At 37.4% G+C, this 135,246-nt stretch overlaps 2 protein-coding genes and 1 non-coding gene across 3 annotated transcripts; 2 read left to right on the top strand and 1 right to left on the bottom strand.

The window, feature by feature from the left end:
• Window positions 1–20,852: 20,852 nt before the first annotated feature.
• Window positions 20,853–35,320, top strand: Tmem35a (transmembrane protein 35A). The gene is made up of 2 exons (XM_077107693.1): window positions 20,853–20,972; window positions 34,937–35,320. Exons 1-2 carry the CDS (start codon window positions 20,853–20,855, stop codon window positions 35,318–35,320), a joined length of 504 nt encoding a protein of 167 aa, XP_076963808.1.
• A 4,621-nt stretch (window positions 35,321–39,941) lies between these two features.
• Window positions 39,942–119,401, top strand: Cenpi (centromere protein I). The gene is made up of 22 exons (XM_077107209.1): window positions 39,942–40,004; window positions 40,189–40,356; window positions 41,638–41,861; window positions 42,741–42,878; window positions 46,052–46,170; window positions 46,459–46,566; window positions 61,075–61,123; window positions 61,420–61,466; window positions 66,966–67,055; window positions 67,380–67,508; window positions 67,749–67,916; window positions 68,051–68,171; window positions 69,293–69,384; window positions 71,292–71,409; window positions 71,498–71,562; window positions 92,460–92,554; window positions 105,891–106,026; window positions 106,921–107,045; window positions 108,821–108,869; window positions 108,989–109,207; window positions 118,469–118,510; window positions 119,205–119,401. The coding sequence occupies exons 3-22, from the start codon at window positions 41,651–41,653 to the stop codon at window positions 119,304–119,306; spliced, it is 2,223 nt and encodes a 740-aa protein (XP_076963324.1). The 5' UTR covers window positions 39,942–40,004; window positions 40,189–40,356; window positions 41,638–41,650; the 3' UTR covers window positions 119,307–119,401.
• Trnaa-ugc (transfer RNA alanine (anticodon UGC)) lies at window positions 70,759–70,831 on the bottom strand. The gene has a single exon. It is a non-coding gene; the product is annotated as a tRNA-Ala (tRNA).
• Window positions 119,402–135,246: the final 15,845 nt, after the last annotated feature.

The following is a 135,246-nucleotide window of genomic DNA, read 5'->3' as shown; positions in this document are numbered from 1 at the left end:
TTTTGTTTTGTTTTGTTTTGTTTTTTGGTGGGGGGCAGCGTCTTGAAACAACCTGCTAAGTTGTTTAGGGCCTCTAAATTGCAGAAGCTGGCTTTGAATTTGCATCCTCCTACCTCACTCTTCAAACTGCTGGGATTATAGGCATGCGCCGCAGCATCTGGCCAAAGAATGATTTTCTTATGGTAGAATTGCAGGCGTCCTATATGCGAGGGACAAGAAGGTTTTCAAAAAACCCAACCACTAGTAAACTCCCATTCTGGGCTGTAGAATTTTCCAGGCATTCATTCTCCTTTATTTTTTATTTTGGGCACCCAGAGTTGAACCCAGGGAGCTTTACCACTGAGCCACATCCCTAGTCCTTTTTCTATCTTATTTTGAAAAATGATATCTCTAAAATTGCTCAGGCTAGCCTTGAACTTTTGGTCCTCCTGCCTCAAGCTTCCAAGATACTGAGATTACAGAAGTACGCCACCGTGCCTGGCATCTCTATTTTATGTTGCTTCAGAACTTTCTTTTTAAAACTTTTGACAAGGTAAACCAGGTTTCTTAAGTGGATCCCACTCAAGGCTATTAAATCATAAACCCTCAGGGAGCGGTTTTTTTCCCCTACAACTACAAAATTCAGAAGGAACCAGGTAGTGATGGTTCTTTCACCAGCACCTGGACCACACCCACTGATTCTTCTATCCCCCTAAGTTTAAAGGGTTCAGAAGCCCAGCCGAATGAGTAAAAGAAAAATGAAGTAGGCACACGTGTATGCTGTAAAGAAATATTGCTTTACAGTCATCACCTTAGCGAGACACTAAGCAACTAAGTGAGACCCTGTCTCTATAAATAAAATAAAAAAGAGGGCTGGGGATGTGGCTTAGAGGTCAAGTGCCCCTGAGTTCAATCCCCAGTACCAATACACACACACACACACACACACACACACACACATATATGGCGCATATTACTTTAATACAAAATTTACAGCAAAGTGAATCTACATTTAATGACATTTGATGTTTATGCTTAAAAGTAATTGGGTTAGGGCTGGGGATGTGGCTCAAGTGGTAGTGCGCTCGCCTGGCATGCATGTGGCCCGGGTTCGATCCTCAGCACCACATACAAACAAAGATGTGTCCGCCAAAAACTAAAAAATAAATATTAAAAAATTCTCTCTCTCTCTCTCTCTCTCTCTCTCTCTCTCTCTCTCTCTCTTTAAAAAAAAGTAATTGGGTTAAGTGGGAAGTACTTTACTATCGATATTTCACTTTATTTACTCAAAGTATACCATGACTATTAGGTGCAAAGCAGTGCATTAGCCCTAGTGACTACAGTAGTAAGTTAAACAGAGCCCAGTAACTTCAAATAATAGCAAACATTGAGTTAATGGGGCTAAGGTTCAAAGGTCACACCTGCCACTTATAAGTTGTGTGCACTTGAGCTCCATGCCTGTTTCCTCATCTGAAAAAAAAAAAAAATCCATAATAATTATACCTAGTTCATAGGGTTATGATGAAAATTAAATGAGTTGATACCTACAAAGTGCTTAGAACAGAGTAAGCACACAATAAATCCTAGCTATTATTCCAAAATAATTTTAGAGGCTGGGGATGTACCTCAGTGGTAGAACTCATGCCTAGCATACACAAGGCCCTGGGTTTGAACACCAGTACCTCAAAAATAATAATTTTATATACTGTGTGTGCATACACTCACCCACACATATAGATCTTTAAAGGGGTGGGGGGAGGTCATTTACTTTTTTTATAGTTGGGGAAAAACACAATACCTTTATTTTATTTATTTATTTTTATGTGGTTTTTCAAGTTTTTAGATCCTCCTTATGGTGCTATCAGGTGAGATTAGACCAGAGAATGCAAGTTTGGCTCTTTTATCCCTCCTCCAGTTCCCTTTTATGTGGATTGTCAACTCTACTCCTTGCTCCTCTTTCCCTTTTTTCTCCTTCCCATGCCCTTGTACCCCTTTATAATTTCTCATCTGGGCATTCTCTCTGATGCCCAGCACAAAGCTAGGTGTCCAATAGGAGCTGGATAATTACCTGATGAACTAAATTCCACCTTGTCTACTGAAAGGGAATGGATATTTCCTCCTTCATCCCCACCCATTCCCAGCATCCAAGCAAACTCATTTAAAGTAGATCAGTCACTCAAGAAGGCAGAGCCCTGAGGGGTAAAGAGAAAAGAGATTAAGGAAGCCATAATGTAATTATTTAGCCATTAACCCATTTAGATTTATTTAATCTGATAAAACATGTTCTTCAAGAAAGGAGAAATCATTACATTTGCAACAGGGGAAAGAAATACCCCATACTATAGGGAAGGTTAGACTCTTCAACTGGAAAGTCAATAAATAGACATGTCACAGGTGATAAGCAATATTGTTGAATTAAATAAGACCTGGAACCAAGATAATCTTTTCCTTAAATTTCTGGAGATTTCTCTTTGTTGTGATATAGTTTGCTGGCAGCAAAGTTATTTCTAACATGTATTAAAAGTATTTGGCACTTAGAGCTAGTTTGTTCTATTAAACAGGTCCTTCCATACACTTTCCTCACACCTAGGACTGGGCTAGAGGATATGAGGCATAGATAGACAGACCAAATCCTGGAGGACAGTGTGAGTTACTGGCAAGACAAAACTCACAGGAGGAGAATACACAACAACTGGAGCATCGGCAATTCTAGAAAAGCAGCCAATATCTTGGTAGCCAGGAAAGGGATAGAATCTGAGACTTGAATTAGAATGTGAGAATTGAGTTGAATGCATAAGATATGAATAATCTTGGAGAAGGTAAGGGCTGCAGCATGAAAGCAGGAATGAGCAATATGTGTACAAGGCTATGAAGAGGCAGGCATAGCTAGATGGTGGATTGTTAACAAAGTCATTGCCATCTGGCTGATACAGGACTGATGATAATGGAGGGCCTGGTGCTAGGATGAGGAGGAGTTAAACTAGTTCTTATAACAATAGGAAGCTACCAAAGAGGATTCTTGTGAAATGTTTCTGTAGGAGAACTCTAGTATATGTTATAGGATGGATTTTAGAGTGTGGGGACCTGGAAGTGAGGAAGGCTGCTGCAGTCATTCAGATGGGAGGTGACAGGCCTCTGTACTAAGGCATGCTATACCACATATTGCACACGTTTCTTAAAATATGTTCAGGGGCCCATCTGCAACATAATCAACTGGGGTGAGTGGAACAAATGTGGATTCCTAACTCCCAGCCCCACACCTACTGAATCAAAATCTCAGGGGAAGTCATATCAGGATTTGTAATTTTCTCTGTAATGTCAGAATTTGTAATAAGCGTTCCATATGATGCCTATATTAAAATTTGAGCCCCATTACCACACACCAACTGAAATTCCAGTTGAATTAGTGAAACCGGTCTTGAAAATCAGAATCAGGTCCTCGTTTCCATTCGCCCCCTCTGCCCCTGTGTTGAAGATTAAGCACCCAAGAAATACCAAGGCAAGAGCAAAAAGTAAATTTTACTTAAGAAACAGAAGGGGGGGGCATGAATGAGAGAGAGACTGATACTCCTCCAGAGAAGAGGAAGCCCAGAGCTGGGGGTGTTCAGCACCTTTACAGATTTCAGTTTTCCTTTCTTCTCAAGCCTACTTTACAAAAACCACAGGAAGAGAGCCACAGGGTGTGATTGTTTGTGTTGGAAAGTGTGACCCTTCCCCCACCCCAGGCTGTTAGCAACCAGGTGATGGGGAGTGCTATCTACCCATTTCCTTTTCTTTGATAATCAGCTACCTGGTCTTTGCCCTGGTCTCATTAGTTGAAGCTAAATAAATATGTGAGATTATATCTCAAACCATAGCCAGACATGGTGGCGCATACCTGTAATCCCAGTAATTTGTGAGGTTGAGGCAGGAGTACCAAAAGTTGGAGGACAGCCTCAGCAATGTAGCAAGACCCTGTCTCAAAAATAAAAATGAAGAAGGGGTGTAGCTCAGTGATAGAATGTCCCCAGTACAGGGGGCAAAAAAATCTAACAATGCAGGGTCCAGTGGTGCACACCTTAATCCCAGAAGCTCCAGGGGCTGAGGTAGGATGATTACTAGTTCAAAGCCAGCCTCAGCAAAAAAGCAAGTGAGACCCTCTCTCTAAATAAAATACAAAATAGTGTTGGGGATGTGGCTTCAGTGGTCGAGTGCCCCTGAGTTCAATCCCTAGTACCAAAAAAAAAAAAAAAAAAAAAAAAAACCCATAAAAGTTTTAGAATAAAATATAGATGATTATACATCTAAAATTTTGATAAGAACATCATAATATTTTAAAAAGTAGGAAAAAAATCAAGTAGGTAAATTTTACTCCATCAACCAAGAGCATCTATATGAGAAAAATACAAATAATAACATTAAATAATATCAGTAAATATAAAGTATAAAAAGGGTCATTTTTTTGTATAAATAGTTTATATAAACCAGGAGCAGAGACACACACCTGTAATCCCAGTGGCTTGGGAGGATAAGGCAGGAGGATGGTAAATTCAAAGCCAGCCTCAGCAACTTAGCCAGATCTTAAGCAATTCAGCTGTCTCTAAACAAAATATTTTTAAAAGGCTGGGGATGTGGCTCAGTGGTTAAGCACCCCTGGATTCAAACCCTGCTATCAAAAAATAAAAATAAATATATAAAAGGGGCTGATAGGGCTGGTGCTGTGGCTCAGCCATAGAGCACTCACCTGGCACATGTGAGGCACTGGGCTCAATCCTCAGCACCACATAAAAATAAGTAAATTAAATAAAAGTATTGTATCCAACTACAACTAAAAAATATTTAAAAAAATAAAAGGGGCTGATAGTGTAACTCAGGGTAGAGCACTTGCCTAGCATGTGCAAGGTTCTGGGTTCAATCTTCAGCATTGCAAAAAAAAAGAAAAAATGGAAGGGGGAGAAAGCATGATTGCCCCAGTAGAGTTTTGGTGTTTTTTGTTTGTTTGTTTGTTTGTTTGTTTTTTGATTGTACTGGGAATTGAATCCAGGACCTCATGCATTGCTAGGTAAGCACTCTACCACAGAGCAACATCCCCAGCCCCAGGAGAGATCTTAACAAAGGCATGGAGAAATAATTCACAGGAAAAAAAAATGTTGTTTTTTTCCAATTTATTATTTCTTTTTTGTGATAATAGGTATTGAACCCAAGGGCACTCTGCCACTGAGCAACATCCCCAGCCCCCTTTTTAAAATTTTATTTTGAGTCAGGGTCTTACTAAATTGCCAAAACTGACTGCAAACTTGTGATCCTACTGCTTCAGACTCCCAAGTGACTGGGATTATAGGCCAGCACTATCATACCTGGGCAGAAATTAATATATAAATGCTCAATAAAGTCATTTGTTGTATCTTACTAGTAACAACAGAACATGAACAGTGTATCAATTAGGTAATATTATTTCATCAAATTGGTGAAGCTTTAATAAGAACTGATATTCCCAAAAGTAGACCACAGGCAGTAAGGCAGAAACTCTTATACACTGCCAGTATTGATACAACTTTCATGGAAAGCAATTACAATCAAAAAGCCTTTAAAATTTTCATAGTAAGCTGGGTACACTGGCACACACCTATTATTCCAGCAGTTTGGGAGGCTGAGGCAGGAGGGTTGCAAGTTTGAAGCCAACCTCAGCAATTTAGTGAGACTGGAAGCAACCTAGTGAGACCCTGTCTCAAAATAAAAAATAAAAATTAAATAGGGGAATGAAAGTAAGGGAGGGGGGATAGGAATAGGAAAGACAGTAGAATGAATCAGAAATAACTTTCCTATGTTCATATATGAATAATGACCAGTGTAACTCTACATCATGTACAATCACTCCATGCGTGTATGTCAAAATACACTCCACTGTCATTTATATCTGAAAAGAACAAAGAAAAAATTTTTTTTACTCTAATTTTGTATAAATGACAACAGAGAGCTGGGGATATAGCTCAGTTGGTACAGTGCTTGCCTCGAATACAGAAGGCCCTGGGTTCAATCCCCAGCACTACAAAAATAAATAAATAAATAACTGACAACAGAATGCATTTCAATTCATATTACAAAACAATTGTACATTCAGTATGTGGTTTTTTTGTTTGTTTGTTTGTTTTAGAGACAGGGTTCACTGAGTTGCTGAATGCCTCACTATTGCTGAGGCTGGCTTTGAACTTGCAATCCTCCTGCCTGAGCTTATGGAGACGCTGTATTACAGGTGTGTGCCACTGCACCCATTCAGTATGATCTTAAATTTGTAAAAAAAAATGCACTGGAATACAAACTAGAAGGAAATATGCAAATACTTATAGTGGTTGCTTCTGGATAGTGGACTAGGGGATGATTCATTTATCAGTTTCTTTTCCATTTCTGTACTTCCCAATTTTTCTACAGTGGACATGGATTATACTGACAATAAGAAAAAAAAGTGAATTGCTGAATCTTGGAGAAGCCCCCATAGTGTGGACTCTGAGAACTAGATTTTATCAATTCATGTGGAAATGATTAGATTCTGAGGAACTAACTTGCACTAAGCAGATTTACAGGAGACTTGTTTACAAACCAAGTACCAGTGAGAAATATCATTTCCAGTGATAGAAATATTCTTATCTACTATCTATAATCATCCCTAGTAGCTATTAACATTACCTGAGAAACCAAACTAGTAATCAGGACATTCATCATTTGAACAAATGGAACTGCATGTTTTTGGGTTTTTTGTTTTGTTTTGGTTTTGGTTTTTTTTTTTTTTTTTTTTGTACCAGGGATTGAATCCAAGGATACTTAACCACTGAGCCACATCCTGACCCTTTTTATTTTTTATTTTGAGACAGGGTATCACTAAGTTGCTTAGGGCCTTGCCAAGTTGTTAAGGCTAGCTTTGAATTTTTTTATGTGTTTTTTTTTTTAGTTATAGATGGACAGAATGCCTTTATTTTATTTGTTCATTTATATATGGTGCTAAGGATCCAACCCAGTGCCTCAACACATGCTAAGCATGCACTCTGCCACTGAGCTACAGCCCCAGCCCCTAGCTTTGAGTTTGTGATCCTCCTGCCTCAGCCTCCCAAGCCACTGGGATTAAAGGTGTGTGTCACAGTGCCTTGCTTGAACTGTATGCTTTTGAGGGAATTCTTTGATTGAGTTATTTATAACATGTCTACCAGACTAGTGATCCTGTTACTTGAAAAGTACGGCATAAACACTGACTCTCCAATGTTCTTTTTTCCATCATCTCTAACTAGTTACTAAAATATTCTGTCATTACAATATCACCTACCTCCTATCCTCATTACATGTCACAGTTGCCAAGGTAACAGCTCATCTTACATGAATTACACTCTAGGTTGGTAGCTCCCAGGTGAGATATTGGGAAGCATCTTAATCTCATCTGCAGTATATCTACAAATTGTATTTACCAGAAGTTGCTTCTGGGAAGAGTCACAGATGGCTAGTTTCATCTACTCTTCTTTTTTTAATTTTTTTCAATTGAGGAGTCTATCATTCCTGATTTATGTGTCAATTTTTTTCTAAACTCTATTTCTTAGGTTTGAAGATACACATTACTTTTGGGGCCCTTCAGTTTGCTGATTAACAGTGAGGGTTTTGATGATTGTACTTAGGAGAATGGTACTGCCAGTAACAAAAATAGGGAAGTCAGAGAGGGAGTCTTTAGGGATGAGGGAGGCATTAGTAAAACACTAAGTAGAAGTCCAGTGGACTTGTAGAGAAAGAGTTAACATAATAGCAAAGCTCTTATGTTGTATGTGGGAGGAATTACCCTGGAAACTGTCACCAAAGTACCTAGCTACCTTTATACTTCTGGTTTCTAGGGTAACAGATATTTACTACCTTACATTTACATGGCTGGTGCTGATGTTCATTTTCTCACTTAATAAGGTCTCAACCCTTTGCTTTTTTAAATAGTTTTGAAATTTGTAATTCAATGTTATTAGCATTCTAGCACTAAGGATTCATTACCCACAGCTAGACGTAGAGAAATAACATAGGGATCACTATTCCATGTCCTGCACCACATTGGAACACTCTCAGTACTTGAATCTCAACTTCATGCCTGAGACTCTGCACCAAGAGTACAAATTCTACAACCACCTAGAGGCTATAATTTCCATCCTCTCCAAATCACCATCTTCAGGAAACCCTTAATAAAGATACTAGTTTCTACTTTCTTTCCTGATGCTATGCTTCTGGATTTATTTCAAGAACCATTGTGATGTTGAATGGGACAGTAGGACTAGATTGCTTTTTAGGTTCCTTCCCACTTTTATGTTCCATGATTCTGTGAAGAAACTGGTAGATGAAAAACTTTTTATCCCATCCCATGGAGTTGTTAAGATGTGCTATTTGGCTGGGCACAGTGGTGTACCCATGTAATCCCAGTGGCTCAGGAGGCTGAGACAGGAGGATAGAGTTAAAAGCCAGCTTCAGCAAAAGCAAGGCACTAAGCAACTCAGTGAGATCCTCTCTCTAAATAAAATACAAACTAGGACTGGGGATGTGGCTCAGTGGTCAACTGCCCCTGAGTTCAATCACCAGTACCCTCCCCCCGCAAAAAAGATGTGCTATTTGGTTCTTAAACTTATAATTAGGGCTTTTTCTGAAGGAACCCAATCCTGTTGGAAATGAACAGTCCCTATTTATAATAATGTGTATCCAACATTTATTGAATCCTTACTTTGCTTTACTTTATGCCACATGCTGTGTTAAGTGTTCTATACACAGCATCCCATGAGAGTACCTATTTTACAGATGAGAACATGAGTAGCTACACTTTACAGATGAGGTAACTGACTTAGAAAGGGATAAAAAAAATAACTTGTCCAAGGTCACACAGTAAGTGATGGAACTGGAACTTAAATCTCCCTGTCTGATGTCTCTATTTCTTTTTTTTATAGGGCTGAAGATTCAACCCAGGGCTTTGCATATGCTAGCCAAGCACTCTACTATTGAACTACACCCCTAGTCCATTCACTTTTTTTTTTTTTTTTTGGTACCGAGATTAAATCCAGGGGCACTTAACCACTGAGCCACATTCCCAGCCCTTTTTTATATTTTATTTAGAGATAGGGTCTCACTGGGTTGCTTAGGGACTCACTACGTTGCTGAGGCTGGCTTTGAACTTGACATCCTCTTGCCTCAGGCTTCTGAGACCCTGAGTTTACAGACGTGCACCACCACGTCCAGCATCCCCAGCCCTTTTTATTTTATTATTACTTTTTAAATTTTGGAGCGGGTACTGGGGATTGAACTCTGACACTCAACCACTGAGCCACAACCCTAGACCTTTTTTGTATTTTATTTGGAGATAAGGTCTCACTGAGTTGCTTAGCACCTCACTTTCGCTGAGATTGGCTTTGAACTCACAATCCTCCTGCCTCAGCCTCCCAAGTCGCTGGGATTACAGGCCTGCGCCACTGCTCCCAGCTTCCATTCACTTTTATAACCAGTGATCCTCAAGTGTTAGTGTGCATCAGCATTTTCTGGAGGGCTTGTTAAAACACAGTTTACTGGGTCCTATCTCCAGGAGTTTCTAATTCAGATATCTTTTTTTTTTTAGTTGTCAATGGACCTTTATTTTATTTTCTCTACCACTGAGCCACAAGCCCAGCCACTCAGGTATCTTGTGAATTTGCCTTCCTAACAAATTTGCAGGTGATGCTGATGTTGCAGGACCAGAGATCACATTTGGAGGACTTCTATTTTGTACCACTGCTTCCCATGGAAGAATAATGAAACTAAGAAGAAACTTGTACACAGTAGAGGTTTTGCACTCTCCTCAGGGCTTAGTGCTTGGAATTCTGTGGCATCCTGGGGAAAACTCTGACTACTCTTTGTCTCTCCAGAAAAACCAGATGGTTGGCTAGAGATTCTACTTTGGGAGAGAACACAAACCATAGGCTGTTGATTTCACAGGACACCGTATTTCTTTTTTTCTTTAAAGTTTTTTTGTTTATCTTTTTATTTTTATTATTAAATTTTTAAGGACAATATTTCTATAAAGACCTGGACATATGCTAGGTTAGGCTCTGTTTCTAAGTCCTTAATGCTATGAAAAGCTGATACATATACAATGTTATTTTAATTCTCTTTTGGAAGTAATTCAAAGAGTTAAAATAAAAAAGATGTATTTTCCCTGTCAGTTGGGGTTTTGATATAACTGACACATTCAGCCTGATCCTGTGGAGGGTCTCCATTAGCACTACCTTGTGAAGCTGAGGAAAGAGCCATTACTGTGCAAGCTCTCCTCAGAGCTGTTGTTCACACCTACCTTAAGAATATACATTGCCTACAGTAGACAGACAGAGACACAAGTTGAACATAACACTCACCCTACCAAACCTGGTCTTTTCACTTCAATTTTCTCACCTTGTCCCTTATAGTTCCCTGAGATACAGCTGAGGTCACTAAGCTTTTAGGCAATGAAGCATAGTGCAGTGTTGTTCATCAGTGTGACTAAACACACTTGGGAAGCTCTTTAAAAATACCAATGCTTGCTAGGCATGATGGAGCATGCCTGTAATCCCAGTGACTTGGGAGGCTAAGGCAAGAGGATCACCAGTTTGAAGCTAGCCTGAGCAATTTAGCAAGGCCCTAAGCAACTTAGTAAGACCCTGTCAAACTAAAAAGAGCTGAGGGTGTAGCTTAATGGTAACGTATCTTTGGGTTCAATTCCCAGTACCAAAACAAAAAAAAATGAACAAAAATGCTGAGGACCTCACCCCAGAACTATTAAGTCAGAATTCATGTGGATGGGCCCGATGTGGCATTAAAAACAAATTTCTCGGTGATACTAATGCAACTAAGATACAAACCAATAGTGGTCAAGAAAGAAAGGCTCCACTCCTGTGTAGGCTCCATTTTTGAGCTCTGCTGCTAATGAGAAGATGATCATGAACAAATGGCTTAACCTCTCTGAACCTCAATTCCCCCTTTTGTAAAAATTGGCATAATAATAGAATCCAATGGTGCATACCTGTAATCCCAGTGGCTTAGGAGGGAGGCTGAGGCAGGAGGATGTGAGTTCAAAACCAGCTTCAGCTATTTAATGAGGTCCTAAGCAATTCAATGAGAACCTATCTCTAAATAAAATATTAAAAAAGGGCTGGGGATGTGGCTCAGTGGTTGAATGCCCCTGAGTTCAATCTCTGGTACAAAAAAAAAAAAAAAAAATCCAATGAAGTTGTTTCAAAGGCTATTAGGAGGATTGAAAAGAATATGTTTCAATGTTTCATTGCTGTTGTTTATAATATCAAGTATTGAACAGAGGGCCTTGAGCATGCTAAGCAAATAAATGGTCTACCAATGAGCTACAAACCCAGTCCTGGGCTACAGCATGGAATGAGCCATACCTAGCACAGAGTGGTTGTTCCCAAGATGATAGTTAGTGACAAAATTAATTCATGCCCCTTCAGCCTGCAGAACAAGTTATGAGGCAGTTGCCCTCTGTGAGATGTGGGTACTTGTACCCACTCTGCTATGGTCATGGTCTTTCAACCAGGGCCATCATGATAGCAAAGACTCTAAAGATCTACCTGATACATGTCACAACAAACCTCTCTCATAAGAAATTGAGGAAATGATGTGGTGTATTTTTGGTTTTGTTTTGTTTTTTTGGTACTTGGGATTGAATCCAGGATCCAGGGATTCTATCAATGATCTACATCCCCAGTCCTTTTATCTTATTTTATTTTGAAACAGGGTCTCACTGAGTTGCTGAGGCTGGCTCAGACCTGCTGCTGGGGCATGGTGGCATATGCCTATAATCCCAGCTGCTCAGGAGGTGAGGCAGGAGGATTTTAAATTCAAAGCCAGCCTCAGCAATTTAGCTAGGCCCTAAGTGACTTAATGAGGTGCTAAGCAACTCAGTGAGACCCTGTCTCCAAATAAAATACAAAAAGTAAGGCTGGGGATGTGGCTCAATGGTCAAGTCCCCCTGAGTTCAATCCCCAATAACAATAACAACAAACAACAACAACAGAAGAAACTTGTGATCCTTCTACCTTAGTCACTGGGATTACAGGCATACATCACCTCACTTAGTGGAAACGATGCTTCTTTGGGTAAGATGCCAAGTAAAAGCAAACCAGAAACAAAGTAATAGCAATATCCTAGGAGTCCAACTCCTGAAGAACCTTGAGAAAATACTACACCACTTGGGGTTCTCTGAAAACCAATGAAAGAGTACATAATGGTTTGCACTTATTGATGGCCTCATTAGCAGTCATCCCAGAATTTCCAGAGTATTCAGGGGTCACAATACAAAACAGGTTACTATCTATTGCCAGTGTACTAAACCTACAAAAACCCAAGCATCAGGATATAGAGAATAAGATGGAACAGGGCAGTATTTCTCAGGTCCTAAGAGACAACAAAGGGGGCCACCACTTTGAGGAAACTAGGTGTTGGATATTGCCTCAGTTTCAAGTTAAAATTTTAAAAAATTCAGGGGCTGGTGTTGTAGCTCAATGGAAGAATGCTTGCCTAGTGTATGAGGCACTGGGTTTTATTAAATATTTTTTAAAATTCATTATCCTGGGGCTGGGGCTGTAGCTCAGTGACAGAGTGCTTACCTTGCACATGTTGAGGCACTGGGTTCGATCCTCAGCACCACATAAAAATAAACAAATAAAGACATGCTGTGCATCTACAACTACAAAAAAATTTTTTTTTAAAATTCAGTATCCTACTTTGCCTCCATAGCCCTATAAAAATAAAGGACATCTATCTCAAACCAATAGCCAACATTATGATAAATGATAACACAGAAGTTAGTAAAATATAGTAGTTAATAAAATGGGCTTTTTTTATGGGGCTGGGGATGTGGCTCCAGTGGTAGCGCGCTCGTCTGGCATGCATGCGGCCCAGGTTCGATCCTCAGCACCACATACAAACAAAGATATTGTGCCTGCCGAAAACTAAAAAATAAATATTAAAAAAAAATTCTCTCAAGCAGGAAGTGTGAATCAGGCGGTATAGCGATACCAGACTTCAAACTATACTACAGAGCAATAGTAACAAAACCAGCATGGTACTGGTACCAAAACAGGCGGGTGGACCAATGGTACAGAATAGAGGACACAGAAACCAATCCACAATATTACAACTATCTTATATTTGATAAAGGGGCTAAAAGCATGCAATGGAGGAAAGATAGCATCTTCAACAAATGGTGCTGGGAAAACTGGAAATCCATACGCAACAAAATGAAACTGAATCCCTTTCTCTCGCCATGCACAAAAGTTAACTCAAAATGGATCAAGGAGCTTGATATCAAATCAGAGACATGGCGTCTGATACAAGAAAAAGTTGGCTACGATCTACATACTGTGGGGTCGGGCTCCAAATTCCTCAATAGGACACCCATAGCACAAGAGTTAATTACTAGAATCAACAAATGGGACTTACTCAAACTAAAAAGTTTTTTCTCAGCAAAAGAAACAATAAGAGAGGTAAATAGGGAGCCTACATCCTGGGAACAAATCTTTACTCCTCACACTTCAGATAGAGCCCTAATATCCAGAGTATACAAAGAACTCAAAAAATTAAACAATAAGAAAACAAATAACGCAATCAACAAATGGGCCAAGGACCTGAACAGACACTTCTCAGAGGAGGACATACAATCAATCAACAAGTACATGAAAAAATGCTCACCATCTCTAGCAGTCAGAGAAATGCAAATCAAAACTACCCTAAGATACCATCTCACTCCAGTAAGATTGGCAGCCATTAGGAAGTCAAACAACAACTGCTGCTGAGGATGTGGGGAAAAGGGTACACTTGTACATTGCTGGTGGGACTGCAAATTGGTGCAACCAATTTGGAAAGCAGTATGGAGATTTCTTGGAAAGCTGGGAATGGAACCACCATTTGACCCAGCTATTCCCCTTCTCGGTCTATTCCCTAAAGACCTAAAAAGAGCATACTACAGGGACACTGCTACATCGATGTTCATAGCAGCACAATTCACAATAGCAAGACTGTGGAATCAACCTAGATGCCCTTCAATAGATGAATGGATTAAAAAATGTGGCATTTATACACAATGGAGTATTACTCTGCATTAAAAAATGACAAAATCATGGAATTTGTAGGGAAATGGATGGCATTAGAGCAGATTATGCTAAGTGAAGCTAGCCAATCCCTAAAAAACAAATGCCAAATGTCTTCTTTGATATAAGGAGAGTAACTAAGAACAGAGTAGGGACGAAGAGCATGAGAAGAAGATTAACATTAAACAGGGATGAGAGGTGGGAGGGAAAGGGAGAGAGAAGGGAAATTGCATGGAAATGGAAGGAGACCCTCAGGGTTTTTACAAAATTACATACAAGAGGAAGTGAGGGGAAAGGGAAAAAAAAACAAGGGGGAGAAATGAATTACAGTAGATGGGGTAGAGAGAGAAGAGGGGAGGGGAGGGGAGGGGAGGGGGGATAATAGAGGACAGGAAAGGCAGAGGAATACAACAGACACTACTATGGCAATAGGTAAATCAATGGATGTGTAACCGATGTGATTCTGCAATCTGTATACGGGGTAAAATGGGAGTTCATAACCCACTTGAATCAAAGTGTGAAATATGATATATCAAGAACTATGTAATGTTTTGAACAACCAACAATAAAAATTTGCTGGGAGCCATCAGCCAAGTAGGTATGACAATTTCCTTGCCAGCGTACTCCCATGCTGTCTAGTGGAAGGACTCCTGAAAGGTGACCTTGCTCAAGGACCAGGGTGGATCCGTGTTTAGGGTGTTCCCGGTTTAGGATAATAGGAGATTAGGGTGTTCCCCGTTTAGAATAGGGCGTATCCTGCTGCCTGAGTTCCTCTTGAGTTCTTAGGGTCAGACAGTATATTTTGGGAGACAGAAGCCCATGAGTAGTGGATTTGGGCAGAGAACGTGGATTTCCCCAGAGCGTGTTTGTAGAAGGCCGGTGTGAGTTCCAGAATAAAGAATTGCTGTTTGAATCTACAAAGCTGTGAGTGGCTCGTGATTTGTGCCCAGCCAGAGACTGCGGCAAAAATTAAAAAAAAAAAAATTCTCTCTCTCTCTAAAAAATTAATTAATTAATTAATTAATGGGCTTTTTGCTTTAGAGCAATCTGTGTTTCAAATCCCAGCCCAGGAACATAACAGGCATGTGACTTTGAGCAAGTTGCTTAATCAACGCCTAATAACAGTAGTTCCTACTTGGGAGGATTCCTATAAGGAATGAATGAAATTATGTATGTAAAACACTTAGAATGGCACTTGATACCTGGTACCCCCCCACACCTTTTCATGGTACCAGGGATTGAACTCGGATTGAGTTCAATCTTAACCACTGAGCCACATCCCATCCCTTTTTGTTTGTTTGTTTTAATATTTTTTAGTTGTAGGTTGGAACACAATACCTTTATTTTATTTATGTGGTGCTGAGGATCGAACTCAGGGCTTCACATGTGCTAGGCAAGCACTCTACTGATGTAGCTACAACCCCAGCACCACCACCACCAGCCCTTTTTAATGTTTTATTTAGAGACAGGGTCTCACTGAGTTGCTTAGGGCCTTGCTAAGCTCCTGAGGCTGGCTTTGAACTCAAGATCCTTCTGCCTTAGCCTCCCAAGATGCTGGGATTACAGGTATGCACCACCACACCCAGCCAAGCCCTCGAATTTTTTTTTTTGGGGGGAGGGTTACTGGGAATTGAACTCAGGGCCACTCAACCACTGAGTCACACCCCCAGCCCTATGTTTTATTTTATTTAGAGACAAGGTCTCATTGAGTTGCTTAGTGCCTCACTTTTGCTGAGGCTGGCTTTGAACTCCTGATCCTCCTGCCTTAGTCCCCCAGCTGCTGGGGATTACAGGCATGTGCCACCATGCCTGGCTGACCAAACCCTCAGTCTATAACTCTATTAACTGAGTGTCAAAGACAAAGCTCGGCTGACGCCATTTACAAATACTTAATAGTGTTCTGAGTAATCAGTACCATCCTTAGACCCTAGCAAGAGTGGCTTCTCTCTGTGGTTCATGCTTTAGAGGATACCTCCTATTACCAATACTCAAAAACAAACCTATTTTGTGTTGCTGGGGAGTGAACTTAAGGCCTTGCACATACTAGAAAAATGCGCTACCACTGTTATATCCCCAGTCCTTTTTATTTATTTATTTTGAGGCAAGGTCTTACTAACTTGCCCAGGCTGCCCTTGGACTTGTGATTCTCTTGCCTCAGCCTTCCAAGTATCTGGGATTAAAGGCATGTGCCACCCTGCCCAATAAAAACAAATTTATTAAGGAAGGGAGGCATAGGCACTTGTGTCACTTAGAATCCAGTGCCCAGTGTTGCCACAGCATAAGAAATAACTTTAAGCATCTACTCTCTAATTAACATTAATCACACTAAGGAGAATTCTCCCTATCTCTTGTTCCACGTACTTGAAACAAAAGGTAAATGCATCCAATGTCATGAAGGTTTGTGAGTTATGTTGCTAATGAAACCAAACATTACTGGGGAGTACAGGGAGAATTTGAGCAGCAGAAGTGCTTAGTAATAGAAAAGACAAATGAACTTGTCAAAGCATTCCTCTCTCAATAGCAATAGTTTCTTTCATAACCATTAGTAACCAGCATGGACTTTCTTGCTTCTCTTTATACTCCAATTCATGGTTCCTTGATATGTGATATGTGGGCCTCCATTCGTGCTCTTGCCCTAGGCCAGGCAAATATTAAAAGCTGGTTTGTAACAAGACATGGTGGCTGGCACATGTCTATAATCCCAGTGACAAAGGAGGCTTAGGCAGAAGGATCACAATTTCAAGGCCAGCCTGGGTCTCAAGATAAAAATTAAAAATAAAAAAGGCTTGGAATATAGCTCAATTGTAGAGCAACCCTAGGTTTAATCCCCATTACCTTAAAATATATATATCTATATATGTAAAGTTCATAATTTTGACCCATTCAACAACTTCTAGCAATTTATCCTAAGGAAATATTTAGGCATTTACACAAAGATTATAAGGATATATATATATACATGTTTATTTGTAGAAGCAAAAACCATAGAATCAATATCTAGCAATAGGAAAATAAATGAATTATAGTATTTTCAAATGATGCTAAAGTATTTATTATACAATCATTAAGAATGAGGGGCTGGGATTGTTGCTCAGTGGTAGAGTACTTGCCTAGCATGCATGAGGCACTGGGTTCGATCCCTGGCATCACATAAAAATAAAAAACAAAAATTAAAATAAAGGTATTGTGTCCATCTACAACTAAAAAAAATATTAAAAAAAAAAGAAAGATAGTGTTTGGATTGGGATTATAGCTCAGTGGTAGGGAGCTTCCCTAGCACAAGAAAGGCACTGGATTTAATCCTCAGCACCACATAAAAATAAAAAAATAATGAATAAATAAATAAAAGTATTGTAAAAAAAAGAATGTTTTGATTGGGCTGGTATTGTAGCTCAGTGTTTGTGCTTGCCTAGCATGTACAAGGCTCTATGTTCAATCCCCAGTACTGCAAAAATAAACAAAAAGAAGCAATGTGTTTTTGCAGTTATCTAATGACAAGGAAAAATTCTAACAAGTGAACAAAAGCAGGGGGCTGGGGATATGGCTCATTTGGTAGAGTGCTTGCCTTGTATGCACAAGGCCCTGGGTTCAATCCCCAGCACCATAGGGGGAAAAAAAGAAAAGAAAAAACCAGTCATAAAGAAAAGAAAAAAACCCCTGACTAATAGGGGCTGGGGTTGTGGCTCAGTGGTAGTGCACTTGACAAATATGTGTGAGGCACTGACTTGGATCCCCATCAACACATTAAAAAATATACATAAATAAAGTAAAGGTATTGTATCCACTACAACCAAATAAAAATAAGAATTTTAAAAATTGACTAATAGGATCAGATTTTGTAAAACTAATTTATGTACATTTTGTTCATAGGGAGGGAATTAAGAAAAAGATTGGGCTGGGAATGTGGCTCAGTGGTAGAGTGCTTGCCTAGCATGCATGAGATTCTGGGTTCAATCTCCAGAACCACCAAAAAAAAAAAAAAAGGTTAATGATAAAATTACCAATATAAATTTAAAATGTTCATGTCTTCACAGTGAGGATCACGAATTATTTTTCCTTTTATTATAGAACTTGTGCATTTTATAATGAATGTGTATTATTTCCATTATCATGTAATTTGAAAGAAAAATATTTTATATAATGATCAGTTGTTGAACTATGTGAATTGGTTTCCCGAAGTGGTCATTTTACTGCCATATTCAATGTAGGATATTTGGAGAACAAATTACAAAGACAAACATTTTATACTTTGGTGTATTCTTTCCAGTCTTTTAAAAAAATATATATATGAAAAAAAATTCCTCTCTTCTCTAATAAATCCTACTGTTGACTACACAACATTGAGCCCATTGAGAGCAGTGTCTATCCCTTATCTGTCCATGTATTCCTACAATGCCTAACTCACTTGTATACACTTTGTAGGTACTCAGTAGTTTATACGTTTCATAATCAGAAAAAAAGTCTGAAATTCTTCCATCACAAGATGGAACGGAAATCCCATCTGTTTCCCTCCCTTACACACAAAGATGCATTAGGTTCTCCTGCACAAAAAAATATTGTGCTGGGGGGATATATATTGTTTTTTTTTAATTTTTAAAATTTATTTTTTCTGGGGCTGGGGATGTGGCTCAAGCGGTAGCGCGCTCACCTGGCATGCGTGTGGCGCTGGGTTCAATCCTCAGCACCACATACAAATAAAAATGTTGTGTCCGCCGAAAACTAAAAAATAAATATTAAAATTTAAAAAATATTATTTTTTCTAATCAGTTATACATTGCAGCAGAATGCTCTTCGATTCATTGTGCACAAATAGAACACAATTTTTCACTTCTCTGGTTGTACGTGAAGTAGAGTCACACTATTCATGAAATCATACATGTACCTAGGATAATGATGTATGTCTCATTGCACCATCTTTCCTATTCCCATGCTCTCTCTCTTCCCCTCCTCCCCCATTTGCCCAATCAAAATAGGGGATATACAAAAATGGTTTCTACCTTTTAAATGCTTTTTTTTTTTTTTTTTGTACCAGGGATTGGATTCAGGGGCTCTTAATCATTGAGCCACATTCCCAGCCCTTTTTAAAATATATATATTTTATTTTGAGACAAGGTCTTGCTAAGTTGCTTAGGACCTTAGTAAGTTGCTGAGGCTGCGACTGGCTTTGAACTCACAATCCTGTGCCTCAGTCTCCTGGGCCACTGGGATTACAGGTGTGTGCCACCGTAGCTGGCTAAATGCTTTTAACCTAATGCATTTCAGAGTGAATCAGAAATACAGAAGAAGCAAGCAAAAAACTACATCTACTGGGGTATTATTATATTTTAGACAGTATGCTAGGCAATTTGCATGCATAGAATTCTTACAACAAATCTTTGACACACAATTTTCCATCCACATTTGACAAAATGTGGAAATGAAGTCTCAGATGAGTTAAGTAACATCCAGATTTACACAGTGGCAGATATGGGATTCAACTCCTGAACTTTCTGGGTCTGACAACACTGTGTGTGTGTGTGTGTATGTGTGTGTGTGTGTGTGTGTGTGTGTGAGAGAGAGAGAGAGAGAGAGAGAGAGAGAGATACTACAGTGCTAAGCAATATCAGGTAAATTGTAAATGCCATACTAATGGTGCAAAATATTATAGGAGAGGCCTCAGAGCAATGGGTAAGAGCCTGGACTCTAGAAATGACTGACTAGGTTTGAATCCTGGCTCCACACTTACTAGCTACATATTCTTGGGCAAGTTACCTAACTTCCCTGGTGCTCAATGCCTCTATCCATAAAACCGGGACTCATACATACCTAGCTCACAATGTTACTGTAAAGCTTAAATGAATCAATACAAGTAAAGGACAGTGCCTCACACGTACTGAACAGTCAATAAATACTGTTTTGTTTTGTAATAGAAAATTGGGGAAGAAATCATATCCATCTGAGTGGATCATGGAAGGCTTAATGGAGGAGGTGACACTTAAGAAAATGTGGAATGTGAATGAAGAATGATGAGGAAGGGGAGTGATCAAAGGGAGGAATGGTGGGAAGGGGCAAGTAGTATGGGACCATGAATAGAGAGATGTGGGGTGGCACATGGCAGTTGGGAGCTATTGAAAGGTAAATCTTCAAAGTGACAGGGGTCAAAATGTGGAGTGTTTTGAATATCCAATTAAAAACTGGAGTTAATCGTTGAGCAATGGGAATCATTAAAGGATTTTGAGGAAGAGATAAAGCCTTCATTTGGCTGCAGTCAAGCCTGACAACTTTGCACTTTTATTGTCCAGTGTTACCCACTTCAGACACCAGTGACTCTTTGAGGACTAACGTTTTGATTAAGGGAGAAGAAGAGAAAGACAGCGGTAGAAAAAGGGGGTGAATAACTAAAGGAGAATGATGGGAGGGGAAAGGAAAAGTGGCCTGGTAGGAAGTCTTCCTTAATTCTTCATTCCAGGGGATGTTCAGTGACAGAACTTGAGGTATAAAGCTACTTTCTCTCCATTAAAAACTTGAACTCCCCGCCTCAGTTTAGGGCTTCCTTTAATTTCCAGACTGTCTTTTTGGCCTCTGAGGTGCAAGCGTAGGGCATTAGGACCCAGCGATTGTTGTAGTGAGAGTGGTTGAATCTCGATCTCTCAATTTTTCTCTCGAGCTCCCTCCTCTCTCTTTGTCATTCTGGCTGCCTGCTGCCTCCGCAGCGTCCCTCTAGCTCTCCCTGTGCTAACTGCCTGCGCCTTAGACCGACGGGTGCGCAAAGCAGAAGGATTAGTTGGGACCTGCTTTGGTGACCTTATGGCATCCCCCAGAACCGTAACTATCGTGGCCCTCTCAGTGGCCCTCGGACTCTTCTTTGTTTTCATGGGGACTATCAAGTTGACCCCCAGGCTCAGCAAGGATGCCTACAGTGAGATGGTAAGTGAGGCAAACGGGCGATGAGGAGCGCACCCCCATGGGATTTCTGGTACCTCTCCCCTTCTTTCTCCGTCTCTAGTCCCATCCTCTTAACCTCTACCCTCACCCTGGATCTTCCTTCCTCCCCAACAACTTTGCAGCTCGGGAGGAGCAGTTGGACAAGAGCGATTTCATTCGTGGGCTATACTGGGAGCAACTGTTTTGGAACCACTGAATATCAGTTGGGGGAGGGGCTGACAAGCGAGTACCCCCCAACCCCAAGTAAACCAGAAGGCTGAGCCCGGTGTAACACCTGTCATTGGCAGGAGTCCTTCCCTCTTTCCAGCACACACCCAAAGTCCAGGGCACCAGTCTGCAAGTCTGATTCCTAACCTCCGAGCTAAGAGTTTAAGAAGCCAGAGAGTTTATTTATTTTAGGGAGGAACAAAGAAGGAAGAGGGGGAGAGCTGGGAAGAATGGGTTACTAAAAGGAGCAATTTGTAGGGGCTGGCTAGGTAGGTATTCTTCACCCCAGGCACAGAGCTGATAGTATTCCTCTAGCTCCCCTGCACGTATCTGGATCCTTAAGATAAAGCAGTCTTGGCCCAAATAAAGGTCATTGAGCTCCTGCTTCTGCCCTTCTCCTAAGAGAGAGCTAGATATTTTATTTTGTTTTTTAATGTAGGCTAATCTGCAAAGTCTGCCTTTTCTCTCCTGCAAAACAGTCCATAATCCCACCTTTCCTCCAATGGATGCCTGGGGCCAGGCCCTCTGCAGGTTTTCCCCTCTGCAGAGTTGGAAACACCGAAGGTGACTGGCCAAAACATCTCTGCAACCTGGGGGCTGGGCTGCTTTCCTCAGTTGGGTGTGATGAGGACTTGCTTTTATGTTGTGGAGTACTAGGAGGTAGCAAGAATGTTTCCAGCACTTTCGGTAGGTTGCCTCTCCCCCTGTCACTTTACCTCTTCGTTTCCCCGCCCCAGAAGCAGGGAACCTGCTTCTCCAAGCCTTTGCCAGACTGCCAGTAATGGGAGGGAGCACATTACTGGGCTCTCAAGGTCAAGAAGGAAATGAGCTTAGGGGAGGAACAGAAGGGAGACAGAAAAGAGGCAAGAGGGATTCCCTGTTAGGGCTGATGCTGAGAGAAATAGCTTCACACATTGAGATGAATTAATCACTCTCCTGGAGCCCAGTGCAGAGCTTTCCAGGGCCCCTCAACGTGAGCTGCAAATGGATGGACACTGGCAAATTATAGATGCTCAGAAAATGTTTGCAGGCAGTTCTGGTTTCTGTCTCAGGGTTTGAGCTAGAGCTTTCCATTTCTTCTTAACCACAGGATCAACCTGGGGTGGGGGAGGGTGGCTGGAACTCAGGGCTTAGGTCTAGCCCCAGTGGCAAATCCTAATATCCTTCTCCTTTCCCCCCTCCCCTCCTCCCAGCATGTTTGACCAGATGGAATTGAAATCAGGTCAAAATGAGTATCTAAGGCAGTCTGGTGGTGGGGGGGGGGGAGGTGAGGTAGCAGAAGCCACCAAAGGGTTTGAAAAGATTGGGGAAGATGGAGAGGGTGCAGGGGAAATGTCACTATATTTTTGTCTTGGTTATAGTAGTTTAATGTTATATTATAAATAAATGAATGTGTTCTTGCTTTACTCTTCATATGTACATATATTTATGTATTTGTGTGTGTGCACCATAGTATTTTAAGGCTTTCCCTGTCTTAGGGAAATTTTACCCTTCTTCAGTATAAATCCTGATCTCCATACCGTGCTCAGCTGCTTTAAAGGCCCCCAAATCTGTACCCTAAGTACAGTGTTAGGCTCTGCAGACAATCCAACTAAGATGGAGTCACCGGGAAGCTTCCTATCAGCTTGGCAGGAGCTCATGAGGAGGACCAGCCACACATGGGTTTACAGTAGGCTTGTTCCTAGGGAGTAGAGCTGTCTATTGCAACCTAATGAAAGAAAGAAGAAACAACCATGAAGATTTCATGTCATATGTGGGAACATATTTAAATAATTATAATCTAAAATAGTAGAGTGGAACCACTGTGTGTGTGTGTATGTGTGTGTGTGTGTGTGTGTGTGTGTATTCACATCTATGCTTCTGTGCTCATGAGCATCTGGAAGGAATGGAAAGACTACATCTAACTGGGAGGTAGATGTCACTGTGGTATGAAGCTTTGAAGAGGATTTTGAGACTGCCCTTTTTCAGGGTCCTTTCCTGTACTAAGCATCAGGATAGAGATGGCTTTCTGGGATAGACGCACTGCATAGTGCCTAGGCTTGGCCCAGCTTTATTTTTAAGCCCATAGGAAAAGGGGGAGATTTAATTCTAGTACAAAGAAGGCACTCAATGTGTGTTTGTGTATAGATATACATACACACATATACACATATATATGTGTATATGTATATGTGTATATATAGAAGTGTGTGTATGTGTATATATATATATATACACACACAAAAGTACAGTTTTTTGTATGTATATATATACACATATATGTGTATATATATATATATATATATATATATATACATACATATTTTTTGTACATGTATATATATGTATATATATACACATACACACATATAATGGATGATGAATAAGAGAGTCATTGTAGGGCTGGGGATATAGCTCAGTTGGTAGAGTGCTTGCCTCACATGCACAAAGCCCTGGGTTCAATCACTAGCACTACACACACACACACACACCAAAAAAAAAAGACCTTAATTGGTCACCCCCCCTCGGATTTCTTTGGTTTTTCTCTTGATCATGCAGTTCAGAAGCTATTTATTGTTTTTTAGAAGAGGTCAATAGTCCCCAAGAACCCCAAACCTAGATCAGATTGGATGATTATCTGGAATTTTCTGTTTTCCATTTATGAGTGATTCCTCTGCATTGATGGGGTTAGTCATGTATTGACTGCAGTGGCATTTCTCATAAGATCTTAAAATGCTGTTGTAGCTATTATTGCTTTTAAGATGATTTGTTTTTTAAAACAGCTCTATGAGATAGATTCATTTTATTAGCTATTCTTTACTGATGGATAAACTGAAGCACAGCAAGTTTAATGACTTATCCAAGGTCATAGGGTAAGCTGTTGTTGGAGCAGAGATTAGAAACCAAGTTTACGAGCCAATACTCCCAGTGGAGGGGTCATTGGTGTTTAAAATTATTGGATTTTTTTTTTGGATGCCAGAACCTACAACTGATTCTTGAAAAGAACTGGTATATTCTGCCTCCCTTTTTTTTTGTACCAGTTCAACTCCTCAATCTATATTTTTGGATTTTGTTTTATTTTTACTTTAGAACCAATTTTTCAAATTTAGATGTTTTGTTTTTACTCTGCCAATTTTTTTCTTGTTCTAAAACCATTAGTGTTATGCTTAGGTGTTATTTCCTCCATGGAGAATCACTGCTAAAAACGGAATAGATAAATGATTATGACCTTTTTCCCCCTGTCTTGACTGGAGAGGCCAGAAAAGATTAGAGGAAAAAGTACAGTTTTTTTTTTTTTTTTGTGTGTGTGTGTGTGTATGTGTGTGTGTGGTTGTTGTTGTTTTAAGTACTGTTGTTTTAAGTACACCTAAGGCCTTACACATGATAGGCAAATACTCTACCACTAAGCTACATTCCCAGCCCAAGAATGCAGGCTTTGTATTCATACAGGCTTGGGTTTGTGTCCTGGCATTTTGGTGTTTAAGTTTCCTTATTTATAAAATGGGTATAATAATAAATATCTCAGAAGGTTGTAAATATGAACAGAGATTGCTTATGAAAGTATTTTATACAGGGGCTGAGGCTGTGGCTCAAAGGTAGAGTGCTTGCCTAGTATGTGTGAGGCACTGGGTTCGATTCTCAGCACCATATATAAGGAAATTAATAAAATAAAGGTCTATACATCTAAAAATATTTTTAAAAAGAAAGTATCATATACAGTGTTTGCTGTAGTAGATGTTCAAGAAATGCTGAGAGGGGCTAGTGATGTAACTCAGTGGTAGGGCCCTTGCCCAGCATGCATGAGGCCCTGGGTTTGACTCTCAGGAAAGAAAGAGAGAGAGAGAGAGAGAGAGAGAGAGAGAGAGAGAGAGAGAGAGAAATGCTCTGCATGAGGTGATGATGATAATTTATTCTATTTTATGCAGTGGATTTCTAACTAATTGAATGGTCTGTTTAAGGGACTGAAATCAAGCATTTAGAAGAAAAAGATGCTATTTTTGTGTGCCCTGGTAAACAAAATTATATGACCAGCTAGTACTAAAAAATCTACTTGCTGCTGGGTAATGCACAGTGGATCCCATGTGGAACTTGCAGATGCATCTCTGAATAGCCCATTTGGCATGTGTTGTCTCATACCTCCTCCAGAATAAGCAAGTATTATAGAGTACTCTAAATCCTACGTGAATCCAACATGATTTGCTACTCCTTTAACTAAATGCCTTCATTAGTTTACTTGAATTGGAAGACAGTACTTACAGGTGCTGCTAGGCAGTTTCCTGTGCAGTGATTAACACATGAATGGTTAATTTGAATTAAGTTTGATATTCAGCTTTTTGTAGCAGTGATTTTATCCTGTCAGCACAGGGAGCCAAATGTGGAATGGTAAGAAAACACCAAAATTCTGTCAAAATGAAACCAAAAAAATTTGGCCCTGAGGATAATGGGACACATCTTAGATTTTTTGAATCTCCTCATAGTAGAGGTTTGTTGATTTAGTTATTTAGTTATCTGTCCTCCTATTTGTGAACCCTGGGGATGCACACCCAAAATGTTCAGGCAGCTTATTTAATGTTCATATTTAATGAACATTAATCATATTTAATGTTTAATATAATAAGGTAGTCATTCACTGGTGCTTAATCTGCTCTCTGATTAATAATAAGGTAGTCATTCACTGATGCTTAGTCTGCTCTCTGTACCAAATGTTTATTTCCTTAGAGAGGAAACTGAGACCCTGAGATAGGAAGTGATTGTACTTAGTTATCACAGCTAGCCATCACAAGTTAATCTACACAATGGAGTTTATGTCAGAGAGCTTGTAGATGCGTAGCCTGGCCAACAGTTTAGTTTGTTTCACAGCGACTTTTGACAGTAGAAGCCAGACTTTTCTTTTTTTAATATATATGTGTGTGTGTGTGTGTGTGTGTGTGTGTGTGTGTGTGTATTTGTAGGTGAACACAATATCTTTACTTCATTTTTATGTGGTGCTGAGGATCGAATCCAGAGCCTCACATGTGCTAGGCAAGCACTCTACCACTGAGCCACAACCCCAGCCCGAAACCAGACTTTTCTATCCTAAGATGTAATGTAGAAAGGATCCCCTATGGTTAGTAGGACCAAGCTTTTCAGCTTCCTCTTAAGGTGGCCACTAAATGACAATAGAAAGTAGAATTGCTCAAAAAGTGTTTATCATTCATATGGATATTTGGGATATTTGGCAATGGAACAGGTGATGAGCTTTTTATTACATTTAAACAACAATATATGTCACAGGTGGGTTTTTTTTTTAACAGAAATTCAGGAAAATCATACATGAGTCAGTAAATTTCGCAGCACTTATGTCGGCTTCATGGTCCAAGATAGCAACCAGGCTGAGATTTTTAGACAAAATATATTTTTGTGAGTGCCCTCTTCTGCTCTCATGCTGTTTTTCCCCTGTAAATTTTACTGAAGTATAACATTTGTATGAAGACATGAGCAAGGAATTTTCAGGATACTCCCATGTAACCAGACATCAATGACAAGAAATAGTACTGAGCCTGGCGCCATGGCACATGCCTATAATCCCAGAAATTCAGGAGGTTGAGTCAAGAGGATCACAAATTGTAGGCCAGTCTCAGTAACTTAGCCAGACCCTCAGCAACTTAGTAAGAACCTGTCTCAAAAATAAAAAGGAATGGGGATGTACTTCAATGGTAAAAATCCCTGGGTTCAATCCCCAGTACCATTTAAAAAAAAGAGAGCAAGCAGTGAGTAGCACCCTCGCTACGCCCCCTCACAGACGATTCCAGTTACTTCTCTCCCAAGGGTAATTACTATCCTGACTTCTAATGACATAAGTTAGTTTTACCTATTTTTGAACTTTATGTAAGTATATTATACAGTATATTTACCCAACTATTTTTTTCTTTCACCTAATTGGCATAAGTGACCTAAAGTGGATCAAATCACTTGCCCTTTTCCCCCATTTTGTCGTGTTAGCTGGCTTAGGTCTGTTATTAATTATAATCAAAGATGAATGTTATTTGACATTTTTCAGCTTTTCAAGGTTTAATGTCATTAATTTGAGACCATGGCCCCTGGGGTGAGGAATAAATGACAAAAAGGAAAAAGGGGTATGACTAAGGAAAGGCTCCCTATACTTTTGGCTCATGTCTGAATCATATGTCCTTGTACCACAAGAATGGACCTGCTTGATTCATCACTATTATTATTGAAATTACCATGACTTGCAAATATATGGATTTCTAGTTGGGTGGTTCATTAATGATAAAATGTGTACATGTGATTCTTTAACTAAATTCCCCAAATGCTCATTTCAATTAAAAAAGGGAAACTGAGGTAATAAAATACATGGTATTTTTTTCCCAAACAATTAGGGGTAAAACCAAAATTGGAATTTAGATCATTTTTAAGAATACTGGTGAGCTGGGCATAATGGCACAGGCCTGTAATCCCAGCGACTCAGGAGACTGAGGCAGGAAGATTGCAAGTTCAAAACCAACTTTGGCAATTTAGCAAGACTATAAAAAATAAAAAGGGCTTGGCATGTAGCTCAGTAGTAAAGTACCCCTGGGTTCAATCCCTGGTACACCCCGCCTCCTGCCCCCTGGGGGGAAAAAAAAAAACTGGTCCAAGGATATTGCTGGATGATTGCCTTTGACTGGGGGATTAGAAACATTGACTAAACCCTTCTCTTTCCTGATTCTTTCCCTTATAGGGAAACTATGGTTTCAGGGTCTGCCTCAATTCAGTGGAAAGAAACAGACCTAATAAAGTGAATTGCAAGACCCTTTTGGGAAAACGAATGGGTCAACTCTCTTTATTCTTACTATCAATACAATTAAAGTCTTTAAAGACCTAGTTACCATAGACTCAAGACTGTGACCCTTCTATTGTTAGAAATGAGGTGGCCTGGACCAAGCATAATAATGGGGCTTGGAATAGTAGGATTCTTTTGATGTCTCTATGTTATTCCACAAGAGAAAGAATAAAGAGCTTCCTACAATGTCAAGAGCCATCCAAGAGTCAAACACAGTGTTACTTGTAATCCCACTGGCTGGCTCTAGAGTCTGAGGCAGGAGGATGACAAGTTCAAAGCCAGCCTCAGCAATCAGCAAGGCCCTAAGCAACTCGCAAAGACCCTGTCGCAAAATAAAAAAAATAAATAAATAAAAAAGGGCTGGAGATGTAGCTCAATGGTTAAACACCCATGGGTTCAATCCCTGGTACCAAAAAGAAAAAAAAAGCCATTCAAACTCAGTTCCATCTCTAACAAACTACACATTACCTCTTTGGAGTTCTAGAAAATAGATCTTATCTATACCTACTCAGCTTTAAACTAAAGACTTGATAAATGACTTATTTACATACAGTTTTCGCTTTAGAAAAAGAGGAAAGAAAGAGGCAACAGCTGCATAAAAATATCCACATGGGCTGGGGTTGTAGCTCAGTGGTAGAGCACTCACCTCACACATGTGGGACCCTGGGTTCGATCCTCAGCACCACATAAAAATAAATAAGTGAAATAAAGATATTGTGTCCAACTACAACTAAAAAATAATAAATATTAAAAAAAAATAATATCCACAGCTGCAGTTTAACAGGTTAGCTAAACGGCTGGTTGGGGTGGTGCACGCCTATAATCCTAGAAATTCGGGGGGCTGAGGCAGGAGGATTGCAAGTTTAAATCCAGGATCAGTAACTTAGCGAGGCCCTAAGCAACTTAGTAAGACCCTGTCACAAAATAAAATATAAAAAAAGGGCTGGGGATGTGGCTCAGTGGTTAAGTGCCCCTGGGATCAATCCAAAGTACCCCCCCAAAAAAGAAAAATAGCTAAAAAAAAAAAAAAAAGAAAAAAAAAGGTGGGGAGGCTGGGGTTGTGGCTCAGTGGTAGAGTGCTCACCTACCATGCATGAGACACTGGGTTCGATTCTCAGCACCACATAAAAATAAAATGAAGATATTGTGACCACCTAAAACTAAAAATAAATATTTTAAAAAAGGAATATAGAGTTACACCAAATTGAGACAAAAAAGATCTTGAGAGAAAAAAGATCTTGGAATTCATGGGCACTTGATTTTAACATCTGAAATTTGGACCCAGGCTATAGATTGCACTACATTATAGATAAGAATCTATTTTTTGGTACCTGGGATTGAACCCAGGAACACTTCTTAAACCACTGAGCCACATCCCCAGCCCTTTTTATTTTTTTTATTTTGACCCAGGGTCTTGCTAAGTTGCTTAGAACCTCACTAAGTAGCTGAGGCTGGCCTCGAACTTGTGATCCTCCTGCCTCAGCCTCCTGAGCTTCAGGGATTATAGGCATAGGCCATAAGGCTTGGCAAGGATCTATTCTTAAATAAGTGGTTAACACTAGCCAGAAAGGGAGAGTTCCCAGAAGCCATTCAGCCAGCATTTGGAAGTCTTAGCTCAGAACTAACTGGAAAAACCCATCTTGCTTCCTGTATTCATCAATAAGAAGCTTATACTTAGGATTTAGAAGTTGCCTCTTGAGAAACTTTATGTTGCTAATTAGAAATGGCCCTTACTTAAAAGTGTTAAGGGGCTGGGGTTGTGGCTCAGCGGTACAGCACTCGCCTAGCATGTGTGAGGCACTGGGTTCCATCCTCAGCACCCCATACAAATAAATAAAATAAAGGTATTATGTCCACCTATAACTAAAATACATATTTAAAAAATGTTAAAGATACCCTAGGTACATGAATGACTGCACATGTGGTGCGACTCTACATCATGTACAACCAGAGAAATGAAAAGTTGTGCTCCATTTGTGTACAATGGATCCAAATGCATTCTGCTATCATGTATAACTAATTAGAACAAGTAAAAAAACACATCAAAAAAAGTGTTGGGCTGTGGTTGTGGCTCAGCCGTATGTAGAGCGCTTGCCTAGCACGTGCGAGGCCCTGGGTTCAATCCTCAGTACCACATAAAATAAATTAAAAAAAAAATAAAGGTATTGTGTCCAACTACAACTAAAAAATAAATATAAAAAAATTAAAAAGTGTTAAGGAGCTGGGGATATAGCTCAATTGGTAGAGTGCTTGCCTTGCATGCTCAAGGCCCTGGGTTTGATCCTCAGCACCACACACACACAAACACACACACACACACTCACACAAAGTGTTGAGAAGGTCTGTTTGGTCTATATTTCTTTTCCCAATGTCTCCTTGCTACCATCAGCTGCTGCCTGCAGAGGAGGAGGTCATAGGCAGGTGGTGTATTTAGGCTAACAGAGGAAAGGGGTAAGCCTCTAACCATCACCTCTGACCCTCGGCTCAGTTCTGCTCCACCTGGGCTTGGCTGTACTCAGCCTAGATTTTACCTACTGGTCAATCTCTTTCCTCTTTTCTCTCTGAAAAATCCCTGATTTAATCTAATAAAGAAAAGAGAGAGCTGGATATATATTGGTGCACGCCTGTAATCCCAGCAACTCAGGAGGCTAAGGTAAGAGAATCGCAAATTAAAAACCAGACTCAGCAAATTAGTGAGGCCCTAAGCAACTTAGCAAGACCATGTCTCAAAATATAAAATGGGCTGGGGCTCAGTGGTTAAACACCCTTGGGGTCAATCCCTAGTACAAAAAAAAAAAAAAAAAAAAATAGAGAGAGAGAAAGAGAGGGGAAGAACAACTAACATTTTGTATTTCTTTGTATGCTCAGGATCAGGTAGGGATCAAGATGAGTTTAAATTTTAAATAGGGATGGTCTCTGATAGGAGATTAGGAATAGTTAAATGAGGCAAGGTCAGGTAATTTAAGAGTCAGAGCCTACCTTTATTTATTTTTTAAAAAATATTTATTTATTTATTTATTTCTATTTATATATGACAGTGGAATGCATTACAATTCTTATTACACATTTAGAGCACAATTTTTCATACCTCTGTTTGTATACAAAGTATATTCACACCCATTTGTATCTTCATACCTGTACTTTGGATAATAATGATCATCACATTCCACCATCATTAATAACCCCATGCCCCCTCCCTTCCCCTTCAACCCCTCGGCCCTATCTAGAGTTCATCTATTCCTCCCATGCTACCGCTCCCTATCCCACTATGAATCAGCCTCCTTATATCAAAGAAAATATTTGGCATTTGTTTTTTTCTGGGATTGGCTAACTTCACTTAGCATTATCTTCTCTAACTCCATCCATTAACCTGCAAATGCCATGATTTTATTCTTTTTTATTGCTGAGTAATATTCCATTATGTATATATACCACATTTTTATCTATTTAAAATTTTTATATCTTATTCATTACAGATATTATTTATCTTGATTAATGAGTGTTTTTGGTACCCCCTTAAATTTTTCACCAAAGCAAGTAGACTTACTTTCTTTGCCTTTGTCCCCAACCTGGTCAGGAAAATGAGACATAGAGGTCAAATAAGTTACTCATGAACATCCCACTAGAAAGTGGCAGAGTTGAGCCAAGAGCAATGGCACATGCCTGTAATCCCAGCAAAAAGGCTGAGGCAGGAGGACCACAAGTTCAAGGTCAGGCTCAGCAACTTAGCAAGGCCCTAAGCAACTTAATGAGACACTGTGTCAAAATAAAAAAATAAAAACAAGCTGGGGATGTGGCTTAGTGGTTAAGTAGCCCTAGGTTCAATTCCCAGGAGCAAAAGAAAAAGAAAATAAAGTGGCACACCCAATTAGAATAAGTTACACTCCATGTTGTATAATATGTCAAAATACACTCTGCTGTCATGTATATCTAAAAAGAACAAATAAAAAAGAAAGTGGTGCAATTGAAATTGGAAGTCAAGTTTACTTGGGTCTATTCTCATGCTTTTTTTCCCCCCCACTAAGCCATCAATCTTTTTTTTGTGTGTGTGTGCTGGGGATTGAACCCAGAGGCACTAAACCACTGAGCCACATCCCCATCCTTTTAAAAATATTTTATTATTTTATTTAGAGACTGAGTTGCTTAGGATCTCACTAAATTACTAAGCCTGGCCTTCAACTTCCGATCTTCCTGTCTTAGCCTCCCAAGCTGCTGAGATTATAGGAATGCACTACCATGCCCAGCCAGATTTAATTTTTAAAAACACTTTTTATTTGCAGTTGGTTGAATCCATAGAGGTGGAACCTGTAGGGAAGGGCTGATTGTAATTGTATGACATCTGGTGCTACTGAGCCACATCCCCAGCCCTATTTTGTATTTTATTTAGAATCAGGGTCTCACTGAGTTGCTTAGTGCCTCACTATTGCTGAGGCTGGCTTTGAACTTGCCATCCTACTGTCTCAGCCTCCCGAGCCGCTGGGATTACAGGCGTGTGCCACCCCGCCCAGCCAGACACCATTCTTCATGACCCAATTCATATCTATTTCTTCTGTTTTACATCTCACCTCTCTTCCTTTCCTCCCCCCAATCTATGTTAAACTCAGGAAGTGTTTGCAACAAACGAGTCTATTTTGTGCTTTAGGGGCCTTTTCTCATCCAGCTTTCTCTGTCTGCAAAACCCTTCCTGTATTGATCTTGCAAATGCCTACTCTTCTTTGAAGATTTAACTCTCAATTTTCTGTCATCATCTAGGGAGATTTGACCACTCTCTGATGTGCTTCCTCTGTACCCAATACATAATTTTATTCAGCACTCACAACATTTTATTCCATTTATGCTTTTACATATCTACTTTTTCCCTTGTAAACTTTAAGCTTCAGGATGGCAGTGCCCTTTGAATGATTGATGTCTGTATCCAGAATACTTAATACAGTGCCTAGCACAGGGAGACAATAAATACTGGGTCAGTGAATAGATTTTTTTAATGAAAAATAAAGCAGTGGACCAAACTAGTAAGACACTTGATAAAAATGTCATCAATATACTCCCAAATGAGGATTATGCCAATCTGAATAGTGAAAACTATGAATGACCTATTACCCTAAAATCAATATAATTCTATTATTTTGTAATATATCTAGTGACTCCTTCTTCTGTCCTATAATGTTTCCTTTTGGGTTGCCATTGGACCTTGTACAGATATCTATTATATACAATTAAACATGCTGCTATAATAATGTCATTTACATATCCACCCCCCACTAGACTGAGAGCTTCCTGATCCTGCCTTAGTTCTCTCTGTATCTTCAATGCACAGACCAAAGTAGGTGTTCAATAAGTATTTGAATTAAGCTAACAAAAGTATTATCTTGTAAATGTCTAAAGTTTATTTCAATGAACAGTGGAATGATTTTTGTCTTATTATATTAAGATATATAAGGAGCTAATATTTACATACATTTTTATTTCTCTATTTGCACAGCAATTTTTATAGATTCCACAAATGTAAAATCCAGTTCAGTTCTTTTTGGAAGTATCATAAATGCCAAATTAGGGAAGTACAACTTTTTTATATATTTTTTTATTTTACTTATTTCTTTTTATGTGGTGCTGAGGATCAAACCCAGGGCCTTGCAAAATGCTAAGCAAAAGCGCTACCACTGAGCCACAAACCCAGCCCTAGGGAAGTACAACTTAAAAAAGCTTTATCATACCATGCCTTGCCTTGTTTTATTTTTTTTTATTTTTTGGTATTCATTCATGTGCATCTAGGTTGGTATAAGGCAGACCCTAGAAAATGTGGATGTGGCTAACACATACCAGTTTTTATAGGCCCAGTGAATTTTCTTTTAAATCCTTAATGCTTATAATTTCTTTTTTTATTTATTTTTATTTTTTATTATTTTTTTAAGAGAGAGCGAGAGAGAGAGAGTGGTAGAGAGAGAGAGAATTTTTAATATTTATTTTTTAGTTTTTGGTGGACACAACATCTTTGTTTGTATGTGGTGCTGAGGATCGAACCGGGCCGCATGCATGCCAGGCGCGAGCGCACTACGGCTTGAGCCACATCCCCAGCCCAAATTTCTTTTTTTAAATATAAATGAGCTCCCCTTTAAAACATTAAGTTTATTTAAATTTATTTATATGCAGTGTTGAGAATTGAACTCAGTGCCTTACACATACTAGGCAAGTGCTCTACCACTGAGCCACAACCCCAACCCACTTATGATTTCTTTTTAGCAGCGTTAGGAATTGAATCCAGTACCTTGTACTGGCAAGCACTCTACCACTAAGCTACATCCTCAACCCAATAGTTATAATTTATAATTGACAACTTTTTAAAATTATGAAGCCAAATTCTTTGCTTTATGACATTTGGTGCATGTCTTAGTCCATTCAAACTACCATAACAAAATACCATAAACAACAGAAACTTATTTCTCATGGTTCTAGAGTCAGGGAAGTCCAAGGTCAAGGTGCCAGTAGATTTGGTGTCTGTTGAGAACATTCATTTTGGTGACTTCTAGCTGTGTCCTTACATGGTATAAGGGGCAAGACAGCACTCTCTGGGACCTCTTTTATAAAGGCATTATCCCATTTATAAGGACTCCACCCCACAGCCTTATTAAATCCCAAAGGCTCTATGTACTAATACCATGATCTTGTGGTTTAGGATTTCAACATGAATTTGGGGAGGACAAAAATATTCACACCATAGTAGTACTATTACTAAGTTTTAAATCACAGGGAACATAACAGATTGCTTGCTTTTTTCTTAATTATAAGGCTTTTATTTAGGGGACAAAATGAAAAATGGGATTCCCTTGGCTGGTGTGTAAGTGCCATGATAGGGAAGGAGGCCCCTGTTTCTGTTTTTCTTCATCTGAATGTTAGTCATGGTTAACACAGTGTTTTTCTTATGACATCCCCACTCTAGAAACGTGCTTACAAGAGCTATGTTCGAGCTCTCCCTCTGCTGAAGAAAATGGGCATCAATTCCATTCTCCTCCGAAAAAGCATCGGTGCCCTTGAAGTAGCCTGCGGCATTGTCATGACCCTTGTGCCTGGGCGTCCCAAAGATGTGGCCAACTTCTTCCTACTCTTGTTGGTGTTGGCTGTGCTCTTCTTTCACCAGCTGGTTGGTGATCCTCTCAAACGCTATGCCCATGCTTTGGTGTTTGGAATTCTGCTCACTTGCCGCCTGCTGATTGCCCGCAAGCCTGAAGATCGGTCTTCTGAGAAGAAGCCCTTGCCTGAGAATGCTGAGGAGCAACCCTCCTTATATGAAAAGGCCCCTCAGGGCAAAGTGAAGGTGTCATAGGAAAGTGGAAGTGCAAAAAGTGGACCTTCCAGGCAGTTGCCTCCATGACACCCAGGAAGATGTCAGTGTGTATTTTTCATTTGATTTATTTATCTTGGGGAAAATGGAAAATATAATCTGCAAGTTAATTGGCTTGTGTACATTGTACTCTAAAATGATCTCCCCACATTGACATTTGTGCACCACCTGTAATCACTCTGGGGCAATGCTCACATCTTGCTGCATGTACATGTATACGGCTACTATTGAAGTGTATTTGTGAGATGGACTCCAGCAAGCATGTGACTGTGAGATTATGTGTGGGGAAATGTATTGAACTACTGTGTGTGCGCGCACACACACACATGTGGAGAAGGCTCTGATCTTGAACTAATCCTGCACAGGTATCCTTCCCTTTATAAACTGATTCCAGTAAAGATAGAATAAAACAAATTTCCTAAAAAGAGAATTCCATTTTTGGTATAAAACAAGTGACCTGTTCCCTGGTGGGGATGGTATGTTCTCTAGATAAAGCTGAAAACTTAAACTCACCACTTTAGGGAAAAATTCCTTTAATTTGAAACACTGAGTTATATGTAAAATTAATTAATTAGCCTTTGCTTCAATAGTTAAGTTTTAAATACTTCATATTGAGTTTAATTTAAACAAAGGATACATGTAGTCAACTGATGGTCTATTCTTCAAGTGATAAAATAGGACATTTCACATTGCCTTTGTTCAAGCCCAACCTACTAAGTTCTTTTACTAACATTTAAAAACTGAAACAGTATCTTGTTACTAGACATCTTCTTCAGATTTTCTTAAGCTCACAGCTGCCTCACTTCCACTATTCTTAGTAGCTAACCAGGATTTGGCAGCTGCTCCACTGTTGTGGTTGAGGGAGCAGGTATTGGTCTTGTTAGAAATCGGAATCTCAAACATTAGCTATTCTCTGAAACTGTCTCTGAAAATTGACAGAGAAGCTGTATCCTGTTTCCCTGCCAAACAGATTTACTACCCCTATTGATTCTTCACTGAACTTTGCCAGTGTAAGTAGAGTTCAAATCACCCCAGAGTTGTCTCCCCTACACTTCTTTATCATTCCAGTAGGTGGAGTTTAGCTGGAGGAAGGACAGTTGACATGGGTTAGTTGGATTGAGCAGTATGGAAATTTGCTTCCTTCATCACAGACTGCTGTTTCTCCTTGTTAAATGTGCTTTGATGGTTTTAGTATTATTGTGCCAGGGATGGGAAAAGGGGTGGGGGGTTGTGTGTGGGGAGAGTACCCATTGTATTTTCTTCAGTGTCATTGTTCTTGGTAATTGATACCTCTGTCTTATTTCTCTCATTCTTTCAAAATAAAAAAAAATTTTTGAAATTTGGAGGAAATTGTCTGGATAAATACTGAACATATGAAAAGAAAGGGTATTTAAAAGGATTCAGGCTTTTTTGTTGTTGTTGTTTTTGGTCTGAATGAAGGAGGAGAAGAAAGAGAAAGTATAAGTATGATCACTTAATACACTAATGAAGCTGCCAAGGCCAGTTTGCTAATTCCTTATAAGTTCCCTCACAATTTTTTTTTTTTGGCAGTACTGGGGATTCAACCCAGGGCCTTGCACATGCTAGGCAAGCACTCTACTACTGAGTTACACCCCCAGCCTTTTCTATTTTATTTTCAGACTGGATCTTGCTAAGTTGCCCAGGCTGGTTTCAAACTTGGGATTCTCCTGCTTCAGCCTCCTAAGTAACTGGTCCCTCACTTTTTTTTGGATTCATGTAAGACAGAAAGTTGTAGTTAGGATCTCAATACAATTTCCAGGTTTGGGAGTTCTTTATTAGTTGATGCCAAGGGAAGGTAAATTATTTCAGAGAAAATTGAAGGTTTATTAAATAAATATGAAGTACTGACTTACTATGTACATGTCCATAGAGAGGTCTAAGTTTTGCAGTGCCCAAAATATGTCATGTTAGGCAAGTTATTTCATTGCTTAGGGCACCAGTTTCATGGGCTTAAAAAAAAAAGGAAAAAGGATGCTGGGCATGGTGGTGCACACCTGTAATTCTGGTGATTCAGGAGGATGAGTCAGAGGGATTGAAAGTTCAAGTAGCCTGGGTAACTTAGCAAGACTTTACCTCAAAATAAAAAAGTAAAAAGGGTTGGGATGTAGCTTAGTGGGAGAGTACCCCTGGATTCAATCCCCAATGCTGCAAATAAATAAATAGGTGTCAGAGTCTTAAAATCTCTTCCAATGTACCTTTATTTGAGGCTATGAAATGATTAAATGCATGAAAAATGACAAAATTTCAGTTTTACTAAAGAGTAGCTATCATAGAAAAATTGCACAGTCTCTATTTTCATGCATGATTAAATAAGAGTTTGTCAAACTACTCTGAAAACCACATAAAAATAAGATGTGGTAAATAGTCATTTCTTTTTTCCTTTTATGGAGGGGCAGGGATTGAACTCAAGGGCACTTGAGTACTTGAGCCACATCCCCAGCCCTTTTTGTATTTTATTTATAGACAGGGTCTCACTGAGTTGCTTAGTGCCTCGCTGTTGTTGAGGCTGGCTTTGAACTTGCCATCCTCCTGCCTCAGCCTCCCTACCGATGGGATTACAGGCATGCACTACCACTCCCAGACATAAGTAGTCATTTCTGCTGAAGTCTTCTCCAAATACATTATCTTAACCTTTGAGTATTCATTTTTCTCTAAGATTGCAAAGTTTCCACCTACATTATGTTTTGGCCTCAAATCAGGGAGTGCCATTACATTTATAGCTTTCCTCTATTTTTTAAAAAAATTTTACTTATTTTTTGTACCAGGAATTGAACCTAGGGGCACTTAACCATTGAGCCATATCCTCAACCCTTTTTATATTTTATTAAGAAACGGAGTCTCACTGAGTTGCTTAGGGCCTCAGCTAAGTTGCTGAGGCTGGCTTTGATTACAGGCATGCGTGCCATGACCGGCTTATTTATTTATTTATTTATTTATATAAAGGCATTGGGGATTGAACCCAGGTGCTGCAGTCTGGCTGGGCACAAATCACGAGCCACTCAAGCAGGAACAAACTTTATTTCCGAACTCCCCCTAATGTCATCCACTCGGCCTTCTCTGGACACACCACACACCAACCGGAACTCCCTCCACAGGAACTTCACCAACCAATTCGAACTCCCCAGGAATCCCCGAGAGAACTCCAAAGTAGTGGGAGCTGGAGGCGGACAGCAGGGGTCTATACACAATTGAATACACAGCCTGTTTCAATCCAGCATCATCCAGTCACAGCAATTATAGACAGCTTAACTTAATTATCATCATCTTAATGGCTCGCCTCTCAACCATTACTTCTGGCAAAATGCCAGGGGCCATTCCGACTGGGCTGTGGCTCTCAGCACCCAGGTGCACTTTACCACTGGGCTACAACCCCAGACCCCCATTTTTGGTAGTGGGGATTAAACACAGGGGCACTTAATCACTAAGTTACACCCCCAACCCCCTTTATTTTTTATTTTGAGGCAGGGTCTCATTAAATTGCTGAGGCTGGCCTCCAACTTGCAATTCTCCTGCCTCAGGCTCCCTAGTTCATAGGATTACAGATGTGCACCACATCTGGCAACCCCAGACTTTTAAAAAAAAGCATCTATTTATTTTCCATACCAGGGATCAAACCTAGGGGTGCTTTACCACTGAGCTACATCCCCAGCTCTTTATTTTTTGAGACTGGGTGTCTCTAAGTTTCTTAGGGCTTCCACTAAATTTCCCAGGTTGGCCTCTAACTTCTGATCATGGACCATCACTCTAGTCTTTTTTTTTTTTTTTTTTTTTTTAAGATAGGGTCTGGTTTAGTTTCTGAGACTGGACTCAAACTTGCCATTTTCCTGCCTTAGCTTCCCCAGTTGGTGGCCTAACAGTTATGCACCACCACACCAGGTTTATAGTTCTCTTATTCCTAGTTTAAAAAGAAATTAAATCAGGTCTCAGACTAAGCCATTGTTAATATTTTAGCGAGTTTAAGGTCAATGGATTCTTCAAGGTTAGGCATATACTTGCTACACCCCACAATCTGCAATCTTGAAGGTGGTTCAACATCTGGTTTAGGATACAAGTTTCCAGAAAACGTGGGAGGTTATCCATACCTATCCTAGGTAAAAGGAGGGCAGAACGTCCTTCTTTCCTCTCAGCCCCCTAGCTTCAGGAGGAGAGCGACTGGAAACTTTAAATCTCAGCATGGGAGAAGCCGCCTTTACATTGAAGTTTGCGGTTTCACAATTTCCTACAGACTCAAATTGATATTTGGGGTCAATCTGGGCAAAATAAACACTATAATCGATCATGTTAAATTTAACAATCTTGACACCAGTTACCGATTCTACGCAAAATGACGAACGCGAACATTATTAGAAAAGTGAGAACACCAGCCAATGAGCTAACTCCAGCAGCAACGGCCCACTCGCTGAGCTCCCCCGGCTTAGGTAGGTGGGGCAAACCTCTCTGGGTAATTGGGTCTGCGTCATTGTCTGCGCGCGCCGACTCCCGCCATAGAGCTGAATTCCAACCAATCAGGCTCCAGCAGAGCACGTCACTCTGCCCAGTCGCCGCCGGATATCCGCGGCAGCGCATGCGCGGGGCGCGGCCCGCGCCTTTGAATTCAGAAGGCGGCTTTCAGACTCCGGAGCTTGGGGGCTGAGGAGTATTTCAGGTGAGGAACTTTTAAACACCGTCCGAAATGGGACCTCTGAGAACGAGGGGAATATTCCAACCTCTGAGGGCGGTATTGCAGTATCCAGTATCCAGTGAAGGATACCTGGGATAGAGTTTTCTTCCAGCTCAGGAATTTGCCTAATGGGTTTTGACTTTGACAATTTGGCTCTCTGCTTTGGCAGGTTGTGAGAGTGAGTGATCCTTGGCAAGCACTGGAACGGTTCACTCCATGGGGTCAGCAGCTGCTTCCCTGCTTTCTTTCTTAGGACTCTAGGAAACAATTCCAAGTTGGGCAGTTCCAACTTGGATTGGACATATTTGTTACTCTACTGTTTTGGCATCTGTTCTAGGTAGGTGGGATTGAGTAAGTGTCATTACAATCATTCTCTTACTTTTCCCTATTTGAAGTCAAAAATTTAGAATTCATTCTTGGTTTTCCTCTTTCTTTTTCTTACATCTCATTCTTTTGTCACAGCCTGTCCAATCTACCTTCACAGCATATACTGAACCCAGTCTTTTTCCATCATCTTCTGGACTTCTGCAAGATCCTTTAAGTGGTCTCTTGCTGCTCTTTGACCCCTAACATTTTAGTCTCCATACTGCAGATAAAATGGTCTTAAAACACAAATTGGATATTGCTCCCTCCTCTAACCACCTCCGTCCACCTCTCCCTGTGGGAAAATCCAAACTCCTTATCGCTGGCCTACAAGACCAAATATACTCCCTGGCTGCCTTTCTGACTCTCACCACCCTTTGTCTCTTTGCACTCTCACCATACTGGTGTTGCTGCCGTTTCATTAACATACAAAACACTTTCTTGCTTTAAGGTCTTAGTATGTTTTCCTTTTCCCTCCGTATAAACTATTCTTTCACTAGATGTTTACATGGTAGGTTCCTTGACACCCAAATAACAGCTAAAAGGTCACCTCAGAAGGGCTTTCTCTGAACACTTATTTCAAAGTAGATTCCCACCCCACGCTATTTCTATCACATCCCTGTGTATTCGTTATTATTTATTATTGGTTGATTCTTAATTTTCCCGAGCCTCTCACTCCAGTGTAAGTTTCATGAATGTAGGGACCTTGATTGTTTTATCCATGGTAGGTAGAATTATGCTTGGCATATAGACAGTGTTCAGTAATTATTTATGAATACATGCATTAATAAATGGAGAATGTTTCTGTCTTGAGAATGTTTAGTCTGCCTCCCAGTTTGGCTTTTTAACTACGCAGTTTTAACTGAGCACTGACAAAGTAGGGAACATAATGATTAAAAGCAAAATCAAGGAAGAATACAGAAAATAGGAGTGGAGAAAGTAGAGTACATGAGGTTTGAGTTTTGGACTTGCTTATATGATATAGCCATTCTAAGAGGGCACTTAAATTTCACAGCTGATAAATGTTACCTTCTTCAGTTGTTAGTTTCTCTTTAGGTCAAGGTAAGCTTTTTGAAAAAGTTAACCTGTAGGTTTTATTTTCTAGATTATTGTCAACTTATTTATTGAATGCCTTTTATGTGCCAGGTACTAAGTACTAAATGTGGGAATATAGGTAGATGTGACCCCTGTGTTTTTGGGGAAAAAAAGTATTGTTTGGCTGACTAATGATAACTTGACACTTGTTTCTGCATAGAACATATGCAATAATGTCACCTCAAAAGAGAGTCAAGAATTCCCAGGCACAAAATAGAACTTCACAAGTTAGTAATAGTTGTCAGACCAAACTCTCAGCTTGGAAAGCAAAACCAAGCAACTCAAAGAGCATCTTGAAACAAAACAACACAGTGGAAGATTGTGAACATGGTGATGATCAAGCTGAAGATGCTCTGCAAATAACATTGGAATACTTTGAAAAAGGTAAAGACAGATCATTTCCTTATGAAAGTCCTATTTTGATAAAAATACTTATTTTTTTCTTAAGATTTTTTAAAAGGAAAACATGTTTTTTTTCTCATTTATGCTTTTGTTTATTTACATTTGTTGAACATTTACTATACATCAGTGTGCTAGGTATTATGGACACATAATGAAACATCTTTCCCAGTGGAGTGGTTCCCAAACTGCTGTACATCGTGATCACCTGAGAAATTTAAAATATACTGATGCCTAGCATCCACACTTAGACATTCTAATTTTTTAAAAATATTTTTTAGTTGTCAATGGATCTTTTACTTTGTTTATATGCACTGCTGAGGATCAAACCCAGGGCCTCACACATGCCAGGCAAGTGTTCTACCACTGAGCCACAACTCTAGCCCTTAGACATTCTGATTTTATTGGTATAAGATGCAACCTGGCATTAGGACTTCTTTTATTTTTTGTGGGACTGGGGATTGAACCCATGGCCTTATGCATGGGAGGGAAGCACTCTACCAACTGATCTATATCCCCAACCTGCATTAGGGCTTCTTAAAGGCTTCCTAGGTGATTCCAATATATAGTAAATTTTGAGAACCATTGTCCTAGTGTTTAAAGAGACTATAGTCTAAGTTGAGTGCTTTTAGTTAATTTATAGCAAGGATGCCAGAACATGATTCAGTTTTTCTCACTGAAAGTACTGTTGCTGATAAATATTTTAGACTTTTAAAGGCTTTCAAGGGTGGGAATTTTTTTTTTTTTTTTTTTTTTTTTTTTAGGTAAAGCCATTCCTTTAGTGCATGCCAAGTTGTAATTGTTGGGGTTAAGGACTGAAAAAAATTTAAAGGGCTTATTATTTAATAGTATTCTTTTCTTAAGGTCCTATTAAAACTTCACAAAGTAAAGATAAAATCTTGGAAAAACACTTGAAAACTGTGGAGAATATGGCTTGGAAGAATGGGTTAGCTCCAGACGCAATTGACATTCTATTAAATGCAGCACTCAGTGGCAAATTTGGTATGTTAAGTGGATACATTTGTCATGTGTTTGCTATTGGTTTTGCCTTTCAGACTTTGAATTAGATTGTTCATTGGAATCAGTTGCAGTTCTTTATTTTGCTATTCTATTAAGATTAATATGGTAAGATTATAAAATAGCCTTTCTTGTGTTCAGAGTACTTTATGAGCCAAAAATTTCTGTTTGCATATTGCTGAAATGACCAATTATCACCTCTTTACAAATTAAACGTGGAATCTTGTCACCAAACATGGAATCGTTTTTAGTTTTTTTTTTCTTTTTTTGATTAAGCATAGATAATATTTTATTTATTTTTTGAAAATATTTTAAATAATGTTTCTGCAAGGAATTTTAGAGATCACTTAGTCTGTTTCATTGCTTTTAGGTTTACTTATCTAGGACAAGTTTCTATTTGCACTGCTTTCATTCTAGTGTCTGTGACCTTAACAGTCAAAATGCTTTTTCTTTTGTGTAAATGTTTCTTTTTCTGTTCTCAGGTTATTGATTGGTGCATTGGGTAGGAGGGGTTCTTAGAAATAACACCTGGTCAATATTATTTTTACTTGAAAAGATTTCTTTTAACCTTCACTCATCTAAATTCAGAATTGCAAGGTATTTTAGTCCCTCAAACATACCCATTTTAAAGAGGAGGAAATATTCCTAGAATAATTAGAGAGTTTCCTTTTTTTTTTTTTCTTTTGGTACCGGGGGTTGATCTCAGGGACACTCCACCACTGAGCCACATCCCCAGCCCTATTTTGTATTTTATTTAGAGACAGGGTCTCACTGAGTTACTTAGCATCTGGCTTTTGCTGAGGCTGGCTGTGAACTCGCGATCTTCTTGCCTCAGCCTCTCGAGCTGCTGAGGTTACAGGCATGTGCCACTGCACCTGGCAAGACTTTCTTTTTTTTTTCCTAAGTTTTTTTTTAAATTGTAAATGGACACAAAATCTTTATTTTACTTATGTATTTTTATGTGGTGCTGAAAAATCAAAATCAGTGCCTCATGCATGCGAGGCAAGCGCTCTACCACTGAGCTACAATCCCAGCCCAAGACTTTCTTAATGTCAGAGCAAAAACTGGGGAAATCAGATCTCCTATTGCACTTATACTGTACTACATGGCTAATACTTTTTTTCCTACTTAAAAAAAAAAAACAAACTAATACATTCATTAATACTGAATTATTTTAATACTAACTATTTCTGGACCCTGTTATTAGCTTCCTTTGTGTATAATGGAGCATCCAATTTACAAGCGTGTGTGTGTGTGTGTGTGTGTGTGTGTGTTTTAAAGTAACAACACTGTACTAACTAAATTCAATCTGTGACTCAAGTATTTTTTTTCCTCTTTTACCTGATTAGTTCTGTGTGTTTTCTTAGAAAATTAAGTTAGACCTAATAAAACTGACTTTTATTCTTGTAGGTAATGGTTTCAAATTGTTTGGTTCTAATACCTTTCCAGGAGTCCATGTTGATTAGTGTCTATCAAGATCAATTTTACCACTCACTTATTCCATTAAAAGATGTATAGAATGTACATTTTTTCTATTTTGGAATTATCTTTAGTGATATTAGTGGTTAGGGAGTTTTCATGTTATATGCCATTGTGTTTCAAAAGGCATGTCTCAGGCTCTGGAAACTTGTACATAACAATTTAAAGTGAAACACTCTGTCTCTATGTTTTTATTTTTCTGTTGGGCTGGAATTTATTGAGGTTGAATATGACCTCCTTAATTCCTTTTCCCTTTTAGTTAGTTCTATGATACCTCCCCATCTGTACTAGATCTTTATATATAGCTCTTTTGGGAAATTGAAATGCATATTTAGGGGACAGTTATACTAGAAATATCATTATAATTAGGTGGAAAGAGACTTTAGATCCTGAGAAATTAATTAAAAAGTCACTGGAAGTAAAAATAAAGGTAGTATTGAGTTCCTTCTTTGATTTGGTACATGTGTAAGGTGTTAGTGGTGAGACTCTTTAAAAATTTAAAAAGGTGGGCTGGGGATGTGGCTAAAGCGGTAGCACGCTCGCCTGGTGTGCGTGCGGCCCGGGTTCGATCCTCAGCACCACATACAAACAAAGATGTTGTGTCCGCCGATAAATAAAAAATAAATATTAAAAATTCTCTCTCTCACTCTCTCTTAAAAAAAAAGTCTTTAAAAAAAATTTTAAAAGGTTAGTGAACAGGAGTGGGAGAGGAAAAAAAATATAAAAACAAGAAACCTCAGAGTGGAAATCAGGGATTTCTATTCTTGTGATTTTTTTTTAACTTGCCATCACTGCTTTCTTTCTTCTCCACAGGGTGATGGGGTAGAAATTGATGACATATATTTTAATTATTGAAGCTTATTGCATAGAAGTTAGAATAAAGAATATACAAAGCCAGTGTCTGTAACATCATTTCTGTTACCAGATGAGAGAATACCATGGAGGCCAGAAGGCAAGATGGAAAGTAGAGTAGGATAAAATAATATCACCTCCAGCTAATTCCAAGAAGATCTGTTTCATTCTGCTGTCCTTCCCGGTTTTATGGGGCAGTGGAGGCTACAAATTTATTTATTTATTCTTAACTGTAGTATCTCATGTACCATGTCTACTAGTCTGAAACCAGTCTATTTTGCCATTAAAAATAAGAAAAATTTGATATTTCCCTGTGATTAAAGACTTTTTTAAAAATATTTTTTAGTTTAATTGCCAATGGATTTTTAACTTTGTTTATTTTATGTGATGCTGGGGATTGAACCCCATGCCTCATGCATGCTAGGCAAGCGCTCTACCACTGAGCCACAACCCCAGCCCTGATTAAAGACTTTTTTTAGATATAATTTACATACCATAAAATTCATGCATTTGAAAGTTCAGTGTCACCACTGGGTAATTCCCAAATATTTTCATCACTTCATAAAGCAAACCTTGTGTTCATCCTCCCCTTTAAAATAGAAATATGTGGGCCAAATAATTTGCTTCATATTTTATTTCAGGATCTGAAAGTGTAATTTTGTTTTGACTAGTGTTTTATAATGATGATAAGAGGTACTAAATGTTATATAGTGTGTTGGTTTTTATTGCCTTCAAGGTAAAGTATTATTTGTATGACCAATAGTGAATAATAGTAAGTAAACAACTGAGATACTAAAACATAGTTTAATTTCAAGTTTGTTGTCCAGGGAATGCTGTAAATACGCGGATACTGAAGTGCCTGATTCCAGCAACTCTAATATCAGAACATTCTGTGGTTAAGGCAGTCTCCTGGCTCTGTGTTGGCAAGTGTTCTGGTAGCACCAAGGTAATCTTTTTAAACACTTTGATGGTAAGTCCTTCAGAACCACTTAAGGGCTAGCGAGGAAGAGCCACTTATGAAGCAATGGCCATGGTCTTTTGTGTAAAGCCTGTAGTTTTGGAACAGTATAGCTTGATACGAGGACTCTGTTCGAACAGAAATTTTTACTGAGAAATAAAATCTATTATTGTACTTTGTGATAGAAGCGTCTAAAACAGCCCTGAGGGGGAAATTAAGCTCTTCTATGCCTGTTAGTTGTATTTTTCTAAAGATAAGCTTTTTGTCTCTTGATAGGTACTTTTTTATCGATGGCTGGTTGCAATGTTTGACTTCATTGATAATAAGGAGCAAATTAACTTGCTTTATGGCTTCTTTTTTGCTTCATTGCAAGATGATGCACTGGTAAGTAAACACTGGATGCATCTAGCATCAATCAAATAGTACATGGATGTGAATTGATGCACCATATATGCTTCAGGGTGCTACAATGTGTTTTTCTGTATTTAAAAATATATCAAATATACAGGAATTATAGAGAATAACATAACAGCACTTCACTTTCTCTCAGATTAATTATTGCCATATTTGGTCTATATCACCTTTTAAGGAAATAAAAATATTACAGATTGAGTTGATTCCACATTGCAGTTTCTTTGCTGATCTATAGCAGTGATTACCATTTTTTTTCTCTCTTAAACCACTTAAGCAAACTTCATTGGGTCACTTACTCTAAATTTTCTTGATTAACACTGCAAAAATTTCATCACAATTAATGATAAGGAGAGGATTACTTTTCATGAGTTGCCAATGGACTGATTATGATTAAATGACATAATTATTCCCATTAAAAACATTAATAACTCTAAGAAATCAATCTACTGTCCACCTGGAAGACTTTCAAGGATCATTAGTAGTGAGTGACACATCTAGCTGAATTTTTCCTATGAGAAAGGAATTCATTCACTAATTTCATTTTTAAAAATTCATGTTTCTGGGGGCTGGGGATGTGGCTCAGTGGTAAAGTGCTTGCTTAGCATGTGTGAAGCACCGAGTTCAATTCCCACCACCACCAAAAAAAAAAAAAAAAAGAGATCATGTTTCATCCAGGCATGGTAGTATGCTCTTGTAATCCCAGCTACTTGGGAGGTTGGGGCAGGAGGATAGCAAGTTCAAGGACAACCTGGACAACTTAGTGGGACCCTGTCTCAAAAATAAAAAAAAGGCCAAAGGGATGAAATTGTAGCTCACTGGTAGAGTGCTTGCTTAGCATTCACAAGGTCCTAGGATCAATCCCTGTACTACGCTGCCCCCCCCCCCCCAAAAAAAGTTGTTTCTGTTGTTTTTCTTGTATTGTACTAGGCAAAAGTAGAAAATTCAGGCTTTAGCACAGAGTTTCTGTACTCCAAGAATTTAAAGTTTAATTGGGGAATTACGGAAAGCATATGAGGTTAAATAACTTGAGGGTGAAATTATCAAAGACAATGTATGGTAGTGTGAGGATAGTACTTCCAATAAGGAATAGAACACTGTAAATCAGAGGGATTACAAAAAAAACTTCTTAAAGTATGTAGGTGTTTGAGCTGGGCCTTGAAGGTAGAATAGAATTTGGGATTTGATGAGAGGAAAAAATATTTGATATAATGGGAATATTTCAAGCAAACTTCAAGATGTGTATTTTAAGGAATGATGACTAGAAAAACATGTTCAGTACAAACCCATTTTTTTCTAAGTATTTTTTATCTGTAGTTGGTTGAATCTGCTGATGTAATGGGCAGATAGAGGCTGACTGTAGCTATTTATGGAAATGAGAATGAAAATTGACTATAGACAGTTTGAAAGGTCCAGATGAAGTTAGAGAACATGACTTTGGGACCTTACAAATATGCAAGAGGGACAGGCGGGGTGGTTCCTGTCTGTAATCTCAGTGACTCAGGAGGCTGAGGCAGGAGGATCACAAGTTCAAGGCCAGCCTTGGCAACTTAGTGAGGCGTTAAGTAATTTAGTGAGACCCTATCTCAACATAAAAAGTAAAAAAGACTGGGAATGTGGCTTACGGGTTAAGCTCTGAGTTCAATCCTTGGTACAAAAAAAGAAAAAATACCCAAACACCAAATACACAAAAGAGTGGTTTCTCCAGAGTTATGAGAGAGTGATTAAACTTCTGAACCATGGAGTGAAAAGGGAAGAAAGTGAAGACAAAGAGTGTAGATCTGGAGCACATACAGCTTAGATTCTGGATGCCGTGATGACATTCAAGAAACATTGAGATTAAAAAGTGGACTGATAACAAGTTATAGCACTGAAGTTTAAGATTTCAGGAGGGGATGATTCAGTGTAATGGCAAGGTTCTGAGACTGTCAGGTGATTTGTTGAAGTACAGTGAGGAAATGAACGTTATTAGAGTAGATATTTTCTATATCCTTAGGGACTTTTTGTTGTTGCTGCCCATCCGTCAATTACTGAGAGGTATGTTGAAAATCAGCTATGAAGGCAGATTTGTCAATCTTCTTTTAAAATTCTCTCAATTTTTGTTTTCTATATATTTTGTGTGTATTATTAGATATATGCACAATTATATATATACACATATATATACGTATACCTAATAATACACACAAAATATATATAGAACATATATATGTATGTATATATGTGTATATATATGTATGTATATATATATGTGTGTGTGTGTGTGTATGTATATATATATATATATATTTTTTTTTTTTCTTCTGGTACTAGGACTTGAACCCAGGGGTACTTAACCACTGAGTCACATGCCCAGCCCTTTTTATTTTAAGACAACATCTCACTAAGTGGCTGAGGCTGTGATCCTCCTGCCTCAACCTCCTTAGTTTCTGGGATTATAGGCTTGTGCTATCACACCTGACCACAATCATAATTCAATCAAACTTTACATCATGGAGTAACCCTTTGCTATTAAAATGTTTTTCATCTTAGTTCAATTGTTTGTCTTATATTGGCATTGCTACTCTGCCTTTATTTTGGTTAGTAGCTGCTTAGTATATTTCTATCTTTTTTTTTTTTGGTACCAGGAATTTAACCCAGGGGTGCTTAACTCCTGAGCCACAATCTCCAGCCCTTTTTATTATTTATTTTGAGACAGGGTCTTGCTAAGTTGCTCAGGGCCTTGCTAAGTTGCTGAGGCTGGCCTTGAACTTGTGATCCTCCTGCTTCAGCCTCCAAAGCTTCTGCGATTATGGGTGTGTACCACTGCACCTGGCTATATTTCCATTTTTTAATGTTTTAAAATTTGTTTTTACATACTAGGGATTGAACCCAGAGGCACTTTACTGCTGAATTACATCCTCGGCATTTTTTTTTTTTCCAATTTGTGGTTCTTTTTTTTTAAAGTTCATTACAGTTATACATAATATTGGGGTTCATTTTGACATATTTATATAAGCATGAAATATAGTTGATTCCAATTCAGTCTCCAGTATTTCTCTTTCTCTGCTCTCTTCCCTCCCCCTGTTCCCTTTCCTATACTCTACTGATCTTCTATTTATTTATAGTTTTTTAAAATTACTGTATTATGGATATACATAATATCAAATTCACTGTGGTCTATGCACATATGTATATAGGAAAGTTTGGTTAGATTCATTCCACTATTTCTTTTCCTGTCCCTCCTCCCTCCCTCAATCCCCTTTCTCTACTCCACTGATCTTCTATTTTCATGAAATGTCCCCTGACTTTCTTCTTTCTTTATCCATATTTTGGTCTAGCTCCCAGTTATGAGAGAAGAACATTATGTTAAGTGAAATAATCCAGACCCATTGACTTTTTGGGTCTGGATTATTTTACTTAGCATAATGTTCTTCAGTTTCTTTTATTTACCAGCAAAGGTCATAATTTCATTTTTCTTTATCCCTGAGTAAAACTCCATTGTGTATATATACCACATTTTCTTTATCCATTGAACCCTTTTATTATTTATTTGTTTGTTTGTTTATGGTACTGGAGATTGAACCAAGAGATGCTTTGCCATTGAGCCACATTCCCCAGCCATTTTATTTTTTATTTTAAGACAGGGTCTCTTGCTAAGTTGCTAAGGGCCTTGTTAAATTGCTGAGACTGGCCTTGAAGTTGCAATCCTCCTGTCTCAGCCTCCCAAATCACTGGGATTACAGGCATGAGCCACTGCACCCAGTTTATTTTTTATTTTGAGACAGGGTCTTGCAAAGTTGCCTAGACTGGCCTCAAACTTGTGATTCTCCTACCTCAACCTCACAAGGAGATGGGATTACAGGCATACACCACTGAGCCCAGCTGCAGTCTTTTGATTTAAAAAAAAAAATCCTTTTCTACCCTTACATCTCAGATGTCTCTTTTTAAAATTGCATACAACTCTGTGTGTGTGTGTGGTGCTGGGGATTTAACCCAGGGCGTTGTGCATGTTAGGCAAGCATTCTACTGCTGAGCTATATACCCCAGACCCTGGATTTTAGTTTTGCTCTTTTTTTCTTTCCTTTTTTATTTGTGGATTCTAGAGATTGAACCCAGGGGGCACTTAACCTCTGAGCCACATCCCCAGCCCTCTTTTTATATTTTATTTAGAGACAGGGCCTTGCTGAGTTGCTGAGGCTGTCCTTGAACTCAAGATCCTCCTGCCTCAGCCTCCCCAGCTACTGGGATTACAGGCATGCACCACTGTGCCCTTGTTTGATGATTTTTATTTTTGTTTATTTTATTTTTACTTGTATATTGATTATTGCTTTGGTAGAAATAAACTCAAATATTTTATTTTAGGTTTTCTAACCACTCTCCCCCAATTCTTCTCTATCTCTTTTCTTTTTTTTCTACTTTCTTTTGGAATGATTGTGGTTTTCCCTTTATTTTTGTTGGGAAATTACATAATCTGTGCTCTTTGGTGTTTTTGTACTGATTTTAACATACTTACCTAAAGTGTAAGGATAACTGGTATCTTTATCTTGTATAATTCAAGGAACCTAGAGTGCTTTAACTCTGATCACATCGCTCAAAGTTTGGTATTTCTTCTCTATCCTCCTGTATGCACATAAACCAGACATTATTATTATCTTTACAGTTGAGTTTATTTTCATTTACCTTCATATGTTTTTATTTTTTAAATATTATTTTAGTTGTAGATGGACCTTTATTTTGTTTATTTTTATGTGATGCTGATGATTGAACCCAGTGCCTCACACATGGTAGGCAAATGCTCTACCACTGAGCTATAGCCCCAGCCCTACCTTCATATTTACTAGTATCATTTTAAAAAATTTTTTAAAATTATAGATGGACAGAATACTTTTATTTTATTTGTTTGTTTTTATTTATTTTTATTTTTTTAGAGAGAGAGAGAGAGAATTTTTTTAATATTTATTTTTTAGTCTCGGCGTACACAACATCTTTGTTTGTATGTGGTGCTGAGGATCGAACCCGGGCCGCACGCATGCCAGGCGAGCGCGCTACCGCTTGAGCCACATCCCCAGCCCTTGTTTGTTTTTATGTGGTGCCAGGGATCAAACCTAGTGCCTCATGCATGCTAGGCAAACAGTCTACCACTGAGCCACAACCTTGGCCATATTTACCAGTGTCTTTGCTCATCATTTGCTTTTTGTATCTTAGACCTTTTTTTTTTTAAAAAAATCTTTATTTATTTATTTTTATGTGGTGCTGAGGATTGAACCCAGCACTTTATACATGCTAGGCAAGCGCTCTACCACTGAGCCACAACCCCAGCCCCTCTTAGACCTTTAATATGAGATCATTTGCATTTTTTTTGTCTTAACAGTATATTTAATATACTGTAGACTATTATTTCAATGAAAATCCGTTGATTATAAATGCTCTGTCTGAAAAAGTCTTTATTTTTTCCTTGTTTTTTCTTTAATTTATTATATATGACAGCAGAATGCATTAAAATTCATATTACACATATAGAGCACAATATTTCATATCTCTGGTTGTGCACAAAGTAGAGTCACACCATTTGTGTCTTCATACATGTACTTAGGGTATTGATGTCCATCTCATTCCACCATATTTCCTACCCTCATTCCCCTCCCTTCCCTTCTCTCCCTTTGCCCTTTTTAAGAGTTCATCTAATCCTCCAATGACCCCCAACCCCATTATGAATCAGCATCCTTAAATCAGAGAAAACATCCGGCAGTTTGTTTTTTTGGGACTGGCTAACTTCACTTGAACTCCATCCATTTACCTGCAAATGCCATGATTTTATTCTCTTTTAATGCTGAATAAAATTCCATTGTGTGTGTGTGTGTGTGTGTATATGGCACATTTTCTTTATCTATTCATCTACTGAAGGGCATCTAGGTTGGTTTAACTATTGTGAATTGTACTGCTATAAACATTGATGAAGCTGTATCCCTGTAGTATGCTGTTTTTAAGTCCTTTGGATATAGATGGAGGAGTGGGTTAGCTGGGTAAAATGGTGGTTCCATTCCAAGTATTCCAAGTATTCTCCATACTGCTTTCCATATTGGCTGCACCAATTTGCAGTCCCACCAGCAATGTATGAGTGTGATTTTTTTCTCCACATCCTTGCCAACACTTATTGTTGTTGTCTTCTTAATAGCTGCCATTCTGACTGGAGTGAGATGAAATCTTAGAGTACTTTGATTTGCATCTCTCTAATTGCTAAAGATGTTGAACATTTTTTCATGTGTTTGTTGATTGATTGTATATCACCTTTTGAGAAGCGTCTGTTTAGTCCCTTGGCCCATTTATTGATTAGGTTATTTGTGTTTTTGGTGTTAAGATTTTTGAGTTCTTTATATATCCTAGATATTAGTGCTCTATCAGTTGTGCATGTGGTAAAAATTAGCTCCCAAAATGTAGTCTCTCTATTCACCTCACTTTGTTTCTTTTGCTGAGAAGAAGCTTTTTAGTTTGAATCCATCCCATTTATTGATTCTTGATTTTTTTTCTTGCACGGTAGGAGTCTTATTGAGGAAGTTTGGGCCTAATCTGACATTGTGAAGATTTGGGCCTACTTTTTCTTCTAATAGGTGCAGTGTCTCTGGTTTAATTCCTAGGTCCTTGATCCACTTTGAGTTGAGTTTTGTGCATGGTGAGGGATAGGGGTTTAATTTCATTTTGTTGCATATGGATTTCCAGTTTTCCAAAATCATTTGTTGAAGAGGCTATGTTTTCTCCAATGTATGTTTTTGATGACTTTGTAAGATAACTGAAGTTATGTGGGTTTGTCTCTGTGTCCTCTGTTCTGTACCTTTGGTCTACAAGTCTTTTTTGGTGCCAATACCATGCTGTTTTTGTTACTATTGCTCTGTAGTATAGTTTAAGGTCTGGTATAGTGATGACACCTGTTTTACTCTTCTTTGCTAAGGATTGCTTTAGCTATTCTGGGTCTCTTATTTTTCCAGATGAATTTCATGACTGCTTTTTCTATTTCTATGAGGAATGTCATACGGATTTTGATTGGAATTGCATTAAATCTCTATAGTGCTTTTGGTAGTATGGCCATTTTGACAATATTAATTTCTGCCTATCCAAGAGCAAGATAGATCTTTCCATCTTCTAAAGTCTTTAATTTCTTTCTTTAGAGTTCTGTAGTTTTCATTGTAGAGGTCTTTCACCTCTTTCATTAAGTTGATTCCCAAGTGTTTTACTGGTTTTTAATGTAGTCACAGTAAGTGCAATCATTAGCCTACTAAGTTTTAGAATATTTTCATTATCTCAAAAAGAAAACTCAAGCCAAACATGGCGGCACATGCCTGTAATCCTAGCAGTTTGGGAGGCTAAGACAGGAGGATAGCAAGTTCAAAGCCAGGCTCTAAGCAACTTAGTGACACCCTCTCTCAAAAATAAAACATAAGGGGCTGGGGATATAGCTCAGTTGGTAGAGTGCTTGCCTTATATGCACAAGGCTCTGAGTTCAATTCTCAGCACCACAAACAAACGAACAAACAAACCAAAACAACCAAAAACAAAAAACATAAAGGTTTGGGGTTGTGGCTCAGTGGTTAAGTGCTCCTGGGTTCACTCCCTGGTACCCCCCGCCCCAAGGAAGAAACCCTGTACCCTTTTATTATCATCCTCCTCATGTCTAATTTCCCCTAGCTCTAAGAAATCTCTAATGTATTTTCTGTCTTTATAGATTCACCTATTCTGAAATTTCATATAAATGGAATATTATAATATATGGTTTTTTGGAAGTGGCTTCTTAGCAAAATGTTTGTAAGCTTCATGTTGTGGTCTATATAGTGCTTCTTTTTAAAAATCTGTTGTGCTTTTTTATATCATAAAATTCAATATTTTAGTTCTTTTTTTTCCCTTTTGTGGTGCTGAGGATCGAACCCAGGGCCTTGTGTTTGCAAGGCAAGCATCCTATCAACTGAGCTATATCCCCAGCCCATAAAATTCACTATTTTAATGATTTTTGTGGGGGCTAGGGTTGTGGCTCAGTGGTACAGCAATTGCCTTGCATGTGTGAGGCTCTGGGTTCGATCTTCAGCACCACATATAAATAAATAAATAAATAAAATAAAGGTATTGTGTCCATCTACAACTAAAAATTAAAAAAAAAAAAGATTTTTGTGTATAATTCAGCAGCATGAATTACATTCACAATGTCATGCAGCCATTACCACTATTTCCAAAAATTTTTAATACCTCAAACAGAAACTCTGTGCATTAAGCAATAACTTCCCATTCCTGCTACTCCTTTGCTCCTGATAACCTCTAGTCTACTTTCTATTTCTATGAGTTTGCCTATTCTAAGTACCTCATATAAGAAGAATCATGTGGTATTATCCTTTCTTTCACTTAGCATAATATCTTCAAAGTTTATCCATGTTATAGCATGTAATGGAACTATATTCCTTTTTATAGCTTAATAGCATTCTCTTCTATGCATATACCACGTGTTTGCTTATCCATTTGTCTCTTGATGGGCATTTAGGTTGTTTTTACCTTTTGGCTATTGTGAATGATGCTGCAGTAAGCATGTTAGATAATAAAGTATCCCTTAGTATTTGTGGGGAATTGTTTCTAAGACCCCTCATGGATACCAAAATCCATGGATGTTCAAGTCCCTTATATAAAATGATGTAGCATTTGCAGATAACCAATGCATATCCTCCTCTGTATTTTAAATAACTTCTAGACTATGTTTAATACCTAATGCAATGTAAATTTTATTTAAATATTTCTTATACTGTATCACTTAGGAAATAAAGTCAAGCAAAAAGCTTGTACATTTTCAATACAGACGCAGTTTTTAATTTTTTAATTTTGTATTTTTATTCTTTTTAAATATGCATGATAGTAGAGTGGAATGTATTTTGACATATTGTATATACATGGAGTATAACTTATTCTAATAGGATTCTATTGTGGTTGTACATGATGTAGAGTTTCACTGGTCATATATTCATATGTGAACATAGGAAAGTTATGATCAATTCATTCTACTGTCCTCCCTCCTTTCCCTTCATTCCCTTTTGTCTAATCCAATGAATTTGTATTCTTCCCCCTGCCCCAGATGCAGTTGTTTTTTTTTTACTTGAATATTTTGATCCATAGTTGGTTGAATCTGCAGATGAAGAAACTGGGAGATAGAAGGCTGACTAGCTATTCAGGTTTCTTTTTTCACTTATTTTGGGTTTATATAGAGAATCAAAATTACTGTATCAAATGGTATTTCTGTTTAAATTTTTATTTACTTATTTTTAAAATTTTCATATTTATATTTATTTATTTATTTATTTTTATGTGGTGCTGAGGATTGAACCCAGCACCTTGTATGTGCTAGGCAAGCGCTCTACTGCTGAGCCACAACCCCAGCTAACTTTTTTAATAAGATTTTTTAGTTGTAGTTAGACACAATACCTTTATTTTATTGATTTAGTTTTATGTGTTACAGAATATTGAACCCAGGGCCTTGAACGTGCTAGGCGAGTGCTCTATTCCTGAGCCACAACTCCAGCCCCTCTGTTTAACTTTTTAAGGAATCATCACACTGTTTTGCATAGTGGCTGAATGATTTTTCATTCCCATCAACAATGTATAACAGGGTTTTGAGTTCTTCCCATCTTCACCAACACTTGTTATTTATGTGACTTTCTGATATAGTGGGTATAGAATGATATTTCACTGTTATTTATTTATTTTTTTGGTGTTTTGTTTTCTCAGTCCTGGGGATTAAAACTAGGGCTGCTTTACTACTGGGTTACATCCCTAGCCCTTTTTATTTTTTTATTTTTATTCTGAGACAAGGCCTTGCTAAATTAGGCCTTGCTTAATTGGCCTTAAACTTTGAATCCTCCTTCCCCACCCTCCTGAATCACTGGGATTCCAGGCCACTGTGCCTGGCTCATTGTTTTGATTTACATTTCCCTGATGACTATTTGTCTTGAACATCTTTTCATGTGCTTATTTTTGTATTTGTATATCTCCCCTGAAAATAGGTCTATTAAGATGTTTTTCCTGCTGGACACCATGGGGCACACCTGTAATCCCAGCAGATTGGCTCTGGAGACTGAGGCAGGAAGATTAGGAGTTCAAGGCTGGCCTCAGCCATTAAGCAAGGCTCTAAGCAACTTAGTGAGACTCTGTCTCTATTTTTTTCATTTTTATTTTTTGGTAGCAGGAATTGAACCTGGAGTGTTTAACTATTGAGCCATGTCTCAAGCCCTTTTTTATATTTTATTTAGAGACATGGTCTTGCCAAGTGGCTTAGGCCTTGGTAAGTTGCTGAGGCTGGCTTTGAACTTGCCATCCTCCTTCCTCAAGCCTCCTAAAGTGCTGTGATTACAGGTGTGTGCCACCACACCCTGCTTATCTCTAAATAAAATATAAAAAATGCCTGGGGATGGGAAGTGGCTCAGTGGTTAATTAATAGCCCCTGGGTTCAATGCTTGGTACCAAAAAGGGAAAAAAAAATGTGTGTGTATAAAACATATATAAAATACATGTAAAATATATTTTACACACACACACACACACACACACACACACACTTTTTCTGCTGGGTGTGGTGCTGTAAGTTTGTAATCCTAGAGGCTCAGGAAGCTGAGGCATTTAAGGAGACCCTGTCTCAAAAATAAAAAAAAAAAAAAAACCCAGCAAATAAACAACAAAAAATACTGCTGGGGATGTGGCTCAGGGGTAGGTTGCCTTGGGCTCAATCCCTGGTATAAAACAAATTTTTTTTTCTATTTTTAACAGAGTGGTTTGTCTTTTATTGTTGGGTCCTAACGATTCTTCCTTTTTTTTTTTAGATGCAAGTCCCTTATCAGATGTATAATTTGCTTAGGAGTTACAACTAATTCTTTTTTTTTTTTTTTTTTGAGAGAGAGAATTTTAATATTTATTTTCAGTTATCAGCAGGCACAACATCTTTGTATGTGGTGCTGAGGATCGAACCTGGGCCGCACACATTCCAGGCGAGCGCGCTACCGCTTGAGCCACATCCCCAGCCCACAACTAATTCTTTACTTGAGTATTTCCAGGTCAAAACAGGTAGTGTTAATTCAAATTGTAGACCTACATAGGGCTGGCTAGTGGTTACAGAGTTTTGAAAGTAGTTTTATTTTATTTTCACCCAGTCCCAGGATCAAGACAGGAAAGTTTATTTGTTGTTATTGTCCACACAGTGGAGTTTGTTTTTATTCTACAACCATATATTAGTGTATAACTTTTGTGGGTTCCAATTTTCTGATAGATCCCACTTTTATCTCCTGCAACATACCCCTTCCTGCCACACACATTTTGTAGCTATTAAACCCAGAAGTTCAAGGTTTCTAAGGTTTTGCAGAAAATCTTGATGAAAGAGCTCATTCAATATTTAGTATTCCCATATTTTGTCTTTGTCTTTAGGAGCTGCAAATTTTGTGCTTTCATGTCAGCTCAGAAATATGCTTATACAGCTGAATACGATTTAAAAACAAATTGCTAAGTTATCAAGAAAGCAATTACCATCATTGAGAGTATCTAATATACAATATTTCTATGAATAATAATCAGATCATTGGAATTAAGAAGGTTAATAAACTGTGAGGCTAATGTGATTTGCTGACCCAGAGCCTCTTGTATACTAGAAGTACTCTACCTCTGAGCTATATAATCCCAGCCTTAAGATTGTGCCTTTTATAACTCAATTCATGGCATATAGTATGTAAAGTTCATGAGAACAGAACTTTTTGTCTGTTTATTCAATAGTTAATAAATATTTCATGAGTGAATAGAACTGTTTATAAATGTCAAATGAAATGCAATCTCTTTGAGTACTTTTCCTTATACTAACTAGAGTATTTCTTTTTCACTTTGGCAAGAGGGAAGGGAGCCAACTTATTTTTCTTCTATCTTTTTTTAAAAATTTTTTTTCTTTTTAGTTGTAGATGAACACAATACCTTTATTTTATTTGTTTTTGTTTTTATTTTAAAGTGGTGCTAGAGATTGAACCCAGTGCCTCATGCATGCTAGGCAAGTGCTCTACCATTGAGCCACAACCCTGATCCATTCTTCTATCTTTTTAAGAAAAATATTTAATAAAGTATACTATAATGCAGAAAATTGATGATCAGCTTGGTTAATTTTCACTAACTGAATGCTTTTGTGTAAATATTACCAAGATCAAGAAACAGGAGAAACAAGCCTAAACTTTTAAAAGTAATATTTTAGAAAAGTCATTTTCATATAATTTGGTGCGAGTCTTACTCTGTAGTGACTCAGATGTGGTAGTTTTATTTGCCAGCAAGGTGACTGTAAAATATTAGCTGCACATTAATTTTTCCTTTGAAGACATGATTAATGTCAGATTTTTTATAGTGCTGGAGCCCATGGCCAGTGATTGCATGACACTCATGAATAGTGTTGCTAATGGTTCATATCCTAGGGGTGTGAGGTAATGAATTTTTTACTGAACTCTAAATCCATGCTTAAAAGTATGTCTAAATTCTTCATCAATTTCTACCCACAGAAAAGGGAACATGGAATATGCAGAACTTTAAAGTTTAGAGTCATGACTACCAAAATGCAAATTTGTTTAAAGAAAGTATTTGTTTTATTGCTTTCTCTAGTTCCATTAAATAATTCACTTTTGATTTTTCCTATCATGTAGAGCAAGTGTTGGCAAACGTTTTTCTTAAAGGACCAGGTACTAAATATTTTAGGCTTGCAGATGATACTATATGTCACAACTACTCACCTCTGCTGGTGTAGTGTGAAAGCAGCAATAGACAGTACATAAATGATTGGGAGTGGCTGTGTTCCAGCAAAACTTTATTTACAAAAACAGGTAGCCTACAGTCTGGGGTTGTGGCTCAGTGGTAGAGCGCTTGCCTAGCATGTGTGAGGCACTGAGTCCAACTCTCAGCACTGCGTAAAAATAAACAAACAACCTGGTGCAGTGGTACATGCCTATAATCCCAGCTGCTTGGAAGGCTGAGACAGAATTGCGAATTCAAAGCCAGCCTCAGCAATAGCAAGGCACTGAACAACTCAGTGAGACTGTTTCTCTAAATAAAATACAAAATAGGGCTGGGGATGTGGCTCATCAGTGGAGTGCCCCTGAGTTCAGTCCCTGGTACCCCCCCAAATAAATAAATAAACAAACAATATAAAGGCATCATGTCCATCTACAACTAAAAAATAAAGAAATAAAAATCAAAACAAAAAGAAACCCCAGGTAGACAGAGTTTGCTGACCCCAGTCTAGAATAAGACCTCAACAGATGGATGCTCAATAGACTATCATAGGGGAATTGGCCATTCAGTAACTTAATTAACAAATTACTGAGTGGTTGCTACTTGCCAAACTGAGGACTAGGCTGTTAATTAAATTATAGTATACCTGGGCTGGGCTGGAGTTCTAGCTCAGTGATAGTTTTTACTCTGTATGTGCAAGGATGTAGGTTTGAACCACAGCACCCCCTCCCCCGCAAAAAAAAAAAAAAAAAAAAAGGTATGTCTACTTACTGGAACATGAGACATTGAAAAATGATAATTTTTTAAGACTTTTTTTAATATGTGAGAAAATGCTTTTAGGTGGGAAATCAAGATAAAAAGTTTATATCTTAATAAATATTGACTGATACTTAAAGAAACATAAAGTTTTGTTAGGTAGAAAGACGATGGACAATTCTTCTCTGCTTTTCAAATTTCCCTCAGGATTTTTGCATTCCAAAAATAACTAAACGTGACCTAATGAGATGCCAGTTAAAACTTGTTTTCATTGCTATTATATATAGATTGAATATACCTAATCTGAAATCCAAAATTTCCAAAAGTCTAAAGCTTTTTGATCATGGAAATGATGCCAAAAGTAGAGAAATCCATGCCTGATCTCATGTGGCAGGTTGTATTAAAACACAGGCACACTAAATATATTGTATAAAATTACTTTCAAGCTGGGTGTAGTGGTTAATGTTTGTAATCCCAGCAGTTTGAGAGGCTGAAGCAGGAAGTTTTGAAGTTTGAAGCCAACCTTAATAATTTTAGCGAGACCCTGAGCAACTTAGCAAGACCCTGTCTCAAAATAAAATAAATAAATAAATAAAAAGAGCTGGGGCTATATACCTCAGTGGTAAAGTGCCCCTAGGTTAAATCCCTAGTATATAAAAACCTTCAAAGTATGTGTATAAGGTATATATGAAACAATTTTGTATTTAGACTTGGGTACCATTCCCAAGATATTTCATCGCATATATGTGAATATTCCAAAATCTGAAGAAGGAAGAACTCCTAATCATTTCTGATTTCAAGAATTTTAGATAAGGGATGCTCATTTTATAGAATGAACAAGAAGTTTTGAAAAACTATTGTTCAGTGAAGTTCTGAAGCCTTTTACCTAATCAATATAAAATTGACACTTGACAGTATTTTGCTGCTTTTTTCAAGATGTATTGTCATTTCTTTTGTTTTTTTCTATTTTAACAGTGCCCTTATGTCTGCCATTTGTTATATTTACTTACCAAAAAAGAAAATGGTGAGTATTTTCATTCTAGTTTCATTACGTTCACTGTATGGAATTAGCATTTGTTTTGGCATTTATAAAATTAAAATAACTATTACTATTGGTTATATGACAGGATTCATTTGGCAAAAATTGCTTTGTAGTACTTTTATCTAAGATCATCTGCTTAATGGCTTTACTGAACTGGGTGTTTATATTTTTGATGTGTTTTAACATGAAATTATATGAACTACATAGTGGTTAGGCATAATCTTTTTCTTCTTTTTTTAAACCAAATGCATAAAACTTCTTTTCTTTACCTTTTCTAGTCAAACCATTTCGTGTGAGAAAGCTGCTTGATCTTCAAGCTAAAATTGTGAGTACTAAAAAAACCTGAGACTAGCCAGTTTATACTGTGAGCCACATACTGAAGTAGGCTTTGGAGATACAAAATCAAACGTCATTATCTTAAAAGAACTTATTTTCTAGGGAGCTCAGTCAACCAAAAAAAATCACAGTTAGGGCTGGGGGTATAGCTTAGTAGGAGAGTGCTTGCCTAGCATTCATGAAGCCCTGGGTTTGATTTCCCAACATCACAATAAACAAACAAATATATAAAGCAAGCAAGAAGCAGAATCAGACTGGGATCAAGGAGGAGAGGTGATGGTTGAATGAAATTTAATGGGATGAATAGGATTTAAATAGACAAAGAATGGAGAGAAGGATACTTTGCTAGTGGGAATAAAGATAAAGATATGTAGATGTCAAACAACAAAATATACTTTTAGAGAAGTGGGTTGTTAGGGCTAGAATACTAAGTATTAGGGAGTAGCCAAAGTGAATTTATAATATTTGTGGATATTTCTAGAAAACCATTTCAAGATCTTTTCTACTAGATACTTAAACTAATATATTTTCTAACCATTATCTCTTGTCCTTATAGCTCTGTTGCATTGTTATTTCCACTATACCTGTCCAGTAACAGAGATCTCTGAAGCTTTGGAGTAGTGTTCATGCCTAACTGAAGTTGTTATGGCCTATCTAAAGGCATTCACATTGAGTGAAAAACACACAGAATACACCTATGTTTCTCCAATATGAGGTTTTCTTTTTAGTACATACAGTTCAATGATTGATTTTGTTTTATAGCCTCCTGTTTTGGTTCCATGAGTACAATATCTTCTCTTAGTTCTCTGAGGCTATTAATGATAATATTTTTATCCAAGTTGAATTTTATTTCACATTGGTAGAAATTGTGAAAAAATGTATATTTTCCCATGCTATAGCAAAATATTTCGATGGATTAAGAAAATTCTTACCATAGTATAAGTTCTTGTTGATTTGTATAACTGAAACGCAGTGTATATTCACGGTAAAAAATGATTTATTAACTGGGCGTGGTGGTGCATGTCTGTAATCCCAGTGGCTCAGGAGCCTGAGACAGGAAGATCATGAGGTCAAAGCCAGCCTCAGTGGGCTGGGGTTGTGGCTCAGTGGTAGAGTACTTGCCTAGTATGTGTGAGGCACTGGGTTTGATTCTCAGTACCACATGTAAATAAATGAATAAAATAAAGGTCCATCAATATCTAAAAAAAAAAAAAGCCAGGTTCAGTTATGATGAGAGCTCTAAGCAACTCAGTGAGACCATGTCTCTAAATAAAATACAAACTAGGGTTGGGGATGTGGCTCAGTGGTCAAATGCCCCTGAGTTCAATCCTCAGTTAGTGCCCTCACCCCCGCCCCCCGAAAAAAAACAGATTTAGTAGATGATTGTCTAAAAATTTTGAACCCAGATATTAAATGTATGATTTCATTATTAACATTTAATCTAGTACACTGCTAAATTATTTCCATTATTGATTAATATCCATTTCTGAAGATTATTTATAACATTGTTTTAATTTTTTATTAACTTGGGCAAGTCCAAATATCAAATTGAGAAGACATATATATTCTCATGTGTAACCTACCCTGCTTGTAATAGTAACAGGTTACATGAACAAATAGTTAACGTGAATTTCTGATACCAGCCAAGACTTGTATCCTGTCTATTCCCATCCATGCCCCATATCTCCCAATATATGAAAGGAAACAAAAACAGTAATTGCCTTTCTGATGATAGGCATTAATGGTGGGAAGTAGAGCAGGCATGTTATTCTCCCACATATACTGGGCTGTGTTGAAAGTGATCTTTGGAATAAGAAGGGGTATTAGATTTCATCGTAAGGGTTGATGAGGGTAGTTTCTGGGATTTTTCCTCAACCAAGGCATGATTCTTTGTGTATGCACTTTGGGCTGTGCTTTTTTTCCCCTCTGTTTCCAGTTTTCTTTCTTTTTCCCCCCGTTTAAGATCAGGGACATTACCACTAGGTGATGTCCTCTGTGCTTTTTAATTTTATTTTGAGATGGGGTCTCACTAAGATGTTGAGGCTGTCTTCAAACTGTGATCTTCCTGCCTCAGCTTCCCAAGCAGTTGGAATTACATGTGTGCACCACTGTATCTAATGTCAGCTCTTTTTCTGTTTCCTTGTGGTTCTTTTTTTTTTTTTTAAATTGTTTTTTAGTTATAGTTGGACACAAATATCTTTATTTATTTTTATGTGGTGCTGAGGATTGAACCCAGGTCCTCGCACATGCTAGGAGAGCACTCTACCACTGTGCTACAACCCCAGCCCTCCTCATAGTTCTTATTTGGTCTGTCTTTCATCATAGTGGGTTTTTCTCAAATACTTGGTAAAGCTTATTTGTTTATATTTAATAGTAACACTAAAATGGTGATTGAAAACTTCTGTGCATGAGCAGGAATTTTTCATTGTAGCATCTTGATGTCTCATGGGGGAGCCTCCCTGATGATTGTGCCAATTTTCCCAGAGAGATATTATCCTGTTTCCTGCTTGGGGGTTCTATGGTTCTCCAGAGAAAGAGAACCAATAGGGTGGGGGTGGGGTGTGTGTGGGTGGGGGTGTGTTATAAGGAACTGACTCCTATGGTTATGGAGGATGGCATGTCCAAAATCAGTAGGATATGGTAGGCCAGCAGGCTGGAGACTCAGGAGAGCAGGTGTTTGCAGTGAGTTCAAAGACAGTCGGCTATAGAACTCAGAAGAGTTGATGGTTCAAAAGAAATCTGAAAGTAGTCTGCTGGAAAAGTTTCTGTGTCTTAGGGAGATTGGTCTTCTTATTCTATTCAGGCCTTCAACTCATCATTACAAGATCCATCTACATTATAGAGGACAATCTGCTTTAAAGTTTTCCTAGTTAAATGTTAATTTCATTCAGAACACCCTTAGAAACGCCCAAAAATACCTGGGCATCTCATGAACCAGCCAAATTGATACATAAAATTAACCATCATAGGGGTATAAACCTGGCTGTTGGCACTTGGGACCTAAGCAGTAGGAAGGAGCAAAGAGTGGTTGGTCTTGGTATTCTCCCTTAGATGTGCTGGAATATAAGTCCTGCTTCATCTTCAGGGAGTGAAACACTAATGTTTTACCGGGATGGTGAAGGAATTTGGATTCTAACTTCTGCTTCTTTTTTTTTTTTTTTTTTGTACCTGGGATTGAACTCAGGGGCACTCAACCACTGAGTCACATCCCCAGCCCTTTTTGTATTTTATTTAGAGACAGGGTCTCATTGAGTTGCTTAGTGCCTTGCCATTGCCGAGGCTGTCTTTGAATTCGCAGTCCTCCTGTCTCAGCTTCCTGAGCCGCTGGGATTACAGGTGTGTGCCACTGTGCCCAGACTGCTACTTTTGTAGGCTTTCAAGTGATCCTATTTTCTGTCCTCTTGAAACTCCACTTTTCAGAGGTATCTAGTCCTTCAAAATCTTGAGCCTTTCTGGAAGTTCACAAATATTAATCAGCTTCCTTTGAGGCTTTTTGTGTTGGTGCCTTAATTTTATACTATCTGTTCTCCTAACTTTTTACTATTTGCCCATCTTTATTTTAGGTTCCAAAATATTGTTCAGGTCTCTCCTGTACTGTTGCCTCTTCTCTTGTTCTCCTTGAACTTGTGCTTTATGCCTTTTTCATTCCTTTACTGTGTTCTTAATGGCAATTTGGTAAGACCTTAGGGTTAATCACATAATATGTTCAGTATGCCATATTGAATTGAAAGTCTCCTACTTTTTAAATGTTAACTTTTTAAAATATATATGTGTGTATGTATGTATATATGTATATATACACATATATATTTGTAGTTGGACACAATACCTCTATTTCTTTATTTATTTATTTTTATGTGGTACTGAGGATTGAACCCAGGGCCTTGCTTGTGCTAGGTGAGTGCTGTACTGCTGAGCTACATCCCCAGCCCCTTAAATGTTAACTTTTTAATAAACAAATATAAGTTTAATTAAAAGATCTCTGCATTGCTGGGTGTGGTGGTGCATGCCTGTAATCCTAGTGGCTCGGGAGGCTGAGCAGGAGGATCACAAGTTCAAAGCGAGACTCAGCAACTTAGGCCCTAAGCAATTCAGTGAGACCCTGTCTCTAAATAAAATTTTAAAAGGGGAGGTGGTGCTGGGGAGGTGATTAAGTGTCCCTAGGTTCAATCCCTAGTATCAAGAAAAAAAAAAAAAAGGGAAAGAAATTAATAGAGGGATTTTAGAGGTTGGATAAAGGGAGGTTGGATTTGACCAGTGCAAGCTGTACGCATATATGGAAATATCACACTGAACCCAATTAATTTGTGTTAAATAAAAAATAAAATATTTTTAAAAAGCAAATTTTAGCCAGGCATGGTGGTACACACCACTAATCCCAGTTACTCAGGAGGCTAAAGGTAGCAGGATTGCAAATTTGAGACCCTCCTGGGCAACTTAGTGAAAACCTGTCTCAGAATAAAAAATAAAAAGGCCTGGTAGAGTACCCTTGGGTTCAATCCACAGTACCACACACACAAACACAAAAGACTTTAAATAAACTTCATTTTACGAAGCTTTTATAAAATAGAATTATTGTATGCCTCATAACATTTTCGTCAACAATAGGCTGCACATACAATGGTATGTATCATATAGCCTGTATGTAGTAGACTGTACCATTTAGGTTTGTGTAAGTACATTCAGAGATGTTCCAATGACAAAATCACCTAACAATGCACTTCTCATACCCCCATCATTAAGTGACACACTTCCGTGCTGTATTTCTAATGCCTATTTGCTGCCTTTGTACAGTATTAAAATAAATTTTAATGTACTAAAACAATGTGGTTACCTTTCTGGATTCATTTTAGTGGTATGATTTCTCTGGATATCTGGTATCTAGCAGTAATGATTTCTTTCATTGTAAAGTTAGTATGTTTGTTAAGACTTTTTTTTTTTTTTTTTTTTTTTGTAATATCAAGTTGCTTGACACTTGCAAACCAATTTTGAGATTTTTCTAGTTTTCCAGGATTTATGATAATCAGGCATTATATTAATATTTCTTCTGTTTCCTTGGCTTCCCTTTTAGAACCCATCTTCTTGATGTCTGAATCATAGATGAGTAAACTACGTCCTGAATATGTTACCAGTGAGAATAAGCCATGTTATACTAGGAAGTATGACAGGCAAGACTAAGATATGGGTAGGGAAGAAGATAAAATAGGAAGAGGAGAGAAAAATAACAAGGAAGAAGTAGAACAGGCAGAAAGGTCATAAAATAGAAGTTCTCAGGTTGGAGAACTTTGTTTTATGATGGTTGATTCAAATATGTGGTTACTTATTCCTTTATTTTCTGTAGCATCTTTCTATGGTTATATCATAGTAAAATTGGAATCTGAATATCTGTTTAATCTCATTTTATTATTAATTTTTCTTCTTGGTACTTATTTTCTCTATTTCCTACTGGCCACAAAATTGAAAATGGAAAATTCTTATTTTATTTCAGGGAATGCAGCCTCATCTCCAGGCTTTGTTGTCACTATATAAGTTCTTTGTTCCTACTTTGATTTCTGTATCTCTGCCTGTAAGGAAGAAGGTAAGGGATTATGGAGAAATAAGTCATATGGAAATTGAAATATATTATTTTTAGAAGTTTACAGATTTGGACTAAAATATTTATTGCTTATTGTTTAGATATCTAGTGTTATAGTACTATTAGGGGAAAGTTTTATTAGGGATTGGTATTTTGTATTGTTCCATTTGGTGCATTTAATAGATTCTTGATTAGGAAAACACATTAAATGGATTTGTGTGGGAACAAAATCATAATTAATATGCTTTCAGTTAATGAAGAATTTTATAGTTTGTTTCTCCAACTTACCAGTACCCATTTCATTGTACTTTACACCCAAAATTATAGATCTATTTTAAGAATTCAGAGAATATGTGGAATTCAGCTCTACTTGCTATGAGGGTAAGAAATCAGCAACCTTTTCCAGAACCTCTAAAACTGGTGTTGGGTTCAGCTAATGTCCATCCTCTAAAAAGAGTAAGTATCGGTACCCCAAATGACTTGTGTGCCTTTCTTTTATAAAATCCAAATAATAACCAATCAGATATTGGAGGAGATTATACAGATTTAAATTTAAATCCATTTTATTTATGCAGGATACTATGGAAACTACATTCAGACTCCTTTAATTAAAACACCTTAACAACTGATTTTATACTTGTAATTTATAGTCTGTTTAGTTCATTGATAGATTGTTCTATTATCTTTTTCCTTTAGAAATTGAATTCTCACTCAATTATACCTGTGCTAAATTCTGGTAGCTATACTAAAGAATGTGGAAAAAAAGAGATGAGTCTTTCTGATTGTCTCAGTCACAATAGATCCTTTCCATTAGAACAGCTTCAAAACTTCCCTCAACTCTTAGAAAACATTCATTGCTTAGAGGTATGTTTATCTGCATTTTCTATTTGACTTTCATGGCTTTTATTTTTGTTGTGTATTCCCTATATGATGATTTCCTTGTTGCCATGACCCACTTTTTATATACTAACTGCTGACTAGCTGTTTTATCTTTATAGCTGCCTTCTCAGATAGGCTCAGTGTTGAACAACTCTCTGCTACTTCACTATATTAACTGTGTCAGAGATGAGTCGATTTTATTGAGGCTCTATCACTGGTTGAGTCAAACATTACAAGAAGGTAAGAATTAACACTTAAAAACATTGAATAAATAAGAACAGAACAAGATAGTTTTCAAATGAGTTTCTTTTATAAGGGTGCCAAATTCTAGACAAGAAGAGACTTCATAGGTTGTAATAGTTTCTCTGGTAATCATATATTTAAATCATAAATACTTCTGTTGTAATTTCAAGTCAATAAGAAAGTTGGGGTGTTGTTAAAGAAATCCTGCTGGATGGCTACCAGAACTTGCTGATTGCCTCTACTTTGATGACCATCACAATCCAAGGCCTCCTTTTCCTTGCATACCCAGAAACTTGCCATTAGTGAGAGTATTAGGTTAATAAAACTAACAAATCAGAGGACACTAATGTATAAGCTAGAATGTCAAATTATTATTTTATAATAGAAAAGATTCTTTCTGATAACCACGATGTTCATATCTGACAACTAGAATATCCCTTTTTTGCCACCAGCATATATGGAAGACAGGTTTGTCATTAGAAGATTTCTTAATTATAGGATTAAAGGAAAGGGCAGTGAGAAGTCTTTTCATCTAGGACATAGTAGAACCTGATCATTTCATTCCTTCAAAAGGAAATATTTTTCTATAGATAGTCTTTCTGTTTACCAGAATGACTGTGTTTCTTTCCAGGATAAGCAACTTATGACTCTTTAAGTATTTAAAGTCAGTTTTAGTCAGTTCCAGGCTAATTCTTCTACTCAGAGGCTTTCTTTAGAAAGGACATGATGTGATATATTAGATGTCCAAATAGTTAATTGTTACCACATGTAGATTATATCCAGTGAACCCTAATTTAAGCTTAGTGTATTCTCAAACTTTTAATCTGTACATTAATAGTTTCTTGGATTACTATGTGACATAAAGCTAATCACATTCATTATATATGGATTTTTACTGTTTTTTTTTTCATAATAAGCCTTCCCCTAAGCAGCCATGTTTTTGAGGAGCATTTTATTATCACCTCCACATTCCTGTTACAGTCTATAGTGTGAGTTGTCTAGAATGTGAGACAACTTTTTAAATGTGTCATTTGTCACTTCAGAGTAGTGATAATTATATTTTGTATGGTTTTTATTATTATGCAACCATATGCTTATGTTCACTATTTGTGATCTAGAATGTATTTGGTATAAGGTGAATAATTATGAACATGGAAAAGACTTTGCCAACTTCCTGGACACTATCATCAGGGCACAGTGCTTCCTACTGGTAAGATTCCACTTGTTTTCTGCACACTCCATCACTCTTTACTAAAATTTATTTAGATGTCCGTCAAAAACTTTTCTTTAATACCTGACATCTTTTGTAAGCAACATTTGCTCAATATGAAATTCACTGTAAATAGAGCTGAGGTGGACTGATGTTTATCTTTGCTCTGTTGGAGTTGAAGAAAGAATGTTACATTATTCAAATAAAAGGGAAAGGCTATCTATGATTCAAGAGAAAAACTAAAGATATCATTGAATGCATACAACTAATTGAATTAGCTGATAAAGTGAATCGCATAGGGTCACTACTTGTGTTCTTGATAGTAGTAAACATTTTTTGAGTATCAAATATGTTACAGAAAATGGTCTATTTAGCTTGGGTAACTCTGAGTTGTATTTTAAGCTGTGTTATAGATATCATTGCCATCCCAAAGCCTTCATGCATCACCCAAGTCTGGATTAGCTACTTGTTTTACATGCCCCGTTTTCCCTGTTCTTACCTCTGTCATGGCATTTTTAGTATCCATTTTCCCACATATTATGAGCTCCCAGAAGGCAATAACCATGTCTAAGTTTTTTTAATATTCTACTTGGTACCTAATTTGAAAGAGATGTTCAATGTTTGTTCAGTAAATCTTAGGGTATGAAACCATTTAGTTTGAAATTGGGTATGAGCTATGATAGGATAAAAAGAGCAATCTAGGTTGAGTTTTGGTTTTCCTGCTGGGAAGGATGGATGGTCTTCATTGAGAAAAGGAATATAGGATGAGCAGGCTCAGAAGAAAAGATGAGTTTGATTTAAGAGATGCCTTGGGATATCTAAGAGGTCATATCCAATAGGCAGTTAGATTAAGTCAAGAGCTCAGAAATGAGATTAGGGCTAAAGATAAAAATTTAGGACTCCTCATGATAAAGGTGGCATTTTGACTTTCATATGGATGAGATTCCCCAGAGATTTCATGTCATGAAAATAAGGTTTGGGATGGAGTCCTGGTGAATGCCAGTACTTAAGCCTCAAATGAAAAAAGGGAAACACTGGGTCTTTATTTTGGTGGAAATGTAAGCATCCTAGACTCTTGGGCTTTTCCAGATGGGGCTACTCAGAGTTTGGATTTGGTCTATGGCCCCTAATGAAATTCTAACCCTATTATATAACATTGTACACATTTTATTGACTATTCAAATTATATTGTATATACTCAAATAATAAATTTCATTTATCCTTAAAAATATTATATTAATTGGGACTGGAATAGTAGCTCAGTGGTAGAGTGCTTGCCTAGCATGTGTAAGGCACTGGGTTCAATTATTAACACTGCATATAAAAAGTAAATGAATAAAATAAAAGTCCATCAATATCTTTTTTTGCTTTTGGTGGTGGTGCTGGGGATTGAACCCAGGACCTTATGCATGCAAGGCAAGCACTCTACCAACTGAGCTATATCCCCAATCCAAAAGTCCATCAATACCTAAAAATAAATTTAGATATTCCATTATTTGAATTTTTACCTTCTTTCTAATTTATAACATTTTATAGTGCTTGAAAACTATTGATAAAGATGGTAATGTATCTAAATACTAATCACCTCATCCTTTTTATTAGCACTTATGGTGCCTAAGACTTTTATATTATATATATTTATTTATTTATTTTTTTAAAATTTATTTTATTTTATGTGTGTGTGTGTGTGTGAGATCCTAGGGGTTGAACTCATGGCCTTATGCATGCAAGGCAAGGACTCTACCAACTGTAGTATATCCCAAGTTCGACCTTTATTATATTGATGACAAAAAAAAATTTGTCTTAAAGTGAAACAACCATAGCACAAAACAAAAATAAGCTGGTTTCCTAGAGAGTAATTATGATTAAGAGTTCCATGTAAGGTTTGCTATCGACTTGTATTTTAGGAGGGGTTTTATTCCTGTGAAGCATTCCTCTATAAGAGCCTTCCTCTCTGGGATGGCCTCTGTTGTCGGTCACAGTTCCTTCAGCTTGTGAGCTGGATTCCTTTTAGTAGTTTTTCAGGTATGTATCATGAAAACTTGGAGTCATTTAATTCAATGTAATATGAATTTAAAGGATCTTTAATATGCTTTTTTTTTTAAATTCCTAGAGGTGAAGCCACTTCTTTTTGACCATCTAGCACAGCTCTTCTTTACATCAACCATTTATTTCAAGGTAAAAAAAAATGTCCTGCTTAATCTCAGTAAGAGGTATTGTTTATTACCAGTGGTACACAATTCCAAATTGATATTATAGCACTGATTTTTTTGAGTGATTCTCTTGAATCTGGACTTTGAAGTATGAAATTACTCAATTCAAAGTTAACAGAATTTTCTGCTTTTAATGTTTTGTCTTATATATTTTTCCTGGATTGTTTCCATTTGTAGCAAATGACAAAGTGAATGAATGTGGCAAATGTGTACTAGGCAAGTGCTCTACAACTGAGCCATATTCTTATCCTGCAAATGTGTATTAATAAAAACAAACTGAGAAGTACTCAACTGTATTTAGTTTGATTGTTATGGTTTGTGTTTTTGTAGATAATGCTTAATTCATTTCACAAATATTCATTGAGCATCCACTGAAACTGAATTTTTGAGATGAAACTCGAATCCTTCTGATGGTGGGTGGGGTCTGTGTAAGGTTGCAGGCCTTTGCAGTGGAACAGTATTGCAGCTATTAATGGTGGGTCATGCTCTCCAGTGTTTCAGCAGACCCCAGCAGCTCACCATTAGTTTCTTCTTTCTGCATTCTTGTCTCATGAATTTGAAGAATGAAATCCACAAACCAGGATGAGTGAGTGTAAGAGTAGGATTTAGTGAAGAATAGAAGTAGGAACAGAACTCTTGTAGTGCAAGAGGGGACCAAATAGCAGGTTTTCTCCATCTGAATGTGCTAGTTTAGAGGTTTATATAACACTTAGATCACTACTATTGATCCAAACTTATGCTAATTAGAAACTCTCAAGTCCCAAATTCCATTCAGGTTTGACCCACTTCCATTTTCTCACTGGACATTAGGATGGAGGAAGTTAAAGTTGTGGGATGATCTATGCTTGCAGATTTGAGGCTGCTTCTGGCCGCAGGTGTCTGAACCATGCCCAGGCCTGTCCGCCAAAGCATGACAGGGTGGTGTGCCTCGGCTTTTAGCACCTTAGGACCATCATGCCTGCATGGTGGGCTCCATGTAGCTACAGGCTGTGCTTGCCACCTACACTCCAACCAACCTGGGCTGCCACTCCACTTTCCTGCTCTGCTGCCACTTCTTGGCAGGGACAAGTAGGATGGCTTTGCAGGTTAGCAGCCAGGAAGCCATGTTACCACTATATACTAGGCACTCTTCTTAACACTGGGAATATGTAAACAGCATATAGTGACCAAAGCAAACAAACTCCTTGGGACATTCATATTGTGTATTTATAATTTAGTCATTTTCTGCTAATAAAATTCTTCAAATCTTATTTGATAAAATTAAATGTGTTACTATTTTTGGGGTGGTCTCCAAAAAGACCACTGTGACTTTCAAGAGCTCTACCTGGATGAGTTGAGGCACTTTCTTAAAGAATGGTTATTTCACTTCCAAAAAAGTGATAACGTGAGTAGTGTTTCTTTTACAACTTATTTTCATTTAAATCACTTAATGTTATAGGAAAAATATGTCTTCTGATTAGCATTTGTCATAAATGAATCATACATTGTTTCTTAAAATTTGATGTTTTTTAAATTAGAGTTTTATGGTTATACATAATAGATAGATTCATCATGACAAACTCATACATGCATAGAAATCAATTTTGGTTCATGACCCTCCCACTTTTCCCTCCTGTCCTCCCTCCCCTCTCATTCTCCTTACTCTACTGTAGTAGACTTCTTTTCTCTCATCTGTTATTTCATATCATTTTGTCCTTCCCTCCCCTTTTCCTTTATTTTACTCTAGCTTCTGCATATGAGATAAAACATTTGACCTTTAAGTTTCTGAGTTTGGCTTATTTCACTTAGCATGACATTATACTCCATTTTCATCCATTTTCAAAATAGATTCTGACAATTCTCTGGATTTCAGAGGGTTCTGTAGTAATAGGTCCATTTTCCTCTCTGATCCTGTTTGCTTCTTACTCTTTCTTTTGGTTAGTTTGGCTAAAGGCTTGTCAATTTTATTTTTTCAAAGAACTAACTCTGTTACATTGATCATTTGTATTATTCTCAATTTCATTGATTTTTGGCTCTGGTCCTAATTATTTCTTGTCTTCTGGTTTGGGGGTTAGTTTGTTCTTTTTCTTTTTCTTTATTTTTAAAAAATATTTATTTTTTAGTTGTAATTGGACAGAATACCTTTATTTTATTTATTTATTTTTCTGTGGTGCTGAGGATTGAACTCAGGGTCTTCCACGTGCTAGGCGAGCAGTCTACCACTGAGCCACAATCCCAGCCCCAGTTGTTCTTTTTCTAAGACCATAAGGTGGAGCATAAGCTTATTTACTTGGACTCTTGCAAATTTTTTAATGTAGACACTCAGTAGTGTCTATGAATTCTCTTAGGACAGTTTTCATGCTGTCCCAGAGATTTTGGTATGTTTTACCTTTGTGTTCATCTCTAAGAATTTTTTGATTTCTATTTTCATTTCTTAGATCCATTCTTCTTTTAAGAAAATTTTGTTTAATCTCCCTGTGTTTGTATAGTTTCTATTATTTGTCTTGCTGTTGATTTCTAGCTTCATTCCATTATGATGTGATAGGATACATGGGATTAGATCAATTTTTTATATTAGCTAAGATTTGCTTTGTGGCCTAGAGTATGATGTATTTTGGAAAATGTCCCATGTACAGCTGAAAAAAAGGTAAATTAAGCAGTTATGGGGTGTAATATTCTGAAGATGTCTATTAGGTCCATTTGATTTATAGTGTTTAGGTTGGAAATATATTTATTGATTTTTTTTGTTTTGTTTTGATGAGATGTCTTTTGGTGATAAGAATGTATAGAAATTCCCCAGTATTATTGTGTTGGGGTCTATGTGGAATTTAATGTCATGGAATATTTTTTCATGTAATTGGGTTTGTTGACATTTGAGGCATAAATGTTTACTATAGTTATATCTTCTAATTGGATTTCCCTTTACTAGGACATAGTGGCCTTTGTCTCTTCTGATTAATTTTTGCTTGAAATCTGCTTTGTTTGATATGAGAATAGCTAGTACTCCTTGATTTGTTGGACCAGATGCCTGGAATAGTTTTTCTACTCGCTTTTTACGTTCTTCAGCACGTCAATGTCTTTGCCTATGAGTCTCTTATAAACAGCATATAGTTGGATCTTGTTTTGTGATCCATTCTGTTAATCTGTGTCTTTTAATTGGAGAGTTGAGACCATTAACATTCAGCGTTAGTATGCATGTGTTTGTGTTTTTCTCCATTTATTTTTTTGCTATATTTTATCCTGTCTTGATTCTCATTTACTGAATTATTCTTCTATTGAATGTCTTTTGTGGACTTTGGGAATTATTTTTTAGTTCCTCTGTATACAATTTATCTTTGAGTATTCTTTTAATGCTGATATGGTCCTCATGAATTTTTTAAATTTATTCTTGTTGAAGAAAGTTCTTTCCTCCTTGAATTTTTTTTTTAGAGTATAATGTGGAAATATATTTAAAGTCTTTTTTAACAACATTCTTTTTTTTTTTTTTATTGGTTATTCAAAACATTACAAAGATTGCAGAATCACATCGGTTTCCTCCTTGAATTTAAAATTGACTTTTGATGGGTGTAGTAACTTTGGCTGACAGGTTTTTTTTTTTTTTTAATTTGTTCTAATTAGTTATACATGATAGCAGAATGCATTTCAACTCATTGTACACAAATGGAGCACAAATTCTCATTTACCTGATTGTACACGATGCAGGGTCACACTGTGCAATCATACATGTATATAGGGTGATAATGTTCATCTCATTCTACCACCCTTTACACCCCACATCCCCTCCCTTCTCTCCCCTCCCTTCTATCCCTCCCCTCTGCCCAATCCAAAGTTCTTCCAGCCTTCCCTAGCCCTCCCCCACCCCCATTACGGATCAGTGTCTGCATATCAGAGAAAACATTTGGCCTTTGGTTTTTGGGGATTGGCTTATTTCGCCTAGCATGATATTCTCCATCTCCATCCATTTACCTGGAAATGCCATAATTTCATTCTTCTTTAAGTCAGTAATATTTCATTGTCTATATATGACATTTTTTTATCCATTCATCTGTTGAAGAGCATCTAGGTTGGTTCCATAGTTTAGCTATTGTGAATTTACCTGCTATTGTGAATTATGCTGATTTTAAGTCCTTTGGATATAGACCAAGGGGTGGGATAGCTGGGTCAAATGGTGGTTCCATTCCAAGTGTTCTAAGGAATCTTCATACTGCTTTCCAGATTGGTTGCATCAATTTGTAGTCCCACCAGCAATGTCCAAGTCTACCTTTTCCCCCATATCCTTGCAAACACTTGACACTTGATGCTTGTATTCTTGATAATTACCATTCTGACTAGAGTGAGAGGAAATCTTAGAGTAGCTTTGATTTGCATTTCTCTAATTGCTAGATGCCACAGTCTGGCTGGACACAATTCACGAGCCACTTGTCAAGCAGAAATGAACTTTATTTTTAGAACACACACGCGCACCACACGAGCTCTTCAGGAATTCCCTCAGAGCCCAACTGCCACCACCGGCTTCCAGCGAGCCTCTCAACCCCCACTCCTCCAGGTCTTGAGGCCGATTGGCTGGGTCATGTGGGCGGAGCCAAAAGTCCCCCCCAATGAGCAGCTCCGTGGTCTGAAAGGGTGGGGAAACAGCCCAATGAGCATCACCGCAGAGGAGCCAATCAGCTGGCAGCTGGAAGTTTGCTGGGGCCACTGTGAGCCAATCAGCTGGAAGTTTGCTGGGGCCGCTTCGGCTGTGGCTCTCAACATCTAGAGATATTGAACATTTTTTCATATATTTGTTAATTGATTGTCTATCTTCTGTGAAGTGTCCAATTCCTTAGCCCATTTATTGATTGGGTTTTTTTGGGGGGGGTTAAATTTTTCAAATTCTTTATATATCCTGGAGATTCGTGCTTTATCTAATGTGCATGTGTTAAAGATTTTCTCCCATTTTGTAGGTTCTCCATGTTATTGTTTCCTTTACATAGAAGAAGCTTTTCAGTTTGAATCCATACCATTTATTGATTCTTGATTTTATTTCTTGTGTTTTTAGGAGTCATGCTAAGGAAGTCAGGTCCTAAGCAGACATGATAAAGATTTGGACCTACTTTTTCCTCTATTAGGTGCAGGATCTCTGGTCTAATTCCTTTGTCCTTGATCCACTGTAAGTTAGTTTTGTGCATGGTGAGGGATAGGGGTTTAATTTCATTTTGTTTTGCATGTGGATTTCCAATTTTCCTAGCATCATTTGTTGAAGAGGCTATGTTTTCTCTAATGTATGTTTTGGTGCCTTTGTCTAATATAAGATAACTGAAGTTATGTGGGTTTGTCTCTGTAACCTCTATTCTGTACCATTGGTCTACAAGTCTGTTTTGGTGCCAGGACCATGCTGTTTTTGTTACTATTGCTCTGTAGTATAGTTTAAGGTCTGGTATAGTGATACCACCTGTTTCACTCTTCTTGCTAAGGATTGTTTTAACTATTCTGGGTCTCTTATTTTTCAAGATGTTTTTCATGACTGCTTTTTCTATTTCTATGAGAAATGTCATTGGGATTTTAATAGGAATTGCATTAAATCTGTATAACGCTCTTGGTAGTATGGCCATTTTGACAATATTAGCTCTGTCTATCTGAGAACATGAGAGAGCTTTCCATCTTCTAAGGTCTTCTTTAATTTTTTTCTTTAGTGTTCTGTAGTTTTTATTGTAGAGATTTTTGTACCTCTTTTGTTAGATTGATTCTCAAGTGTTTTGTGGTTTCTTTTTTTTTTTTTTGAGGCTATTGTGAATGGGGTAGTTTTTTAATTTCTCTTTCAGAAGATTCATCACTGATGTGTAGAAATGCATTTTATTTATGGGTGTTGATTTTACATCTTGCTACTTTGCTGAAATCATTTTTTAGTTCTAGAAGTTTTATGGTGGAATATTTTTTGGATCCTCTAGGTATAGAATCATGTTGTGGGCAAGTAGTGATAGTTTGAATTTTTTTCCTGTTTATATCACTTTGATTTCTTTCATCTGTCTAATTGCTTTGGCTGGAGTTTCCATAACTATGTTGACTAGAAGTGGTGAAAGAGGACATCCCTGTCTTTTTCCAGTTTTTAGAGGGAATGCTTTCAATTTTTCTCCATTTAGAATGATGTTGCCCTTAGGCTTAGTGTAGATAGCTTTTACAATGTTGAGTTATGTTCCTACTTTCACTAGATTTTCTAGAGTTTTGAACTTGAGGGGATGCTGTATTTTGTTAAGTGCTTTTTCTACATCTATTGAAATGATCATATGATTTTTTTTTGTTGTTGTTGTTGTAGTTGGACACAATACCTTTATTTTACTCATTTATTTTTATGTGGTGCTGAGGATCAAACCCAGGGCCTCACAAGTGCTAGGCGAGTGCTCTACCACTGAGCCACAACCCCAGCCCTGATCATATGATTCTTGTCTTTAATTCTATTGATGTGATGAATTACGTTGATTGATTTCCATCTGTTGAACCACCTTTGCATCCTTGGGATGAACCCCACTTGATTGTGGTGCACTTTTTAAAAAATATGTTTTTGTATGTGATTTTCCAGAATTTTTTACATTTTAAATTTATTCTAATTTGTTGTTCAATACAACAGAATACATTTCAATTTATAGTACACATATAGAGCACAATTTTTCATGTCTCTGGTTGTTCACGAGTCACACCAAGTACATGTCTTCATACAAGTACTTAGGGTAATGATATCCATTTCATTACATCATCTCTCCTACCCCCATGTACCCTCCCTTCCCCTCTCTCCTCTTTGCCCTATCTAAAGTTCCTCCATTCCTCCTATGCTCCCCACCCATCCCCATTATGGGTCAGCATCCACATATCAGAGAAAACATTTGGCCTTTGTTATTTTGGGATTGGCTAACTTCACTTAGCATAATATTCTCCAACTCCATCCATTTACCTTCAAATGCCATGATTTTATTCTCTTTTAATGCTCAGTAATATATCATTGTGTATATATACCACATTTTCTTTATCCATTCATCTACTGAAGGGCATCTAGGTTGGTTCCACAATTTAGCTATTGGGAATTGTGCTGTTATAAACATTGATGGGGCTACATCACTGTAGTATGCTGTTTTTAAGTCCTTTGGGTGTAAATGAGTAGTGAGATAGCTGGGTCAAATAGTGGTTCCATTTCCATTTTTCCAAGGAATCTCCATACTGCTTTCCATATTGGCTGCACCAATTTGCAGTCCCACCAGCAATATATGAGTGTACCTTTTTCCCCATATCCTCACGAACACTTATTGTTGTTTGTATTCTTGATAAGTGCCATTCTGACTGGTGTGAGATGAAATCTTAGAGTAGTTTTGATTTGCATTTCTCTAATTGCTAGAGATGTTGAACATTTTTTCATATATTTGTTGATTATATATCATCATTGAAATGATCTTTTGCTATCTGTATTTTTCCTCTTATATCATCCTTTACTTTGCAGATCAGTTTAACTATGTACATTCTGAAGTCCTTCTCTGACATTTCTTCTACTGTCATTTCTTTTTATTTAATATTTTTTTTTTAGTTGTAGTTGGACACAATACCTTTATTTTATTTATTTATTTTATGTGGTGCTGAGGAGCGAACTCAGTGCCTCGCACGTGCCAGGCGAGCGCTCTACTGTTGAGCCCCAACCCCAACCCCTTCTACTCTCATTTCAATAGAGTCTATTATACCATCTTGGTTTGTTTGGGGCACTTTCTTCCCCTGTTTTTTCATGTTCTTATGTCTTCCCCTCTAGTAGTGCATATCCAAGGTATTATAGTTTCCATCCTGCAGGTTTCCAAAACTTTGTCTTTCAGGGGGAGATCAATATTAACAGCACTCAATGCAAACAATATGTAGCCTTAAACCAAATAGTTCCTATTCAGACATTTACAGTTTTGTTGCAATAAACAGAAATGTTGTGTTCAAGTATTGTCTACAGCCTAAGCAATATGTTTGTAAAAGGTTCTACAATTTCTAATGGTAGACGAATAGGGCTATTGTAGGATGTGATGTTTATGAGGTTGGAGGAGAAAATAGAAGTATTAGATTGTAGGAAAAGAGAGGGAGGAATCAATAGAAGTTTGGTGTTTGCAGGAGAAAAGAGAAGAAGAGAATCTGGGGAACAGATAAGTGACAGGAAAATATAGAGAAAGAGTAAAAACATAAATAAATAAAATAAGAAAATAATTAAGAATAAAAAGAAAAAAAGTAAAAATTAAAGAGTATACAACAAAACTGTAATATATCATTCAGACATCTCTGTCCTCAGTAGCCTGATGTATGAAAAGTACTTGATTTAAAAAATGGTGTGGATGTGAAAACCAGAAAAAGAAAAAAAATTTAAGGAAAATCAAACATTTGTTTCTATTGAAGTTCAGTATCTTCTCTGCTTCCCTTCTCATCTCATAGATGGGGTTGTCTGGAATTTGATGGTATCTCCATCTTCAGGAATGTGAGGGTTACTGGGTGGGAGGATTAATTTTGGAGGCAGAACTCTTTGAGGCAGGGTATAGCAATTGCCAGTCTCCATTGGAAGACTGCACCCTGGGAATCTCCTTTGAGGTCCACTTGTGTGATGTAGGAGCCTGATCTTAGCCCCTTATGTTGCTTGCGGGCCCTAAAATTCCTGTTGTCTAATTTAGTCTGTAAACTGTATCTCTCACACCCCTGCCCTGACTTCCCAGTTAGGTATCTTTCTCTTTAGAGATCCCAATGGCTGAGTTCTGGGACCTGTGTGTCTGTTGTGAAGAGCTGTTCTGTATTGGGCAGATCAGGACCAGGCATTGAGAGCTGTGGGCCAGTCATATTGCTGCAAGTGTTGGGCCAGGTTGGTGGCTAGGGAGACGTTGGGAGACTAGGGATTGGGGAGCTGGAGGGCCCTATTGATTGCCAAACTGGTGGGGTCAGGGGATCAGTGGATGCCAGATTGGGAGTCAGGGACTGGACTGGTGTTGGGTCCCAGTAAGTGCCGGCTCTTGTTAGCTGTGGAATCCTGATGGGTGCTAGACTGGTTGGGTGGGCAAGATGAAAGCCAAAAGCTAGATGCTGTCACACCCTCTTCCAATCTACCAACCCCGTGCAAGGCTCTCTCTTGCCTCTGCAGCAAGATGGTGGCTATTAGCACAACTGCAAGTATCTTGATGATGGTCTTTCAGGCGCTGGCTGGTGTCACTAGATTGAAGTGGACATGCCCCTATATGTTGGTGGCAATGGTGGTGGCAAACCTGTAGATACCTTGATGTTGGGCTTCTAGGCCCTGGCTGGTGTCCCAAGATGGAGGCTATTGCAGCTTGAGATGGCAATGGTAGTGGCAGAGGTAACCCACCATGTGGCAGAAGTGTCCCAAGATGGAGGCGATTGCTTTCAGAAATGGGGCAGTGAGGAAGGGCCATGTGGTGACAGTGAGTGATCCCATTCAGAGATGCAGTGCTGTGGTGGGCAGTGCTGTGGCAGATAGGTGTCCCCAAGGTGGAGGCCACCACGTTGAGATGGTTATGGTGGCGGTTGAAGTGTCCTAAGGTGGCTGCAATTGGTAGATGAGGCAACAGTGGTAGGTGGCTCAGTGATAGTGGCCGCAGCATTGGCCCTTTTCCTTATTTTCTGTTAGGCATTTTGAGTATGATATGTCTTGGTGAGCTTCTTATTTGACTACATCTATTTGGGGTCTTTCAAGCTTCCTGTATGTGAATGTCTATCTCATTTCTGGTTATGGGAGAAGTTTTTTTTGGTAACTATCTCATTGAAAAATGTTCTTTATGCCTTTAGTTTGTATCTCCTTTTTTAACCGATTGAGTCTCAGGTTTGGTCTTTTAAAGTTGTTCCAGAGTTCTTATATTTTCTGAAATTTTTTCCCTTTTACTGCCTTCTGTGTACTTCAGTTCATATAGCCTGTCTTCAGTGCTTAAAGTTCTGTCTTTGACAGCTGAGGTTCTATTTCCTATGCAGTTTAATCTGTTAGTGATGTCTTTGAGTGAGCTTTTAATTTGTTTGATTGTGTCTTTCATTCTAGGAGTTCTGCTTGGTTTCTTTTCACTATTTTATTTGCTTGTTGATGTGGTCTTTTATCTACTATAATTGCTGTCTCTCTCTTTGTGGTTTTTTTTTTTTTGGTACCAGGGATTGAACTTGGGGGCACTCAACCACTGAGCCACATCCCCAGCCCTATTTTGTATTTTTTTAGAGACAGGGTCTCACTGAGTTGCTAAGTGTGTTGCCATTACTGAGACTGGATTTGAACTCATAAGCCTCCTGACTCAGCCTCCCGAACTGCTGGGATTATAGGCATGTACCACCACACCTGGCCTGTAATTGCTCTCTTAATTCCTTCCTATGAGAATCAGTTTTTATAATATTTCTCTGGGTATTTGTCCACCTTACTCTCAGTGGGATCCTTTGTTGGGGGTTTATAGATTTTGTTTGCCTCTTTTCTCATGTTTTCAGAGATCTACCTCTTTTATTGTGTGTAGTTATTTTATTTGTTCTGGGACTTCTCCCTTTTTTTTGTTTTTGTTTAGTTTGTCAATAGTTTTATGTTCCATGAAGAAAGCAACTATTTAGTTTACCACTCAAATGTCACATCAGTGCTTCTCAAAAAAACCATTGTTCCTCTTCTCTCTGTTTTTGATGTATGGGTAGAAGCCAATGGGTGGGACTTGAGTTCCCACTCTGGTTGTTCCTCCTTGGGTCCTTGTTGATGGCTTGGGTCTTTTGTCTTGTCCTTTTTTTGAGTTGGTATAGTGTCAGGGGAATGTTTAACTCAGCAGCAGAATCTCTAACCTGTGAACTTTTAGTGTCCCTGTAGATTCCTTCACCTCACAGAATGGGGACAAAATAAACAGTAGTATCAATTGTTGCAAACAGCAAATAGTAAACAGTGTTAAAGTAAATACCCAGATCCTACAATGCCATCTTAATGTTAATTGCCACCAATAAAGAAGGAAGGGTGGATTCAGCAATTATCAGCAGTGAAAACAATAACCATGAACTAGTCTGCCTTTAAAGCAAATAGCAGGCATCAACTAGATCATCCACAGTAGTAATGATGGTGTTAGCATTTATTGTGGGGGCAGGAGTTATATAAACCATTTAGTTCTGAAGGAGAGTACAAATACAGGAACTGTGTTAGGAAGTTTGAAAAGACTATCGTTTCGGAAAGTGAACAGGATACAGATGAGTATGTCATGTGATCTTTATACAGAGTGAGGGGAAAAATAATAGAAGCAAGGTATTGGGAGAGAACAATGGAAAACAATAGAATTTGGCCTTTAGCAGAAGATAGAGAAACAAGAGAAATAAACACATGAAAATAATATAATATCAGTTTAAAAAACCCAAACCTTCACACAACAATGCTAGGAAAAGATAATTACATTTTTTAAAATGGTGAATGTGAGAGAAAAAAAAAGACAAATAAGTGTATGCATATATGTCCCTGAAACAGGACAGCCAGAATTCACATGCTTGCATGCACGCACACAAACACATCCACACATGTATATACACACATACATACACACACACGGAAGGAGTAGGAAGAAAAATTAAAAAATATATATATATATAGATTGAAGACAGCGTCTTCACTGAGTTGGTCAAAATATTTGACCAGAATAGGTGGTCCTTTTCTACGTCAAATAGTCTTTCTTTCCTTTTTTTTTTTTTTTTTTTTGAGCTATATATTGATAGAACAAGGGGTGAGGGATGTTAACCTCTTCCTGTTTTTGTGTTGCTCTCTGAATTACCTCTTGAAGTGGCCTAATACTGAAGCTGTTTGATATATGTATTAGTCAGCTATTTTGTCACTGCTGTGACAAAATGACCCAACTAGCATAGCTGTAGAGGAGGAAGAGTTAATTTGAGGGCTCACAGTTTCAGTGGTCTCAATTCATGGACAGCTGGTTCCATTCCTCAGGGCTTCAGATCTAATTTGGCTTTGTTGAATGGTACCTTTTTTGGAAAGACAGGATTATTCCATTCCTAAGGTTAGACTTAAGTTAGACTTCAGCAGATCACTTATGCAGGTTTCTTCTTTAGAAAGCTAATCATGGGCCAGTCCTCTTCTCACTGCTGCCCAAGGAGCACAGCCTTCTGGGGACTAGTCCCTGAGTGTATTCACCCCTGTTCCCTCATGTGAGTCACCAGACATGAAGACTCCCCTTGGCCCTTCTGACTAGAATCCCCCTGAGTTTAGTCTACTCCAATGCCATTTCTCATGTTCAGCCAGGTACTGCCTAGGTCCCTCGATAGGCACCTGCAGGGTATTTGTGTGTGTGTGTGTGTGTGTGTGTGTGTGTGTGTGTGTGTGTGTTCTTATCTCCTTAGTCCCACAGATACCTTGGGAGCATACTCTCCTAAAATGGCTCCCATGTCAGCTCTCCATGAGCAATTGAGTCACAGAGCTCACTTATTTAAGCATGTGAGTGCACTTTTCAAGAACCTGCACATAGTGCAGCTTCTTGGGTCAGATAAGCGTAGGCATTAGTTGTAGATGGACACAATACTTATTTATTTTTATGTGGTGCTGAGTATTGAACCCAGCACTTCACACATGAGAGGCAGGTGCTCTACCACTGAGCCACAGCCCAAGCCCAGTAGGCAGTGTTTTTTGATCTCAGGTTTATCCACACAAGACAGCTTGGGATGTGGCTTTCTTTACTTCCCCTCCCTTTGTCTATGGTGAATATGTTACAGCGGCTGCAGGTAGTAGGCTTTCTTTTTTGTTTCCTGTACTGAAATTTCGGCGTCCCTAAGCACTTAAGTGTCCAATATTAAATGTTAGTGAAATCCCTCTTTTCACCCAACTCACTGAAAAACCGTATGCCTGCTACTTTGGTGTCATGCCATGGTGCATCTAACAATGTAGCCACCTCTACTCCACCACCTTCCAACCCAGTGTATATGATTTATTTATATTGTTTATAACTTTTACTACCTGATGAGTGTTATCATTCATATGAAAATACACACCAATTCTTCCAGCTAATAAATTTTCAGAGGCTCCATTTTGTAGTTTATTTTTTGTAATTTTCTCCCAAACTTCTATTTGGGTTTTTCTGGTTATTTTTATTATCTATCTATGTGTGTGTGTGTGTGTATGTATAGTTATAGATGGACACAATACATTTATTTCATTTATTTATATTTTGCCATGTTGAGGATCAAACCCAGTACCTCACACATGCTAGGCAAGCACTCTACCACTGAGCTATAGCCCCAGCTCTATATTTTTATCTTATTCCACTAAAGAGCTATTTATCTATAAACATTGGGTTGAACTATACGCAACTGCCAAATGTAGGTCAAAGATGGTTGACAATTAGCAGTTTCTTATGGTTAAACCAAAAATGCACATACACATTTATGCATACATACATGTATTTCTATGAAAGTGAAAGGTGGGATGGGGGAGGGAAGATGGAACGGAAAACAGACAGTCTTCAAGGATAGAACTCAAGGGAATATTCAGTATTTAATTCTGAAGCTAAAAATGAGGAGAGTGTGTAAAGCTACTTTAAGGAATTAACAGAGGTATGAAAAGAACTAGGAGAAGAATAATGCAAGGAAACAAAGGGAATACAGGATATCATGAAGGAGTGAAGGCATACTGTTGCCAAGTATTCCAGGAAAGATGCCACTTCTTTTTTTCTTTTGGAATTAACAATACCAAGATTTTGGCTAACTTTGTGACTAATTTTAATACAGTGTGGATCCAGAAGCCAGGTTGTGAGGTTTGAAGGGTGAATACAAAGTGAAAAATTTAAGACAGCTCGGGTATAATTTAGTGGTAGAATGTTTGCCTAGTATGTGCGAAGCCCTGGGCTGATCCCCAGCATTGTAGAAAAAAAAAGTGAAGACAGTGGTTACAGAGCATGCTTCAAATTTGCCTAAAAAGAAGAGGTTCAAAAAGAGATTTTTATTGGGACTTTGAAAGGAAGTTGTATTTGCTTGTTTGTTTCCCCCAGAATGAGAGAGAGAAACCTGAGTGTTTATAAATAGAGCCGAAAGAGCTAGTTAAAAACAGGGACAGGCTGAAAATTAAGGAAAGATAGGGGATAGTTAATGATATAAGGTTCCAGAAGAAACATGAAAGTATTGAATTAAGGCTAGGTAGAGGAGCCAGGCATGGTGATACACGCCTATAATCCCTGTGGCTTGCTTGGGGGGATGAGGAAGGAGAATTGCGAGTTCAAAGCCAGCCTTAGCAACTTAGTGAGGCGCTAAGCAACTCAGTGAGAACCTGTCTCTAAATAAAAACTTAAACAAGGGTTGGGGACTAGGTAGAGGGGTTTGCTTGAATGGATGGTGAGAAATGGGAAGCACCACTTATCTTCTAAAACTACATGGGGAAGGTCATATGGTTAGGTGGATATATAGATATATTTGTAGAGTTGGAAGAAAGGGCAAGAAAATAAAATAATTTGTGCCTAAGACTGTTGAAGTTTTCAAAATAGGAAGCATGTTACACAGGAAAGAATTAAGTAGAAGGACTTGGGGTGGTTATCTAGGTAGGACAGCCTACGCAGATGGGGAGGGGAGCAAGAACATGCACTGATCAAAGACAAAGAATTATTGAGCTTCATTAAGGGTCCAGCTGAAGTTGGAGAACATAAATTTGGAGTGGCACTAACACGTATAGTTTTGTAATTTTCTTCAGTTTAATAATGTAGAAGAGAAAATAATGTATTAAAATTGAATGAATCTGGGGCTGGGTTCGATCCTCAGCACCACATAAAAAAATAAATGAATAAAGGTATTGTGTCCAACTACAACTGAAAAATAAATATAAAAAAATTGAATGAATCTGGAGTTTTGATGTTTGAATGGAGTGCAAGAGAATTGAGAATGATTGGCAGAAATAAGGATAAGAGAAGGTTCTATATAGAGAAATAAGGATAAGAGAAGGTTAAGCTTGAAAATAGAAGTTAAAATGAAGTAATCAAAGGATTGAATGTGAAGTTGAATAGCAAGAGTATAGTTAGTTGGAGTTGAGGGTGTGAGGAAAAATAGGAAAGCAGGAAAAATAGAAAGTTACAACACAAAAGTAGTAGATTTCAGTGGTGGTTCAATTTAGGTTATGACAGAATCTAGTGTGTGGCTGTAGAAGTAGGTAAGGTAAGTGAAAGTGAAGGCTGTTTGATTTAAGGTCAAGAAAATAAAGCTGAAGTGTTGAGTGGATTATCTTTGAGGGGACACTGACATAACTGAGTTGTTAATGGCAGGATACGAAGCAGAGTGTTGAGGTCCTCAATGAATGTGGATGAGTTTCCAGGAGATAGATAGTAGAGATTTGGGGAAATAAAGTGGGGATGTGGGTATAGCTCAGTGATACAACACTTTCCTACCATGCATAAGGCCCTGGGTTTTATCCTCAGCACTGCTAAAACAAACAAACAAAAATGTAAATGGTAGTATAGTTGGATAATGTGAGCATCAAAGGAGAAAGGGTTTTTTACACAAGGAAGGAGAAATAATTGTTTGGAAATAATGTTGGAGATAGACAATCTTGTGTTTTGAAAACCAAAGAATAGTCAAAGTCATGAGAAAAACTAGCAAAATGCAATCTAAAGTGGGGGTCTTCAATTCAACTGTTGGTAGTTGTTTGACTTATGAGGTTCTGTAGCTGATAAAATATTTGTAAACATTCTTAAACAAGGAGAAATTTTTCCCCTGTGTCAACTGATTAAGTAGAAGGTCTATTTGATTTTTATTTTGTTTTGTTTTTGGTATCAGGGATTGAACCCAGAAGTTCTTAACCACTAAGCCAGAATCAGAATATAATTATGGTGAAAAGAGAAGCATACTTTTAAAATATGAATGTGTGGTGTAGGTTAACATTGAATAAAAGTTTAGGGTATTGCAACTGAGAGATTTTAGAAGGGTAGGATTAATGAAAGGGGGCATGAAGCACAGAGAAATATAAGGATAAATATCCAAAGGAGCATATATTTTAGGAGGTGACTAAGAATAATAGAAACATGAAATAGGGTAGAATTAGCTAGAAATTCAATTAGTTTCAGAGGCTTTATAGTAACTTATTATTGCCTTATTATTGTATGGTTTGACTACCACCTTAGTTTAATAAATGAATAATATTTTAAAATCTATAAAAGTATTTTAACATTCTAGTACATTTTGTTTGTGCCTGATTGATTGTGTCTGTCATAAAAAACCTTTTTTTTCATTGTAGAATTTTGCATAGGAAAAGCCCCATAAACCTTCCATAACCATGATGTCTTTGCTTTAGAACGTTAATTGTTCAATTTTTGTTCTTATTGATTTATCATTTTCTATACAGTTTCAGACATAATGGACATAAATTTTAAAAACCAAATACAAAGTTATCATTGCATAATAATTCCATGTTTCCACATAGTCTTCATAATATTTCTAATAGTGGCACCATAGTCATAGTACTACAATCTATTTAGTCATTTCTCCATTATTATTTCTATTTAGTTTCTGTTGTAGGAATAGATAGCTGTCTTGAGCATCTTCATGTGACATATACATACTGCTGTTCCTTTGCTAAAGCATTAAACACTGCAATGTGCACTTGATAGAGTGCTTCAAATAAAAGGGTCTAGCAGCCATGGAGAAAGAATTAGGGTTTGGGAGATGAGACTAGAATATGGGAGACTAGCTAGGAGAATAGAGATGTTAAGGACTGGTATAGTGGAATTGGGAAGGAAATGAATAAGTTGGACATTTTGAAGGAAAAACTTGATAGGATTTGGTGACTGGAAATAAAGCATGAAGGATACAAGATAGCTTCAAACTTTTTAGCCTGAGATAGTAAAGGAACTAGGGATATATTGCCTGGAAGAAAAACAGAGTAAGATCTTTTGGTTCCTTTCAGGTTTTTAAAGGATCTTTACATGGAAGTTCTCTGTATAAGAGGCAGAGTTAGCTAGAGGGCAGTATTTATTTACTTATTTAGGTACTGGGGATTGGACCCAGGAGGGCTTTACCACTGAGCTACATCCCACCCCTTTTTATTTTTTATTTTGAGATAGGGTCTTGCTAAGTAGCTTAGGGCCTTGCTAAGTTGCAGAGACTGGCCTTGAACTTGCCATCCTCCTGCCTCAGCCTCCTGAGTTGCTGGGATTACAAGTGTACATCACTATGCCTGGCTTAGAAGGCAGCATCTTATTACAGGTAGAGCAGACTTAAAAAGGAATAAAGGATTTTCACAGGTAGTATGTATTTCCTAACAGTGGAGGAGGTCAAGCAGAGGTTTAACATTTGTCTACTAGGGATGTGTATGTAGAAAAGATTCTACATACACATCTTCTTACCTTTTTTTAAAAAAACCATGTCCCCTTCCATAAACATGAAAACCTTCCTTTGTGGTGGGGGTAGAGTAGGTGGGTGGGGAAATGAACCTTTTTGATTTATACATTTAGCATTGTAATATTGATTTTTTTCAAATTATAAAATTCCCTGGCAGAGGGATTTTCTAAGTCAATATTGTTTTAGATGACTCAGGTTGCTTTCAATTTGGACATATTTTTAATATGAATATGAAGTATCAGTTTCTTTTTTTTCTTTTTATTCTTTGTGTGTGTGTGTGTATGTGTGTGTGTGTGTAGGGGAGGGTACTGGGGATTAAACCCAGGGATGCTTTACTACTGAGCTCTATCCTCAGCCCTTTTTATTTTTTGAGACAGGGTCTCACAAAATTGCTGCCTTCAAACTTGTGATACTCCTGATTCAGCCTTCCAAGTTGTTGGGATTATAGGTGTGGGCCACCATGCTGGACTGAAGTGTCAATTTCTAGGGAAAAAAAAGTAATTGAACTGTTCTGTGAAGTAATAGTATGCACCCTATTGCTGGAAATATTCCTAGGCCGTTCTTTATTAAAGATATTTAAGAAAGGTTTCAGATTTATAGATTCTATAATTTATAATCATTAATACCTGGGTGAATTTCTGTTATGACTCCTCCTTTTTATATGTGAAGGCAATCCTGGGAAATCAAGGCAAAGCCTGAGAAAGGAAAGATTAGAATTATTTAATTTTCAAAGTCAGAGAAGATAAATTTTATGACCTTCAAAAAGAAAGTAACTTGTGGTTGGGGGTTGTGGCTCAGAGGTAGACCACTAACGTACCATGTGTGAGGCAATGGGTTCAATCCTCAGCACCATATAAAAATAAAAAAAAAATAAAGATATTGTGTTTGCCTATAAATAAAAAATAAATATTAAGAAAGTAACTTGTAGTTGTGGATCACAAGGTACAAGGGGTGGGAAACTCCTCTGTAGCAACTTCAAAGGATCTCTAAGAGGGGACAATAATGATAATTTTTTTTGTTTTTGTTTGTTTGGTTCCCATGCGTCCACTGGGGATTAAACTCAAGGGCTCTCTACCACTGAACTACATCCCCACCTCTTTTAATTTTATTTAGGTTTTTAAAATAATTTTTTCCACATTATTTATTGGTATATTATAGCTGTACATAATGTTGGGAGTTGTTTTACATATTCATACATACACATAATGTAACAGTATAATTTGGCCATTATCACTCCCCAGAACTCTAAATTAATTTTTAAGTTGGTGTATTATATTTATACAAAAAAAGTGGAAATCATTGTAATATGTTCGTACTTGTATGTGGCATAGTTGGATTAATTTCATTCTTCTCTCATTCCCCTTTCTTATCCCTCCTCCCTCCCTTTCATTCCTTTCCTCTCTTCCATTGTTCTCCCTTCTGTTTTCAAAAGATCACCCACCCCCTCTTTTAAAATTTCTTATTTCTCTCTAGCTTCCACATGTAAGAGAAACATTTGAACTTTGACTTTCTGAATCTGGCGTATTTCACTCAGCATAATGTTCTCCAGTTCCATCCATTTATCAGCAAATTACATAATATCATTCTACTTTATATCCTAGCCCTCACCTGTTTTTTTTTGGTACTGGGGAGTGAACTCAGTGGCACTTAACTACTGAACCACATCCCCACCCTTTTTAAAATTTTATTTATTTAGAGACAGGGTCTCACTGAGTTGCTTAAGGCCTTGCTAAGTTGTTGAGGTTGTCTTTTTTTTTTTTTTTTTTTAAGAGAGAGTGAGAGAGGAGAGAGAGAGAGAGAGAGAGAGAATTTTTTAATATTTATTTTTTTTTAGTTATCGGCGGACACAACATCTTTGTTTGTACGTGGTGCTGAGAATCGAACCCGGGCCGCACGCATGCCAGGCGAGCGCGCTACCACTTGAGCCACATCCCCAGCCCTGAGGTTGTCTTTGAACTTGGAATCCTGCTGTCTCACCCTCCTAGGTCTGTGGGATTAAAGGCAGGACCACTTTGCCTGGCTTATCCCAGCCCCTTTCCCCCACATGTTTTTTTTTTTTTTTTTTTTTTTTTTTTTTTTTAAGAGAGAGAGAGACAGAGAGAATTTTTTTTTTTAATATTTATTTTTTAGTTATTGGCAGACACAACATCTTTGTTTGTATGTGGTGTTGAGGATCGAACCCGGGCCGCACGCATGCCAGGCGAGCGCACCACCGCTTGAGCCACATCCCCAGCCCGCCCCAACGTTTTAAAATATTTTTTTTAGTTATTCTTGGACACAATACCTTTATTTATTTATTTTTATGTGGTGCTGAGGAAGAACTCAGGGCCTCGCACATGCTAGGCAAGTGCTCCACCTCTGAGCCACAACCTCAGCCCCTCCCCCACATTTTTAATTGGTGCATTATAGTTGTACACAATAATGACATTTGTTGTTACATCTTTGTACATGCACACATTGTAACAATATAATTTGTCCACTATCACTCCCCAATACTTACTCCTCCCTCTCTATCCACCACCCCTGTTCATTTTCCTCTTCTGATCTCTCTCTGATTTTTAGGAGATCCACTCCCACCTTTCTTTTCCTTTTTCCCCTCTAGGTTCCACATAGGAGAGAAAATATGACCCTTGACCTTCTGAGTTAGACATATTTCAGTTAACATGATGGTCTGTAGTTCCATCCATTTTCCCACAAATGATATAATTTTCATGTTTCTTTATGGATGAACAAAATTTCTTTGTGTATATATACTACATTTTCTTTATCCATTGATAGACACCTAGGCTGGTTTCCTAATTTGGTTATTTGATTGTTGTGAACTGTGCTGCTATAAACATGAATATGCATGTATTGCTGAAGTAAGATGACTTTAATTCTTCAGGATAAATTCCAAGGAGTGGTATAGCTGGGTCATATGGTAGTTCCATGTCTAGTCTTTTTTTTTTTTTTTTTTTTGTGTGTGTGTGTGTGTGTGTGTGTGTGGTGTGCTGAGGATTGAACTCAGTACCTTGTGCATGTGAGGCAAGCACTTTACCAACTGAGCTATATCCTCAGCCCTCCATGTCTAATCTTTTGAGGAACCTTCATATTTATTTCCATAGTGGTTGAACTATTTTTCAGTCCCACCAACAGTGTAAAAGTGTCCCTTTTTTTCACATCCTCTCGCTAGCCCCTTTTTATTTTGAGACAGGGTCTCATTAAGTTGCCTAGGCAAGCCTTGAACTTGAGCTCCTTCTGCCTCAGTCTCCCATGTAGCTGGAATTACAGGCATGCTCTACCACTCCTGGAAAGGATGTTTTTATTTGATGATATAATATTTGTTATAAATGAATATAATTTAGAGAAAAAAGTCTTGTTTTAGGCCAGTCCTGTTGAGGTGAGTTTCTTGTAGAGAAAATGGCAAAATAAACTTGTATTTGAGGTCATCTGTCACCTGGAGAATTACTATGTTGGAGCAGCACCTATTGAGTTCTAAGACAGTCGTCTCTATGGTCCCTTCTGCCTCTACCCTCTGTTCTGAACATTGTTATGTCTGAATGATATCTTGAATGAATTTTTTGTTTTGTTTTGCCCCCTCAGTGTAGTGTTCTTCAGAGTCTGAAAGAGCTACTGCAGAACTGGCTGTTGTGGCTTTCTGTGGACATTCGCATGAAACCTCTGACGAGCAGTCTTCTGTGAGTTATCTTACAGTTCTCCAGAAAAGATAATCTATATAAAAATGTTTGCATATGAAATTTAATAGTGTGTCATGAAACCTTATGGTTTCTTATAAATGCTTGGTAGTACTTTTCTGAAATACTTTTTTTTTTTTTTTACTTTTCACTCTTTTTCCCCACAAAAAGAGAAGTTAATTCTCTAGGTTCCTATTATATGTCAGAAAGCAGCCCTTTAGCCTCAAAGCTCTTGGTATGAGTTACTTAGCAAAACACTGGAGAGCTGAGATTAGCATTGCAACTTTGACTTCCATTCAGCCTAACTCACTTTATAAAATGTATTCTTATATATGTAAAACCAATTTTGATGATGAGTAGAAATTTTTTGAGGTAATTTTTGCCGTACAATTTTGATTTTACATTCCTCTGGTGTAATTTGGTAGGTGTATTAATTTATCTTGACTTTTGGGTTAAAGAGCCCAAATTTCCTTTAAATATGTGCTTTACCCTAAAAGTGGAAGTAAAAGACTGGATTTCAAGGAAATACATAATCATATTATTCTATTATCAGCCACATTATTTTATAGCATTTAAAAACTTTATATTATAGGAAGTTGCAAACATAATTAAAAGTAGAGAAAATAGTGCATTGTTTCCTCTAGGTACTCATCATCCACCTTCAAAAGTTAACTTATGATTAACCTTTTTTTAATCTATAAATCCTTCTACTTCCTGCATCATTTTGGTAAAATATCAGGGTTTTTTGAGATATAATTAATACACATAGCATAAAGTTTATCCTTATGAGTACACAATTTCTTGGGGTTTAGTATATTCACAAAGTTGTACATCTAATTTCAGAATGTGTTCATTATTCCCCCAAAGAAATGCTATACCTATTAGCAGGCATTCCCCTGTTGTGCTCTGGCAACAACTAATCTACTTTTTTTATCAATTAATTTACCTTTTTTGAGCATTTCATGCTGCTCCCATCCAGCTCACCACACAGACACGGAATAACTTTTTATAAGTTTCAGGATGGCTTCCCTGGCTCCCAGCCTCAGGCTCCCACAGGGGGACAAGAGAAAGTCAAGAGAGGCTGATGAGAGAGAGGGAGTGCACGTTCTGGAGTTGGCTTTTATTGGGGGACGCTGTTTCTTAGAACATCCTATCTGAAAAAAGGGACAAAGGGTAGGATTACAAAGGAACAGATGAGTGTAACTCAATCCCACCAGGTAACGCCTACTCCTGGAGCCATGCCTCATTATCCAAGCTGAGGTAAAGCCCAAGTTATTGTGGAGTGCAATAATTGTTCAGTATCTCTTGCTCAGGACTTAAGGGCATATTTTTAGAGCAGCTCCTGACATATTCCCCCTTCTTTCTTTGAAAAAGTATGTGATGAGTTGCTATCTAGAATTCTTGTTCTGAAGGCACAACATCCTATGACTGCAAGAGAGGATTAATAGCAAAGAGAACAGTCCAATAATATACCATGTAGAATGTTTTAGTATGTTTCCACGGTTAAAACCATTCAACTCTTGAAGTATTTGATCAGTTAAAGAGGTAGGATCTGAAAAATTAATCTTACTTTTTTGTATATCTTGAATATGATGATGTAACTCCAAAAGATCCAAGTTGTTATTATTGTTCTGCCAAATACCTAATAAATGGTTTTTAACCATTTCCCAATTCCATTGGGAAGCACTGTATTTGGCAGCAGTAACACACACATATTTATAATCAGTATGACATTTGAGTCTTTCCTTGAACCTTAAAGCTGAAAGCTCATTATCAATATTTATGACAGTAGCTTCTAAGGCATTTAGCTTAGTTTCAATCCTTTCATCAATATTTATCTGATTATAAAGAGCTTTGGAAGTGTTCTAAGTCAAATTATTAAGAAAATCTGCATGCTGAATATTTTGGCCACTGAAGCTGTGACTGTGGAAGCAATAAATGAAATTAAGGCAGCCACTCCAAGTATTATAAGTCCAAGAGCTCACTTAGGCCTAGTCAGCTGGGCATGTATTTGTTGTAACACTTGAAAACCAGGATCAGCATACCATGGCTCTGAGATATTAGCTGGCAATACAACAAAAGAGGGCTGGTGAAGTATCAGTGTTCCCTTCTCTGTATTGTATCTGGTGATACAATTAGTTAAATTACATTTATTACAGGCTACAAGATATATATCATCTTTTCTTTTGACTTTCACATCTCTAGTAATTAAAACATAAGGAGATTGAACACAGGCTCACAGGCCATAATAAGAACCTTCCTTACTACAATTTCTGCCTACAAATTCAGGTAAAGGTTTGTCAATAAAATGTAAACATTCTAAGGCTGCAATCAAATGCAGCCATCTTTCTGAATGCCACCTTTGCTGAAGATCAAGATGTTACTAACAAATCCTCCAGGGGTCATGGCAGCACCCTTATGTAATTGTTTTTTGTCAGTCCTCGGAGACCAGTCTAAAATATACCCACTATTTCTAGACAATTTATGCTGTATTGGGAAGGTATTTATACAATCCATCCATTTAGGGAATGTACCAATTTCTATTGCAGAACGGTTAGGGCAATGAGGTATTAATGAACATTCTGCTGAAATGACTGGCTTGTTATGAGAGAATTCCTTTTAATAACTGTTCTAATATGGCTTTGAGTACTTGAGGCCAGTATGATTAGCTGGTCTAGGCCCCCCAACTGCTCTTTTCCTCAAAGGACACTTTTAGACAGCCAGCATGTTTATTGAGGGACCAACACATAGGTAACTGACCGCTACAGCCAGAATAATTAAATCCAGTCATCTGGATGGGAGTACTATGGGTGTTTGTAAAACCTCCCATCATATGTGAGTCATTAGTAAATAGTGGGATGGATTTTCTAGTCCATACCATTGGGTGTACTAAAGGTGGATCTGGAAAGTATGTCGATAACGTTTCTCCCTGTGTCCCAGGTACCTGGCAGCTCAATACAGCTAGCATTGCTTTAAGCTCATAGCTGGAGACTTAGTCCTTCCTTGCTACTGGATCATCTGCTCAGCCTGCAGCATCAGAGATTTTTCAACAACTTCCATGAGGGTAGCTTCACCGTTGGGTCTCTCTGGGCCATCTTTTTTTCCCCCTCATCCTTCCTCTTCTTGTAAGGAGTCATCTCTGGATTGATTCTCAGTCATTTGAACCTTTGCTCTAGGTCCTCCATGTCTGATGGCACATTCAGGTACCCAAGTAGGATAAAATGCACCTTCTGGGAAAATACAAGCATGACCTCTACCCCATATCATCACTGGATCTGGTCCTTTCCATTGACCTGTTTGTAAATCTTTCCACCAAATTTGGCTTAAAGAATCGGTTACTGTGGAAGATGTGTGTCTCTCAGCTGCAATGTGACCTTCTGAGTCACAATTTAGAAAATTTAAAACAAACAAGGCATGGTTAAGGTTATTTTGGGAGGGGTCCTATTTCTCCCTTTATGTTTTTGTAATTACAGTTTAATAGATAAATGAGCTCGTTCTACAATGGCTTGACTCTGAGGGTTGCAAGGAATACCTGTTTTATGGTCAATACGAAACTGTTGGTAGAACTGCTGAAAAGAAGAGCTAGTATAAGCTAATGCATTATCAGTTTTAATCTGTAAAGGACATTCTAATAGTGCAAAGGCAGCTAGGCAATGAGAAATAAAATGTTGCATATTTTCTTTTGCATGTCTGTGGCAAAGATAAATCTGGAATAAGTATCTACAATTATATGTACATAACATTATTTGCCAAATTGAGGAATGTGAGTTACATCCATTTGCCATAACTGATTTTGGTCATAACCCGTGGGGATCTACCCCAGATGGTAAAGATGGAATGTGTACAACACATTGTGGGCATTGATGTACAATTTGACGCACTTACTCTCTAGTAATAATAAAATTTTTATGCAAACTAGAAGCATTTTGACGATGTAATGAATGTGAAGCCTTTGCAGTCATACAAAGACAGTTGCTGACAAACAGCAACCAGTTTATCAATCTTATCATTACCTGATGTTAAAGGCCCTGGGGGATTAGTGTGGGCCTGTGTATGGCCTATAAAACATGCATGTTAATGTGTTTGAACTGTCTTCTGCAAGGTATGAAACAAATTGAATAACTCTTGTGATGGTGTGTACCCAATAGGTGAAGTTTCGATATTTGTTGTAACTCCAACTGCATATAAACTATCAGAATAAATATTAATTGACTCATTTGCAAAATGATTTAAAGCACACATGAAAGCCTGAAGTTCTGCTCGTTGTGCAGGATTACCTCTGTCTGAGCATGGCTATATAAACCTGCTTTACCTGAACTTGACCCATCAGTGAACACGGATAGTGCTCCATCTATTGGTTGAGCATGCACAATTTTGGAAAAATAAATGTAGTTACTAAGGCAAATTGAATAATTTTATCATGAGGATAGTGACTTCCTATCTGACCAGGAAAATTAGCAAAAGCTACTTGCCAAGTATTAGAAGTTTGGAAAAGCCAATCATTTTGTTGAGTAGAATAAGGGATAAAAACAATATTAGGTTATGATCCAACCAGCTGTAAAACTTGAGTTCTGCCTTTAATAACCAACTTAGCAACAAAATCATGAAAAGGAGTTAATGACTTTTGAAGAGAATGAACTAAGTGGATCCATTCAATAACTCCCAATGATTGCCATATTACTCCTGTTTGAGCATAAGCAGTGGGAAATATTAATAAATATGTCGGCTCCTGTGGGTTAATTCTGTAAGCTGAGCACTTTTAATAGCAAATTCAACCTTCTTTAAGGCCGTTCTGGCTTCTGTTGAGAGCTGACAAGGAGAAGTCAGAGAATAGTCCCCCTGTAAAATCTGAAACAAAAGACTCAAATCTGTTAGTTTTAAAGATGGTCTCAGCCAATTAATATCACCTGATAATTTTTGAAAATCATTAAGGGTGTGTAATCCTTTGACTCTTGTAAGTTTTGAGGACGAATTGTGCGTCCTTCTTTTATATTACCTAGATACCGAAAAGGAGATGTTTTTGCACCTTTTCAGGTGCTATGCACAAACGCATTGCAGTAAGTGAATTTTCTAATTGAGCAAAAACTTTTAAAAGTACATCTGGACTAGCATGAGCTAAAAGTATATCATCCATTAAATGAATAATGTATGCATCAGGGAATTTTTCCCTTATTGGCGTGATAGCTTGTGCCACAAAATTTTGACAAAGAGCTGAACTATTACATATACCCTGAGATAATACTTTCCAGCAATATCTCTTAACTAGTTCTTTAAAATTTATTGCTGGAACATTAAAAGCAAATGTTTTTATAATCATCTGGATAGTGAAAAAACAATCTTTTAGCTCTGTCATCATTAGATGATAATCTAAAGGAATGCCTGTAAGAGAAGGAAGCTGTGGTTGTAAAGCTCCTGTGGGCTTGGTAACGTGATTAATTGTCCTGAGATCCTGAGATCTTGCAACAACCTCCATTTACCACACTTTTTCTTAATTACAAAAATTGGACTAAAAATAGGTTCTATATGGTCAGCCTGAAGTTGTTCCAGGACCAACATATTGGCTCTTTTAAGTTTCTCCCTTGTTAAGGGCCACTGACAAACCCAGATTGGCTCTTCTGTAAGTCAGTTAATCTTTTCTGATGTTTGTTTTTTTTTTTTCGGGGGCAGGCAGGAAGAAAGTCAGTGCCTCTGCCAAAAGTTTTGGCTGGATGAATTAACTAGTCTTCTCTGGGGAGACTAGGTTAAGGGTGAATTCCCTTCAAATTTCCTAGGAGAAATAAATTTTTGATTAAGTCCCTGAAATGACACAATGGAGTTTGGAGTTATTAATAAAAGCTCAAGCTGCTTAGAATATCTTGACCCCATAAATTTACTGGCAAGGTGTCTAGGACATAGGGTTTAAAGACTCCACAATTACCATCTTTATCCTTTCACCAAAGATATTGAGCACTTTGTGCAGGTTGAGAAATTTGACCAATCCCTTCTAAGCTGGCAGGTGCAATATGTAAAGGCCATTCTTTGGCCAGTACCTGCTAGAAATAACTGACTTGTCTGCTCCTGCATCAAACACACCTCTGAAATTTTTATGGTTGATTTTAAGATTCAATAGAGGGCGCTCCTGTCTAACCAATTGAGCCTAATACACCTGGTCCAGGGACCTGCAACTTGGGTTTTCACCTGGGCCATTGGAGGAGTGACAAGGCAAGAATATTAATTGTGCTGTCATATCCCTTGGAGAAAGCTGAATAATCAATTGATTGAACAGTAACCCTGATCTCTTGCCGCAGTCTGTCTGGGCACAAATAACCGAGCTGCCACAAAGCCTTGTAGGTTCAAACAGCAACCCTTTATTCCCTAACTCTCACCGGCACACTACACACACTTTCTGGGAACACACTCCCTCCACCGGGCTCCGCGTGCCAATTCTCTCGGAACCCCAGCGAGAACTCAAAAAGTAGCGGGTGCCCGAGGCAGCAGGATCCGCCCTAATCCCAGAGCCCCCTAATCCCGGAGCAGGGTCACCTTTCAACCATTCCCTCTAGCAAAATGCCAGGCGTCATTCCGACTAAACTGTGGCTCTTAACAATCTCCTTCAAAATTTGGATCAATAACACCTGGCAATATTTGAATTCCTCTTTGACTTAAATTGCTTCATCCTAACACTAGGCCTATGGTATTTTGTGGCAGAGGTGCATTAATCCCTGTAGGAATTTGTTGTGGGCCCATTTCAGGAGTTAAAATTAGTCCCATGGCTACTCAGAATCACAAACTCTCGGCCCCTGGGGTGGAAGCATCCCGGAAGCATAGTAATGCCGGGCCAGCTGGGCTAGGCTTGATCATGTCTGACTGTGAGCCCAACTCTCCTCTTCTGGTGTAAACTGCAGTGCCCCTACTGTTTGGTGGGGCTGGGGCAGGCCCCGTGTCCAGTTTCCCTGGCAATAAAGATGGAAGTGGAGCCACAAATGGCAGTTGGCCACCTCTGCAATGCCTGCCAGAGCCTCTCCACGCCACATGGTCACCTCTTCAATGGCGCCAGCGGGAACCAGGTGGATCTCCCTGGCTGCATGACTACCCGTAGTCCCTAGCCATGTGCCCAGTCTTACCACAGTTAAAACATTGCCTCTGAGAGTGTCATTTCCTAGAGTGAGGCTGTAAAACTTTGCTTTAAAGCCGCAGCGATAGTCAAACCTTGTGATTGCACCAGACCCACATCAGAGAAAAGGCAAATAAATTCAGAAAGAGTTTCTTTTTTCCGATGGGGTTGGATAATTTCCTGGTAGACTTGGCATTTTCAAAAGCTAATTGTTTGACCAAAACCTCAGATGCATTTAAGTCACTAATGGTCCTATTAACCGCCTGGTAAAGGCAAGCTACAAAATCCGAGAATTTCTCCTCTGGTCCTTGCCAGATCTGACTGAAATCTAAATTTTTTTTCACCTTTGTTTGGTAGTTCTCTCCAGGCTCTCCTAGCACACGTACTAATCTGGTCATAAATTGGTAAATCATAATTTAACTATTCTAAATCTGCAAATGGTCCCATTCCAATTAACATCTCTATGGGATTGTCAGTACCATGTCTGTGATTCCTTTCAGTTTGTTCAGTGCAGATATCCGTCCAGTTTGATCTCCATAATAATAAATCACCTCTGGATAGATATGCTTTGACTAACGTAATCCAGTCATGAGGTGGTAATGGCTTACTACAGATTGATTCAATCAAGCTCTGAACAAAAGGTGAACTTGGAGCATAAGTGCAACAAGCATTTTTCAGCTCCTTTATAGTTTTAAAAGGAACCACAGTGTGCATTCAAACGCTGGTTTTGCTTGTCTACCTGCTGAAAAACTGGAAAAAGCTAGAAATCTGTAATGTCTTCTCCTTCCCCCAAAGCACCCTTAAAGCCACCTTGGAGCAGTGAGAGTTTGGCCACAGCCATGTTGGAGTGGCTGAACCTTTTTCTCCCGGAGGGGAGTGGCTGTGTCCAGATGGTGGAAGCAGGACCACCCAACCACAGATTACTAAAACCCATTCCCAGCTCACTTTCTTCATCAGACTTGGAATCCTTTGAACTCTGCAGCTTGGCCTCTCCGGAATTTTCCCTTGTGGTTTCCTCCCTTCCATCTTGGATTTGCCTTCCTGACGCTCAATCCAGGCTGGCTTCCTCTATAGCACCCACCCCCACCAACCAGTTTCACTGACATGCTTATGAATTACTCTTTGCCCCATCTGCTGTAATTTGAATAGCCTTAGGTCTTGCCCCAAGCCTTTCTGTTTGAGGTTCACAAGCTACAGGCGTGACTTGACTCCACCCTTAAGCCCAGACACAGACAGAAATTCTTGGAACAGCTCAAGGCTGTCATGTTTAAAGGTCTTAATTGCATTCTGCAGCCCTTCCAACAATTTTTTGGAGGACCAGTGGTCCTCTTCTTGGTCCACAAAAAGACACATTTGTAAGGCAGTCCAGACTTTCTGAATATTCTCTATTGTACCTCTGGGTAGTTTAGCGGAGAGGCAACCTTTAAACAGCTTTCTTCCTAGCCTCTCCCAAATATGTAAATTAGGCAATTTTTCCTCAGAAAAACGATGGACAGACATCATTGACTATTTGTAGGAATTTAGTGAGCTGGGCTCTCTTGATCTGTTTTTCCCCTATGATTAATTAACGTCTCTAGGATCATGAAGTAGATTTCTCTCTCTGAAGACTTTAAATTCCCCATGTTACGATTAGTGTCCCCTGTCAAGATTAGCATTCTTTACTCTCCGTCTGCAATATGTTTTCTATTTTCTAAGTGCGCTTAACCAAAGTCAACCTGTCAAACTCACAATGAGTGCCTCTCGTTTGGTGCCAATCTGCTGCCCCCGTCCAGCACAGGCAACTGAATCAAAGTCACTCATGTGAATTTTGGGGTGACACAAAATATCATCCAGACATGGAATACCTTTTTGTAAGCTTCAGGATCGCTTCCCTGGCTCCCGGCCTCAGGTTCCCACAAGGAGAACAAGAGGCTGACACGAGATGCTGAGAAGAGAGAGGGAGTGCATGTTCTGGAGTTGACTTTTATTGAGGGCAAGGGGCAGGATTACAAAGGAACAGGTGAGTGTAACTCAACCCCACCAGGAAATGCTGGAGCCACGCCTGAGCAGAGGTAAAGTCTACGTTATTGTGGGGAGCAATAATTGTTCAGTATCTCTTGCTCAGGACTTAAGCACATGTATTCCCAGAGTGGCTCCCGACAATTTCATATGATTGGAACCATGCAAAATGTGGCCTTTTGCATCTGGCTTCTTTTACTTCCTGTTTACTTTCCACCTACATTTGGCAGGGGTGAGGGGGGATAGTACTAGGGATTGAACCCAGGGGTGTTTAACCACTAAGCCACATCCCCAGCCCTTTTTTGTATTTTTAATTTAGAGACAGGGTCTCTCTAAGTTGCTGAGAGCCTCCCTAAGTTATTGAGGCTGGCTTTGAACTCATGATTTTCCTGCCTCAGCCTCTCAAGCCGCTGGGATTACAGGTGTATGCCACTGTGCCTGACTCCCCACATTTTTTTTATTGGTGCATTATAGTTGTACGTGATGATGAGATTTGTTGTTTCATATTTGTACATGCACACAATATAATGATAAAATTTGTCGACTATCACTCCCCAGCACTCATTCTTTCTTCTCCACCTACCATCTCTTGTTCCTTTCCCTCTATTGGTTTCCCTTTGGTTTTTAGGAAATCCACTCCCACCTTTCCTTTCCTTTTTCCTCTCTAGGTTCCACATAGGAGAGAAAATATACTACCTTGACCTTCTGAGTTTGACATATTTCACTTAACATGATGGTCACTAGTTCCATCCATTTTCCCACAAATGACATAATTTCATGTTTCTTTATGGGTGAATAAAATTCCATTGTGTATATATACCACATTTTCTTTATCCATTCAGCCATTGATAGACACCTAGGCTGGTTCCCTAATTTGGTTGTTGTGAATTGTGCTGCTCTAAAAATGGGTATGCATGTATCACTGTAGTATGATGACTGTAATCCCTCAGGATAAATACTGAGGAGTGGTATTATATGGTAATTCCATGCCTAGTCTTTTGAGGAACCTTCATACTGATTCCCATAGTGCTCATACTAATTTACAATCCCACCAACAGTGTAAAAGTGTTCCTTTTTATTATTATGTCAAAATACATTATACTATCATGTATGACTATAAAGTGTTTTTTTTTCTCCACATCCTCCCTTTTACTTTTAAAGTAAAACTCAGATACCATCTCAACTGTAGAATAATGGTACCATTATGATATCTAAAAAAATTAATAGTTTTTAATATTTTTTGGGGGGGGTTACCAGGGGTTGAACCCAGGTGTGCTTAACCACATCCCCAGCCCTTTTTTTTTTTTTTTTTTTGGAGACAGGGTCTTGCTAAGTTGCTTAAGGCCTCACTAAGTTACTGAGGCAGACTTCAAATTTGTGATCCCCCTGGCTCATACTCCCGAGTTGCCGGGATTACAAGCGTGCCCCACTGTGCCTGGCTAATAGTTCTTAATATGTTCAAATATGTAACTGGTGTTCAAATTCCCCTTTGATTCAGTTGCATATAACTGATTAAAATATAAGCTCAGGCCCATTTTCTTTATATCCTTATCCCTATAGTGTTCTCATTTTTTTAGAGGAATAGAGGATAGAACCTTCTTGAGGGTAGCATGAAAATTTGTTTTTAATTAATCATATCCATTATTGTAATGTTTACATATATACCTGATTGTTTTTAGATTAAAATGGATTGTTAGTGGATAGTGAAAATGTTTTGTAATGCTGTGTTTCTCAATATGTGGTCTTTGGACCAGTAGTGTCAGCATCATCTGGGAACTTGTTAGAGATTAAAATTTTCAGTCTCTGCTGTAGATATACTGGGTAAAACTCTGGAGGTGGCCCAGTAATCTTTTTTATTTTTAATACTTACATAATTCTTGTGTAAACTAAGGTTTGAGAGTCACTATTATGAAGAAATTCTATTAATTGTAGTTTGTTTGTGTCTATAACCTTTGGCCAACTTGCCATATAAGTCTCAGACACTCTTGAGACACCCCTGAAATACGTACCTTACAATCTCTATATTTTCTTTTCAAGAATCCTAGGATCTTTCTTTATTAGTGTTATAAATTCAGGGAGAACATCTACAAAGGAAGAGTGCTTTCTAAAATTTGTTAAACAAATAAATGAATATATATATGTGTGTGTATGTGTGTGTATAACTTTTCTCATTAAAATATTTGGTATTGTATGGTTTAGCTCTTTAGTTCTCAATAATTCCTTTTAGAGATATGAATGCAATGCTATAGTTCTATCATATTATCATATGTCATGTAACTGTCAAAAAGGAAGTAAATTGTAGTTCTAGACCACAACTAGAGAATGATAGGAAACATTTTTCAGTAGTGGTTCTCCAAGGACATTTCTAATTGTCACAGTGACTGGGAAGAGGGTGCTGTTGTCTTTTAGTAGGCAGCAGCTAGAGATGCTAAATATGCTGAAATTGCTGGGCTGGGGTTGTGGCTCAGTGGTAGAGCACTCACCTAGCACATGTGAGGCCCTGGGTTTGATCCTCAGCACCACATAAAAATAAAGGTATTGTGTCCAACTACAACTAAAAATTAAATATTAAAAAAAAATGCTGAAATTGTGAGGGAGTAGGAGGCAGTCCTGAATAGTGAATTATTTCATCCAAAATGCCAATAGTGCCCTGTGGTAAGACATTTCAGAAGAGGCTGTTCAGTGGTAGAGTACTGGCCCAGCTTGTGTGAGGACCTGGGTTCAATCCCCAGAACTGCTAAAAAAATTTTTTTAAAGATATTCTGAGCAATCATCATCATTTCAAATTATTTCAGACACACTTGCCAAGTGCTCTCAAAAACCATAGTTGAACTCAGCTTTGCAGGTAGCCAGCTGATGGTATGGATGCCAACTATTTGAATAGTCTCCTAATCCTTCCTTCCTTGTTCTGACATTGAACCATCACAGTGGAAGTGGTAGAATCATCATCTCTCAAGCTTGAGACTATATATATGTATGTATGCACATACACACACACACACTCGTGTGCACACACACACACACACACACACACTATGATATTATATTTTTCTGTTCTTAAACATTGTTGACTACATGAATAGGAGAGTAAAGCTATGAATTCACATTGCAGGTCTTTTCCTAATCTACTTAACAGCAAATTGAAACAAAGTCTGAGAAATGGATAGGTTGAACTAATTATGCTCAGTGTGATTTAAAGAGTGATTTGGGAAGAATATAAACTACCTAGATCTGCTTTTTACTAAAAGAATGAAAGATGCCAAAAATTCTGTTATTTTAATATTAGGATTAGATTGAATTTCAGTGGGAAATATATATACATATAGGTACTGGGGGTTAAACCCAGGGTGCTTAACCATTGAGTCACATTTCCAGTTTTGTTTTGTTTTGTTTTTTGAAAGAGAGAGTCTAGCTAAGTAGCTTAGAGCCTTGCTAAGTTGCTGAGATTGGCTTTGAACTGGTGGTCTTCCTGCCTCAACCTTCTGAGTCTCTGGGATTACAGGTGTATGCTAACATGCCTGGGTCAAGTGAAAATATTTTAACAGCATCTTCAGCTGAAGAATTCAGGCAAAACTGGGTTTTGATTTATGTATTAAGTTTTACTCATCGTTTTGCAATGGTACTGGCATAAGAAATGATTCCCAAAGTCATTTTAATGTTTATCTTTTTAAACCACTTATGATTTGGTTGAGATTAATTAGTCCTCATTATTTTTTTTCCTGGCTTGCTTTATCATTTTGTTAATTTTCTGATTTTATCCTGAATTTTTCATGTTGCTTTGTCATGAACTCATTCCCCCAATTTCTAGAAATATCCTATTAGGATCCCTACACATTGGTAATATTATTTAAAATCTATCTAGAACTTAATCCTCCCCACCTCTCATAATTACTAGTAGAGTCTGGTTATTGAGGATGTTCTATGAATTGATCTTAATGGTTCCTTAGAGGGCTAAGTGTAGTTTTATGATTCATCTCTGTGATTTTTAAAAAAAATATTTATTTTTTAGTTTGACACAATACCTTTATTTATTTATTTTTATGTGGTGCTGAGGAACTATCCCAGGACCTGAGCAAGAACCCCAGCTCTCATCACTGTGATTTTCTAAAGCGAATTATACTTTGGAGTACTGATAGTCCTCATTTTGTATCCTATCAGCTTCTTGCTATATGTTATCTTCTTTTAGCTTGGAAATTGTGAACACTTTCTCTGTTCTGTATCTGAATGTTATGCATTTCTTTATTGCAGAGAGACAACTTTGGGTGGATCCATGGACTCTGTGTCTAAACTGATTGACTATGTAGGATGGCTGTCCACTACTGCAATGCGATTGGAGAGTAACAGTACTTTCTTGTTGCACTTCATTTTGGATTTCTATGAGAAGGTAGCACGCATTCCATTTTTCCAGTTTAGATTTTGTGATAGCTGTTAAGTGTTCTAGCCCATTATTTAAATTTCATGGACAACCATCAAGGTGTGCTATGAACTTATTAGCATGGTTAAGATAACCACACATCTTAAAGTTGATTATTGTATTTTCATCTGACTTTCATAAAATAAAGTATAAAAACAAATGTGTTTTATTTTTGATCCAGTTACCTACCACTTTAATATACACTGACCTATAATAATACTGGCCCTAGACAGAAGTCTGTTTCTAGCATCACTTTTTGTTTATCCACTGTATATTACCAACCTCTTGCAAAAACTAAGATATCATTTTGTTTTTTCAGATCTCCTACCTTTCAACCACCTATATTATTCTGGTACTTAGTGCCTTTGTGATACTAGTACTCTTAATTGTTTTATAGTATTTAGATAGAACTAAATACTATAGAACTATTACCATGAAGCACCCATCATAATCTCACATTTCTGGCTTTCTTCATTAATACCTCATTATCTTGTGTTATGTGTTTGCTTAGAAGCATGCTTTCCTTTATTTTCCAGGTCAACCACTGACTAATATGATAAATAAGTATTCATGGGACTTAAGGAGAAAGAAATGCTCCTTTGTCTACCCTGTTCCCAGACTCAAAGACATCCCCCCAGAAAAAAATTAAATCCTTTAATAATGATGTTCTAGAAATAATTTTCCATTGCAAGGTTGATATTTGATGAAGTTTATTTTCAGCAGACTTATGGCTACCTATTCTATTTAGGAATCAGGCATGTCTAAACCTGATGTTTTTATTATTTATTTTGATAATTCTTTGGAACAACTTGGCTGATTTCTGGCAAATAATCTATGTGCTGATGTTATCATTTTCCCCAAAAGGTATGTGACATATATGTAAATTATAACCTTCCATTAGTGGTATTATTTCCTCCTGGGATCTTCCACTCTGCACTCCTCAGCCTGGATACCAGTATATTGAACCAGCTCTGTTATATTATGCACAGGTACAAGCCTTTTTACCATTTATTGCTTACTACATCATAATTTTGTCTTATCTTTCAAGTGTAACACAACAAGTATTCCTATTCATTTTCTGCCAAGTCATGCAAAATAGGAAACATGACTTTCTTTTGGATACAAAATTCCAATATGGGGATAAGATAGCTGTGTTATCTGTAAGTCCCCCATTACAAGGTATATGGAATTTTTTTTTAAAAAAAATCATTGTTAAGGATCTGTTGTACAAGGTATAGTTGCACTCAGCTTTGTTAATTCCAATTTTTGTGTTGGTAACTGATTTAAGTATATGTAGATTTTCTGGGAGACAAGAGGAGCTTTTGCTATTATGTGAAACTCTAAGTATTATTTCTTTTCTGTGGGGGTTACCAGGGATTGAACTCAGAGGCATTCAACCACTGAGCCACATTGCTAGCCCTGTTTTGTATTTTATTTAGAGACAGGGTCTCACTGAGTTGCTTAGCACCTTGATGTTGCTGAGCGTGGATTTGAATTCACAATCCTCCTGTCTCAGCCTCCCAACCAGCTGTGATTGCAGGTGTGTGCCATCGCTCCTGGCTTCTAATTATAATTTTTGATCTCCTTTTTTCTTTCACTTGTGGACCAAAGTTACTCTTTTCAATCCTAAGTGTAGACCCTTTTTGGCTTAAATTGTAGAATTGTGTCAACGTTAAAATATTTTAAAACTAATTAGATCGTTGTTCTCAGGCAAAAAAAAAAATATTTCTTAATTTCCTCTTTTTGTTGTGACTTTTTTTATATGATGAAAATACTTTTTGTTTCAGTGGCTGAGTGCTTTTGAGCTTTATTAACTTTAAATTTTTTTGTTGTTGTTGTAGATGGACACACGATATCTTTATTTTTATGTGGTGCTGAGAATTGAACCCAGTGCCTCACACATGCCTCACACAAGTGCTTTACCACTGAGCTATAGCACCGAGCCTTTATTAATTTTTTCTTTTAAAAAAACATTTTTTAGGTATAGGTGGATACAATATTTTAAATTTTATATTTATGTGGTGCTGAGAATTGAACCCAGTGACTCATGCATTCCAGGAGAGTGCCCCACCTCTGAGCCACAACCCCAGCCCACCTTTATTAATTTTTAATAGTGAAACATTAAAATCATTCCTGTTGGGCTGGGGTTGTGGCTCAGTGGTAGAGTACTTGTCTAGCATGTGTGAGACACTGGGTTCAATCTTCAGTACCATATAAAAATAAATAAGTAAATAAAATAATATAAAGGTATTGTGTCCACCTAAAACTAAAAAATATATATTTTTAAAAAAGCATGTCTGTCATTGTTTTGTCTTTTTTTAAATAAGGTACATTTTACATATAGTCGAATGCACATCTTAAATGTACAACTCAGTTTTGTTTTTTTTTTTTTTTTAAAGAGAGAGGGAGAGAGAGAGAGAGAGAATTTTTTTTTTTATTATTTATTTTTCAGTTTTCGGCAGACACAACATCTTTGTTTGTATGTGGTGTTGAGGATTGAACCCGGGCCGCACGCATGCCAGGCGAGCGCGCTACCACTTGAGCCACATCCCCAGCCCCTACAACTCAGTTTTGAATCTCTATTTTTAAAATTCTTTGAGTAGAATGTGTCATAAAATGATAAAATCATCAACCAGACAACTGAATATTTGTATACACTTACATACATTTGCATTTAAAATGTAAGGTTTTATTTATTTGTATTTCAAAAGCATTGTATCTAAAAACATGTTAAACATTTCATTCTATTTGTTTTTACCATTAGGTATCATAAAAATTTGAGTGCAGCAAAGAAAAATGAGTTGGTACAAAAGGTATGAGTGATAAATCTCTGTGTTAAATCACTGTTGTTTAAAAACTGACCTGTTCAGAATAAGACGGAAAGGAAGAATGGATAATAATGACAATTTTATTTTTTTCTTTGACTCTTTAGGCAAAATCAGAGTTCAATTTCAGCAGCAAGACCTATCAACAATTTAATCAGTATTTGACAACCATGGTTGGTTGTCTGTGGACATCCAAACCCTTTGAGAAAGGAACATATATTGACCTCCAAATCCTAGAAAGTGCTGGAATAATGGAATATAAAAACAGTTTAAATTTAGTCTGTCACCCTTCTCTATTAAGCTATGCTGCTTCCTTTTTGCTGCAGGTAAGGGCGTTTAAAAGACTTAGATTTTACATAGTGATACTATAATGTCAAAAATAGGAAATGCCACAAATTTAGTGTGTCTGAATTGTAATACATGTTCAGTATTTTTTCTAGTATCAATTAAATTTTGAGCATTGTGGTAGGCTTTAGGGATTCAAATATAGAGTCTTTGCAGAAACATGCTGATTTATTGGATTGATAATAATGTGGGCAGAGGGAAGGGTGCCTTCGCATTACTTTATCCTCAGCTTTGTCATTTTCAACATTATCAGTGGCTTGAAGAGGATTCATATAGTGTGCATTTCAAATTCATGGATGACACAACAGGGTGGGATTGCAAATACTCTGAAAGAATCTAGTTTCCAAATTTCCTCAACAGGTTGGAACATGAAGAAATCAAACAAAATGAGAAAAAGAATGTACTGAGTGGGGAAGATAATTCATTGAACAAATGTTTAATATATGCATACAATGAACCAGGCACTGTAATTAATAAGACATATCTGGGTGCAATTTTGTCAGGGATGCAATCAATCAGTAGATATCTTAGTGTAAACAGTAATGAGCAATGTGTGAAGTTTCCATTTTTCTGCATCTTTCCAAACACTTGTTATCTGTATTTTTTATTCTAGGTATCTTAAAGGATGTGAAGTAATATGCATTATGGTATTGATTTGCATTACCATGATATCTGTTGATATTCAGCATCTTTTCTTGTGCTTATTGGCCATTTGTATATTTTCTTTGGATGAATATTCAGACTCTTTGCTCATTTTAAATTGGGTTATATTTTGTTCCTGGTTTGTGAGAGTTCTTTCTATATTCTAGAAGTAAATCCCTATCTAAATATACACTGGCAAAAGTTTTTATCTATTCTGTGAATTGTCTTTTCACTTTTTTGTTTGTGTCTTTTGAACACCAAAGTTTTTCATTTTAAAGTCTGGTTTTTAATTTTTTTAAAACTTTTATTGCTTGTGCTTTTGTTTCAAAGTTAAGAAATAACTGCCTAACTCAAAGTCATGAAATTCCATTTCAATTTTATTATCAGTTTGCCATTTTCTACAAAGAATCCAAGTATTATTCTAATAGGTAATGCCTCAGATCTGTAGATAATTTATGTAGTACTGCCATCTTAACAATATTAAGCCATTTAACACATGACCACCAGATATCTTTCTATTTAATAAAATTAAATAGCTCCTCTTTAATTTTTTCAACAATGTTTTATGCAATGAGTGTAGGTTTTGTACTTTTGTTAAATTTATTTCTAAGTATTTTCTGATGTTATTGCAAATGGAATTGTTTTTTTAATTTCACTTTGATTACTCATTGTACTATAAAAATGTGATTTAAGGGGGCTGGGGATATAGCTCAGTTGGTAGAGTGCTTGCCTCACATGCACAGGGCCCTGGCTTCAATCCCCAGCACCACAAAAAAAAAAAAAAAAAGATAAAGAAATGCAATTTAATTTTGTATATTGACTGTATATACTGCAACTTTATTGAACTTCTTTATTAGCTATAATTTTTCAGGGGATTCCCTAGAATTTTCTGTATCTAGAATTATGTCATCTGCAAACAGGGATAGTTTTATTTCTTCGTTTCAAATCTCGGTGCTTCTTCTTTGTCTTGCCTAATTGTCAAGCCTAGAATTTTAGGTATATTGTTGAAGAAAAGTGGCAAAAATGGCTACTTGATCATGGGGATAACGTTTCACTTTGTTACAGTATGGTAAAGCTTTCTCTGGATTATGAGGTTGAAGATTTTCCTTTTACTACTAGTTTGTTGAATGTTTTTATCATGCATGAGTGTTGGATTTTTTAAAATTTTTTTTGTAGTTATAAATGGACAGAATGCCTTTATTTTATTTGTTTATTTTTATATGGTGCTAAGGATCAAACCCAGTGCCTCATGCATGCTAGGCAAGCACTCTGCCACTGAACTACAGCCCCAGCCCGAGTATTTTGTGTAATGCTACAAACTTGATCCTATGGTTCTGTCCTTTATTTTTTGAAATAGTATATTACATTAATTGATGTTCAGATGTTTAACCCTGCACTCCTGGAATAAATTCCACTTTGTCATAGATAACAATTCATTTTGCATGTTACTAGATTTTTTTAGTAGTTTGTGAAGGGTTTTGTATCTATATTGGTTTTTTCTTATGATTTCTGACTGATTTTGGTTGCAGGTTAATATTGGCCTCATAGTATGAGTTAAGAAATGTATTTTTCTCTTTCACATTTTGGAAAACTTTGTAAAGGATTGGCATTAATTATTTAAATGTTTGGTAGTGAAGCCATCTGATCATGGGCCTTTTTTCAGTAGAAGGTTTAAAAGTTACTAATTCAATCTCTTACTATAGGTTTGTTCTTATATCCTATTTCTTTTTGATATTCTACCTTTTTAAATATATGTTTTTATAGGTGCAAATTGATCTCAAAATGTTTTCTCATTTTACTTTTTTTTGGGGGGAGGAGTTGAACCCTTGGAGATCTTTGCCACTGAGTTGTATCTCCAATCCTTTTATTTTTTATTATCTTTTTAAAGAGAGAGAGAGAGAGAGAGAGAGAGAATTTTTTAATATTTATTTTTTAGTTATCAGCGAACACAACATCTTTGCTTTGTATGTGGTGCTGAGGATCCAACCCGGGCCGCACGCATGCCAGGCGAGCGCGCTACCACTTGAGCCACATCCCCAGCCCGATCCTTTTTATTTTTTGAGACACGGTCTTGCTAAACTGCTAAGGCTGGCCTCTAATTTGCAGTCTTCCTGCCTCAGCCTCCTGAGTTACTAGTACAGGAGTGCCAAGGTTTTATTTTGTTTTTTTGTTTTTTTTAGTTGTAGATGGACACCATACCTTTATTTTGTTATTTTATTTTAAAAGATTATTTTTAGGGCTGGGGATGTGGCTCAAGTGGTAGCGCGCTCGCCTGGCATGCGTGCGGCCCGGGTTGGATCCTCAGCACCACATACAAAGCAAAGATGTTGTGTCCGCCGAAAACTAAAAAATAAATATTAAAAAATTCTCTCTCTGTCTCTCTCTCCCTCCCTCCCTCTCTCTCTCTCCCTCCCTCTCTCTCTCTCTCTCTCTCCCTCTCTCTCTCCTCTCTCTTAAAAAAAATTATTTTTATGTGGTGCTAAGGATCGAAACTAGTGCCTCAAATGTGCTAGGCAAATGCTCTACCCCTGAGCTACAACCCCAGCTCCAAGGAGTGCTGAGTTTTTAAAGACAAGTTTTGCCAACTGCTAATTTTTTTAGGGAATAGATTTACAGGTTTCTATATAGAGCTTTCTATAGTCTGGATTTTGCCGTTTGTATCCTTGTGTAACACTTCACATGTTCTTGTGTTCCTGCTATTTTCTATAAATTGGTAGTTAGATCTAGGGTTTTGATCAGATTTGGGATCTTTTAAAATTTTAATATTTTTTTAATTTGACAAGGACATTTTATAGGTAATATTATTTATTCCATTAGAAGGAACTTAATATAGCTGATTATCTTTTTTAAAAATCTTTTTTTATTGTAGATGGACACAACACCTTTATTTTGTTTATTTTATTATTCTTTTTAATGTGGTGCTGACAGTCGAACCCAGTGCCTCACATGTGCTAGGCAAGCACTGTTCCACGGAGCTACAACCCTGGCCCCCTCATTGTCTCTCTTTTATTATATAGTGGGCATTGATGATCATTGCCCAGATTTAGTTCATCAGTGTTGAAGTGGTGATATTTTATCATTCCTTCTTTATATATTATCTGAAATACTTTCTCTAAAGAAAAATTTCTCTTCATTTTGATACTTTTAGGATTTAAAAAAATTGTCCCTCTTTTAATTGTCCTTGGGTATCCTGGGAACAACCTAGTCTATGATTACTGAAAATGAAAGTAAATGTTCTCATTAAGAAATTAGAAATTATTGCTTTACTCATACCCTGGTGTTATTGTTTAGAAATTGTGTGACCTTGGACAAGTTCTTTAAATTCTTTGGGCTTAATTTACCTTGTCTGTTAAATGGGAATGATAATACCTACCTTGATTGAGTTGTTATCGAAAGTAAATTTCATGATGCATGTGAATCTAATTATCTTTGGCATATAGTATTGCTTGGATAATGGTTGTTGTTATCTATTGATTGATTTATGTTATAATTCAAGAATATTTTATGAAAATTTTGATTATTAGTTATTGTTTCCCAATTCTTTAAAGCAGTAGTTCACAGATGAGGGAACCTGCATTTGGCAATGTCTGGGAACATTTTTGGTTGTCATTAATGAGAAAGGGAACATACTGGCATCAAGTGGGTGAGACTCGGGATAATACTTTACAGGACATTCCCCTACAACAAAGAATTTTTCAGTGTAAAATGTTAGTAGTGCCAAAGTCAACCACCATACCCTTCTTTGAAGGTTTTCTCTCCATAGTCTGTCTCCAGCATCTTATCTGTAATCATCATCTGATAAGGCTATTTTATTAGATGATTTGGTAGTTCTTGAGTGTATGCTTGTAATCAGTTTCATGCTGCATACTCTCTTACTTTAATAGATATTGTTTAATGAACTTAAGATCCTATTTCTATTAAGTGATTTTGACTTGGTAAATGTTTAAAATTGTTTTTTGAGGAGGTTGTACCTGCACATACAGAAAAGTCAAATTTAGTTAATAAAGGTATATAATTTTAAGGAAAATGTTCATAAAATGATACATTTTGGATTTGCTTCAAAATAACTAGGGAGTATTTTGAAATTCCTCAAAAAGTAAACAGAATTTGTCATCTGACCCCATAATATCATTCCCAGGTATATACTCAAGTTGAAAATGGTGCTGAAACAAATGTATGTACACTTAGGTTCATAATATTATTAATACAATAGCCAAAACAAGAAAATACCCAACAGTTTATCAGCTCATGAATGGATAAATTATGGATTAGTCATTCAATGGAAATTATTCACGTAAAAAAGGAATGAAATACTGATATATGCCACAATGTGAATGAATTTTGAAAGCATTATGCCAAGTGAAAAGCTAGACACAAATGATCACATGCTGTTTAATTATTTATGAAAAATCCAGAATAGTCAGGCACATTGGTGCATACCTATAATCCCAACGGTTCCTGAGGCTGAGGCAGGAGAATTGTGAGTTCAAAGCCAGCCTCAGCAACTTAGCAAGGACCTAAGAAACTCAGTGAGACCCTATCTCTAAATAAAATAGAAAAAAGAGCTGGGCATGTGCCTCAGTGGTTAAGTGCTCCTGAGTTCAATCCCTGGTCGGTACCAAAAAAAAAAAAAAATGGGGCTGGGGTTGTGGCTCCGTGGTAGAGTGCTTCCCTAGCATGTGTGAGGCACTGGGTTCGATTCTCAGTACCACATATAAAAACAAATAAATTCATAAAGTTTCATCAATAACTAATGAATTTTTTTTTTTTAAAAATCATCCAGAATAGGTAAATCCATAGACACAGAACACAAATTGGTTCTTAAATAATCTTCTCTATTTTATCCTCTTGTTACTTAGTTTTCCCTCCCCAGAAACTACCACTCTTAAATATTCTTTATCAGATACATGGTGTACATTTCTGTGTAAATTATCTTTTTCAACACTATGTACTATACTTAACTGTTTTGTCTCTTGATTTGTATAGTATAGTGCTGGGATTGAATCCAAGGCCTTGTGCATGTGAGGCAAGCACTCTACCAACTGAGCTATATCCCCAGCCCTGTCTCTTGATTTTTTTAATAGTTTGGCTTTTGTTTCTTATTAGTACATAAAAGACTGCCATATTCCTTTGTGGTGTATGCATAGTATTCCCTTGTATGAATCTAGTGTATGTTAAAGTGATCCCTTATTGAATATCTAAGTTGTTTACAATCTTATTTATTCTAACCAATACTCTTGAATTATATATATTGTTTTACACATGTGCTTGTGTGTTTGCTAGATAAAATTACTTAAAGAAGAATTGCTTTCAAAGGGAATAGTTTTTAAATTTTTTGGTTTTCATCAAATTGCTTTTAGTAGAAGTTAGACCAATTTCTATTCACACAAGCAGCGAATGGGTTTCCATTTCTCCATACTCAGTCAACATATGCATTTCCTATAATTCTTAATTGGAAAAGCATATAATGAATCATAGATAAAGCATAACTGATCTTCATAAATCAGCGGGTTTTTTTTCCCTCTAAGAGGGAGGTGGAACAGAAAGAGAAAGACACTTAGTTACAAGATTTAATCTCTAAAGTAGTTAATTTATCAACTTAAACATAGGTAAGCAAACTTGTTTTGGGGGATCAGTAATTGATACACTGTTTTAAATCAAAACCATTTTCTTTTTTTGGGGGGCTACCAGAGATTGAACTCAGGGCCACTCAACCACTGAGCCACATCCCCAGCCCATTTTTGTATTTTATTTAGAGACAGGGTCTCACTGAGTTTCTTAGTGCCTTGCCATTGTCGAGACTGGCTTTGAACTAGTGATCCTCTTGCCTCAGCCTCCCGAACTACTGGGATTACAGGTGTGCAACACCACACCCAGCTAAATCAAAACCATTTTCTAAATGTTTAAGGAAGATTAGTTTTGGAAGTTTAAATTTTGGCAGCATAGAGTAATACATTTGGCAAAATGTGAAACTGTCATTTCTGTAGTTAATCTTGTTTCCATATGGTTCAGAAATACTAGGCTTTAAAATTAATACATTAACTTTTCTTTAAAAGAATGCCTTTTGATTTCCAATCACCAAGTAACTGATTACTATGTGATTACTGATTACTTACCTTTGAGGTGGTATATACAACCTCTGATACCATGGCAGTATGATTTAAGTCTGACAACCATTTTTACTGAATTATTCCATTATAAGTGTTTCTTATTAGCCATATTCTTTAGAGATAATTTAATAAAATGTACTTTGGCTAATTAGTTCTCAGAAAATGTATACAGCCTACATTTCAGGGAATTCTGAAGCTTTGCATGTGTGGTGTTGGGGGGTACTAGGGATTAAACCCAGGGGCATTCTCCTGCTGAGCTACATCCCCAACTAACTTTATGTTATGTTATGTATATATGTATGTATGTATTTATTTTTGAGACAAGGTTTTGCTAAGTTGTCTAGGCTGGTCCTAAACTTGTGATCTTCCTGCCTCAATCTCCCAATTACCCGCAATTAGAGGCATGCATCACTGTACCTGGCAAAGCTGTTTTTAAATCATAAATTTCCTTTGAATTAGTAACTAGTTGTTTCTTGTTTGTTTATTCATTCAGCTAATATTTATTTGGTGCCCCTTGTGCTTCCAGCACTGGAATATAATGCTGAAAAAGACACACCCCTTCCCATGTGGATTTTACTCCTAATGAAGGCAAATGATTAACAGTAATAAAATTAGTAAACACGATAATTTTAAAGTTTGATAAATATTGCAAAGGAGATAAACAGGATGAAGTGAGAAGGGCTAGGGAGATGTCAAGAGATGGGTGATCAACGAAGGCCTTTTTGGGTAAAGTGACATTAGAGCTGACATTTCTTCTGAGAGATGAGAATGAGCATTTGGAAATAGGTACAGAATGAGCATTCCAGGCATTGGAACTTAGAACAGCTCAAAGATTTCAAAGAAACTGAGACCAGTGTGGCTTAGCACTTAAGGAACAAGAAGGAGAATGGAATGAACAAAGCTTGAAGAGACTTGAGAGCCATTTGCCTTCCAGGTCTTAAGAATGCAGTGGGAGACAATGGAAAGAAATTTAAGCAGGGCTGCCATATGGTTTAAGTTGATGTTTAATAGAGATCCCTGGCTTCTTTGTGGTGGATGAATTAAAAGAGGAATGGGAGCTGAATGGGAGCAGGGATACCCAGGAGGAGGCTATTGCTAGAGTTGAGAGAAAAGATATTAATAGTAATTTTTATGCAAGTGGTGGTGGTGGAGATGGGTATAAATTGACTGATATGCAGTATATTGTAGCAGTAGAACAGGCAGGACTTTTGATGGCGGCTTGATTGGAGGTGGGAATTAGAAAAGGACTTTTGGGGTTTTTGACTTGAACAATTGAGTCAATGGTAGTTCCATTTGTTAAAGAGAGGAATACTGATGAATGAATGGAGAGGTTATTTCATTTGGACAGGGAGGATAAGTTTAGAATTGAGTTCTCTTTAGAGTTTGAAATGCCTGTTAAGACATCCAAAAAATGTTTAGTGGACAGTTTGAAATAGAGGCTTGGCTCTCAGGAGAGAGATTGAAACTAGAAAAATATAGTATGGAGGTTCATCAGCCTGTACTATATTTCATCAATTCCAAAAACACTTTTTTAACTTTCTGACTTTTCAGAGATCAGGATACATCTTGTGATCATTATCAGTTAGCTAATAATCATGATATAGTTGTCATTTGCTGTTCAAGCATGCACAGGCAGAATTCTAGAATCAGACTGTGTAGAATGAATGTTAGCAGTTTGGTAGGGGGAGTCTGGAGTCAGTGTTGGAGCACTGTTTTAACCCTCAAAACCTGAATAATTTGGGAGCAGGGAGAAGGGAAGAAATGAACCACACATGTTATTAACTTTTAAAATTTACTCTTGGTATCCTTGGGGGATTGGTTCCAGGAAGGCTCTTTTCAGATAAAAAAGTCACAGGTGCTGAAGTCCTTAATATAAAATGATGTGGGAAGTTGTATATAACCTGCACACATCCTCCTATATACAGATGCTGTGCCAATAAACTCATTATGAACTCAAAAGATCTTAAGTTGAACCATGGTTAAATTGATCATCTCTGGAATACTTATGATACTTACATATTGGTTAGGGAATAAAGACAAGAAAAAAGTCTGTACATATAATCATTGATGCAAGGTGAACATTGCTCAAATAATGATTGATGGGGAGAGAGGTTTCAGTAGGGTATACCTATACATTACTTCATTCATGTGGATTCAGCATAATGCTTAGCACTCAGCAAATTCCTCAGAAAACTTTTTTCTAACACCCTGCATCTCTAGTCTAATGGCTAAGTACAGAATGAAAAAATGGGTCCATAGATTGGCAAAATGGTGCTCACTTTTCTACTGTGATTTTGTTTCCTCTCTATTTGCTTCTAGGAAGAAGGAAATATGGAGGGTTGAGGTGGTATATATTCAAAAGGAATCCAAGAATGATGGTTGGAATAGGACTTAGTAAAATGAATCAGAGAGTGAAGAACCATCTTGATTTCTAGTGTTTTTGCTAACTAAATATTTTCATCCCCATGTCTCCCCACTTTTTTTTTAAAGGAAAACCTGGAAGAAAGGACAATAAACATGGGCTCTATTCGGGTAAATAAATTTACTTTCATTATGGTCAGAGATTTCATGTAGCTTAATGTCGTCAAGGGATTGTATACCTTTACTCTTTTCCAAATCTTAAGTCTGGTGCCTCTACAAAGTCAAAGTGAAATGTTCGCATTCTGAATTCATTCCTGTGATTTATATGGATTTATTGGCACATACCTTCTTTATTCTTCTCTAGGATATAACGCTTCATTGTTTAATACTTGCTGTTGTGATCATGCATTGTGTCATTTAGTAGTATAGTTGTATGTATACAAACTGTACCTGTAATGAGATTAATTTAACAAAACTGTACAATTGTTTGATTATTATAGAAACTCCTTCTGTTTACTTATGTATTATAGGCAATAGTGTAATAATGTCTGCTCCTGTGTTATCTATTTTAGATGTTAAATTTCTAGAGTATGGAAATGGTGGCGATTTTCATAGTATTTTGTTCAGTTGAACAGATTGTTTTTGCCAATATAATGAAAGGGATGTTTAGCCCTTAGACTTTGGGAACTTTCTGGTTTGAATGTTACTTAGTGACTCAGCTCCTGTTATGTATGAACTTGTCCCTTCTTCTGAGCTAACTCTTATGTGTATCTAGGATGCTGTGAACTTTTCCTAGGGAAAGAAGAGGAAGTAGAAAATAAGCATATGTATTTCATAAGTACTTTTTCTTTTTTTCTGCCTGTAGGGGAAGAAATGGAACTGGTATTTGGAATATTTATTTTCAGAGGGGTTGCAAGGCTTGAAACTTTTCATAGGAAATAATATTCATCATTCTTCTGTCCCATGATCAGAGCTGTCCCCTGATAACCACCATGGTAAATATTAAATGAATGTTTACATACACACTGAACTTGCTGGACTAAATTCCTTCCTCAATGCTAGAGAGGACAAGTAGCTCAACTTGTGTTTCCCTATCTATTTCATTAATGGACTGCCATTTTCAAAGAGTACTCAGAGTGGCCTTCTGTCCATGGATCAGGAGGGCCTTGGTGTGGCTAACATATTTTGTGATTTAGATTTTTAGCTTACTGGTAAAAATGACTTCTTCATCATGCTCTGTCTTCCATCAAATTATACGTGAAGAGACACATTTGCTTTGTGGTGGGATTTTTCACATTTTTGTATACTATGAGCTGCATTGATAGAAGAGAGCAGATCATACATAGTGGTAGATAATCCATAGACATACTCATGCAGAATACCCTGCTGCCTCTGTGAAACCTCTGTGGATATTGCCATTTTTTCTTATGTGAACAAAAGCAGCAGCACCAAATTAATAGGATACAACACCTATTACTCTAAGAGCCCTGAGTAGCTGAAGGCCTCCTGGGCCTTCACTGGTAGGAATCTGTTGAGGGAAGGAAGGGGAAAGGATGGGGAACTGGGATAATCAAGACATTTCTGTTTATGCTGATGTGGTTTCATGAAACTATTTTATTTGTGTGTATATGTGTATGTATATATCTACTTTTTAAATATTCAGGCCGTAATAAATTAACTGCAGCTTTACTTTCAGAAGTAATTCTGAAGCTTTTTATGATTTCATATCAGCTTAATTGTCTTGTTGAAAATGTAAACATTTGCTTCAGTGCTACTAAATAACTCTCCTACTCTTAATAAAATTCATATCATTTGAGAGGAATGAAGCTGAATTTACCTTTGTTTTTAAGGGCACATTTTTATCACTCATTTTTTTGTATTCATTAAAATGAAAATTATACTATTGGATTGTAGAAATCCCATTCATTCATTCATAAATTGATTCGTATTGAGCAGGGCACAGTGGTGCATGCCTGCAATCTTAGCAGCTTGAGAGGCTGAGGCAGGAGAATTGCGAGTTCAAAGACAGCCTCAGCAAAAGCGAGGCACTAAGCAACTCAGTGAGACCCTGTCTCTAAATAAAATACAAAAAGGGCTGGGGATGTTGCTCAGTGGTCTAGTGCCCCTGAGTTCAATCCCCAGGATCCCTGAAAAAATAGGAATTGAGTTCCTTACTATGTGCCAGGTATTCTTTGGTATGCTGGTTATACAGCTATATCCCATACAAAGTACCTGCTTCTATGGGGTTTACATTCTAATGAAGAAGACAAATAATAGCAATATAAGCAATGTATAATATCAGGTGCTAAGAAGAAAAGGCAGGGAATAGGGACAAAATGTGGAGGTGGTTGCTACTATATATAAGGTAGTTAGGAAAGATCTGTCTGAAGAGGTGATATAGGTAGAGAGCCACATAAGCATATGAGCCATGTGACTCAGAAAGACCATTCTTCACAGAGGTAAATGCAAGTAAAAAGGCCCTAATATGTTAACTTACATATTTAAGGACAAGCAGAGGCTGGTGATGTTATAGTGTAATGATTAAGAGAAAAGAGTGATAAGACCTTTATGAAAGGTCCATTTAGCCTGGTATGGATATGTAAATGGAGGCCATTAGTGAGATGGAGAAGAGGAGTAGCATAATTTGGCTTACCTGTATAAAATATGAAGCTACAGTGTGAAGGTTAGACTGAAGAGGATTGAGGTGGAAAGCAGAGAGACCAGTTAGGTTATTACAGTATTCCAAGCAAGAGTCTTGGGGTAGCCTTACAGATGATGGAGAAGTGGTTAGATGTTGGATTCAGTCTCTATTTTGAAGGTAAAGGAAGTTAGGATTTACTGATGGCTTGGATATTAGGAAGAAAAAAGAGAAGAGTAAAGGATGACTCCTAGATCTTTTTTCAACCTAAACGACTGGGTGGATTCTAAGATAGAGATCAGGCATACTGGAGGAAGAACAGGTTTGGAGAAGCATGGAATTGAGTTCTATTTTGTCCATGTTGGTTTGTAGATGACGAATAGACAATTGGATTTCAGAGTATAATTTACGGCTTGAAAATTAATCTGGCAGTCATTAGGGAATAACCATGGCATTAGATGAAATCACTTAATTCAGCTGAAAAAGAGAAAATGGCAAAGGACCTAACCCTGGAGTATTCTAACATTAAGAAGTAAAAAATAGGAATAATAACAAATGAAAGACTGCAATGAACTATAAGAAAAATCAGGAGATTGGTATGCTGGAAGCCAGGTAACAAAAGGGTTTCAAAAAGGTGGGAATATTTCTATATGTTCTCATGTACATGTAGAAGCTCAAAAAGTTGATCTCATAAGAGAGAGTAGAATAGTGATTAGCAGAGGCTGGGAAGAGTTGGGGAGTGAAGTTTGGAGAGAGGATGGTTTACAGGTGTAGGGGTGCAGAAAGGAGGGGGAACTAATGTTTTATATAGCACTGTTGGGTAACTGTGTTTGACAAAAATGAATTGCATATTTCAAAGTGGCTCCTAAAGAGATTTCTGAATGTTCCCTAATACGAAGAAATGATGTATGTTTGAGCTGTAATATATATGCCAGTTACCCTGATCATTATACTTGTTTGTATATTTATTGAAATATCACACTGTACCCCATAAATATGTATGATTATGTGTCAATTAAATATTTTAAATCAAATAATAAAAATTCAATTTCTCAAATAGAAGAATTTTTGCCAGTGTGGAATATTACCTATATACTTTAGAAAAAGAAGCTTTAGCTGCCATAAATGTGATGGCTTCCCCAAAGGGCAGCCTTTCTCATTTAGAGATTTCTCTTCATTTCAAAGTTAGTACTCCAAATAACTTTCCATCTTATTTGCAGAATATGTTGTTTTGGTCCTTAAAATCATGTAGAACTTTCAATTATGAGAAGGGATTTGCTTTCTTTTTATTCCATTAAATTTAACTTCTAACAATCTTCAAGTCATTGAAGAAACTTTCTAAAATTAAATTTATGTTCCAGGAGGAAAAAAATTTTTCTTGGGTTTGTTCTTTTGTTCACTAATGATCCAAGGTGTGTGTGTGTGTTTTTTTTTTTTTTTTTTTTTTTTTTTTTTGGTACTGGGGATTGAGCTCAGGGGCACTTGACCACTGAGCCACATCCCCAGCCCTATTTTGTTTTTAATTTAGAGACAGGGTCTCATTGAGTTGCTTAGTGCCTTGCTTTTGCTGAGGCTGTCTTTGAACTCATGATCCTCCTGTCTCAGCCTCTGGAGCTGCTGGGCTCACAGGCATGCACCACCCCTCCAGGCTCAGTGGGTTCTTTTTTTGCTCATATTTCTCTTGGTCAATTTTAGATCCATTCAAGATTAGATATATGGCTGTGTAAATAAGCTAGGTCTAGCTATTTCAAAAGTCTGTTTTGAAAACTCTTCATGGCAAAAAATGGATTTAAATAAGACTTGTTATTTTGCGTCAGTACAAAGATATCTGAAGAAAATGGAAACTTTGGTTTTATTGCAATTGTACATAAAGAATACTTTCTTTACCCAATGTTTGTGTAAAATTGTTGGCTTTATAAATTTTCAACACTAAAGTTAATATTAGAGGTTTTTTGTTTGTTTGTTTGTTTGTTTGTTTGTTGCAGTATTGGAGATTGAATCCAGGGCATGTTCCATTTTATTTCCAATTCTTCTTTCAAAATCCAACATCTACAGTTTTTATATTTTCCTTAGTGTGTTATAGTTACATATAATATTGGGGATCATTTTGACATAATCATACATGTATGAAATATATTTGGGTCTACTTTACTCCCCAGTATTTCCACCTTCCCTTCATTCCTCTCTTGCCCTTTTCTCTTTCCTGTACTGGTCTTCCTTCTATTTATATTTTTCATTTATATTTTATATTCATTTCATTTATATTTCCTTCATTTATATTTTTTAAATAGGAGCTTTATAGATATACATAAGTATGAAATTCACTGTAGTATATTCATATGTGTACACAGCATTGATTTCTAACATCTTATTTTCCTTTGTATTATAGCTTTTCCTTTCTTTTGGTCTTGGGTTTGATCTGGGGAAAAAAAGTAGCTAAGTCTATGGTGCCTGTTATAACTTTTATTAACATAGGAGAATGGTTTATTAAAAAAACATTCTCTGAAATTAGTATTATATTTTTAAGATGTCTTTTCAGTTGGTACTACCATTCCTTTTTTTTTTTAAAGAGAGAGAGAGAGAGAGAATTTTTTAATATTTATTTTTTGGTTTTCGGTGGACACACCATCTTTGTTTGTATGTGGTGCTGAGGTTCGAACCCGGGCCGCACACATGTCAGGCGAGCGCGCCACCACTTGAGCCACATCCCCAGCCCTCTTTTTTTTACATTACTGGATTTTCTAATCTAGAGAGCCTGTATTTTAGTTAAGTAAAAATTCTACTAAAGATGAGCAATAGCATTTAATGGAGTATATCATTGGCCCAAATGACAAATGTTTTATTTTTATAATACTCAGAAAAAGATGTCTTTCTAAGAGACATAGTAATGCATATAAATTAAAGTCTACTTTTAAGTATGTAACAGGAACACAAATTTATTTAGCTCATCAGAAAGAACATTAGCGTATCTATCTAGATTTGGTACACAGAACTGGATAGTAGATGCCAAAGTCCTTTGTTGCTTCTGGTTTACGTCATTAATGAATGTATGACCTTGGAAAAGTTGGTTAACTGTTTTGCCTCCTGATTTCCCCTTTGGTGAGATTTATATTTGAATGTCTTATCTTTCCAAGCTTTGATATAGAAAATGATTTAAAAAACTAAACTTTTATTAAAATAGGGGAAAAAAGATCTAGAACTTTTTCCTGCCTTTGAAGTGTGACTCATATAAATGTATTTGAAGACTATCCCAGAAGGTAGTAGCTCATTTTCTATCATTTTGCATTTTCTATCATTTATCTTTATGTGTGAATAGGTTACCTGAGCCTTTCTGGATGAAGGGCAAAAGGTGTGGTTGAATGAGCACCTATTTAATAGATTAACATCCTAGATATTCATGAGTATTCCAGTCCTGGATACAATGACTCAATTTTACCTATGAAATTGAACAAGATTTAATTTTTTGTGTTTTGTACCTTGACCCTTATATGTAGGCAACTTTTTTGTTACCTGGAACAATGAAGAAGAATGTAGTATACAATTTTTTTATTAGCCATTAATTCCAGCGTTGTAAAATTAGAAATAAATCATTTTTTCTTTTTATAATCAGCTTTGTAGACTAGGTTAAATTCCAAAACTTGATCAACAGTTTCTGCATAATCAGTTGAAAATTGTAATGTGGAGGATCTCTGGATGACATGCAAAGAGCTCACTGGAACTTCTCCCTAGAGAAATATTTGTTTTAATTGATCAGAATTAGCAAAGGTGATTATTCAGGTTCTCTGGGGAGTGACCAAAGAACTGTATTCAAAATTTGCAGAACTCATTAACAATAGTAGGAAACCATAACATCTGAGCTAGAGGCTATGCCCATTTCCCCACTCAATTCCATGTTGCAGATGAGCTATTGTGGAATATGTATTCTAGTGTGCATAGCAGCAAAGTGATAGTTCCCATCTCCCCCAGATACTGCTTCATAAATATAGAGGTTCTGCCAATGCAAGATTGAAAGGAACCCTCAATGACTGGAAAGAACCTGCCCCTGCCTGAGGGGTCTGTCTATTTTTATTGTGGAGGAACTTATGCCTCCAGGGAATTGCTTAAAGCCATAGAATAAACAGGTAAAGACTAACAGTATGTCATGATACCAAGAAGAAGACCAGAAGTTAATAGGAACATCAGAGAAAGAGCAAAGGAAACCCTGCTAAACTCATGGCCATATCTGGTGATATGGAAGAATGTGTGTATACCTCAGCTGCATTCTCTTAGGAGCAACTGAAGAGGAAACTGTTTTGTGATTAGTTCCTGACTAAATGTGAAAACCTTGTAAACTCCCTGAAGTATGAAAGCAGTCTCCAAGCTACACAGAACAAATAGTAAAGAATGAAAATCTTAGTTGCTCAGAGGGCTTAACATAACTTCTGATCAATCAGTGACCTACTGCTAAACTGTACTAACCTGAGGATAACCTTTTGAAAGCCAGATTTAAAGGTAAAAACAAGGGGCGGGGGGAAGCAAGGACATTAAAGGCTGCACACAGTGGGAGAGCAGACTTCACAGAATTAGTCCAGCCAAATTACCAAACAAATATGTGAATAAACAGCAATGTCAAAGACAGTCAGGATCCACACAAAACTTTGCAGCCCCATGAACTCTTTAAATTTTTAGTTCTAGATGGATATAATATCTTTGTTTTATTTATTTTTATGTGGTGTTGAGGATCGAACCCAGGACCTCACATGTGCCAGACAAGCCCTCTACCACTGAGTACAACCCCAGCCCCGCCACCTCCCCCATGGACTTTTGTGGTAGAAAGGTGCACCTCAGCATTAGTCCTGCCCTCAGAGTACACAGCTCAGGAAGCTTTGGGAAAGAAAATTTACTTATTGAGCTCAGCATTCTGTGCTGATTCTGAATTGCCACAGTGCCAGTGTCTGCCTCACCCTCAGAGTGTGCAGCCCAGAAAGCTGCAGAGGGAATCTTAGGTAACTAAATCTACATTCTGAACTGGCTTATTAACATGCAGCAGCCAAGGTGTTGACCCTACTGGATCAGCACAAAAGACTACTCAGAACTGTTGCCTAGTGAGTTTTGCATTCCATACTAGCTCCTTCCAATGTGCAAAGCATCTGAGAGGAACTCCAAAATAACTTCAGCCACAAATCACTCCTGCTAGTCACCTGGCAGAGTATAAGGTTAAGACATAGGAGGCGAATAACCCTTAGCCTTCACTCTATTTATTTTTGTTTCTCCTTGTTTTATTTTAATTTTTCTATTTTTTTCATATTTTACTTTACTCCAACCTCTTTGCTTTTTTTAATTTTAATTTTCCTTTGCTATTTTTTTAAAGATTTTTTTTGGTTAGACACAATACCTTTATTTATTTATTTATTTTTATGTGGTGCTGAGAATCAAACCCAGGGCCTTGCGCATGCTAGGCAAGCGCTCTACTGCTGAGCCACAACCCCAGCCCCCTTTTCTTAATTCTATATTTTCTACCTGTGAGCCCCAGCCCCCTTTGCTAATCTTAATTCTATATTTTCTTACCCTTTTGTTTTTGTTTTATTTTTTTTACTTTCTATCACTTTTTATTTTATTCTTTTTATTTATTCTGTTGTTATTGCTTTACTGTTTTTATCTTATTTTTTTTTGTAGTTCTGGGGATCAAGCCCAGGGTTTGTACCCTTTGGGTGGGTAGTCTGCTACTGAGCTACACTCCAGGCTCAGCTGAGAGGAATTGATGTAGCTCCAGCCACAACCTAGTCCTGCCTGAACCTTGGCAGATAGTTCATTTTAAAGAATTGGGGTGGAGCAGGTGGGCACAGCTAGGGGGTCTAACAACCCTGCTTCTAGACTATCACTCCCCTCAGTAATACCAAAGAGAAATAACACAACTGTTGAGAACACCACACATACAAAGGTCCTTAGTATCGGTCACTTCCACACCCTGTCAGACAGCTCCTCGTTGACAACATTGGATGTGAGTGCCACAGAGGGAGAGCTCTGATCCTGGCCCTCATCTCTCTACCAGAAATACTAGGAACTGCACTAGTGTCTAAGCAGGGGATTAAAAACTTCAGGCCCTTCACCACAGCTGTAACAGCCAATATCAGTATCATTTTCAAGTAATAGAGCCAAATATCAATAGTGCCCATGGTAATCCCCACCATCTAATAAGGACTTCCACTCCCACTATAGGCGTAACCACCAAGTATGTCCCCCACATGCTTTACTGTATACACCATGCCAGCCTTAATTACCAGAGAGATCCACTCTTGCAAAACCCACAAATAAAGTGGATCCCTCAGGCTCTGACACAATATTCATTATGTCAAAACCCACTAATTGCAGCCAAAGAAGCCCCAGCAAAGTTAAACTGCAAAATAAAATTGGAATTAAACTGAACACTACAAAAAAACAGTCAAATCACACTATCGAAAGAAAGGCACTTATTAATAAGGCCTTCACAAAAAGTGCAGGAGATATCCATTTCAACAGATGCTAAAATGTCAGCATAGGAACATTAGCAATATGAAGAAACAAGGCAATATGACACTTCCTAAAGTTTATAATTCTGTAGTAACAGATTACAAAGGTATTGAGTTATATAAAATGCTGGGTAAAGAACTCAAAAGGGCTGGGGTTGTGGCTCAGAGGTAGAGCACTTGCCTAGCATGTGTGAGGCATTGGGTTTGATCCTAAGCACCACATAAAATATATTGTGTCCACCTGTAATTAAAAAATATTTTTAAAAACTCAATGATTTTTTTTTAAAACCTCAAGTCCAACATAAATACAGAAAAACAATTGAATTAAGCACAATAATGCAGGATATGAATGATGAACTTGATAAAGAGAGATTTTGGAAAAGAACCAAAGAGAAATCTTGGAAATGAAAATTTTGGATCAAAACTCAGTTGAAGGCCTCACCAACAGACTAAATCAATTGGAAGAAAAAATGATAGATCTTGAAGACAAGCCTGATGAAATATCACATTCAGACTCTAATAAAAAAATAAGAATGAACAGTATACAAGATCTTTGGGACATCATTAAAATACAAATTTATGGATAATTACAATAAATGAGGAAGAAGAGCTATGGGCTGCAGGCATAGAAAACTTATTTAATGAAATAATAGAAAAAAATTCAAAATCTTGGGAAAGACAAGGGCAGTCAGGTACAAGAAGCATTTGGAACCCCAAATAGACATGACCAGTAAAGAACCTCTCTGTGACATATTATAGTTAAGTTGCTGAGAGTACAGGACAAAGAAAGAATATTAAAATCTGCAAGAGAGAAATGCCACATATTTCAGATCAAACACATTAGACTTAGCAGATTTCATAGAAGAAACTCTAAAGGCCAAAAGGGCATGGAATAATATGTTTTAAGTCCTGAAGAAACAACTACCAATCAAGATTGCTATGTCCAGCATAGTTATCTTTTAAAACCAATGTAGAAAAAAAAAAAAAAAACTTCCAAGATAAACATAAACTAAGGGAATTCATGACTACTAGGCCAGTATTACAAAGGATGCTTAAGGGAATCCCATAACCAGAAAAGGAAAAAATGTAAACATAATTATGAGAGCACATGAAAGATTAAATCTCACTAAAAATAGACATGAAAACAAATAGGAAAGAATCAAATACTCTATATAGTGTACTATCAAACTTCTAAGATGAATATGAGAGGAATAAGTTTATATAGATTATTCAAAACAAACAATAAAATGACAGAAACAAGTGCCTGTCTTTCAGCAATAACCCTGAATGTAAATGGTCTTAATTTTCCAATTAAAACACAGACTGGAGGAATGTATTGAAAAACAAGACCCAACAATATTGTTTCTACAAGAAACCTCACCTCACCTGCAAAGACATACAGACTGCAAGTGAAAGGATGGAAAATGGTATTCCAGGTAAACTGAATGAAAAAAGCAAGCAGGATTATTTATACTTATCCAACAAAACAGTGTTTAAAACAATGTAAAGACACAAAGGTCACTATATATTGATCAAGGGAACAATTCACCAAGAAGATATAGCAATTATATATGTACCAAACATCAAAACACCCAATTTTATAAAACAAACATTACTAGACATAGAGAGATCACCCACAGTATTAGTGGGTGACTTCAATACCCCACTCTTACCAGTAGATTATCCAGCCAAAAATTCAATAAAGAAGCATCAGAGTTAACTTACACTATAGATCAAATGGACATAGTATACATCTACAGAATATTCCATCCAACAACTGCCAAGGATTAGATGGAGTTATTGCGGAATTTCATTAGATTTTCAAGGAAAAACTAACACCAATACTCCTCAAACTATTCCATAAAATAGTAAGAGAAGGAACCCTTCCAGACTCCTTCTACAAAGCTAACATTACTCTTGCCAAAACCTGATAGGGACTTAACACAGAGAAATAGACCAAGATTTTGGGTGATCATAGATGCAAACATGCAAAATAATACTTGCAAATCAGATTCAACATTACATTGCAGAGGTCACACACCATGATCAAGTTGGTTTCATTCAGGGCTGGGGCTGAGCTCAGTGATAGATTACTTGTCTTGCACATGTGAGGCATTGGGTTCAATCCTCAGCACCACATAAAAAATAAATAAAGAATAAAGATATCACTCTCCCCTCCAAAATACTTAAAAATTGATTTCATTCCCGGGATGTAATGATGGTTCAGTATAACAAATAAATAAGCATAATACAGCACATGAATAGAATCAAGGCTAAAAATTACATGATCATCTCAACAAATGCAGAAAAAGACTTTGAAAAAATTGAACATACTTTCATGATAAAAGCCCTGAATAGATCAGATATAAAAGTATCATACCTCCAAAATAAAGGCTATATATGACAAACCTAGCCAAAACCAAACTAAATAGGGAAAAAAAAAATGAAAGCATTTCCTCTAAGATTAGGAATAAGAAAAGGGTGTCCACTCTTACCACTTATTTGATGTAGTACTAGAAATATCAGCCAGAGCAATTTGGCAAGAGAAAGAAAAGGTGTATAAATAAGAAAGGAGGAAGTCAAATTATCTCTCTTTGCTGATGTTTAAAGTTTATACTAGAAAATCCAAAAGACTCCACCAAATGACATTTAGAACCTATACATAAATTCAGTAAAGTATCAGGATACAAAATCAACATGCAAAATCAGTAGCTTTGCAGTACTCCAATAATGAACCTGTTGAGAAAGAAATCAGGAATTTAATCCTACTCACAGTAGCATTTAGAAAATACCTAGGAATAAACCTAACTAAGGATGTGAAAAACCTCTACAGTGAAAATTACAAAATACTGAAGAAAGATATTGAAGACACAAGAAGGTGGAAAGACTACCCATTTTCTTACATTGGGAGAAACAATATTATTAAAATGGCCATACCTCTCAAAAGTAATCTATAGATTCAATGCCCTTGTCATCAAAATACTGATGACATTCTTCACAGAACTAGAAAAAAATCCTAAAATTTGTATGGAAGCACTGAATAGCCAAAGCCATCCTGAAAAAAAAGAGAGGTGCTGAGGTTTCAAAATAGCTGACTTAAAAACATAATACAGAGCCAGAATAACACAACAGCATGGTATTGGTATGAAAAATTATCATGTAGACCAATGGAACAGAATACATAACTCAGAAATAAATTCACATATCTTTAGCCAACTAATTCTCAACAAAAGTACCAAAAACTTACATTGGAGAAAGGATAGCCCCTTCAATAGATGTTGCTGGGAAACCTGGATATCCACATGTAAAAGATTGAAACCAGATCCCTGTCTCTCACCCTGTACAAAAATCAACTCAACTGAATCAAAGAACTTAATGTAAGACGTAAAACTTTAAAACCGCTAAAAGAAGACATAGAGGAAACACTTGAAGATATTGGCACGAATAACAATTTCCTGTTAGGTGACAATAGTTCAGGAAACAAATGAATTGACAAATGGGGTTGTATCATATTAAAAAAGCTTATGCATGGCTAAGGAAATAATCAACAGAGGGAAGAGACAACCTACAGAATTGGAGAAAACATGTACCATCTATTTATCTGACAGAGAATTCATGTCCAGAATACGTGAAGAAGTAAGAAAAAAACTTTTAATAAAGCAATCTAATAAAAATACTAGTAAAATAACCTGATTAGAAACTTCCCAAAAGAAGGACAAATAGCCAGTAAATATATGAAAAAATGTTCAATGTCTTTAGCCAACAGAAAAATGCAAATCAAAGCTACATTGAGATTCCATCTCTTTTGGTTAGAATAATACTGCAAAAAATGCTAGCAAGGGCTAGGGATGTGGCTCAAGCGGTAGCGCGCTCGACTGTCATGCGTGCGGCCCGGGTTCGATCCTCAGCACCACATACAAACAAAAATGTTGTGTCTGCCGAAAACTAAAAAATAAATATTAAAAAAAAATTCTCTCTCTCTCTCTCTCTCTCTCTCTCTCTCTCTCTCTCTCTCTCTCAAAAAAAAAATGCTAGCAAAGATGTGGAGAAAAAGCAATCTTCATACACTGTTGATTGGGAATATAAGTTAGTACAACCACAATGGAAAATAGTTTGGAGGGTCCTTAATAAAAACTAAAAACTATTATATAAGTCAGCTATACCACTCCTGGATATATATCCAAAGGAAATGAAGTCAGCATACAAATGAGCATACAAAAGGGACACTTGTGTACCCATGTTTATCATCATACTATTCACAATAAACAAAATATGGAATCAGTTTAGGTGCCTGTCAACAGATAACTAGATCAAGAAAATATGGTATGTATACACAGAAAGACAAGCATCACATTTTTTTTCTCTCACATAGAGGAAATTTTTAAAATGATGACTGAAAAAGGATCAAATGTTTTCTCCCATATGTGGAAGCTAGAGACAGAAAAGAAGGAATGGAAAAGAGAATCTCACAAAAGTAGAAAGGAGACCAATAGAGAGAGGAAGGGGATCAAATGAGAGGGAAGAGGGGAGGACATGAGGTAGTACTGGGGAACAAACTGGTAAATTATGCTATGTCAGTGTATGAATATACTACAGTGAATCTCACATATGCATGTAACACACTAATCAAAATAATAGTAGAAATAATAATAATAGGTAAAGAAAGCAGAGGAGGGGTGAGAAAGGGAAGTTACTGGAAATGAGCTGGGTCAAGTTACGTGCATGTACAGATATGGTATACAGAAGCACATTATTATGTATAATTATAATGCACCAATATGTTTTTAAAAGAAGAGTACAAGAGTAAGGTTTATTCATGTCTTTATTTGTTCTGAAGTCTCCTTTTGGTTTGTAATTCTGAACTATCTTTTTATTGATTTTATTTTTTTAAAATATATGACAGTAGTGGAATGCATTACAATTCTTATTACACATATAGAGCACAATTTTTCGTGTCTGTATATAAAGTATGTTCACGCCAGTTTATGCCTTTATACATGTACTTTGGGATTTTTTAGCATTACAATTCTTAATACACATATATACCACAGTTTTTCATATCTCTGTATATAAAGTATGTTGATACCCAATTCAAGTTTTCATACATGTACTTTGTATAATGATGTACATCACATTCCACCATCCTTGTTAATCCCCTGCCCCCTTCCTTTCACTCCCACCCCTCTTCCCTATCTAGAATTAATCTAATCCTCCCATGCTCTCCCTCCCTACCCAACTAGGAGTCAACCTCCTTATATCAGAGAAAGTATTCAGCATTTGTTTTTTGGGATTGGCTTACTTCACTTAGCATTATCTTCTCCAATGCCATTCATTTACCTGAAAATGCCATGATTTTGTTCTTTTTTAATGCTGATAAAATTCCCTTGTGTATATATGCCACTTTTTTTATCCATTCTTCCACTGAAGGGCATCTAGGTTGGCTCCACAGTTTAGCTATTGTGAATTCTGCTGCTATAAACATTGATGTGGCTGTATCCCTGTAGTATGCTGTTTTTAAGTCCTTTGGGTATAGTCCAAGGAAAGGAATAGCTGAGTCAAATGGTGGTTCCATTCCCAGATTTCCATGGAATCTCCATACTGCTTCCCTATTATCTGCCAAATTTGCAGTCCCACCAGCAGTGTATGAGTGTACATTTTCCCCCCACACATCCTTGCCAACACTTATTGTTGTTTGTATTCATAATAGCTGCCATTCTGACTGGAGTGAGATGATATCTTAGAGTAGTTTTGATTTGCATTTCTCTAATAGCTATAGATGATGAGCATTTTTCATATATTTGTTGACTGATTGTATAACCTCTTCTGAGAAGTGTCTGTTCAGGTCCTTGGCCCATTTGTTGATTGGGTTATTTGTTTTTTCGGTGTTTAGCTTTTTGAATTCTTTATATACCCTAGAGATTAGTGCTCTATCTGATGTGTGAGGGGTAAAAATTTGCTTCCAGGATGTAGGCTTTCTGCTCACCTCACAGATTGTTTCTTTTGCAGAGAGAAAACTTTTTAGTTTGATTCCATCCCATTTATTGATTCTTGGTTTTAATTCTTGTGCTATAGGAGTCTTATTAAGGAAGTTGGGGCCTAATCCCGCATGATGAAGATTAGGGCCTACTTTTTCTTCTATTAGACACAGACCTGGTTTAATTCCTAGGTCCTTGATCCATTTTGAATTAAGTTTTGTGCATGGTGAGAGATAGGGGTTTAATTTCATTTTGTTGCATATGGGTTTCCAGTCTTTCTAGCACCATTTGTTGAAGATGCTATCTTTTCTCCAGTGCATGTTTTTCACACCTTTGTCTAATATAAGATAATTGAAATTTTGTGGGTTAGTCTCTGTGTCCTCTGTTCTATACCATTGGTCTACTGGCCTGTTTTGGTGCCAATACCATGCTGTTTTTGTTAATATTGCTCCGTAGTATAGTTTAAGGTCTGGTATAGCGATACCATCTGCTTCACTCTTCCTGCCTAGAATTGCTTTAGCTATTCTGGGTGTCTTATTTTTCCAGATGAATTTCATGATTGCTTTTTCTATTTCTAAAAATGCCATTGGGATTTTGATTGGAATTGCATTAAACCTGTATAGTGGTTTTGGTAGTATGGTCATTTTTGATAATATTAATTCTGCCTATCCGTGAGCAAGGTAGATCTTTCCATCTTCTAAGGTCTTCTTTGATTTCTCTTGTTAGGGTTCCATAATTTTCATTGTATAGATCTTTCACCTCTTTTTTTTTTTAGGATATTGTAAATGGGGTAGTTTTCCTCATTTTCTTCTCAGAGGATTTGTCACTGATATACAGAAATGCCTTTGTTTATGGGTGTTGATTTTATATCCTGCTACTTTGCTGAATTCATTTTCTAGTTCTAGAAGTTTTCTGGTGGAGTTTTTGGGTCTTCTAGGTATAGAATCATATCATCAGCAAATAGTGCTAGTTTAAGATCTTCTTTTTCCTAGACTTATCCCTTTAATTTCTTTCATCTATCTAATTGCTCTGGCCAGTGTTTCAGGAACTATGTTGAATAGAAGTGGTGAAAGAGAGCATCCCTGTCTTGTTCCAGATTTTAGAGGGAATGCCTTCAATTTTTCTCCATTTGGAATGATGGTGGCCTGGGGATTAGCGTAGATAGCCTTTACAATGTTGAGATATGTTCCTGTTATCCCTAGTTTTTCTAGTGTTTTTAACATAATGGGGTGCTGTATTTTTTCAAATGTTTTTTCTGCATCTTTCAAGATGATCATATGATTCTTATCTTTAAGTCTATTGATGTGATGAATTACATTTATTGATTTCCATATGTTGAACCAACCTTGCATCCTTGGGATGAATCCCCTTGATCACAGTGCACAATCTTTTTGATATGTTTTTGTATTTGATTTGCCAGAATTTTTTTGAGAATTTTTGCATTTATGTTCATTAGAGATATTGGTCTGAAGTTTTCTTTCTTTGAAGTGTCTTTGTCTGGTTTTGGAATCAGGGTGATATTGGCATCAAAGAATGAGTTTGGAAGTGCTCCCTCTTTTTCTATTTCCTGAAATAAATTGAAGTGTATTGGTATTAGTTCTTCTTTAAAGGTCTTATAGAACTTGGCTGTGTATCCATTTGGTCACGGGCTTTTCTTGGTTTGCAGTCTTTTGATGGCTTCTTCTATTTCCTCACTTGATATTGGTCTGTTTAAGTTGTGTATATCTTCCTGACTCAATCTGGGCAGATTATATGACTTAAGAAATTCATCGATGCCTTCAATGTCTTCTATTTTATTAGAGTATA

Source organism: Callospermophilus lateralis, chromosome X (assembly GCF_048772815.1).
Source record: "Callospermophilus lateralis isolate mCalLat2 chromosome X, mCalLat2.hap1, whole genome shotgun sequence".
NCBI classification, from domain to species: Eukaryota; Metazoa; Chordata; class Mammalia; order Rodentia; family Sciuridae; genus Callospermophilus; species Callospermophilus lateralis.
The sequence above is the reverse complement of the archived record's forward strand: the minus strand, read 5'-3'. Positions and strand labels throughout refer to the sequence as shown.

Excerpts from the sequence above, each read along its gene's own strand:
- Tmem35a (XM_077107693.1), top strand. The coding sequence starts at position 20,853 with ATGGCATCCCCCAGAACCGTAACTATCGTGGCCCTCTCAGTGGCCCTC. Across the intron at positions 20,973-34,936 it reads AGGATGCCTACAGTGAGATG|AAACGTGCTTACAAGAGCTA; the intron begins GTAAGTGAGGCA and ends TCCCCACTCTAG.
- Cenpi (XM_077107209.1), top strand. The coding sequence starts at position 41,651 with ATGTCACCTCAAAAGAGAGTCAAGAATTCCCAGGCACAAAATAGAACT. Across the intron at positions 46,171-46,458 it reads AGTGTTCTGGTAGCACCAAG|GTACTTTTTTATCGATGGCT; the intron begins GTAATCTTTTTA and ends GTCTCTTGATAG. Across the intron at positions 68,172-69,292 it reads GAGTCAAACATTACAAGAAG|AATGTATTTGGTATAAGGTG; the intron begins GTAAGAATTAAC and ends TTTGTGATCTAG.